This window comes from Ylistrum balloti, unplaced genomic scaffold, assembly GCF_031769215.1.
Source record: "Ylistrum balloti isolate Yb309-2 unplaced genomic scaffold, AGI_CSIRO_Ybal_v1 Utg370524, whole genome shotgun sequence".
NCBI lineage: Eukaryota > Metazoa > Mollusca > Bivalvia > Pectinida > Pectinidae > Ylistrum > Ylistrum balloti.
In genome coordinates this window covers 351,920-469,948 of record NW_026782335.1, presented here as the reverse complement: position 1 = coordinate 469,948, position 118,029 = coordinate 351,920, and the positions used below count along the sequence as shown (strand labels likewise).

The following is a 118,029-nucleotide window of genomic DNA, read 5'->3' as shown; positions in this document are numbered from 1 at the left end:
CCGTGAGTTATTCGCCAGACCACTCCCCCATCGAGGTAAGCTCACATTCCTGTCATGAACGCGTCCATGAACAGGATCATAGAGGGGATAGGCTTGGTCAGAGGTACCCCGTGGAAAACGTTCTCCTGAATGGTCCACCAGCAAGAGAACTCCCTGACCGACTGGGTAAGCGGGATCCAGGCCTCCTGGATGACGGAACCCAGTCAGACAGGAGGAACATCTGGAGAGGTCCGATGTGAATCCTCCCTAGGGGGACCACATATGCCAAGGAGTTGAGATACCCCAGAAAACTGAGGAACCAATGTACCTGGACAAGCGACCAAGTGATGAAAGTCAGAGCCAGAGCCCTGACCTTCTCAAACTTCTCCAGAGGTGGAAGGGCTAAGCCCCGAACCATGTCAAAATGGTTCCCCAGGAAGAAGAAGTCCTAATATGAAGGAACCTCTGACTTCTCTCTGGAAGGAATGAAGCCGACTCTGAGCAAGAGTTTCAGGACCAGACGAGTGTCCTTCACTAACGATTCCCACACCAAAAGAGGCATGAGGGAGTCGTCGAAATAGATGTGGACGTCTATTCTGCAGGAGTGAAGGAAACACCAGCAGCAACTTGGTGAACACCAAAGGAGCTGTCGTGAGCCCCAAGGGCATCTCTGCCTTGGCAGCATGGTCCCTACTTCCTCCTGGAGCACCCGTGCCCTTTCTGAATCCCCGGGAGGAGGAAAGAAACAAAAACGGCCAGGAGGCGAGGGACGAATCCTGAAGAAGGGGAATACCTAGACCCTCCCTGACCACCGACAAAAGCCCAAGCGTCCTCTGTAATATCCTGCCACTAGGAAAGGAAAGCAGAGAGACGTCCGCCCACAGGGAGTTCCGGATGGGGCAGATCGAGCCCCTGCCAGACCAGAGAATCGTCTGCCCACCCGGAGCCTGAGCCTGCAGGAGAAGGACATGAGCCCGGGAAAGGAGAACCACCGTCCACCCGGCCATACCCTTCGCCTTTCGCGGCCAAGAAGCAGAAATAGTCAGGAACCCTTCTTCTTGCCCCCAGGAGGTTTCTTACCCTTCCTACCCTTCCCCTTGTTGCCGTTGAAGTGAGGTTGGGACTTGGGCTGTGCAGAAAACTGAGCAGCCGAAGACTTCGCCTTCTTCTTAGGAGGCACTGACCCCTGCGAGGCACTGGCCTTCTCAGCCTGAAACCTCTTCACCAGAAGTGCTGAGGCGACCGAGTCCTCCTTCATATCCTTCTGAACCCAAGGAAGAACTCCCCTGAACAGGGTAGAGCCCTAGAAGGGGGCATTCAACAAGCGGAAACGGTAGGGTTACTGGACTGGGCGGAATTTCAGAACTGAAAACTGCCTAGCCAACACGGCATTGACGAGCAGAGAACCTGCAAGGCTGCCGTGTCCTGTATGTCGGCTGTTCTGTCTCGGATAACCGACACTCAGGCAAATCGGATACCCTGTATAGACAAACTGTCAGGAAGTCTATGTATGACAGAACTTGGATGGAGAGGTGCAACATTCTCTCCATCCTGTGGTGCTCTTTGGGATCGAGCACCACCTGGTCCACTGATTTGCCGGGCCAGGCAGCCAGCTGTCTCAACTCCAGCTGTGCTGGTTGAGAGGCCAGCTGCCCATCATGTGTGGCATAGTCGGAAGCTGAAGCCTCCGACAATTCACCAACACTGAGCTGCAGACCGACAAACCCGAGAGCACGGGTAGAGAAGGAGTCCTTCTCTAAAACCGGAGCCCGGGCCGTGGCCAGAACCGAAGACATGATATTGCCTTCTGGCAGAGACCGATCTGAGCGAACGGAAGCCCGAGGAGCCACCAGGGAACCCAGAAGGATGGTGGATTCAGGCGCCGACGATGCTGAGGCGGTGGGCAAACCTCCGCCCTGAGAATCCGGGAGATGTTGGCCCGGAGGACCCGCATCCCAGAAAGCACATGCTGAGCCTCAGCTTCAGCAGTCTCAGGGCCATCTTCCCCTTGTGAACCCTCTTGGCCCAGGAGAAAGATGAATGACATCGTCTTCCTCTGCCGAGCCCGCACCCTCGATGTCCATCTCCTCCTCAATAGAGACCGAAGTCCCCTTGGGAGGAACAGGGGCCGCCAGAGGAGCCATCTCCGCAGAGGGGAACTCCTCTTTATGGCATTTGGACGCAGCGCGACCAACAGCTGTAGCTGTAGGCTTGGGTCGGAGACCCGAAGCCGACCCCTGTGAACAGGAGACCGACGGGTCCGCGCTGGAGGCGGAAGTCCTTAAGGTCTGGCAAACCTTTATAGGACCGGCCAACAAGGCCCCCGAAGTAGCAGAACATTGGGGGGATTCCGCACTGCTATAACATCTCCTAGAGGAGAGACCAACCCCTATTGGTTCCACGAGTGAAGACCCATGGGGTAAAAACCCAAACCCCTGAGGGAATGGGAACGGTCCAGCGGGCCGGGAGTGACCCCAGAACTGGCCAAGATGGCCTGCCTGAGTCTGGGGCTGGACATCCTGTCCAAAGGACCAGGATGAACCGCCACTCCCACCAGGTGGAAACCCAGACATGTACAGGCTAAGCCCGTAACTGCTGAGTAACTGTTGGTACCCAAAACCATCCGCAGGTTGGCCTGGGCGACCCAGGAATAAGTGCCCGCAGGCACCCCTACTCCCTGAGCCCGGGGGAAAGGGAGACCGGAAACCGGACTCCTGGCCTGAAGCCCCAAACCCTTGGAGGAAAACCCCCTGGGAAACCCTGCACTGGGAAATCTGGATTGGGACGGAAGTCCCAGAGCCAGAAGCCTGTGAGGGTGGGAAAACAGACCCCGCGCTGACACCAGGATTAGTGAACTCAAGTGTCACTAATCCCCGTAGCCACAGACAATCCTGACAAAAAGTCTGTGGCCCCTGAACCTATACCCGAAGGCACAGTTCCGGAGTCAAAGCGGCCCCCACCAACGACGCCACCTGGCGTGCCGAGGTCCCTGAAGGAATCAGAGACCTCGACCGGAAGTCCCTTTCCGACGGTAACACCGCCGCCTATCGAGAGCTACCGGCCAATTCGACCCTTGACTGCGCCGAGTCAGGGTCGGGCTGCCCCCCCCCTACTCCAGGACGCACCTGGACAGGGGGAGCCACCCCCTGCTGAAGGGCGGAGCTCGGTGGAACGAGAGCACCCCCAGCAGGAACGCTCTGGTTCAGAACTTCAGGAGGGAGGTCTTAAAAAGCTTACTTCCCTTACCGGAAGAAGAGGACGAATCCCTCTTCCGGCGGAAAGTTAGCTGGAAAGGCATGGGAGCCTAAGCAGCAGACTCCATGTGCAAACAAAGTTCACATAGTGAGGTCTGGCTGTAATGTCGGCAAATGGGACAGGTATCATGGGGTTCCCATTATCTATAGAAATAGGAACATCCATGCGCTGACCCCCGACGTAAACCCGGCACCTTTATCCAGCATCGAAACAATAAAAAATTGTAACAATGAAAACAAGGATAAAAAGTTTTCTAACAATCAAAAAACTACGAACGAGATCATAAAACCTACCGTACGCAGCAAGATTGTACTGCAAAAAAAGAAAACGGTCGTACAAAACGGCCGACAAAGCAGCAAGAAAACAATTTCAACTTCACGAAAATCCGAGTGACGAGACAAGTAGTCACTCACTCGAACACGCGGAGTAAAAACACGGCCGGAAACGAAGTTCTCGAACAATCAAAAAACTACGAACGAGAGCACAAAGCCTATCGTACGCAGCAAGATTGCACTGCATAAATAAAACGGCCGTACAACACGGCTGACAAAGCAGCAAGAAAACAAATTCCAACTTCACGCAAATCCGAGCAACGAGACAAGTAGTCACGCACTCGAATACGTGGAGGAAAAAACGGCCGGAAATACGGTCAAAATAAACAAATGACAATACTTAATTTCACAATATAAGTTGGGAGATGGGTTTATAGACTACTAATAGAGTAACAATATACTCAAACGACAATGGCAGTACGAAGAGAAGGAGTAAGAAAAGCACTTAGCTCAGACACCTCCGCACTCGTCGGCAGCCATAAAGGTAAGAGAAGGGAGATCACTCTGCGTTCCTGCCGTGATGGCTCATGGATCGTAGGGAGGGCGGGATTGTTTTTCTTTTGAATCTTTTGTTGTTGGGATACAAAGATGGGTGTAGGTACTGTATTTGCATACTAAAGTTATGGTAATTATTACTGAAATGAAAAGAAGAATTTGTTTGAAGGTTTCAACATATTTGACCCCTGTGACCTTGGATATGGGTTATGTCATTTCTTTTGCCATTTTGGTTGGCCTACATCCTAGCAACTTATCACCCAAATACCATGCCTCTTTGCTTTTCAGTTAAGAAGTCATTTATAGGTTTTAACAAATTTAACCTCTGTGACATTGAATACTGGTCAAGGTTATTTCTTTTTGTGATTTTCATAGGGCTTCATCCTAGCATAAAATATCATTCTGAGGTTAGGTACTGTTTATACTTTCTGAAGCAAAAATTAGGTATACTGTTATAAAATCAAGTGGTGTAAGTTATTATAACAACTCTGTCAGACAGAAACATGGACAGGAAGAAACATCTGTCTCTAAAGTCACACAATAACCAAAACCTGAGCACAGGTAATAGAGAAGCATGAGGCATTCAGTATGTAGCTACCTCAAATTCTTAGAACTGTTCTTAAACTTCAATGTCATTTTACAACACTACAAGCAATATAAACAAACATAATTTCAAAAACAGTATGGAGAGGTAAGCGTCATTTTATTTGTTTATTTTAATCTATGTCAAAGTCTTAATAAAGATTTGAAAAAAAGATAGATTATTATCCCATAAAAGCAAGGAAATAAAAGAAAAAACATGTGTTTGAAGACAATTTTGTCAGTACAAGAGACCAGATTTTATAACAAAATTCACAATTATTTTTTTTATACCAAAACATACAAAATTTTGGGGGACAATTAAATATGCCTTATTATGCATTTCACTGATGTTTATGTTATTTTATTTTTTAAGATGATTAGCTGAACAAATTGTTTACTCCTTAAAATTGTCAAAATCTGTATAAGTAGTTCATAAGTATCTATTTGTGATCCCGGTAGTAAAAGTAATTTGGTGACATATGTGTTTTATGTGTTTATTGTGGTGTAAGTATATCTACCAACAAGAGGCCCAAGGTGCCTTTTTTGCTGACCTGTCTAATTTAACTATTCAGGCATTTTATAAAGACATTCAAATATGACAAAAAATGTCTGGTATCATTTCCCTCTATGGGGTCCTGACCTTGATTCACTATTCATAAAAAACTGCTTTAGACCAAACTTTAACATTATATCCTTGTATGGATAAAGGATTTTAAAGAAATGACATTTCCCCAATTGGGCCCCACCCCTCCTGCCCCTCTCATCCCAGGGGGCTGGAATCCACTCTATATACCCAACTGATTCCCATTCACCCAAGAATACTTCAGACTAAATTTGAGCAATATCCAATCATTCCTACAGGAGGAGTCGGATTTTAAAGAATTTACTCTATTTCTGCTATTAAGCCCCACCCCTCCTGCCCCAGGGGGCTGAAAACTTATCTCTATACAGATTGATTCCCCTTCACCCAAGAATACTTCAGACCAAATATCCATTCATTCCCAGTGGAAGAGTAGGATTTTACAGAACTTGCAAAATTTCTGCTTTTAGGCCCTGCTCCTCAGGCCATTGGGGTTGAGAACCAATATTTACACAAATTTGGTTCCCCATTTCCCAAGTATGCTTCTGACCAAATTTGATCAAATTCTGTTTAGTCATTCATAGCTTTTAGCAATTTTCGATAAAAAGTTGATGGATGCCTGACGGTTGATGCATGTTGCACCATCACATATGCTCTATGGTTCTTCAGAACAAGTGAGCTAAAAATGAAAATAATTTCTTTAGGAAATTCAACATGTTTATATCTAGACCTAAAGGTCCATGATATTTGAAATTATCTTTTCACTGTAAATTAATGATTACAGGACCTGCCCCAAACGCCAAGACTTAACACTGAAACAAGAATGATTTCCTTTCACCCAAGAATGATTCAGACCAAATTTGGGCAATTACCATTCATTCCTACAGGCGGAATAGGATTTTAAAGAACTGGCATATAACGTCCCCTTTTGGGCCCTGCCCCTTGGACCCATGGGGGCCGAGAACCAACATTTACACAATTTGGTTCTCTTTCCTCACAAGAAGCTCCTTACCCTATTTGGTCAACATCTCTTCAGTCTTTCATGACCAGTAGTGATTTTCAGTAAAAAATTGACACATACTATCAGTCATGTAAATCTGACATGGAAGGGAAATTTCCAATAATGCTCTGGGTAAATGGCAGATAGCAACATGAAAGACATAACCTCCATAACAAATAATTTTTTTCTCCAATATGCTTTATCATGTGTATAGACAATAAGAGTTGTCTGAACGAGACTAAGAAATTAGTATCATACTCAGCAAATCTAAATAATCATGTCCAAAATGATAAAAAAGGAAAAACCAAATATTATGAATTAGTTAAGAACTCATCAAATACCATAATCATGGAAGGAAGAATTCTTAAGTAAACTGCTAAGAGTTAATGTTGTTATTTGATGCATGGTTCATAATGAAAGTCTGTCACTATATTACCAGTCATTGGACAGGTCTGGAAAAGTCCAGTAATATAGTGAAAGTCTTTTTACATCAGGATCAAATAGTACCTGGCACATAAACATTCCAAGGTGTCAGTTATACTGAGATAACTGTCAATACTAAGAAAGGAGAGGAAAATTCTGCCACCAACTAAAAAGCAGGAGGCTGCCCCACACATTTACCCTTTAGCAGCCAGGTGTGATGAGGGAGTTTGTGAGGATCGCAGGTCAACCTCTACCCAAAACACAGATTAGTTCACCGACGATGCCTTTCTGGTATAAACAATTGGTGAAACCAACAAGTGACACTACAATTCCTTAAACTTTTGGTTAAATAAATATTGTTGCCATGTATATAATCATGTTTTTTTTTGTCCCAATGAAATAACTGTTCTCACTCCAAATGACTATGCCATAATTCTTATTACATGGATAATGTAGTCTGTTCAATATGTTATACATGTATAATGAACATCAAAACTACCAGATTGATGTTAATTGCATTATCATGATTTTTTAAGTCAACATGAATTAACTGGAAACAAATGTAAATGTTTTGTTTGGCGTTTACAAAATCAGCAATGTTAAATACCGAAATAAAAAGCTGAAAATCATCGAAAAATAAAAGAGCAACGCATGTCATTCATTAATTGACCAAAAATTCATCAAAATCTACGGTTGCAGAAAATCTGTCGGCACCGACAGTATTGATATAATTTTATCAGGTGCTGTCTGGCTGCATCTCAGCCCTTCATGTTTGCGTATCTCCTTAGTAGATACTATATATTGACCTAGAAGTATGCAGATATAACAACATACACTACTATGGATACATAAACATATCAAGCATCACACAATCTCTGTCCACAAGTAGATACCTTGTTTCATTCCAGCTGATTGAAATCGGCCATCTTCATTGTTGTGAAAACAGGATCGCTTATATCTAAACAAAATATCTTAGTTTTTATTATGTACTGAATATTTGAGTGAATCAGTGGATGACTTACAATATATTTTACTGCTTTAATCAGATCAATATTATTATTCTCTTTTTCCATCAGTTTGATATTTTATCTTACATATTGTTTTTACATGATTTGAGCGACCTACCCCGGTTTTCTACTTCCGGTCGAAAGAAACGTCAAAGTCGTGGTTGGGCCCACGCGAAACAGATACCATAACAGCCTTTATATGATAAATTTTACCTGGCGTTTTCAGTTCACTTAAGAGATTCGTTTTTATTACACCTAAGGTGTTTTTTTTTAATCATGCAGCCATATCTTGCTATAGTGTTGGTTTTCGCCGGCTGTTGTAGTAATGTTGTCTTTCTGGAATACCTCGTAAGGTAAGACTAGTCCGAAGGGTTCTGACTATCTATCCGTGAATTAATTTTTGTCTTAGTCGTAAACGATAGTCAGATTCCTCCCTATGTAAAAGCAACGCCATATTCTAGCGATTCCAGAAAGGGTCAGCATTCAGTCAATGTTTTATAGTTTACAGCAACCCGGTACCAGAGCACTTGCAAACCTGTCTATTTAGTCAGATTTGGCTCTATAGATACGTAGTAAAATCTGAATATTCGTATATAGAGAAAAAAAACAAACAAACAAAGAAGACGAATTACGTAAATCAGTGAAATGAATGTTTTGGTATGTTTGCTCAATTTCAATTGATTTTTTGGAATTTCATTATTACATATTTTCAGTATCCACGAATAGAGCCAAATCTGACTAAATAGAAAGGTTTGCAAGTGCTCTAGTACCGCCTCTATAAGGAAACTTTCTGGACATGTGCCTGTAAACCTAGTCTGTTAATGATAAAGACCCATGATAGTTCAAGATTGACATTTTCTCATTTATCAAAATGGCTAATATAAACCTATATTATTTATACATTTTAATTTCATGGCCTAGTCTGTAGGAGTCTATTGTAAAATCTAAAAAAACATCAACAAGTTTCATAATGCATCTTCAGAAAATGTCTTGTAAAATATTCAATAAGTTTTCGACAACAAAAGATATGTTGTGAATATGATCGTGATACACACAAGTACTTAGTTTCATGTTGATATTTGTAAAATTGGTTGAGTTACGGAGAGTCATATTTTCTTCAAGCGTCTGTGGTACATGTGTGTAGTGTGTATTAGACTCCAGAGTAGCTTCATCAAGCTTATCTAAAAATACTTAAAAAAGTTAATGACATCACAAGATAATTGTTAGTATGATTACAATACATTACTGTACAAAAATTTCAGTTTCATATCTGAAAAAACGACCAAGTTAAATGGTAATTTTACTATAGCAAGATTGTTTATGCAAAATAGACAGGGTTATTGTTTAGTGTCTTCAAATTGTACAGTAAGTGACATCAAAGACATTATGTATATATGATCATAATACAGCAAGTTTCAAATTGATATTTATAAAATTGGTTGAATTATGGAAAGTTTAATATTCCTCAATCACAGAGAGTATGTGTTTAATGTGTATCATATTCAAGGATGTGTCTTGACAACCAGACACTTTACAGCTCTCTATATATAAGTAGGAGTTTTTTCTCTATGGTGAAGTTTGATTAGTTCACTAATAGAATAGTATTGATTTAATATCATGTTGTGCCACATTTAGTAGGTAGTAAAAATCCAGTAGTATTGTCAACATTATATTTATATATAGGTCATTATGAGAATTAATAACTCCCACACATAGCATACAAACAGAAGTTTTAAGCTCACCTGGTCTGGAGGCCCCCTGAGGACTAGAGGGGCGGGGCATTATAGTGGAAATAGAAAAAATTCTTTAAAATCCTGTTCCTCGTTTAGGTATGATTATATTTTCCCCAAGTTTGGTCGGAAGAGTTCTTGGGTGAAGAGGAATCAACGTTGTATAAACAGTGCATCTTTGCTACCTAGGGCAGAAGGAGCATGGGCCAATATGGGAAATAGAACAAATTCTTTAAAATCTGTATTCTTCTGTAGGAATGGGAGGATTCTGTCTCAATTTGGTCTGATGCATGAAGGGTTTTTCTGAGCCTCTCCCCAGGAAAGAGGGTAGGGGCACCATGGGGATATCTTTTGTGTTTTGTGTGCTTGGATATTTAAAATTTCTTTTCCTTCAGTTTTGATAAGCGATTTCAGCCAAGCAAATCCAGGTGGAGGATACAGTCCGTTATAATGAGCATTGCATAGTTACCTTCTTCCCCTACAGGCAGAATAAAAATATCTCTTTTCATCTCATTTTAGTTCTTTTCCTGGGAGTGGCAATATCATCACATTTTCACAGTTCCTGTTTATAGCAGTAGAAGGTTTCATATTCACCTCAAAGTTTGGTACCAAGAAATCTGCTATACCAATTAAGTAAGTATAGACTACATACTTCAGTGTATTGATGCAGAAGTATTGTTATGTGTATAATGTACTGTTATAGAACATAGGTATATCTATTCAATGATATAGATCATGGAAGTTGCAGTTTTTCATATAAAAATGTGTAGAATTTCATCAACACCTAGAATTACATGAAATATTGTAAACAATTTTTTGGCATGATTGCTTTGAATAGACATTCTAAATAAAAAAAAGATTGTGAAATAACAGGAAAAATACACATTCCTGTTGAGTGCCCCAACAAGGAATTGGACCTAGGTCTCCAGTATGATAACCAACCAGCTCTACCAACTGAGCCTAAGAATCATGTTACATCAGCTGACCGTATTTAACACAGTACAAGCCACACCTACCTGCTCCTTTTACACTATTCCCAGTTTTTCTTGACATTTCCTAAATGTGTAATGCAAGACTCCAATTACTACATAACCTGTGATATATTGTTGGGCGCCATTGTGACATAACAGGGAAACCTCACATTCTTGTTGAGGGCCCCAACCAGGAACCAAGCCCAGGTCTGCTTGGTAACTGACTAGCTCTACCAACAAGAAACATGCTCTAAGGGAATTTTGAGAAGTTCAGTACTAACCTCAAATACGTCCGAAACAGACAATCACTGCCATGTTTGATGCATACCAAGTATATATACTTTGGACAAATGTGAAATATAAGACCCCAATCACTCCTTGCTTTATTACTGTCTCAATGAAAGTATAGTCAAATTCCTTGACAATCTGAAATACATTCAATTTGACATCCATGAGGACGTGTATTCTTAAATGAGAATGGAGGAAAGTACCAGTCAACATTAAACTTAACATTTTCATCAGGTTTACTATCCCCACCTTCACCACCGCACCTCTTACACAACAACTCCCTTCCTAAAAGTTATTGACCTTAAATTGTAATTTAGCATGCTGTAATATGTGACCACCACCATGCTGCCAGGCATATATATATAAGCCTATGATAAATGTTGAGGAATTTTGGGGATGACATCAGCTTAAAGTGATTTTTCAATGATCAGGAAATTAATTGGTAAAATAGTATGAACTACCTTGTATGGATTACTACACGTAAACAAAAACTGATAATTGTAGGTAGGTACATTGTTTTGATGGTACATCACATTGTTCTTACATTTTTCAGACAATATATTTTCATGGTGTGTTTCTTCTTTGTGGTGCAAGTGTTAAACAACTATGCCTTCACATTTAATATCTCCATGCCTCTCCAAATGATCTTCAGGGCGGTAAGTATTTCATTTATTATTTTTTTTGTATATCAGAGTTGAAAACCACATAGAAAAAAAAAACAATGATATAAAACTTAGTAAATTGTTGTCTCTTGATACCTTTCATAATCAAGTTTTTATGTCCATTTTACATTAATAACAGTTGTATTGTTATAGGGGCGGTAATTCTAATTGTGATGTACAATATTAGTATGGAATTTAAATTATCTGTCCCTGATGAGCCGTTAATGGCGAAACCGGTTGGCAAACAATAAAATTTAAACACTTACTTATTGGTTAAGTGTTGAGTCCACTCCTATCCTTTATCCTTGTCATTAATATAGAGTATCGGGTAATATAAGTAAATCTTTGCTTCTTAATTATAACTTGCTCAACTTAATGTATATTATGATTATAAATTTGTGGTCATTCATTTGCTAAGTTTGATAAAATAATACTATGGATTTTAATCATTATCAGTGATGTGTGCAGAGTGGTGCATGCCTCAGCTATAACCACTGTCACGTTTACATTATGACTGTCATGAGGAGTGCTTTAAAACATAAGCTTTAGACAGGGGATTTTTGTCTGGTTTGTTTCCCAGTAGGTTTTCCCAGGTGGGTTTCATGCTAACATACAAAGGAACATTTTTCTCGGCAGCATCAAAATAAATGCTGTACACATATATTAATCTTTGAATTTGTTAACAATATAAAATTAAAGTCCATTTCATTTTTGCTGGGTGACATTTTTGTTTTATCATTATAGGGTTCCCTGATGGCTTCACTAACTCTTGGAGTTATGCTTAAAGGACGGCAGTGAGTATTGTAACATATTATTTATGAAACACCCTTCAGAAATGTTGACAGGACATATTATGGTATCAACCTTAATCACCATCATATAAAGATATGGTTTCATGAACAGCAGATTGATTTAACTGTGATTTGAAAAGTTACTGCCCCTTGTTGTTTTCATGATGCTAATTTTGTCTGGAGCTTTTGTCTCTCGGTTTTCAACCCATCTCTTTCAAACTTTGTAGGCTTAATGATAATGACAGGAATTTGTGTTTGACTGAGCAATAGTTTGATTTTGACAATATTTAGTTATTGCCCCTTGTTTTCATAACATTGATGTTGTCCAGAGATCTCATCATTAGTTTTCAACCCATCCCCTTCAAACTTTGTAGATTTAATATAACAATGCTGCAAACCATATTGGTCAAAATCTGCTCATCTATTCATGAAAAGTAGCAATTTGTAAAAAAAGTTGACCGACGGACACGGATGCCACAGATATGGCATGAGCTTTCTGTTCCTTTGGATCAGGTGAGCTCATAATACAAGTGTTTATTGATTTCTGTGTAGGTAACATTAATACATTTGGTATTGTGAATGAGTTTTCCATTCATTAATTGTCACCCTTGTTATATGATATACATTGCCTGCTTTATAATTAATTAACATTTGTGTGCTAATAACAACATTTATTATAGCTTGAATACAGATGTCACGCATAATACATGATCTAGAAGGTGAGATGGTGACCTCAAAAGGTTTTTTTAGGTTGCATAACTAAGCAACGCCATGCTATTGTAACTAGTTGTACTTTGAGCATAATAACATGACCATGTGAAAGAGTTCAGGAACCAGGATTTTTAATGATCATGATAATCTACAACCTTGCAACAAATATAAATAAAAAACTTGCTACACATTTATACTTCATCTTGCATATACAAGTGCAAACAAGGGACACAACTCTCACTTATCTTACATTACCTATCTTGTTATTCAAGATATGGTCATAAATTACAGTCACCCCAACGAAGAAATAATGTTACATTACTTTTTAGGTCGCCTGAGCCAATGGCTCATGGTGACCTATTGCCATCATGATTTGTCCTTATTTAGGGTCCTTATGGCATGGTCTACAAAGTTTGTGAATGAAAAAAAATCAGGTCAAAAACGGCCCCACTAGGGGGCACTCAAAAGGGTCAAAAAATCAGCTTTGACCAATTTCAACCAAATTTGGTAGAAAGCATCCCATAGTGAAGGACATATGAAATTATGTTGAAAAAAGGTGATTATGGCATCTTTGGGGCCCATAAGGGGTGTAAAAGGAGCCATATGTAAAAACCTTCATTAAATGACTACTTCTCAAGAACCAGCAGATGGATTTTGACTAAACTTTTCACAAAGCATCCTCATGGGAAGCCACTTCAAGTTTGTGAAGAAAAAGGGCATGGCCCCAATAGGGGCCCCAGGAGGGGGAAAAGGGGGAAACTTGATATGAATGTTCTACACAAGGTCCTGGCAAGTGTTTTAACTTTTTGGGACAATTCAAAATCCAAGATGGCCACCTTCGCCTCTGTTTGGCTAAGACATTATGGACATCCTCTCTAGAACCATTGGGTGGGTCATGTTCAAACTTGGTACAGATGTTTTACACATGGTCCTGCACAAGTGTTGTTACATTTTTGCAACATTTTAACATCCCCAGATTATTGTCATATATTCCCCAGGTGACCGTTAAGGCCCCTTGGGCCTCTTGTTTTATATTTCTTATAATTACGATTTTTAACACATTTCTACAATATCATACCTGCGTGTGGTGCAGAGTCATTCATTGATCATAAAATTTGGCATAAATATGAAGAGTTGACATCTAGAATAAACACAATACACTGGCACACTTATGCATAACATAAGATATAACAATCAACAAAACATGACTTTAAAATCACAGATATATAATTCATAAATCATTGGCATTCAAATTTATTTTCCTTACATAAAAAGATTTTACTTGACATACATTTAAATATCGCTAATATGTTATATACAAACTATTATGACAAATACTACTGATATGGTAGAATATGGGAAATAGTGAATTAAGCAATTAGACTATTAAATCTACTTACATCTACTCTTTCTTTCATGTCCATTTTCAAAATGTCTAACTGTCATCTGACAAACTTTTGCCAACTTACCAGTACACTGCACAAACCACAATGACTACAAAAACCCTAAACAATCAGTACACAGGACAACTACAATAAGTAATATGACGTAACGAGACTCTAACACCAATTAGCAGAACTACACCAAGGAATATGGACGTGCATTCGAAATACGCACAAGCACATTGGCAAAATATATGTGTTGCAGAATAAGATAATAATCAAATGAAAAGAAATCTATTTTGTATAAACAGTGGGAGGGGCAGGCCCCAATAAGGGAAATGGAGCTGTGGAAGTGATTGAATATTGCTTGAATTTGGTCCAAAGTATTCTTAGGTTAAGAGTAGTCAGTTTTGTTTTAAAAAAAATGGGTCTCAGTCCCCTGGGGCAGGAGGGACGGGGCTAAATTGGCTAAAAACATACGAAATAAAACATAAAATTAATTACTCCTCCTACAGTATAAACAATTTTAATGAAATATAATGTTGATGAAAATAATAATTTTGTGAACTCCATCATTAATGATATATGCAATCTTCTTATAACTGAAGCAATACATGCATTAGGTACTAATCACACTAGGCCATACTCTGTAAATAAACATGTTATTCAATTGTAAAAACTTGGTTTACAACAGATTGCAAGTCTGCCTGAAAAAAGAAAGAAAAACTGAAGGATTTTATAAAACGTTTTCCAATACTTACCTTAAAGAGGAAATGTATGTAAAGGACAATGAATCGCTTTGTGACTAAGCATAAGTTAAAGATTAGAAATAAACTTAAGTTGTTAGGGTCAAGAAATCCTGAAGAATACAGGAAGATCTGGGAAGACTACTTGTAATACTAGTATTGAAGATCTATTTAACTTTTTTTATCCTGTTTTTACAAAACTTTTGAAAGTGGAGATAGCCATGTGTTGTCTGAGCTTACTGATCTGTCTAAACTTGTAGTTTATATTCTTTTAACTAAGTCATTACTACCTACTGAAATAATGTAACATGGCAGTAAAAATAATGATAATGCGAATGGTGATAACATGCTGTTTAATGAATATATTATGTCAGCCATAGAGGTAATGTTGTCAATATATGCTGAAGCATTCAGTTATATTTTTAATACTGGTCAGGTGCCCGAGTCTTGACCACTGGAAAATATCATTCAAGTTTTTAAGAATAAGAATAGCTTCCATGATGCTGCTAACTATCACCCAATCACTGTGGTTAGCTGTCAACCAAATTGTTTACAACTGTGATTAATGAACATCTTAACAAGTATCCAAATAATGGAGATTTATTTCTTTAAAAAATCAAGTGCAGTTAAGAAGAAACAGTCAACAGTTGATTATATATTTTCACTTTATGCGTTAATTGAATTAACTAAACACTTTGAAAACTAATTAAACTATATGTGTTTAGATTTTGAGGAAGCCTTTGATAGTGATTTGAGAGTAAATCTTAGATTAACTGTTGATTAATGATATAGGTAGAATATGTCAGTCTAATATAAGTGACAGAATTGCATGTATAACTGAAACCGTATGTTACATGCTGATGACACTATACTACTATAAGACATGGCAGAGGGTTTGCAAACTCCATTAAATATATTTTTTGAATATTTCAACCTATGGCATCTAACTTTCAATATCAGTAAAACTCCCAGTTTTGATATTTGGTTGAAAAAGAATCTTAGATTGCCTTAATTTTACACATAGTACGGTTTTTAGAAAAAAACTAAGGATTTAAAATACCTTTTGGTTTATTTTATTAAAACTGGTTTGACACAATTTAATGTATTAAACAACTGTGTAAGTATAGCAATGTATGGCGCTGTTTCCAAATGTAGGGATCGCAAATTGTCTTTAGACTTAACAACTGGACATATTTGACAAAGCTATTAAACCTATTGTATTATATGGATGTGAAGTATGGAGTTTCTGTAATTACAAACTTATCAAACATTTGCATTTAAAATTTTGCAAGCACATACTTTAAGTTAAAATGTCTACCCCAAATTTAAGGATATATATACAGAAAATTTGTTAAGTTATTAGAGATTAATGTTAAAGTAAGAATGGCGTGATTTTAGGATAAGATGACACAAAATTAAACCAGAAGAAATTAATCAACAAACCAGTTAACAACTTAATTTCATTATCAACTTTCATGGGTAAAGTATGTGGAAGGTATATTGGATGAATACACTTTGATACACATATTCAACAGTTAAATGTTTTCAAGGATACATTGGGTGAAGAGTATCATATTTCCATATATATATATATTAACTGAAAGAGTATTTATATGAAACTGGAGGAATGGATTTTGAAACTGGAGGAATGGATTTTTTACTTTCCGAAAGGAATTGTTTAAAGAATGTATAAATAAGAATTTAGAACATGCAGTACTAAGTTGCTAATGGTGCTGTCAAATACTAGGTCACTGTTACTATAAACAGTCATTGCTTAAAAGGTTCCAATGCCTCTCTAATTCATTCCAAACTCCACGTGTATTTACAAAGATTGCCTTTTGTACAAGTTTAAGTTTTGATCTTTGGTAGTTAAAAAACTAGGTCAACTTTACTATAAATAGAAATGCTGAAATATAGATGTCACCGCTCTTCAGACTGCCATTTCACTACCAGGATACTTCTATTGTGACATTAATAAACACCAAATGCATCGTCATCCATAAAACAATACTTACCTGCAGCCTATCCTGTCACCTACCCTCGTTTTGGTAGTTTATTAGACCATATCTCTACACCAGGGACATTCACACTATGAAATTGGTCACCATCTTCCAGTATTACACAGACCACCTTTTAAATCAAAGGTACATAATTTTGCTTATTTATGGTAAACTGCAGAAGGTACAAATGCGAACCCTTACAAGAGATGATGTTTGATAACATGTGTAGGTTTCCATTGACTCTTACCATGTGTAATGCCTTGTTATGTTTATATGTTTACTAGGTATACCAAAGGAAAATATGTTTCCGTGACACTCATCACTATTGGTATAATCATGTGTACTATAGCATCTTCTCAGGTAAAGGTGAGTCACATTTTTTTTCCAGAAAATGTTTCAATTAAAATTTTACCCTGCAATCATTGATTGAATAATGAAATTGTATATTAAGTACTCAGAATATAATACATGTATTTAAGTAATCGAAAATATGTTAGTTCAACATGAATTAAAATAAAATAACACTAGTCCTCTGCACATGGTCACATCCTTGGTTTAATGAAAAATGGAAACAAAAATCACTCAGATCTTGTGATCATAGAATGTACCCATATTTATTTACTCCAGGTTTTTTCTAATCTTTCATGAGAAGATTTGTCTTCCATGTTAAAGTTAAAACAAATGTCTGGGGAAAACTAAAAATTCAGTTCATTACATTGTTATTAATTCACCGACCCAAAGGGCCAAGTTTGTTTATGCTGTGGTGTGTCTTGTGTCTGTCATCTGTCCATTGTCCATTTATCCAGTGTTAACTTTTTCCTTCATAGAACTTCTTTTCATTACCCAATAATCATAGAACCAGGATATTTGGCTGGAAGGTGGCTGGAATGAAGCCTGACAAAGTTTACTAAAGAAATTACCTCGACCCATATTCATAGTCACAGGATTTAAATTTATTAAATGCTTCAAATCACTTCTTCTTAATGATCAAATGTCAAGGGTTAACCTTATTCTAGGATGAACCCTAACAATGTTGTGAAAAGAAATGGTCTTGACCCATATTCAAGGTCACATCAGCCAAATTTGTTAAACTTTCATACAACTTCTACTTAAATAAAAGGCGTACAAAAAAGAAATTTGATTGATTGGTTTCAGACAAGATTTCCATTAAAGCATGTGAAATGAAAAGACCTTGACCTATTTAAGGTCATAGGGTTCAAGTTTGTTAAAAAGAATCTTCCTATGTCTTCTTCCTATTAATCAACATGTGAAATGTTTATGTTTTGTAAAAAGGATTATACATGAATAGCAGATCAGCAATGCAGGCTCAGTGGACCTCTTGTTCATGTTTCAATACAGAGATTGCTAAAAACCAACAATAGACAGAAGTTTTGTAAAAATATTCATTATTTTTATGCAATTCATAGATATGTGACTTCCAAATTGAATAGAATTTGCTGTTAAAATTTGGCTTCATCATAAAAATATCATATTTCAGTTCTGTTTAATTCCATGTTTATGGTTAATTATAATTTTATATTTTTGCTTCTTCAAATTTCATCACTTTGTACAATGTGGTTTGGTTTTAGGCATTTAATTAAAGACTAAATAGAGAAATAATGTTTCTGTTTATATTTAACAGGAGTCAGTGCCTTCCAATGAAGGTGAAGATTTGTACAGCTTTACAATGTGGACAGCAGGTAAACAGTGGGTCAGTCTGATGCTCTTTGTAGTTAACACTGGTACTATGATGCAGCATCTTTCACCTGCTAACTATTTGTTAATGCAGCTCCTACAAAACTATTAGCAAGTTGGTTCTGATATTTGGCCATTAGGTACCAAAGATATAGTGCTATAGTTTTCTGATGATCATTTCGTTGACCTACCTACTTTCAAGGTCACATATTGTTGAATCTTTGATGCAGGCCCTCTGTGCTCCTTGTTCTCTTGACAATATTTTCAAGTCCTGTGTCAGTACAATTTTTCACAAAATCTGGACCTTAAAATGACTTAAATGCAGTCGATGACTTACTACCTGTATGGCAGAATTGAAATTCTGAGCCAACCAATCTTTAGGTAATATCCATCAGGATTGACATTGTTAGTAATAGGTGTCTATTGTTTTACAGGAATTGTTTTTTTGACCACTGCCCTGTTCCTGTCTGCTGGCATGGGCCTATTCCAGGAGTCTGTTTATTCTAAGTATGGCAAACATCCCAGGGAGGCACTCTTTTTTAATGTAAGTATTGGCTACTTAGTAATAAGTTATCCTTAAAAAGTTCACTGAAGAATACCTTAACCCTTTCGGCGCCGTAGGTGACTGAAGTCGACATGCAGACAGGCCGCCGTAGGCGACTAAAGTCGACATGCAGACAGGCCACCATAGGCGACTTTAGTCAACAATTTTTGCCATTGTTTTCGGATATTTTCCGGAAAATATTTGGCGATGAGCTGTACATTGTGAGAAATATTTGGCGCTGAGCTGTACATTGTGAGAAATATTTGGCGCTGAGCTGTACATTGTGAGAAATATTTGGCGCTGAGCTGTAAATTGTGAGAAATATTTGGCGCTGAGCTGTAAATTGTGAGAAATATTTGGCGCTGAGCTGTAAATTGTGAGAAATATTTGGCGCTGAGCTGTAAATTGTGAGAAATATTTGGCGCTGAGCTGTACATTGTGAGAAATATTTGGCGCTGAGCTGTACATTGTGAGAAATATTTGGCGCTGAGCTGTAAATTGTGAGAAATATTTGGCGCTGAGCTGTAAATTGTGAGAAATATTTGGCGCTGAGCTGTAAATTGTGAGAAATATTTGGCGCTGAGCTGTAAATTGTGAGAAATATTTGGTGCCAAAAGGGTTAATGCTGCTTTTTGTACTGATTTGTATGTTTTTCTAAATGTACAAGAAAACTTTTCAGAGCAGGCCATCTTGACTGGTATACTCTTTTTGTACTAAATTTGGAATTTGATGTATTTCATTCCTACTTCTCTAGACTTAGTAATGTTCTAGAGTACTTATTTTGTACTAAAGTCTGACTCTGTATGTGACTAATGGTCAAGTAATCTCTACTGTATTTCAACAACTTAAGTGTGAAATCATCAAATATTTTTCCTTTTAAATCATGGTTTGTATACATTGTAATAAAACATAGATAGATCTGATAGGTTGTGATAGACCCTAAATATTAGATATTGAAATGTTGTGATGTTTGTGAATTTGATTCATTTTTTCTAACATTGTCTAGCATGCTCTTCCATTGCCTGGTTTTCTACTACTGATGAACAATATAAAGGACCACGCACTGCTCTTCAATCAAACAGGTGAGATAGATTGTGAAACTATTGGTTCTGTACCATTTTGTCAAGTAATAGAGCCAAGCTGCCATAATGTATATTTATATATTGTAATACATTGTATTTCAGGTATCACACATAGAACACAACATGTTCAGTTTATAGCGTATCGTGGGAATCTGACATTACACATAAAACACAACATATGCAGTTTATAGCGTATCGTGGGAATCTGACATTACACATAAAACACAACATATACAGTTTATAGCGTATTGTGGGTATTTCACTTCAGACATAAAACACAGCATGTGCAGTTTATGGCATATCCTGGGAATCTGAAATCACACATAAAACACAACTTGTGCAGTTTATGGCATATTGTGAGTATCTGACATTACACGCAAAACACAACGTGCAGTTTATAGCCTATCGTAGGTATCTGACATCACACATAAAACACAACCTGTGCAGTTTATGGAATATTGTGAGTATCTGACATCACACATAAAACACAACATGTGCAGTTTATGGAATATTGTGCGTATCTGACATCACACATAAAACACAACATGTGCAGTTTATGGAATATTGTGGGTATCTGACATCACACATAAAACACAACAGGTGCAGTTTATGGAATATTGTGCGTATCTGACATCACACATAAAACACAACGTGTGCAGTTTATGGCATATTGTGGGTATCTGACATTACACATAAAACACAACATGTGCAGTTTATGGAATATTGTGGGTATCTGACATCGCACATAAAACATAACATGTGGTATCTATCTCTGGTCCATGAAATTTTCAAATATGGAAATATAAGTTTCTTTATGTGTGCAACATGCTTTAAAAACCAATTCTCTCTCTCGCTGTTTCCAGTTGGGAAATCATTATGGTTACATATCCAACTTTTTTATATTTCGTTTTTCATTACAGAACATTTAGAATTGATAGCTGGTATCACTGTTCCACGGATGTGGTTTTTCCTGGCTGCTAATGTTTTAACACAGTATCCTTTTAAAAGATCTGCTTACCAGTTACATGATGCTCATTGATAGTATGCAAACTACAGACACCTCAACACTCCTAGCATTGTACATAGATAGATATCAGATATTGTAGGAATAAAGAATATAGGCGAAAAGTTGAACAGTTTTAGCTTTGTCCTAGTAATATCAGTCTGGGATGTCTTGTTTAGGTTAACAAAGAATTTAAACACAACTTGTCAAGATGCTGAGGTTGACATTTAAATATATGATAAACTGTTTAACATATATCTAATCGATATATGAGTTTCTGGGCAAAGAAATTTTGGCCTTACACTGAATCAATTATTTATAAATCATAAATTATTTCAATGTTACTTATGAGTTTGTATCTTGATATTTGCTTAATTGCATCATTTATTAGCGAGGAAATATTGTATTTTTACCAGCAATGATTTTGTTTTTTTTTTGTGCTCCTTAACTGTTCAGATATGTATGTATCCGGTCAGTATTTGTCCTGACAACAGAGTGTAAAGCCTTGACCGTCACACTGGTAGTCACGTTACGTAAGTTTGTCAGCTTACTGTTCTCTATCTGGTACTTTGAGAATGAGTTCACACTTGTTCACTGGCTTGGGTCCATGTGTGTGTTCTTGGGAACGCTGATGTTCACAGAAGTCATCCCACTACCAGCAGCTCTGGCAGGCCAGCCGCTCTCTGAAAAGGACAAGAAGAAATAACACTCAAGGATCTTAGGATTTCATCTGTTTATAGTTTTGGTCACGGAAATACTTCAGTTGATGCCATTGGGATTTCAGGAAACCTACATGACACATAACAGCATATCTTTTAACTTAAACCTGTAATCTCATTGATATTCAAGTTGAATGTATTTTAATATGTAATTTAATTAGAGCCTTAATTTTTTTATGTACTTATTTCTGTCCTAAGTTTGTCTATCAGCTTAACAGACATGTCAGGGATGTTTAGAAATATTTGAACAATCAACAAGGGTTCAAATACTACAATGGTGATATGACTTGTAGTTCACCATGGTGAAATGCACCACATCATGTTAATGTGAAGCTGCCTCAATTTTTTAACAAGTTTGACTTCCAACCTTGTGAAGTCAAAACTAGGTCGCTGATGCTATAAATAAAAATCAACAGAAATTTACATGTCACCACTCTACAAAACACAAACATCACTTCTTGTACCAGTTTGACTTCAAACACTAGGTCACTGTGTTACTATAAATAGAAACTAACCAAATTTTTATGTCATAGCACTAAAAAATCCATAGCTTCTCCAATCTGTAACAAACATTACACATGAGTTCACAAGTTTTGAACTTTGGTAGTTTAAAAACTAGGTCAACTTTATTAAAAATAAAATTGGCTGAAATTTGGATGTCACTGCTCTACAGGCTGCAATTTGACTACCAGGCAACTTCATTTGTGACATTAATAAACACCAAATGAATTTCATCCATGTAAAACACTTACCAGCAGCATAGCGAGTCACCTACCATCATTTTGGTAGTTTATATCTAAACCACAGACATTCAAGTCATCAAACAGGCACCATCTTCCAGTGTTACACATACCACATTGCTATTTATACAATATTTAAATAAAAGCTACACAAGTTTACTTATTTATAGTAACTCTAACCTACATTTGCACTGCAGAATGTACAATTCAAACACTAACAAGAGGTGATGTTTGGTAGTGTGTAGGTTTCCATTTACTCTAACTATGTCATACAAATTTGAGGCACCAGGGTATTTGCATCATGTGAATACGTTGTTACTATGGGCTTCATTTTACCATACTACATCGGTACCTCTTCTAATTAATTAATTAATATTTTTCAGCAATCCTTTGTAACTTGATATATATAAATCTATACATATAAATAATAACTCCGTAGGTTTTTAAATAAAGCATCATTGACCCTCGAATTTTTATACGAGGGTCGTTTCCAGTTGGGGAACAGTAGTAATGCTGAACGGGTCATTTTAAGGCTAATTTACAATCAATCATCACAGCACAATAAACAATTACTGTGTTTGTTAGTGCATCGTTCAGGAATTAACTGATCTAAATAAAAAATATCTGTTGACAATCACATAGATAATTGACAGATCATCTTTGAATTCAAAGTAATAATGTTTATATGAATTGTTCTTTATTAACCAATCACAATAGTTCTTGCTCAACTGTTTGTGGTCTTCAAAAACAAGTTGATGACTAAATGTGATAATGGTGCCAGTATGTCACTTTGCTTGTTATTTTAAGTTATATGGTATATTGTTAAATGATTGAAATGTCAGCTTTAGTTTACAATTATACTGAACAGTACTGAACAGTGTTACATGTAGGTGGAATTACATCCAGGCATTGGGTTATTGTTGTAGCTGTTAATTCAATAAAATAATTGCAATGCATTTTTGGTACAACCACTGGAACATTTCAATTGTATTGACAGTACAAGGTATGAAAATTGAGTAAGTGTATCAATGTTTATCTATATTCAGAGCTAGTGCTAATTCAAAGTTATCTACATGGATATATATGATCTACTGTAAATTATCATCATGTATGATCTATGTTCATACATAAGAGAGGTGATCAAGGACAATTTATCACAAATTAATTGTGATCCAGTTATCACTAAATTTAGTATGTCATGAAAGAATGTTGATTTACAGTATGGTGTCATTGCAACCAAAGATACCTCGTGGAATTGTACAGTATTGATAGGTTAATCTGTCAAGAGTTCTTTATCTAGAATCTACTTGGAAGGAGAGTTGAGGGTATAGAAATATAATACTATTACTTATATGGGATTAACATAGTGTTTAACAATCTTCAAACAGTTTGAAGTTAATCAGTATCCCTTAATACAAAAATTGTAGGGTTTTTTCCAGTTTTTAGATATATAATTGGGCATTTAACCAACTGGTGAACATTTTCTCTTCTTATATTTAGGGCTTTTCACTAAGTGGTGAAAAGACCTATTGTTTTTCTTCGGTTTCTTATTATTCTTATTATTATTATTCTTATTCTTCTTCCAATTTTGTGGGTTCGTAAACTTTTAAATTGTAATATATAGATATACAGTCTATTCAAATATTTGTAGATACGTATATGAACTTGTCGATGCCTATTTTTGAAGTAGGTCAAAAATTCAATATGGCCGCCATGACGTCATAAGTTAAAAATTTAAAAACGAGAATATCTCGAAAACCATTGATTATACAGAGTTTGTGCAATTATATTATTTGTAGAGAATTTCCTTATCTAAATTTTTGTCATGACATGTTATCAGAAAATATGTCAAATAAAAAAGCTAAAGTTTTCAAAATTTAACAAATTTTTAAATTTTTTTCAATTTTGAACTTTCTTGCAATTTTATTCTTCAGATCGATGCAGAACATCCTTCCGATGAATTTAATGTTTTGTTTTTTGTTAGATTGTCGCCAAAGAAGTGAAAAGCCCGCAAAATTGTTAGCAACAATTTCTAGTTCTTATTGTTATTACAAGCTTCCTGGTAATTAGTATGTACATATTATTACTGTATTTAAAGTGTTGCCATGTCTGTCCCATGTGTTGCATTTTAACTTGCATTTACCATTTTATTTTTTTAAATCAATAGAATGAAAAACTATTCACAGCCATCATGATATCTCACCTACCATATCATTTTCATGGCCTATGTCAATCTTTCCCGAAGACAAGCTTTACTGAGAATACTAGTATAAATTTGAATTTGTATACTTACTTTTTTAACTACCAATCTTGTATCTTACAACTTACATACCGAAATTATGTTAATATCCATTTGAAGTGATTAATTATATGGTAATATTGATACCTTCATGGTGTTGTTATGTAATTAATTTAGGTAACTAAGCTATAAATAATCTGGAGCAACAATCTTGATACTTAGGAAAAAGTAGGCAATGATAAATTCCTGGTGTGCTCAATAGAGAAACTTTAGAATCTTTTCAATATGATCTCAGCTATATGGTCAGCATTCTTGGTGCAGATGACATGGACTGAAGTTTAACTGCGTGTATTTTTGTAAGTAAACCATGTATAATGTCCCCATTTGGTCGGATAATCAAATTTAGTTACGATGTACTCAGGTCAGTTGTTGTATATCTTCAACAGTTATTGACATCAAATCGAAAATTAGAATTGTAATATAAATACTTATCTGATTACAAGCTAAATAGTACTAAGTATTTATATATTCTTACTGTATTTAAAATGTCAGGGAGACTGTTTTCCTGGTGTAATGCATAAATTTACCTCATGCATAAAAGGTATCATGCAGGATTAGTTTTTTACACCAATAGCTCTCTCCTCCTACGTTGTGTCTTTTCCTCAACCCCCAAATACTTTATATACCCCTGTTTAAAATCTATCCCCTTAACAAGTGTCAAAAAAGTAAACACTCCCCTGTCATGAATTGTGCTGAAATGGCAACGTTGTGGATGGGAGGTAACTCCAGACAGCTTGAAATGGAATTCATATAGTGTGTATAGCATGCAATACAATCTTTATAATATGCCCAACAGTCTTCGTGCAAATGATAAGGATTGAAGTTTAACAATCTAAATGTTGGCAAGTAAACCAATCTGATCAGATCATCTGATGTAGTCACAATGTTTTCAGATCAGTTGTACAGTTGCTACAAATAATATAAATTTAGAATTATTAAATAAATATGCATTTTGCAGGAGATAGAGCTCTGTCCATCTGTGTGTGCACTCATGTGTGTAAGATCATTTTCCGGTCCAGTACTCTGAAACTTTTGTACAGATATAAAGCTAGTAATGTAATAGTGCCTTTTGCTATGGAGAAGTTCTCCATTCAAATACTTTTTCTGTTACCATGGAAACAGATAAACAGAAATCACAAACCATACAACAATGGAAAATAATCTACACAAAAATATCTAACAGTGGTACAATGGACTTATGTACCTGTTATATTATTGCGCGTCTTTTTAACAGCAAGGCACAGGGGATAATGTGTCATGTAGTTATGATGAAATAACGATCACAGGTGCATTAAAATTGATCATGGATTATAAAAATAATTTTTAAATTGAAAGTTTTTGAAATAACAGTAGATGCTGGATTAGTTAGTCTTTCTATTGTATAGTTTCAAACCTAAGACAGTGGCAAGTAGTGTTCCTCTGGCAATAAATATTACCACTATACGGAATAGACATGACAGGTCCAGATCCGTACCACCTAGGTTTCCAATGTAACAATTACAACACTTGAGATTTACCTGAATATATATTTCTTTACAAAATTCTTGAAAAAATTGTAATACAGAAGTAATGAAAGTAAAATTTTTCCTTTCTGATGGTATGAGGTTTTAGATGTTTTATTGCAGAGACAACAAGAGACATCCATTTAATGTTTACATACATAATGATATAATGACTATCTGTTCACCAAGGCTGGTCACGTGTGGCACTTTATAAACAAAACACTTTGAATTATGAGTGTATATAACGATTCAGTCTATATCTGATAGATTTATTATATATATGTCCAACCTATAGATTTATGGCTTAATTAGAAAATTTACTTTGTTGTACTCTTATACAACAGGCTATTTAAAAAATGAATAAACCCTATCCAACACTTATTGACAAATCATTTCTAAATCTATGTTAGCCGTGATATATAGCATATTTGTGCAATACCAGTATACAGGTTCTCCTGTTCCTGGACGGAAGATTTTATATAGGAAAATTCACTTATTGTGTTTAATTTGTTTTAATTCAAACTTGGTTAGAAGTCTTAGTAAGTTAATGTTTTACACAGTTTACATTAGGTGTACAATGTAGTTATCTTACTTTGTTTAACAAAATCATTTTTATGACATGTTACAAGAAGCAATGTAACTCAGTTGACCATTAAGGCCCTTGGGCCTTTTGTTACTGTCACTTTTCTTCTCTGTAAGAGAAAGAAAGACAGATGAGGAGTGATGACAGAAAACAGATTTGATCAGGTAGTACACAAGCATATGAGTAAACACCACAGATAGCCTTGGAAGAGCCTTTTCACCTGCAGGGGAAATTCTTTCATCACCAGTTCAGAGTTCACTGTAAGTTTACATATAAATTGTAGTCTCTTTCTCTTACACAAGGTGTAAAGATTAGTCTACATTTAACTGAAAGTTTCAAAGTAGGGAGATATAAGCTAGAGTAAGACTTGAGGTGAGTAATCCTGAACAAATGCTTAGGCACTGGTAGCTATTCTAAGTATTCTAAAGTGTACACTGTAATATTGAAATTATATTGGCCAAAAGGAGTAAAAGTTTAAAAATAGACGGATAAAGCTGATCTACACTCCCTCTCCTGTGTTTAAGCTTCCTGAGACAACTTCAGGTATAAGACTGTTTAATGTGGTGACAACTTCCTCAATGTGGTGACTTAAGAGGCTTCCTGGTGACTTAAGAGGCTTCCTGAGACAACTTCAGGTATAAGACTGTTTAATGTGGTGACTTAAGAGGCTTCCTGAGACAACTTCAGGTATAAGACTGTTTAATGTGGTGAATTAAGAGGCTTCCTGAGACAACATCGGGTATTAGACTGTTTAATGTGGTGAATTAAGAGGCTTCCTGAGACAACATCGGGTATAAGACTGTTTAATGTGGTGAATTAAGAGGCTTCCTGAGACAACTTCAGGTATAAGACTGTTTAATGTGGTGAATTAAGAGGCTTCCTGAGACAACATCGGGTATTAGACTGTTTAATGTGGTGAATTAAGAGGCTTCCTGAGACAACTTCAGGTATAAGACTGTTTAATGTGGTGAATTAAGAGGCTTCCTGAGACAACATCGGGTATTAGACTGTTTAATGTGGTGAATTAAGAGGCTTCCTGAGACAACTTCGGGTATTTGTTCATCTATGTAGTCGAAAATCTGCTGCTATAAAAAAGTTGCAGCATCAAATAGGAATATTAGTGATAACTATTTGCTGGTAGGTATTTATTTATTTATTTGGTCTAAAATAGGTTTATTGAAATTTGTTTTCAAAGTTAATTTGTGTCTCTCAATTAATTTCATAATTTTTAGCTCACCTGACCAAGAGAGCTTTTCTATTTAAGCAACTTTTTCTCAGTAAACAGCAGACCTGGCTGGTTGCTGGGATGTAGCACGACAAAGTTTGCGGAATAAAAAAGACCTGACCTTTATTTAAGGTCAAAGGGGCCAAATTTGTTGAAACATTTAAATGACTTCTTCTGATTAACCAAAAGGTGTAGAAGCGTGGTATTGTGCAGGCAAATTCCTAGAATGAAGCCCAACAAACCGTATGCAAGATCACAGGGTTCAAATTTGTTAAAATCTTAAAGTGGCAATTAAATCAAGTTTTATAAATATTTTTCAAGTCAAAAAACTTTTATGGAATTGTAGTTCTGTGCTCCTTATGAATTATTATAAGTACAACCAACATTTTATATCCAAATACAATGACACTTTGATCTAATTGGCATGCATAAACCTGTCTGGATAATGTCAACAAAAATGGCTTCCAAGTTAAGTGAGTAAAACATACTACAGGGTCTCCCAACAAACAAATAGAATTGTTTACAAGCAGCTTTGTTCCCACATGTCATTTTGTGCAATATAAAGATTCCTGATATATTTGGCACTGGCTTTCCCAAAATTTAAACTGACCAGACATTGATAAGCTAGCAAATTGATTGCATGTGCCCTCTTTGAATGCCAATGGTTTACATATCCATATATTTGTGATATAAACTCAGATTCCAATTTTGATCAATTCAGGCCCATTAGGCCTCTTGTTTGTTTATCAGACTACATTGTTTACAGGTTTTATTTCATTGATTGTTTACATAAAATATACAGTCAAACCTCATTATCTCAAACATTTATAACTTGAAGACACTGTTTAGTTTGAAGAATTGCATTAGTCCCAGTAAATCTTCACGCCAATCATTCAAACTCACAGATAACTGAAAATTTGTCATGGTCCCATCAACTAGGAGATAATGAAGTCTGAGTGTGCTATCAGTATGCAATCTGTTTATCCAATAACTCTTTGTCATTTTAAGACAGAATCCTTTGTTAATGGTGTTGGTGTAACTGACAATGCTTTATTCAATAAATTAACTGATTTTCAATTGAGTGAATTTGTTGAGTTAATTTACATTTTACTTTGTTAATATTAACAAGATTTCTCAGTTGAGTGGATGTGTTGTGTTTACTTTGTAAATGTTAACACGATTTCACAGTTGAGTGGATGTGTTGTGTTTACTTTGTTAATGTTAACACGATTTCTCAGTTGAGTGGATGTGTTGTGTTTACTTTGTAAATGTTAACACAATTTCTCAGTTGAGTGGATGTGTTGTGTTTACTTTGTTAATGTTAACACGATTTCACAGTTGAGCGGATGTGTTGTGTTAATATACATGTTTACTTTGTTAATGTTAACAAGATTTCACAGTTGAGTGGATGTGTTGTGTTTACTTTGTTAATGTTAACACGATTTCACAGTTGAGTGGATGTGTTGTGTTTACTTTGTTAATGTTAACACGATTTCACAGTTGAGTGGATGTGTGGTGTTAATTTACATGCTTGAATGGATTTCATTTCCATTTTGATCTGATCATTTTTTCTGTTCAGAAAGTTTATTTGCATCCCAAATTTTAAAGTTAATCAATAATTTCGCTTCAAAACTCTGCTCTTCCTTAATGTCAATAAATTGCTTCAAAATTCTACTTTTCCTTAATGCTTGAATGGGGAGTGGGGAATCATTTCTTAAATTAAGAAAGTTGATTTCGACCCTTAGGGACATGGGGATGGGGCCCCAAAACGGAAATTATACAATATTTTGCTTCCAAACACTACTTCATCTTAATGCCTGGGTATATTTCAACCAAATTTGGTGTGAAACATTGTTGAGGAGTAGGCCTAACTATGATATCAAGTGATCCTGAGATTGTCCTTACCAAATCTGTTTTTTTCACTTTGGTCCAAAATCCAGTATAGCTCCTCTTGAACATTTAATCTGAACTATATTTCAAGTTTCATTCACACCAATGAGAAAAATATCTGAAATTTGATTTGTTAAGGAAATGAAAAAGGTGATATGTTGCTTTTTTCCATCTGATAAAAACTTCAACATGGTTATCTCAGTAGCCATTTTGTAACATGCTTGCACAACTGTTGAACAGAATCTTTGAATTCATCAGATTTGTTAGACCTTCATCAGCAAATTCTGTGGTTTGTCCACCAATTTGTGGATTGTCAGATGACCGTTAAGGGCCATTGCCCTCTTGTTGAACATAATTGTTTTATTTTCCCTGAGAAAAACTTTATATTGACCTTGGCTGACCCCAGGTGCTGACGGGCAAGGTAAAAAAAAATGGGTCATGACCTCAATGATTTGACCCTGTACCAGTTTCATGCTAAAAGAGGCAGAATTATGTTTGGCGTTTATGACCATCTTATGGTAGACTTCCGTAATATTTCGATTCTATGAGGACTGGAATAAAAAGCACGGACCCTTATCCCGATTTGGAATATCAACACAGCTCTATATATTTTTATTCCATTCTAGTAACCCAATTTAAAAGTTTCTTTTTATCAGATATCAGATTACATTGTCCGATTATATAAACACCAGCTTGGGCAGATACTTTGATGACACAAAATCTTCGACAACCTGTTGAGAAAAACGTGACAATTGTTCAGAAGGATGTTATAATTGCCGTATTTTCTGATGTAGTTCTTAGCGCAGCCCTCGATGCAGTCGATTCCTAGACTGCTGTAACCTTTGGGTGTTTTATCTAAGCTGTAAGAACACTTGTTCCCGACGGCTGGATGGGTTATGGAGATTGAATAGTTGTACGGTTTGCTGTAATTGTGATAAATCCCAAACTCCACGTAATGTCCATCGTACTCCATCCAGCTATGTACGGGTTTTAGCGTGAACATTTTCGCCGTGCGTTTTTCTCGTCTGAAATAGTAGCTGTACGTCATACAAAACAAATTCGTCGTGCCAAAATAGTATGGTTTCTCGTTTGGATTCTGTCGCACTGGAACATGACAGGAAATACAAAGAAAATAAGAGATAGTATACGCCCCTGCTTCGATAGATGGAATGTTTATGTTACTGATTTAGACATCGAAACATTAATAAGTCGACCCTTTTCAAGTACATGTATGAAAACTGGTTAGAAATTACATATATTTTGTTTATCTTTATTGATACTGAACCATAGCAAGTAAATATAACTTCATCAATATCATCCTTACTGAACAAAAGTCTGGAATGAATAGAGAAAATGTACCTGCACACGAATGATTATTTTCTTTCCTGCCAAAAAGCCATCCGCAACAGCAACCCACCAGCATCAACAACATGAATATTGCAGGCAACTGCAGATAGAAGATTATGTTATTACTTTGGCCAAGATTGTTCACCATTTCATAATATCTGTAATGATTTATCAGTATGTATTCTCCCAATCTTCCTTTCATTATTGTTTATGAAACAGTAAAGTCTATCTCACGATTCTGATGAAATTCTCACTTGCTTGGAAGGTAGCGCGTTTTGTTGGAGACAATCGTAGCTTTGTACAATGAAGTGTTACCTTATAGAATAGAAGTTCTTATAACACACCCAGCAGAAGATTAGAGTGCGAGGTTTCGATGACTATTCTGAAAATGACGATAATTTTCATCATTCTGCATCTTTTCAAACCTTGTGTGTCGAACGAAAATCGTGATAATGGGAACAGATCCTTGAATATCGAAACAAATGGGACATGTAAACACCATAAGTTGGAGACGCAGAGATGTTGCAGCGGCTGATGTAGAAGAGTTTGTCGTGGCCTTGATTTCTAATTATGGTAGATATATACACGATGGACGTGGTCGATATATTTCTTGTTATTTAAGGACAAGACTAACTCAATATATCTGAACGTGAAATTAAACGACTTGGCAAGGTCTTTGTGACCTGATTTTGATATTCCGAAATACTCAGCCTCGTATAGAAAATCAAATCGGCCAACAGAGGGGCACACCACAATTAGGTTTCATTTGTATGTCAGTAGCCTGCTGGAAGATCTTATCACCAAACTCGACGAAGATGTTGTCAACCAGAAACTCTTATATTTCTTCTTTGAATTGGACTTATTTTCGCGAAATACGCTTCAGTATTGCTTACAACCGTATATTTGTACTACCATTCAACTTTATTGGAGAAGAAAACTCTCATAACTAAGGAACAAAGGTGTTCTTTCAGTTTAGAATGGGCTGTGATGGTGTACAGAGTGGAACGAATCAAATTTTGTTATAGAAGAAATGTTTTCAGAAGAGGTGAGGAAGATTGTTTAAAGTTCTTTATCATCCACATACTATTAATTCCACTTCTTGAGTTAACAGTATCACTATAAGACTAACCCAGATTTGATAATATAAAGAATGCTTAGTAGTTTAAACAAATGATCGGTTGATCAGGTAGACGAGCGAGCGATATGAATTCTTGTGAAGTTTAGGAATCCAATTTTATTTTTATGTAACGTTGTAACAGTTATGGAAATATCAATATACTGTCCGATAAAAAATAATGTGATAAACAAAACATTTTAATTGGAACAGAATTACCAGACGCGTCTGATAAAAATTCAATCGCTTTTTGGACATGGTAAGCTTTCAAGAAAAAGAGCTGAAGAGAAAAAAAATAGGAAAATAAAAAATGTAACTTTTTTTACAATTAAACTTAACAGAGACTTCAATAATTGTTAAATCCATGAATATGTTCAAACATGCACAAACACACGATGTTTTATATATTTGATATTTTTTTCATTTTTTTTTTAAATTCTTGCAGTAATATAATCTTACACCTTGTGACATAATAATAGTATATCTTATAGTATATCTTACCTTACAGAACCGACGATAAAATCGCCGTGTGTTAGAGCAAATATAGAAAGAACTAGCTAACAATCTGACTGAAGACTGACGGTAACCTTTTGTCACGTGATATACCCACCCGTAGTACCATCAATCTGCTGCTATCCGACATCCTTGTTTCCTATTTTGCGACCTTGTTAGCGCTTTCCAAAAAAAAAGTTCTTTAACTGCCAGTATTGGAGTTTCAGATTTTTCATTCCGGAAGACGACAATTGGTATAAACCTGAAACTATCCTGCTCTGTCACTGACTGTTGAGTACTAATATTCTGCGGGCATTAAAACCACTGCGGTGCTATCCATCAATATGTCAGTAATGTCGGTACATGCCTCGTTTCGTACAAATATGCCTACTCTATACCGATATTGAAACTACTCATTTCCTTACGTCTTACCTTTCCAGTCTAAACATCAAACATACCCCATTCCCTTCATCAGACAAAATTACAGGTACATACCACCCTGTCCACAGCGCAAAATTACAGGTACATACCACCCTGTCCACAGCGCGTACATACTTCTTTGATTCCTTGTGCGGACCCCTATCAAATCTCGTGGACTACTCAATCATAACTTGGATATTTTAAGAAAATCGTCTAGTATACAACACTTCAAATTTCATCTATACACCAAACCACACGATGATAATATATGTACCTATATATATATATTGAGTTATCTCCTAATATCTACCTCTTCCTACCTATCTCAGACCTGCTATATCCACATTCATGTGCATAGTACTGCGTTTTTACCACAAAAATCTTACACCGACACCAAATTTTAAAAATATATCTTACGTAACATTTTAGAAAATAGATACATATATCTAGAGAATCCCAACCGCTTAACCTGGTATGCAGGAGTTGCTCGTGTGATATCAACTTGTGTGTCTTTTGAACTATCTTCAAAAGACTTGCTTGTCGTCTATATGGAGAGATTTCGGGGGCAAATAGTTCAGTGTTATAAAGGAGAACATATGAAAAATCGGATTAAAAGAAACCATACCACGATTACCTTTAATTTTTATGTACCTGATAAAATTCCAGATGACTCCATCGCAGCCGGGGACCAGTTTTCTCGGAAAATAACTATTGAGGGCGAGTAACGTATCAAATTCCCCGTTAGTTGTATTACGCAACCGTCATAAACAATAGCCAAATTGCCAGCTGCAGAAGTCAAATCAGCGGCTATCATTTATCCAAACTATGTATCGTACAGTAATTTAACGAATCCATGAAATGGGTCAGAAATATAGGAAAATCGTTTTGCCTCATATCAGTTCTGTTGAAATTCTGTACAATATTGTATAAATATAAATCCGATATCCATTAAGAAGACATACAGAATAATATACTCTCTTTTCTATTAGCCACAATGTTTCTAGCACCTGGCAAACGTTATTCGCAACTAATAAGTTGAAATAGTTTACCGAATCATGCCTGGATTATGACTCAAGACGACGATTGAACCAAGAAGATAGCGTGCCTCTTTTCCAAGACATGTACTCCAAATGACCATGCACTGAGTATTCTTTCTCCGAAATTGTGGAGTTCTAGATAAAACTTTACAAAAATTCAAGATAGAACTATGCTGACATAAGAAACGCTCAAACCCTTGTCTGCAATTTATTTGTTGAGCATCCTGGAAGTGAGGAGCAATAAACAGGTTTTTTTTGTAATTTATATATTGCATTTTTAGGGAAACAGTTTGCTAAGACATGCTACAGGATTCACCTCAGATATGGAAACTCATTGATGTCGTGTATGAGCCTGAAAACAGTAAAGAGAGAATCAATATGTCAATGAAATGGTGATATAGACTCGCTATCGGTTAAATGTGGACAAACTCTAAGGAAAAGAAAGATTTATGCGGAGAGACGATAAGTATTTCAAAGTCGCTTCATCGGCGAGACGCATCCAATCCCAACCAAGGTCAATCCATTTATTTGTCAAATTCTCAAAAGGATTTCTATTCAAATAAGGTCGATCGATAGAAATCCTGTTTAGTCAGGTTTTCCGTCAGTTGTACTCTTCCCCTATGGAAATATTGATATCGCGAACGAGGTTGAGAATACTGAAACAACTGGGACATATATACACCAAAGATTGTGGACAGTTGTTCCTCTCAAGGACGAGAGAATGGCGGATGTATACATCATCGGTTGTGGAAAGATGTTCCTCTCAAGGACGAGAGAATGGCGGAAGTATACACCACAGGTTGTGGAAAATTGTTCCTCTCAAGGACGAGAGAATGGCGGAAGTATACACCATAGGTTGTGGAAAATTGTTCCTCTCAAGGACGAGAGAATGGCGGAAGTATACACCATAGGTTGTGGAAAGTTGTTCCTCTCAAGGACAAGAGAATGGCGGAAGTATACACCATAGGTTGTGGAAAATTGTTCCTCTCAAGGACAAGAGAATGGCGGAAGTATACAGCATAGGTTGTAGAAAATTGTTCCTCTCATGGACGAGAGAATGGCGGAAGTAAAGGAGCGACGCCTTTGATTTCCAGTTCTGCTGTAATTGCTAAGTGTCATGTAGAAAATGTCCATAGGTAAACGTGAAAGTTATCAACAATAACATTTCAAAACAGATTAGGCATTAATTTTGGAGACGACATATATCATCCGAAGAATATCCATATTAAAACATGAGTGAACAAAGAGTAGGAGAAAGGCAGTACAGGTTTATTTACAGCTTTAGCAAACGTTCACAACTTTACACGTGACTGAGGAGTTTAGGGCAGACAAAATGACGACAGACGCAGCACGTTTTGACTCTCAGGGGCATCGTGTACCACGTGGGTCTGCCTTTGTTGATGCAAAATACTGGTACTCCGTATACACGTGTCCCTCCTGCAGCACATCTGTAGCCCTCGCCTGGACGGATCCATACGTTTTTACACTCTTTGTTACTGTAAATCGAAATACATATTGCCTTAACGTGAATGTCACTTGATTATAACAACGCCAGCAGAATTTAGGCATTAAAATAAGTACAATATAGCTTTATCAGGTCATATACCTACCTTCTATAACCATGTACAACAGGAAATATGCACGTCATCACGCAACACATTTACAAGTTGTACTGCTCCAAACAACAATCAAAGTACTGACAGTACTGAGAGGCTAAACGTATTGAAAAATGTTCACAAATAACCGCTAAGCTATATTACTTTCCCCATACTCCTACACTTTGGAATGCAAAAATTACTAAAATAAGAGAACCGGAGGCTATTTTCCTTAATTTTCAGCGATTTTATATCTTCTTTAATTCTTATTTCAAATTTGACGACAATAATGTGAACAAATCAAAATAGGTAAAAAAAATAACAAAATACACACAACCATATATTTATCGCCAACAAGCCAAATGATAAATAGCTCTATGATGAAGTTGACTAAATAAAACCTTTGAAATACCCAAGATGTTGCAATTACTATCCTATCAATATGAGGATTTAGACAAATCGAAAGGACTTTATACCTACTTCTTTATTTTAAATATTTTGCAAAGTAATAGTCCTTTTTTTATTATAATCATATTTGTAGTTGAGGAAAGTAGATAAGATGTACACAGCATTTTAGATAGATAAAAGTGTAAGATATTACATTAAATGTATTTACATGCCTGTCTTCCTTGAAGTATCATGTTTAGACTTTTCTTCCAGTAATTATGTCTATAAAGGCATAGTTCTATGAGATTAAACCAGACTTCCATATATATACAAAATTTACAATATTTTCACTATAGCTTCTACTATTTCTGATCTCCAATGCATTAGATAATGTCACCATGACACGCTAAATGAATAAATTTGTTATGTAAATATTTCGTTCCAGTTAATTCATAATTATAAACATGAATATTTTTGGGGTTTTTTTATACGCGCTTTGTTTGAATGAATATTTTCATTTCAAGGAACTTTGATACACATTAACAAACCCTGAGAAATCAGCACAATCAACCTTCATCAAATAAAACTAAAAGATAAAAAAATATAAGTTATAACAAAGTCAACATCATGATCGATACAGTATTAAAAATATATCATTCATAAATCATGAGTACCAAATGTACCTTGCCTACGAAGCGCAAACTTTTTATCTTCAAAAACTTGAAAAAATGTCATGGCGGTGGGTGTGAAAAACCTGAAAAAGTGTCATATCGGCGGCTGTGCGCTTGGGACGAACAGTCCAATTTTGTGACGTCTAATGAGGTAAAGTGATGTTATATATTAAGACGATCTTGCCACAATGAACAGGATTAAAGCAAAATTGATGTTCTGTTTGTAAGTTTTGTTTGTTTATAAGTGCTGTTAGTTGATAACTCAAACCAAGCCCCTAGACTAGCTTCTTTTGATGGCGCCATCTCGCACGTACAGTGTTCTGTACGCTTACGTCATGTCGAGAATTCCGTAAAATATATTGTTCAGAATTTATCAATAGTTCAACCACAGTGTGCTTCTTTTTTGAAATATATAGTAATCGTATTATCATTTTTAAAAAAAATGGATGCTTTTAAAATAGCGATTTGAAAGATCGCGGCAATATTTACGCAGAAAATTGCCGCTAGAGGGCTCTTACTCTTTTCGATATTTCAGCCAATGAGAAGGCCAGGATCGGTAAATTTTGCCTGAAAGGCCGTCGCAATAGGCTATATACGTACTGAGTACGTTTAGCCTAAAAATGGAATTCGAGAATACGCTGTATATGAACATTTATTCGAATAGTGACACTGTTCAGGATACACACGTGTAATTCTGAAACTACGATATATAAATAATTATGAAATTTCTTGAATTATAGGGCTAAAACACCTCCCCATCTAGATTTTGGCATTTCTGTCCACCAATTTTGATTTTCGTCTGTAGCCTCCTTGGTTTCAAACTATGGCAAGTCAAAGTTGAATAAGTCGCTATTTATGAACATCCATAATTCGATCTATAATACTGCAGGGTAGGTAACTCTTGTGGGCTCCTGATCGGAAGTCCTCGGAATCTTCGCGTTGTTATATATAGATTATCTAACGAAGTTTACCATGAATCGGTATCTAAATATTCACAATAATAAAGTATTTTTCTGTTTAGGTTCCACAGACATCGCCTAAATTTCTGAATATACATCATGAGTCATGACATGATGCAAAATCGAACGTCAAAACATTTAGATATATCAAGTATAATCTACTGGGCATATACGTCCATAGCTATTGTCAGAACGCAGGAGTATGGTATCATATTTTTGTTTTGCCCACAGAGAGGTACCACAGGAGAGTCTTGGGTTCTCATCCTTCGAAATGCTACATAGAAGATCTGTGCGAGGGCCCACGATAATTCTGAAGGAATTGTTGACCAGGAAAATACATAATGATGACATCAAGACGATATATCAGTATGTTATTGATTTGAAGAAGAGAATGGAAGAAACTTGCCAGATCGCCGTGGACAATCTGAAGGAAGCTTAAGTGATTCAGAGAAGACACTTCAACAGAAGAGCTAAGACGTGAGAGTTGAAGCCTGGTGACAAAGGACTGGTTCTTTTACCAACTAAGGCTAATAAACTACTCGTGCAGTGAAGAGGACCTTTCGAATTTATGGAGAAAGTGGGACCAATTGATTATCGGATTAACCAGGATGGGAAATCAAAACGTTACACATCAACTTCCTGAAGAAGTATTTGGAAACGTCGGGCAACATTGCCGAAGACATTGGTGGAGTCTTGTCAGTTGTTAGGCATTGCAGAAACCTGAATGGCTTTTAATTTCAATGCAAAATATAAATATGTCCAACTTTTAAACATGAAATTCCACTGTCTGGAAGTTTTAGGTGATTTTATCATTGTAACTGTATTTCATTATTGTATTTCTTATAACTCTTAATCCCTACTGTGTCTGTGATATTTTATTGTCTGTGATGTTTACTGATTGTAAATATTGTACATTTCTGATGTCGACCACTTGTAAATAGAGTATTTAAACTCAGTGTCGTCGACCTTAAATAAAATCTTTGATTATTATTCATTATTATCATCATTTCTGCATTATATACTGAAGTTTCTGGCGCTGTAATTCGATAATTGACCTAACATAAAAAGGAAAAGCTGTGAAAAATTACCTTTATGTTAATAAAAATATTCAGTATAAATAGCTTACATGCATTCCACCGATGGATATTTGAAAGTGTTGAATGGACGAGACACCAGGCAAAATCTGGAATTAAAGATGACGTAATTTCCGGTTTGTGTAAATGTTCGTCTCTCGTCGCAAAGCTTCAGGAAGGGTGACACAACCGGTGGTATTAACCATTTACCACAACTACAACATTAATATACAATATCAGTAGCAAGGAAACAAATGATACGTCAGGTCTTGTGACTAGAATACAGCATGAACTGTAACCATTATCAACATAGACTAAATAGGGGAGGAATGCAACCTGTAGGAGCACCGGAAGAAACCATGGTGGTTGTATGATGATTGAATCACATAGATTGGGAGGCAGGGAGTCTTCTCTCGTTGCTGACTTATTGTTATTGGTATCAGTCAGTTTTTTAAAGACAAAAACATCAATGTGCAATGTCACTTAAATATAGCTGGATATTTTTTGTTAACAGTTAACGTTTAATAATGAATAGTTCCAGTCTTAAACCTGTGATATGTATGGTGATTAAAATCCGTTGAATTCATCAATACAAGGTACAGAATCATCAGTTGTATAGTGGACATCTTTATATCGTAACGTTTACCTTTGTGATGCTCTGGTGCCTTCCCATATCTCTCCACGATATTTTCTGGGACTTGCCCTACATCAAACACCAAATTACATGTATAAGATGTGTTGTGGATAAGATGATTCAATCAGAATTAAAGATATTTTGTTTATAAGATAAATCAATCAGAGGTCTTCAGTATTACTACTGTTCTCAAACAAACAGAGCCTAGAAATACGACCTTTGTAGAATATTGATACGATTCACAGGCAAATCGGAATCTGGCCAGATACGTCTGACAAACGTAACCCGGGCACATCTTGAAATTAGATAAACTTCTGTTAAAAGTAACCCGGGCACACCTTAAGATTAGATAAACTTCTGACAAAGTTAACCCGGGCACACCTGGAAATTAGATATACTTCTGACAAAAGTAACCCGGGCACATCTTAAAATTAGATAAACTTCTGACAAATGTAATCAGGGCACACCTAGAAATTAGATAAACTTCTGACAAATGTAATCAGGGCACACCTAGAAATTAGATAAACTTCTGACAAATGTAATCAGGGCACACCTAGAAATTAGATACACTTCTGACAAAAGTAACCCAGGCACATCTTGAAACTATATACACTTCTGACGAATGGAGTCTATATCATCCATCATGTTAAATCCTCTGAGTACTTACGCTGGGTTCTGCATTGCTCTTTGACGTCTGGTCAACCTGATGCCATCTTTACTGGCTACCTTTTTGAAACCAATATCGAATTCCTTGGTGTCGGGAAATTTACACGTGCTGCGAGGATCTAGACAGCTTACTGTCAGCAGGGTCGCCGAAACACACACTAACTGAAACGTTTGCACATAAATGCATTATAATATCTGAAGAAGTAACGACAGTACAGACAAGCAAATTGTCAACTTTTCGAAGCAATCTTCCCCTTTATCAAGACACAAATATTACATAAATTTCCTCACATATAGAGACTATAAAACAGATACAAAGTTATAAACTATAATCGAGAATGGTAGAGTAAAGGACCTCTTTCACGAACAATGGAATTTTGCCCACGACCCGATTTAAACCAAACCATGTGGCATTTATAGCACCCCAATACACTCCCCTAAAATAGCACTTAAAAAATTCAAAAGGCCCATAGGGCATGAATTAATATAGAATGTGTGACATCTACTGAGGGTATAAGGTAAGGTTCAGAAATGGCTCCATAACAAGGCAAGGGTTCATCGCAAGGCTTCTTGTAACCACTTATTTTGTTCATTGGAATCTATTTGTCATTTTAAGCAAACATTATTTGTCAAATTTGGCATAAGAAAAAAGTTATGATCAATTAAAAAAAGAAAAATGCTATTTTTTTCTTGATTTTTAGAACAAAGTTTGGTCTTAGGAGGAGTGTTTCAAACTCTTACGGTTTCTGTGCACCCAAGCGCTTTTAATATAATTTGACCCCTTATATTTGCTGTTCTTATACACTACATGCATCATTTTTTTTTTATAAAAACATGAAGCCGGTCCTACACGCTGCACGTATCATTTTGATAAAAATAAAAAATCTGCCTTACAAGCTGCATGCATCAATCTTTGCGGAAATAAGAAACCGGTTTCGCATACATTATCTTTTTCTCTACAAAAATCAGAAATCGGCCTCGCAACTGTACAATTACTGTAATATGGTAGACATTCAATGATACGAGTCAGCTGTAAATACAGGAACAATGCCCTTATTTCCTTGTCATGACTTACCAAGAATGACACCGACATCGCTATATCCTCTTTGGTATCCGGCCAGTCTGTACTATAGACCAGTATGTTTATAAGTCAGAAGTGAAATATAGAAGTACAGTTCAATGCATGAGTAGATCAACATCTGCGACAAATTTGCATTAAACGTTTATGTCAAATGAAGATTGTATATTTTAGCGAGGGTTACAACATGTTTGTCAATAAAGTTATTTTAATCGACAAGTTACGCCCTGTGCAACAGATCACCAGCTGGAAAGTTTGGGTCCAAATGTTCGCTAGTTCGAAACCCACTTAGGGAAGAGTGTTTTTCATTTCTCCTTCCAATTACATATCTATACCATAGTGTGACATGATCAGTAAATTCTTCATGACCTACAAATGTATGTACGTAATCTTCAGCTTTATTCATTTTGACAATGAGTTGAATTCCGTCTTCAACAGCTATAAGAAAGAATACAGATACTACAATATAAACCACATCCCTACATTAAGAAAATTCCTGACAAACAATGGTTTATTGTGTAGTTTAGCTTATAAATGGTAACTAACGACCGATGGTAGTTTGACTTATAAATGGAAACTAACGACCGATGGTAGTTTAACTTATAAAAATGGTAACTAACGACCGATGGTAGTTTAACTTATAAAAATGGTAACTAACGACCGATGGTAGTTTAACTTATAAATGGTAACTAACGACCGATGGTAGTTTAACTTATAAAAATGGTAACTAACGACCGATGGTAGTTTGACTTATAAATGGTAACTAACGACCGATGGTAGTTTGACTTATAAATGGTAACTAACGACCGATGGTAGTTTGACTTATAAATGGTAACTAACGACCGATGGTAGTTTGACTTATAAATGGTAACTAACGACCGATGGCAGTTTGACATGAAATTGTAGCTATATGATGCTAATTGTCAATGAAAACACCTGTTAAGTTTATAACAAGGAATGTCTTAACTAAAAGTTTATTGTGGAAACTGGTTGTTTAAACTGATAATTCTTGGCATCTATTTGTAAATTGTTAACGGATGGTTGATGATAAACACCTGAAGATACATCGGTGCATTGAATGAAATGCATCCGTGGTCATCCGTGACGGGTGTCAAGAGGGACACCAAGGGGTGAAACATAAATCCCAGAAAGAGAGAAGATAAAAATGGAAAGTTTGAGACCCCAAGTATTGTAATTGGAACAGCAGATCTATTTATGCTTCTTCAATGTTCCCTCCCTTGGTAGAAGCAGGGACGTATATAGGTCCTTGGTAGAAGACACGGATGAAAAAGACCGATTTTGCAGGGGTCACTTTTAGTACCCTTTGACCACTTATTCACTTTTAGTCTCCCCTGCCCCACCCCTCCACCCCGACAATCATTCAGTGAAATACAACAGACCATATTGTTGGTCTCTCAGTTATGGAAGGGTATGCCCGCCAAAAGTCTATGTATCTTTCTTACATTCCAATTCGTCTTCCTCACATATTCATGTTTACATTTGTACTTCTGTGTCACTTCATTACATGTTCATTTTGTCAACCCTTCCATATCCCCTGTTCTTCTCTCCTGTAATCAGGAACCATACAAGTGTGTTTAGATCGGACATGATGATTAAGTAAACTTGAAATCAGTTATCAAAATCAGAGACGTATATAACGTGTTATATACATCTCTGTCAAAATACAATCACTGCAAATACGTAAAGGTGTAAAAATATCATCTTTTTTTTGTTTCTGTTTTTTTTTGTGGTTTTTTTTCTACAAGATGTTGTATTTCTCATCTGAATTAAGGACTCTGATATGAATTATCTTATACTGTTTCCATGTATTTACAAAAGTGTGATATTACTTATTCTAAGTCTGCGGTGATTTCACTATATACAATTAGGGATATATAATACCGATGCATGCCTGCATTAATTGTCCATTTCTCATACATTAGTTATAATTAAAATTAGTAATATTACTAATTCGAATAAAAGATATAACGGCATGTGTCGAGTAAGTCTAAGAGGACCGTATCGGTATTTGCAAGGACGTCTCAATTCATATCTTCAAAGTGACGTATAAAGAGCGAACGAACCGGCTCATCCGCACAATGAATAGTCATTAGTTGTTTCACTGAACATTCGGTTCACCCACCTAATTGAAAGCGCGCAGATACCAAATCGGCGACATCAAAACGAAACTAAGCAAGTAACGGGCGTGATTTCAAGCAGCATGGGACACCGGGTATGTATAACTGTACAAGGTTTTATGTGGTGGTCTCGATAGTCAGTATTACTGGTATGCAGATACTAACACCCTGTAACTATGCATCTAATCATTATTTGTCATATGCTCCAATTATATCAGATATAGATAGGCGAGTACAAAAGACAAGTTTAGATACATAAGAAGTAAACAATGAAGTACAGTTGTTTCGTCCTTCTAGGACTCGTCAGTGATGCTACATCATACAGCTGTTTCATCCCTCGAGGACTCGTCAGTGATGCTACATCATACAATTGCTTCGTCCTTCTAGGACTCGTCAGTGATACAAAGGGCCTACAATTTAAACCTAGTATGAGGTGACTTGGTTGTTTTTCTGCCAGGCAGATGTTTATGATTTACGTATTTGTGTCCTGTCGCGTCAATTTCCATCGTACCTAAGATTCTTCGGAGAATAATCCTCTATAATGAGAGTTCATGCTGAAACCATCATGGTATATAAAGATTACTGGTTCATTGTCACTTATATATGTACTGCAGGTGTGTTCTTGTATAATACCCTCTCCCAACTGAAAAAAACAACAAATGTACACTTGTTGACATGCCATAAAATGCTCACAAGATTTCTATGAAAAATGCATATATGAATCAACATATCATTATTGGGAAAATGGGTATTTCCAATGTAATTACTTGTTTTAAACAAAGTAAAAACATTCATTCAAGTGTCGCCTGTACATATAATATCCTTGGCACATTTGTTTCGGATTCATACCTTGATAGCTAAGTGCTATGTCAATGATTTGCTACCAAACAGTGGGATTAAAATGCGTTCATGAAATTTTTCATGAAAGTGATCAGTGAAACACCATTATTTTTCTGAAAATTATCCACAAATCCATTTCTGGTGACATCACTGAATCACAAAGATGTTTGATTTATGCTAACAGTGGCCCAGAAGTGCACAAGTTATACATAAAATCATCATTTAGCAAGGGAATGACATTTCAATATGGGGAAAAAATCAAAATTAAAATTATGTCAAGAAAATGATGGATGTCTGTGTTTGTACATCTATTCTAAAGGGTAAAACATTTTTATTGTTGTGTGTTTGGACTTGGCACAGAAGTCAATTCCGTGGCAAAAAAATTGCAAGGAGGTGTGGCCTATTATTGATGGCTGGTTTTCATTCACTTGATAGAAGACAACATAATACTGCCGTGGAGGATGAATTGATAGGCTAATTTATAACATCAGTGAGTCACATTTCTTCAGTTTTTGTTTCTTTTGGGAAGTAATCTACGTTACAATAACCAAAATCACTGCGTCCTAGGTCCTAGGTCAGTAGTTCACATAATACAGTTTAACAAAATGGCCACCCCAAAATATATAGCGGACCAGAACAATGTCTTGGCAATATGAAAAGAAAAACCTTCCTCCTCATTGGTAGCTCGTACTTTGTCAAAGTAAATACACAACCATCTGAACTCAGGACTGACTGTCAGCAAACTGGAATTGGAGTGCAACCATAATTTTATTTTCTTTTTTTCTTAAAATTACTTTTTTTTCATGTTTTTATACTGGTCCGAATTCTGTTCATGTTAATAACAACCCCTTCCCCTCCCCTCCTCTCCCCTTTGCCCCTCTCCTCAAAATCTGGTTACAGATACTTTTAATACCTTGCTACCATCCCTTCACAGATGTGACCTCTTCTTGCATACCACTTTAAGATCAAATCTTGATGCTGGAGAAAACCTGTATTGTTAATTAACGCCTTGCCTCCATACCCTCACCATCCTTGATACTTCAAGGGTTAACATGATCGGAATCCCTGGAATTTTGGGGAAGTCCCTTCACAGGTGTGAAACCTTGTGTAATACCTATATAACAGTCCTTGGTGTTGGCCACATATACCTGTGTACTGTTAATTACCCCGTGGACCCCACCTCTCACAGACTTGTGTCATCTGTCAAGTGTGGACCCCACCTCTCACAGACTTGTGTCATCTGTCAAGTGTGGACCCCACCTCTCACAGAATTGTGTCATCTGTCAAGTGCGGACCCCACCTCTCACAGACTTGTGTCATCTGTCAAGTGTGGACCCCACCTCTCACAGACTTGTGTCATCTGTCAAGTGTGGACCCCACCTCTCACAGACTTGTGTCATCTGTCAAGTGAATACCAAAAAGATCATACTTGATATGTCATATGTCTCCTTGCAATTTTTTACTGCAGAAATTCTAACTCTAAAACCTGGATTTTTTTAAAAATAAGTACACACATTTACAAAAATATCTGCCATTTTCACAACACTTTGATTTTACTTAAAACAAAAGTCTACATCAAAATATCATTCCTGTTCTGGTGATGGTTCTGTGTCATGTAACCAGATTTGTATACTTCTAAGACATTGTAGGCATATAAATTTAAATGTATTTGTGATTCAGTGATATCTTCAGAAAACACTGCAGTCCTATTTCTGAAATACATATCCTAAAATTCCTTAATTCAGGTGAGCAAGTTTGAGGTTGTATCTGTGTTTACTGAACAACTTATCAAACAGATCTTACATTACAATACTGAATACACATATATTTGTTTAGATGTCATTCAATGTCGTAGTCTACATATCAAGAAATAAATCTTCAAGGGTCCAAAACTGATATGCCAAGGGTACGTAAAATAGCCTTCTCTTACTGAGAGTCTCCGGAGATATTACAATGTATTTTATGTAAAATAGCCTTCCGTCATTGAGAGTCTCCGGAGATATTACAATGTATTTTATGTAAAATAGCCTTCCGTCACTGAGAGTCTCTGGAGATATTACAATGTATTTTATGTAAAATAGCCTTCCGTCACTGAGAGTCTCTGGAGATATTACAATGTATTTTATGTAAAATAGCCTTCCGTCACTGAGAGTCTCTGGAGATATTACAATGTATTTTATGTAAAATAGCCTTCCGTCACTGAGAGTCTCTGGAGATATTACAATGTATTTTATGTAAAATATCCTTCTGTCACTGAGAGTCTCTGGAGATATTACAATGTATTTTATGTAAAATAGCCTTCCGTCACTGAGAGTCTCTGGAGATATTACAATGTATTTTATGTAAAATAGCCTTCCGTCACTGAGAGTCTCTGGAGATATTACAATGTATTTTATGTAAAATAGCCTTCCGTCATTGAGAGTCTTCGGAGATATTACAATGTATTTTATGTAAAATAGCCTTCCCTCACTGAGAGTCTTCGGAGATATTACAATGTATTTTATGTAAAATAGCCTTCCGTCACTGAGAGTCTCCGGAGATATTACAATGTATTTTATGTAAAATAGCCTTCCGTCACTGAGAGTCTCTGGAGATATTACAATGTATTTTATGTAAAATAGCCTTCCGTCATTGAGAGTCTCCTGAGATATTACAATGTATTTTATGTAAAATAGCCTTCCGTCACTGAGAGTCTCTGGAGATATTACAATGTATTTTATGTAAAATAGCCTTCCGTCACTGAGAGTCTCCGGAGATATTACAATGTATTTTATGTAAAATAGCCTTCCGTCACTGAGAGTCTCTGGAGATATTACAATGTATTTTATGTAAAATAGCCTTCCATCACTGAGAGTCTCTGGAGATATTACAATGTATTTTATGTAAAATAGCCTTCCATCACTGAGAGTCTCCGGAGATATTACAATGTATTTTAAAGTTAGAAGATAACATCTGCATAATCATATCTATTGTTAATTGCACCAATACACTTCATGATGATGTATGTCAGTATTTAAATATTTCACAGCAGATATGAATGATGTGATGTGGAGAGGTAAATAATTGGAGTTAAGACACTGCTTTAAACATTTTTTATTTTGTTACAGCCAAATTTTAGCACATTATTTATTTTTAACAAATAAACACAATGATGAATTTGTACATTCATAATAATTGCTTTATAAACAATACACAGAAATAGCAATTAATGTCATAATTTAGTGCAGTAATTTGGGCAAGAAAAGCAGTTTTATGAAATCAGTGCTGAAATATGTACACTGATGGTGTTTAAAGAGGCTGAAGGCCTACACAGCTGTAACTGAATACCATCAGTCTTTATCCTGTACATAAGATCAATGACTTTAAAGGCTTTCAAGAGCATGTGTGGACAAGCTACATTGAATATATTATCAACTTACAGGACAATATTATGGTTACGATGTAATCCTATTAAGTTGTAATGGGATCTGTCTTTGCATATTTGAACTAAATCATGGATTTATTGTATTGTAGGTAAACAAGATTGTGGATGTGTATAGACAACTGTGCAGGTTTCCTGACCCTGTTAATGCATGTATCTCCAATCTTTCTTCCACAAACAAAACCATCCTTAACACGCAGTGGTCACAGCATGACTTTGAAAGGAAAGAGAAGGTCAAATTTTCCCGAGACTACCTTTTGAGTGGACAGTCTGAACATATGACTGTGGACTTCAGATCTCCAAATAAAGAGATATCTAATGAGTGAGTCACATGATAACCTGGTATTATATTGATATCTTAAGTAAAATTGATGTAATTATAACATGACATTTAACATTTTGACTTAATGTAGCATAAACATGTAGCATTGATTTCATTTCGGTATGATGTTAAATAACTCATACAATTTACTCAATTGTCAATGTGACATAACATGACATATAATATTGACTCCATTGTAAATATGACTTGACATGACATATAACATTGACTTCATTGTAAATATGACATAACATGACGTATAACATTGACTTCATTGTAAATGTGACATAACATGACATATAATATTGACTCCATTGTAAATATGACTTGACATGACATATAACATTGACTTCATTGTAAATATGACTTAACATGACATAGAACATTGACTTCATAACATGGCATATAATATTGACTCCATTGTAAATATGACTTGACATGACATATAACATTGACTTCATTGTAAATATGACTTAACATGGCATATGACATTGACATTATTCTAAATATGACTTGACATGACATATAACATTGACTTCATTGTAAATATGACTTGACATGACATATAACATTGACATTATTGTAAATATGACTTGACATGACATATAACATTGACTCTATTGTAAATATGACTTGACATGACATATAACATTGACTTCATTGTAAATATGACTTGACATGGCATATAATATTGACTCCATTGTAAATATGACTTGACATGACATATAACATTGACTCTATTGTAAATATGACTTGACATGACATATAACATTGACTCCATTGTAAATATGACTTGACATGGCATATAATATTGACTCCATTGTAAATATGACTTGACATGACATATAACATTGACTCCATTGTAAATATGACTTGACATGACATATGACATTGACTCCATTGTAAATATGACTTGACATGACATATAACATTGACTCCATTGTAAATATGACTTGACAGACATATGACATTGACTCCATTGTAAATATGACTTGACATGACATATAACATTGACTCCATTGTAAATATGACTTGACATGACATATGACATTGACTCCATTGTAAATATGACTTGACATGACATATAACATTGACTTCATTGTAAATATGACTTGACATGACATATAACATTGACTTCATTGTAAATATGACTTGACATGACATATAACATTGACTCCATTGTAAATATGACTTGACATGGCATATAACATTGACTTCATTGTCAATGTGACATAACATGACATATAACATAGACTCCATTGTAAATATGACTTGACATGACATATAACATTGACTCTATTGTAAATATGACTTGACATGACATATAATATTGTCTCCATTGTAAATATGACATAACATGACATATAATGTTGACTCCATTGTAAATATGACTTAACATGGCATATAACATTGACTTCATTGTCAATGTGACATAACATGACATATAACATTGACTCCATTGTAAATATGACTTGACATGACTTCATTGTAAATATGACTTGACATGACATATAATATTGTCTCCATTGTAAATATGACATAACATGACATATAATATTGACTCCATTATAAATATGACTTAACATGACATATAACATTGACTCCATTGTAAATATGACTTGACATGACATATAATATTGTCTCCATTGTAAATATGATTTGACATGACATATAATATTGACTCCATTGTAAATATGACTTGACATGACATATGATATTGTATCCTCTGTTATTATTTAATACTAAGTGTTATATTTTACTGCTTCTGTGCACTGTCAGTTATTCATACTTAGGTATTTGCTATTTTAGCTAGAACTGCAAACATCTTGAAGAATTGACTACCAGGTATCTTTCAATTAAACCCACAAAACTAAGAATTGATGATATTTTGTTGTTATATTACAACCTAATCACCATCTATACTAGTACACGTAGTCTATATATGTTATACTCCTGATATCTCAAAACTGACTTCGCTCTTATAACGGAAGATATGCTTCATTTCAGTTCAGCTTTGAAACTTGCTTTGGTTGATTTCCAGGTGTGATGAATTGAGTTGCTCTTTTGACAAATTTACTGAACTGTAAAGCATGAATTTGACCAATAGCAAAAGATTCAATGCTTGTGTTTCAGTTAAGATAGTTTTTTTTCAAATGTTCAATATTTTGAACAAATCTAAGCCAGCAGTTACTAGAAATGATGTAAGTGTAATGGCCTGGTTGGAAAAAGCAGTCTAACATCTACAGACATCCTAATTTTCTCAGGTATTATTACTGTAATTGAGCGATGATTTTATCCAGATTGTGGAATAAAGAGTCTCCATCAGGATCTTTGAGAGCGGTAGTTAAAAAGGTCACTAAGAAAGAAGAGGATAAGTACTTTATAGAGGTGGGTTATGTGACAAGTCATGTAACATATGTCATACATAGAAGTCATGTAACTTATGTCATACATAGAAGTCATGTAACGTATGTCATACATAGAAGTCATGTAGCGTATGTCATACATAGAAGTCATGTAGCGTATGTCATACATAGAAGTCATGTAACGTATGTCATACATAGAAGTCATGTAACGTATGTCATACATAGAAGTCATGTAACGTATGTCATACATAGAAGTCATGTAACGTATGTCATACATAGAAGTCATGTAGCGTATGTCATACATAGAAGTCATGTAGCGTATGTCATACATAGAAGTCATGTAGCGTATGTCATACATAGAAGTCATGTAACGTATGTCATACATAGAAGTCATGTAGCGTATGTCATACATAGAAGTCATTAACGTATGTCATACATAGAAGTCATGTAACGTATTTCATACATAGAAGTCATGTAACGTATGTCATACATAGAAGTCATGTAACGTATGTCATACATAGAAGTCCGGTAACGTATGTCATACATAGAAGTCATGTAACGTATGTCATACATAGAAGTCATGTAGCGTATGTCATACATAGAAGTCATTAACGTATGTCATACATAGAAGTCAGGTAACGTATGTCATACATAGAAGTCATGTAACGTATGTCATACATAGAAGTCATGTAGCGTATGTCATACATAGAAGTCATTAACGTATGTCATACATAGAAGTCATGTAACGTATTTCATACATAGAAGTCATGTAACGTATGTCATACATAGAAGTCATGTAACGTATGTCATACATAGAAGTCATGTAACGTATGTCATACATAGAAGTCATGTAGCGTATGTCATACATAGAAGTCATTAACGTATGTCATACATAGAAGTCAGGTAACGTATGTCATACATAGAAGTCATGTAACGTATGTCATACATAGAAGTCATGTAGCGTATGTCATACATAGAAGTCATGTAACGTATGTCATACATAGAAGTCATGTAACAAGTTTATATAGTACACTGAAGTTGTGATATTCTTGACAATTCCTTTCATGCACTTGTATGCCAAGGATAAAATTAATTTTGTCGCTTTTAGATGTGAACACAAACAGAACAGTATTATACTTTGCAGGGTCATGAACTCTTGATCTATTGTTGACTGTTACAACTCATAAAGCTCTTGTTATGTATGTATGGATTGTCTCCCCTTCTTGATAATGCATCTAACACTGTCTGTAACATTGGTTCTTTTATGCTGAGAGTATATGATTTCTTACAGATTTGGAAAGGAACACACAAAAGTCAGTGTATTGATGCTCTAGCTCAGTCTAAACATGGGAAGATCTATGAAAATGATGGTATGATATTGCTTCCTCTCATCACCTCTATTTATCTGGATGGCATTGACAATTTCTTTATACTCTCAAGATTGAAGATGGGGACATGATTTAACTGTTTTTGGTCTTTCTTTCTTTCTTTCTTTCTTTCTTTCTTTCTTTCTTTCTTTCTGTCTTTCTTTCTTTCTTTCTTTCTTTCTTTCTTTCTTTCTTTCTTTCTTTCTTTCTTTCTTTTCAATGTAAAGAGTTAATGCTTTCATATGACATGTATATTTCTGTGGATGAGACATGTCATGTAATACCACATTTGATGACCTTGACCCTTGGCCTTGACCTTTTGACCTACTTATTAATTCTAGGGTCTACATCAAAAACCTGAAATTTTTCCATCAGTGAACATTTGTCCAAGTTACAGAACTTTGAAATATTAAAAATTGTCAGTTTCTTTATTTCTGTCAGATAAGTTAGAATTTAACCGTTAAGTTTGGATCAAATTTTATGGTTTTATATTTGATTATGGCTTCAGTCTATCTATGGCCATACTTATCTTCAGATGGGTCATACATACCTTACACATTCATAAATGTTGAAAGGCAAAGATAATTCTCGGTGCATAGGATGTGATGAGTCATTCACCGTTAAATATTTTTTGTTGGACTGCATTGACCTTCTGTCTACATGAGAAAATTTTTATTGTAACGTTACAAGTCTAAAGACCCTTTTTGAAACTGTTTAGATTTATAAAATTCTAGGTTATCTGAAAGATGTTGGTCTATATTATGGACTATGACTTGCCATTTTAATCTTTTGTGTTAATGTAACCATTTAAGACTTTAAGCATTTGTCTTTTACCTTTTAGTTTGTGTGATGTTGTTTCCTTTTGGATTCTGTGTCTTTCACTGGTTGATGACCCTAATGACCTTTCATGTGTTGAGGAGCTGTTAAGAATGTAATATTGAAAATTATTATTATCTATGGAAAAGATATAGGACTGAAAGCCTCTGAAGTGTTGATCAACATGCAAAAATGTCTTCCAGTAGAATGTCTTAGCTTTTAGGGTCTACTTCTTCCTGGAAGGTAGAAAGTTTTACTAGGTTTTTGAGCGTAATTTGTTTAACTTACCTGGCTGATCTCAAGGGACTTATGGGCGGGGCCAAAATGGGTCCTAATGAATAAAATCTACAAATTTTCCCCAACACCCACACATGGTAGAATCAAAAGCTCTTTACAAATGAAGGGTCTGAAGGTGCTTTACCAAAATAGTGAATTTCATGACCCAAGGGTGGTGCAGTTTCCCCCTAGGGAAGGGGTAAAGTGACGGTCAGGGGCCCCTTAGCCTCTTTTTAAACATTGGTCATGAAGTTGTTTATTTTCTGTTGGAAATAAAATGGAAAGAATTATTAGTATCAGGTGGCATTTTTTTTATTTCTATGCATATATTGACTCAGACTGACCCACAAGGACTAAAATCATCTCACTCAAGACTTACTTTCATCAATGTCATAATTTCTTTTTCATTACACGTGACAGCTACTTATCCTATAAACCTTGTATTATTTGCTTACCTCATATAAGTGTCAAGGCCACTTGGCTTGTTGTATAAAAATCAATAATTTGTTTTCTTTGAAATAAAATGAGGTGGATAAAATATTTGAATGCTTGAATTTATGAAGTTCAATTGTCTTTCTGAGCATTTTATGATATCCTGAAACATGTAAATGAGAATGTATTGAATAATACAATGATTATTTTAACATTTTTAGACCAATTTGGGAGTTTTGTTTGGTCATACTCGGAGAAAAGCCTGCTTTACATCGCTGAGAAGAAACTGCCTAAGTCCATATCTTACTTTGAGCGCGAGAAAAAAGACAAAAGCAAGGAAGAAGAAATATCCAGGGTAAGCTGCAAAACAAGGACATAAGCTGTATATGTTTATTGGCAATCACGGGACTCGATATTCCTTTTGTGAATAATGACAGTATCTATCATAGTTCATTCAGTGTTGGTGTGTCGTGTGGTCATTAAACAGTTTGATATTGACTCCAGAAGTAATGGCTTCATTACATTTCAGGGCACAGAACATTTTTACAAGGAGGACTGGGGGGAACAACTGACAAGTAAACACCTCAGTGTTATCTGTATTCTGGACCTGGAGTCGGAAGATATCCGAGTTCTGTCCGACATTCCTGAAGATCTTTTCCTTGGACAGGTAAAATCAATGGATGCCATTTGTTTCGCTACTTTGCCGAAGTATTTGTGTTGTTTACAGCATTATCTGTGTTCAATCAGTTCATACGTCACTGGGTGATATCAAATCACTAACATGTTTATCTTGTAACAGTTATTTTGAGTGATTTGTCCCTTATGATGCTTTCATGGACTAGATGTCATAAAAATAGCAATGCTGAGAGAAAAAATTAATATAAAACCTGAAACCAGTTTTTGTTCATTTACATTAAAATGATACTCAGCACAAGTTAGAATTTCATAATGTGTTTTTTAGCTCATCTGGCCAAAGGGCCAAGTAAGTTTATGCAGTGGCAGAGTGCTTGTCATCCAAAATGTCATGATATTTGGCTGGTAGTTAAAGATGAAGCCTGACAAGGTTTACGAAAAGAAATAACCTTGACCCTTATTCAAGGTCACAGCAGTTGACTTTGTTAAAATATTTAAATGATTTCTTCTGACTAACAAAAAAGCACAGAATCATGGTATTTGACTGAAAGGTTCCTTGGATGATGCTTGACAAATTTTGTGGAAAGAAATGACCTTGACTCTTATTCAAGGTCACAGGGGTTGAATTTGTTAAAACCTTTAAAGAATTTCTTTTGACTTACCAAAAGACAAGGAAGCATAGTATTTGGCTGATAAATTTCTAGGTTGAAGCCCAACAAAGTTTGCAAAAAAAATTACCTGGACCCTTATTCAAGGTCAAATGGGTCAAATTTGCTAAGAGCCTTAAAACAAATTCATTTGACCAACCAAAAGGTGCAAAAGCATGGAATTTGGTTGATAGATTCCAAGGATGTCACCTGACAATGTTTCTGAAAAGAAATACCTTGACCCATGTAGAAGGTCACAGGGATGATATTTGTTGAAACCTGTGAAAAACAAAAGCCAGAAAAGCAAGATATTTGGTTAAAGTGTTTCAAGGTCAAAGCCAAACAAATTTTGAGAAAAAAGAAATGGCATTTACCTATAATAATACTGTACAGATATATACCTAGAATGGAACCACAGTGAGTTTGCTTTTTATTAGCCAAACAGTGGGAAACATTTGTTTATGTTTCTAATCAATGAGAAATAAGCCAAACGAAGCAATGGAGCTCTTATCCCAGCGGAAATTATAAGTGATCAGGGCACATACCTGTGTATTTACCTGATGTATTGCTTTAAGTCTATAATCCAGTCAGTGATGTGCTATATTTAGATAGTGTCATTTAATATGTCAGGGATATTTCATCTAATTTTGCCTGTCCAAACTGACCTTAGGATAGATATTTTGATGTGAACGATAGTTTTTAAAAGTCATTAGAAAGTGTTCTAAAAAGGGACAAAACAGCCAGAAATTTGGCAATTTGTGCAGAATATCAGTTCAAATTTTACACACACATGTTAAATGTGTGACGCTAGTCTTATTAATTATGTAAGCTATCATAGTGATAACTATGTAATACTTCCATATTATAACAAGTCAGTCTTGTCTTCTTCCTCAGGCTTGCTGGGCACCCTCAGACTCTGGTGTTCTATTTGTAGGCTGGGATGTCAACCCATACAGGGCTGGTCTGATTTACTGTCCTATTAGGAAGTAAGTAACTTATTTCAACATATAAGTCTCTGATATCACTTTAATAAAACACAGTACATAAATGTTGGAACATTGAGAATGGCAAAAATATTGTCTATTCCAGTTTCACATCGGTATGATAAAATCTTATTTTCATGAATGTTTGTAAAAGTTATGTGAAAATCAGAATCTTTCATTTTCATTTCGTGTCAGATTTAAGGAACTCAACCCAATTGTTCAGAAAGTCAGCATTAAAGTTAGAGGGTTCAGATTAGACAGGTTGTCAAAACTAAAGGGTTTAAATATGAAAGGTCATCAGGAAGTCAGGGCTCAAATAAGACACGTTATAAAAACTACAGGATTTATATATGAAAGGTCATCAGGAAGTCAGGGCTCAAATAAGACACGTTATAAAAAACTAAAGGGTTTAAATATGAAAGGTCATCAGGAAGTCAGGGCTCAAATAAGACACATTGTAAAAACTACAGGATTTATATATGAAAGGTCATCAGGAAGTCAGGGCTCAAATAAGACACGTTATAAAAACTACAGGATTTATATATGAAAGGTCATCAGGAAGTCAGGGCTCAAATAAGACACGTTATAAGAAACTACAGGGTTTATATATGAAAGGTTGTCAGGAAGTCAGGGCTAAAATAAGACAAGGTGTCAAAACTACTGGGTTTATACAGTATCAGAAAGGATGTCAAGAAATTCAGTGTTCAGAGAAGGTATTTTTGAAAGTCAGGTTTCAGATTAGACAAGGTGTTATTTACCTCAGGATTTATATTATGGAAATATTGGGAATAAAATTAGGATTTTTAGTTAAAAGGGTATTAGAAAAGTTTGGTTTCAGATTAGACAGGGCTTCATTAAACTCAGGGTTTATATTCTGGAAATGTTGGGAATAAAATTAGGATTTTCAGTTAAAAGGGTATTAGAAAAGTGAGGGTTCAGATTAGACAGGGTCCCACAGATCACTTCATCCTAGGTCATAAAAGGTCAACATGATTTATCTTACTCTTCTTTTACACAGGTCATGTATTTATCATCTGGACTTCAACTCCTCTGTATTAAGTAAGTAAAATTATTTGTTTCCCGGTAACATTTCATATGTAACATAATAAATGTTTGCCATGTTTCTCTGTACAGCAGCAACTTGTTGTGTATTTACAGTGAACTAACTTGGATTTAGAATTGATGAAATGGACATGTTTGTCACTCAGCCTTAATATTTTCTTACACAAATAGAAATGGTCAGTGAGGAGGGTCGTAGCTGTAGAAGTATAAGGGTCAGTCCTGACCAGTCCAAACTGGTTTATCTAGATAATGACATTGGTGGACCTCACATGCAGGGAAGTCGATTAATGTTGGTAAGTTGTGGAATCTTAAAGAATAGTAATCAAAATGTCATATTAGCTGTACATCATTGACGTAGGATAATTAGACCTAAATGTGTTATAATTTTAATGATATGGTTTGTACAATCTGTTGTTTGAACCAATATGATTTAGACAGTATCTTCTAAAATTTGTATTTTGAAACACTGTAATATATGGGGCCAAGTGATTTTATATCATGCATTTGTTTGTCTATATGCAGTATGACTGGGGTTCTGGAGACCTTTGTGTAATGTCTGACACAGTGGCGGCACCATCAGGTATAAACTTTTATTATTGTCATACTGAAAAGTGTTGAGACCTTTATGTGATGTTTAGTGTAAGACCTCTATGTGATGTGTTAGTGTAAGACCTCTATGTGATGTTTAGTGTAAGACCTTTATGTGATGTGTTAGTGTAAGACCTTTATGTGATGTTTTAGTGTAAGACCTTTATGTGATGTTTAGTGTAAGACCTTTATGTGATGTGTTAGTGTAAGACCTTTATGTGATGTGTTAGTGTAAGACCTTTATGTGATGTGTTAGTGTAAGACCTTTATGTGATGTTTAGTGTAAGACCTTTATGTGATGTTTAAGTGTAAGACCTTTATGTGATGTTTTAAGTTTATGTGATGTTTATCCTTTATGTGATGTTTAGTGTAAGACCTTTATGTGATGTTTAGTGTAAGACCTTTATGTGATGTTTAGTGTAAGACCTTTATGTGATGTTTAGTGTAAGACCTTTATGTGATGTTTAGTGTAAGACCTTTATGTGATGTTTAGTATAAGACCTTTATGTGATGTTTAGTGTAAGACCTTTATGTGATGTTTAGTGTAAGACCTTTATGTGATGTTTAGTGTAAGACCTCTATGTGATGTTTAGTGTAAGACCTTTATGTGATGTTTAGTGTAAGACCTTTATGTGATGTTTAAGTGTAAGACCTTTATGTGATGTTTTAGTGTAAGACCTCTATGTGATGTTTAGTGTAAGACCTTTATGTGATGTTTAAGTGTAAGACCTTTATGTGATGTTTAAGTGTAAGACCTTTATGTGATGTTTAGTGTAAGACCTTTATGTGATGTTTAGTGTAAGACCTTTATGTGATGTTTTAGTGTAGAATCTTTATGTGATGTTTAGTGTAAGACCTTTATGTGATGTTTTAGTGTAGAATCTTTATGTGATGTTTAGTGTAAGACCTTTATGTGATGTTTTAGTGTAAGTAGTGATGTTTTAGTGTAGAATCTTTATGTGATGTTTAGTGTAAGACCTTTATGTGATGTTTTAGTGTAGAATCTTTATGTGATGTTTAGTGTAAGACCTTTATGTGATGTTTTAGTGTAAGACCTTTATGTGATGTTTGAGTGTAAGACCTTTATGTAATGTTTAGTGTAGAATCTTTATGTAATGTTTAGTGTAAGACCTTTATGTGATGTTTTAGTGTAAGACCTTTATGTGATGTTTAGTGTAAGTGGTTTAGTTATAATGTAAGATTTATATGTGTTATCTTTTACATTATTTTTAAGCTGATGAATTTCCTGGTTTATGTCTACTTGATCTTCCAAAGCGGTGCTGGAGTACAGACAGTTGTAGAATAGTGACTAGCTCTATCTGGAGAAGTAATGTGGTAGGTAACACATATGGTAACAAATATAAAAATAGGAATTGGTGGCTGTATATTGTTAGTTATATTACTGGTCTTAATTAGATACAATATAGGCCAAGGTATTTTGTTATGTTGCTGGTCCTAAAAAGATATAAGACACTGTAATTTGTAATGTTACTGGTCTTAAGTAGATCAAATATAGGCCATGGTCAGTTTGTACGTTACTGAAGTTGATTATATATAAGACATTGTTACTCATTCATAGCCAATTCTTACTGGTCAGATTTGACATTGTAGCCACAGCTTAAGTCATTAGAAGAGTTGTGATAGATTATGTCTAGGCCCTAACTCTGTATTACAGTTGATAGGTATGACACCATGTTAGGCCCTAAATCTGTATTACAGGCGATTGATATGACACAACGTTAGGCTCTAACTCTATTTTACAGGCGATTGGTATGACACAGTGTTAGGCCCTAACTCTGTATTACAGGCGATTGGTATGACACAATGTTAGGCCCTAACTCTGTATTACAGGCGATTGGTATGACACAATGTTAGGCCCTAACTCTGTATTACAAGCGATTGATATGACATAACATTAGGCCCTAACTCTGTATTACAGGCGATTGGTATGACACAGTGTTAGGCCCTAACTCTGTATTACAGGCGATTGGTATGACACAATGTTAGGCCCTAACTCTGTATTACAGGCGATTGGTATACGATCATGGAATGTGGACATGTATAATGTCAAATTTCACTACACATTTTGATAAGACAATCACACAAGGACTATCCCCGTTCATTACGTCAAATAAATGACTGTAGGACTTGATAGGTATTCTTTGTTTACATCCATGATATAACAAACATAAATCTGTAGCTATAAGTCTCAGTCCACACTCGGCATACTGATATGATAATGCTAACTTTCACCATTACACAAGCAGACATGTGCTATTTTTAGGCTGACTTTCTTTGTTACTATCCAACATGATCAAGAACAAAATTAATCTGCCATTGTTTAACAGTCAATGAACATCTCAATATCCCAAACAGGCCATTGCTGATAAGTAGCATCATGTCTTGTTGGGACGTTTTTAAAAACATGATTTTGGATTTTCTCGAGCATAATGATTGACGCAGAAATCAAATGAGTTCAACAAAATTTATATATGTTTATTCAGACTGACCATAGGTTTACAGTATATACTGAATTCAGAGGCGATGGAGATTCAAAATTGTTCAAATGGAGGGGCTGATCTCCTCGGAACAGGGCAGAGACATAAAGGAATATGTAGCATATTCTTTCAAGTCATTTTTCATATGAAGGATTGTCAGGATTTTGTCCAAACATGGTCTGAGGCATCCTTGAGTAAATGGCACTGAATTTGGTATTGATTGTGATCCTGACACCCCCAACCTTAGAGTCAAGGTACAGGCCCAGTAGAATAAAATATCAATATACTTAGTCATTCTATTCTGTTACGATAAAAGTATACCAACCATATTTGTACAAATTGAGGGAAGGGGAGACAATTTTCATAAATAGTGGATTTCTGAACCTTTGGCTTTAGAGTTCAAAAATCCTTATTTTTTAGGGAAAATGTAATGATACGATTGTGGTGAAAAAAATTTCAAAGTGAAAGTAAAAATATCTAGGTTAGAGATACAGGCCCTATGGGCCCTTTATTTGTTTTACGTGTTTACTGATTAACCAATGAAATCACCATTTACACTTTGTGATGAAACATCTGTTGAATTTTGTTTTTCAATTTCTAGGTGGTTCTTGTAATTGACGTGAGAGACAAATCTATGAAAAGAATCACTCAAGGTGAGTTTAATAGGTATTGCAATTAGATAAGGTATGATTTGTGTTGATATATAAAAGTATTGTAAATACCTTGAATCCGACTATGATGTAGTTCAAAATAATTTTTTTTCAGCTTTATGAAGATAACCATGCAGAATGATATTTCTGGTCATCTGACTTAAAGGGTCAAGACGACCTATTGCTATTGTCTGATGTTCGTCATTGTGAGGTGTGTGTCATTGCCATCCATTGACTTTTTCTTCAAACACTAGTCCTGCTGAACATCTGAGTAGATTACAACCAAATTTGGTCGGAAACATCATTGGGAGTAGGCAATAATTTCTTAAATTCAGAAAGTTTATTTGACACCTAGGATTTTAGGGCAGGGTCTCAAAACGGAAAGTAGGACAATATTTTGCTCAAAAATGCTACTCCTTGTTAATGCCTGTGTAGATTTCCACCAAATTTGTTCTGATACGTTATAAGGGAGTGGCAATGAATTGATCCTGATCCAAAATCCAGCATAACCCATCTTGAACAAATAGTCTGAACTGCTTCTCAAATTTCATTTACACCTTTGAGAACAATTTTTGGGGTTCAACTTGTTAAGGAAAAGAAACATATGTTGTAATTTTTTCAGTTTGATCAACACTTCAACAAGTTAACCATAGTAACCATTTTGTAATATGATTGTACAACTGTTTTTCATGAGCAGAATCCATCATTTATTAGGTTTTGATACTGTCTAGGAAGGTTAAAAAAAATGAATTCAACATATTTGTGGCCATCATGAGCTTTGACAATAAAAGTTTTTTATTACTATATTTTGAGATACCCTGAATGGATCATTCTCAAGTTTTGTATGTAGGTTCCCCTTGGTCTCATGTGCCTAAATGATTTTAGGATTTACCATAAAAACAAAATGGCTCAGGGACGGCCATATTGGATTTTGATGGTGAACTTTTGTTATGCTTTTTCATGAGAAATACTTTATGGGTCTTTCTCAGTTTCATAGAAAGGTAACCTTTTCTCCTACGTTGTGCCCTTTTGGATTTTGGGACTTGGATTTGACAATTAATGATTATTGTTGCAATTTATTAAGAGGAGTGTTCATATTTTAAATAATTAAGAAGCAAAAACAATGGAAAGAAAGAAAAGAAGGGAAAAGATCCAAGTTAGAATGGAGATGAGACAAAATGGGTGCAAGGATTACCCTTCAATCTCTTGTTTCATTTGTAGCTTGCACTGAAAGAATGTTTTCATACCTTCAATTGTTGAAGAGCGTTGATTCACTTTCGTTCTTATTTGATTGTTCTTTCTCAGGAAATAAATCTTATGGAGTGATGGATGTCAATCAAGATAAGATGGTGTTATGTTGCTCTTCTCCCAATCAACCTCAACACCTGGTAAAATATCTATTTGTCTTAACAATAATTAAACCTGATGTGTGTCTTTTTGTCCGTCATTTATACAGGCCCATGGCAATAATACTCTTAATAGAGATACAATATCATACAACTGTAACCAAATACAACCAAATTATTCAATTGTTTATGAAATATTCAAAATCTGTGAGAAGGTTGAAAAGAGGATTAAGGTCACATAATTTGAACGTTGAAATAGATCATTTTCAGGACTCAATTCCTTTTTTTTTTTCCAAATTAATTACAAAAGTAATAGAATATCACTAAATACTTGAACTGCCTTCTAGTGGATCAGAAACAGACCCACAAAGAATCCTTAAAACATTCTTATATACTTGTATATTGTAAGGCTGTGGCTGAACTGCCTTCTAGTGGATCAGACCTAACAATGATACCCGTGGATGGAACACCTACATCAACAGATTCTACTTATGAGGTGCTGACAATGATACCTACAGATGACAGGACACATCAACAGTATGGTAAGGAGTAATGAGGTTTTCATATTGTTGGTACTTACCTGAAATAATCCTGAAATGGTCCTGACCAAGTGTCCTTATTTTGGGTTGTTCTGAAATTGAATATGGGCGCTGTCTTGAAAATTTCATTTTCAATCATCAGTGCCATTGAGGTAAAATTTTGTGGAACAGCTGAAATGTGGAGTGTTTTTCTCTTTGCTGATAAAATATTTCATACTGTTTTAATCATTTGACTGTAGATCTACTTCTGATGGTTTTATATCAGAGTTACATGTCTGTCTTTATTGTGAAGACCCATTGCCCTCTTGATGTAAATTATGGTCTGTTGTAGGTAAAATGGATTATGAAGCTGTCCTGGTTATGCCAACAGAAGTAAAACCACCTTTGATTGTTTTTCCTCATGGTACAGTATCACTTATTTTCTTCAGTATGTAGAACAGTACTAGTATGGACACATTTGATTCTTGTTTTCTCAGATCTGTATTTGCTGGTAACATGTTACTATCAAGCAAGGCATCTCCAATGCTAAGTGACCAGCTGTTGACTTAACATTGTTTTTAAAGTGAATTTTCCTATATTTCTTACATTACAGGAAAACTGAAGTATTAAAGCTTGGCCCACTACAAGCATTTCATTGAATCGGAACATGTAGTCAAATATTTGATTAATCAGAATACTACAAGTAATTTATTCTATGACAAATTATCATATAAAATTGAAATTCACCATCTGTGTCTAAGGTCAGGATCTTTCTAGGTAGCATGTCTGTTTATAAAGCCTGGCAGAAAGTCTTGCTTACTGATAGGTCCAATAATTCTGTGCATGAATGTTGCTTTAGGTCTGGCTTGAACAATTGGTACAGTGGTATGATCAACAGAATCAAGTGTGTTCTTAGCCTTTAGTAGTCGCCTTGAGTCTACATTAACAATAAAGTTATATGTCACCTACATTTATTGTCTCCCTTTGTGATGTACAGTATATGATAGTCACCTTAATTGTCTCCCTTTATGTAATACAGTATATGATTGTTACCTTAATTGTCTCCCTTTATTATATTTACAGTATGAGTCGCCTTGATTATCTCCCATTATAACATGTATATACAGTATATGATAATCAAATTGATTGTCTCCTTACATGGTATATATGAGATTACATCCAGATTTCTCTTATGCTTTTACACAGGTGGACCCCATACTCTCTTCACTACATCATTTATGCGTTATGTTGCTGGATTTTCTGCCTGTGGTTTTGCTGTTCTCATGGGTAAGTAGTGGTATTTGAAACTTAAGTCATATCAGTCAATTAAGGAATATTGGGTATTAAGATGTTATTGTCATAAATGCTTTCCCACCCCCCTACTCCCCCTCATTGAAATGTCATTTTAAATGATAATTTTATGTAAAATTTGTGCATTTCTGGGCCACTGATAGGCTAACTCAAAGGTGTCTGTGATTCAGTGATGTCTCCAGAAACAGAAGCATAGACATGTTTACGATACATGTTTGTATTTGGGGTGAGCAAATTTGAGGTTGTATTTGTGATATCTTTCAGAAAAATGCTAGTGTTTCATTTATCATTTTAATGAATAAATTTCAAAGCAGGAATATATTTCAGTACTATTATAAATTTGTTTGGTTGCTTGATGTAGCATTGCTACCAAGATACGATTATTCAGGAGTCTGAGACTTATGTGCCGAGGATATTTACAGTGAATTACAGAGGATCTCTTGGATTTGGAGAAAACAACTTGCGGTCCTTACCAGGTTTTATCGGAGATCAAGATGTGAAAGATGTCCATGTAAGTTTAATCTGCCAAAGTAAATACACTCTCAAACATTTCACTTACCTGGACAGGTATATCACCACTTTGTTCAGTGAGTGATTTCCTGGTCTCCCATAACCCTTTTGAAGTACAGGAGAAAAATAGAATCTTTTACCCCTGTGTTTTATAGACAGGGATATATCAATCCGAGGGGTATTTTTAAGTTTATAGCTTGAGGCTTGCCGAGATATCCCTGTCTATAAAACTCAGGGGTCAAAAATGTTATGCATGAATTAAGACAAGAAACCCAACAGGGTTAGAGAAAAATAAACACTCTCTTCAAGGTAAGACTGTTCTGGAAATAGGTTCATAAATCTCTCCACATTTTTCAAGTCTGAGGTTTGGCAACTGAAGAAGGATAAGAAAATATTTTGTTTTGTGTTTTCTGCCTTTTTCAGATTTATTTTTCCTTTTACTTTGGGCCTAACTTAGTCAGACTTGTACTACACATTATTTTCTCTCTAACTTGGTTTTTTACTCCTACTAACTCAGTGTGACCTGTACTGTGAGTGCCCTTGAGTCATTTTCCCTCTAACTTGGCTTTGACTTTGACTAACTCAGTGTGACCTGTGCTGTGAGTACCCATGAGTCATTTTTCCTCTAATTTGGTTTGTACTGTGAGAACCCTTGAGTAATTTTTCCTCTGACTTGGATCTCATTCTGACTTACTCACTTTGATTGTATTGTAAATAACCTGGAGTCAAACATGCTGGCTTTAATGAGAGACAGCTTTCTTCTTACTCTGACATGTACAATAAATTGCATTGAGTCACTCACATTTACTCGTACTTTGAGTCACTGACTTTTACTCGTACTTTGAGTCACCTTTAATCCCTCTGACTTTACTATGAGTGTATAAATTCTGTAATATGAATGTTTGATGACAGGCTGCTGCGGAGGCTGTTGTCCAGAGTGGTCGTGTAGACGGTAGTAAAGTGGTTGTCTTTGGCGGATCTCACGGTGGATTTCTGACAACACATCTTATTGGTCAATATCCAGTATGTATATAAAACTACTGCTAATAAAATAAAACAAAAGTTTCTTTCAATATCCTAAGTACATTAATGACTGTTGTATCACACCTTCATTAACATTAAGTAGTAAGTATGTAACAGTGTTATTTTTCATGACTTTGTATCTGGTATATGTATATGAAAGTGCTGTAAAATTTTCAGTTATCACACCCCCTTTGTCAATATCTCCTGTCCTTTGTCATTCAGTATGTATATGTATATATATATATTACACATCATTCCTTTTAGTTTCTAAATAATTCTAGTAGTTGCTGCAGTCAATAGTTTGGTATATAAAGCCCAGCATCTGATTGGCAGGGTTCATATCTAAAAAAATCCAACTTTTAAAGACCATACTAAGACCTAACAACATTTAACAACAAGATCCCTTATCTTGTTAATATCTGATATACAAATACATGTTTACTTGTCAGAGGCAGTTCTATCATATCACACTGGTCAGTATCTACTGGTTTGTCAAACTCCAACATTTATCTAAATTCATCGTGATCTTGTATTTTAGGATTTTTATAAAGTCGGTTCCTGCAGAAACCCTGTGACAAATTTAACCAGTAAGTGATTTTATATGTTTAGTAAAATTTTCATGTCTGTCAATTACCATTATTTACAAGAAAATAAGCAGGTACATCTGTCCATTTGTCTGATGTAAATATGTCTGTCTGTGAGTGTATGACAGGTAAGTATGATGACCATCAGAGTTGCTGTGTGATCTAGTATATCAGCTGGTGGGCTGTCCAAATTTCTCTACATATGTAGATATGTCTGTCTGTGAGTGTATGACAGGTAAGTATGAGACCAACGGAGCTGCTTTGTGATCTGGTATATCAGCTGGTGGGCTGTCCAAATTTCTCTACATATGTAGATATGTCTGTCTGTGAGTGTATGACAGGTAAGTATGATGACCATCAGAGTTGCTTTGTGATCTAGTATATCAGCTGGTGGGCTGTCCAAATTTCTCTACATATGTAGATATGTCTGTCTGTGAGTGTATGACAGGTAAGTATGATGACCATCAGAGTTGCTTTGTGATCTAGTATATCAGCTGGTGGGCTGTCCAAATTTCTCTACATATGTAGATATGTCTGTCTGTGAGTGTATGACAGGTAAGTATGATGACCATCAGAGTTGCTTTGTGATCTAGTATATCAGCTGGTGGGCTGTCCAAATTTCTCTACATATGTAGATATGTCTGTCTGTGAGTGTATGACAGGTAAGTATGATGACCATCAGAGTTGCTTTGTGATCTAGTATATCAGCTGGTGGGCTGTCCAAATTTCTCTACATATGTAGTCTGTGGTCTGTCTGTGAGTGTATGACAGGTAAGTATGATGACCATCAGAGTTGCTTTGTGATCTAGTATATCAGCTGGTGGGCTGTCCAGATTTCTCTACATATGTAGTCTGTGGTCCATCAGTCATCAGTCTTTAAACCATCCTTGTTATATTGTGTTAGATTGATCAGTCTCATATCTCAGAAGTAGACTTCCCTTTCTCCCTAATTATTCCCTTTTTATTTTGGGACTGATTACAAAAACAAAATGGCTGACAGATATGCATCTTGGAGTCATTTTGGCCTCTTTTAGCCCTGCTCCACAAATGCCTGAGGATTGGGACCATATATTTCACAATTTTTTATTAACTTTGGTTGTGGCAGGTTTTGGCAGAATTTCATGAAAGTTGGTTTTGGTGTTTTTGAGAAGATAAGCTGTTGATGGTTTACAGACAGACATCACATAATGACATTGGGAAAAAGGCAATTGTAATAGGTCACAAAATAAGAGCTTAAAAAGGAAAAATAAAAATAAATCAATAAATAACAAATAACGATCTCAACAAGGTGGCAACATTAATGTGGAATCTCATGCTCACATATACAGAAAATATTTTTTGATATTTCTATAAAATGATATAAATAGAAAATTAAAAGTTTTTCTGCTTTGTATTATATATATTTTACTGACAAAAATTAAAGTGAAACAATGTTCTATTAATGCTAAAGTTTTCAGTTTAATGAACAATCCCTTGATTCACATCTTTTATTGTCCCAAACAGAAGGATGGACTTTAGGGATCTAACACAGAAACATTGATTGTCAAAGAAAACAAATGTGACACATAATTACCCCATACCCATCATTTGTTATACAAATGTGACCACATAATTACCCCATACCCATCATTTGTTATACAAATGTGACACATAATTACCCCATACCCATCATTTGTTATACAAATGTGACACATAATTACCCCATACCCATCATTTGTTATACAAATGTGACCACATAATCACCCCATACCCATCATTTGTTATACAAATGTGACCACATAATTACCCCATACCCATCATTTGTTATACAAATGTGACCACATAATTACCCCATACCCATCATTTGTTATACAAATGTGACACATAATTACCCCATACCCATCATTTGTTATACAAATGTGACACATAATTACCTCATACCCATCATTTGTTATACAAATGTGACCACATAATTACCCCATACCCATCATTTGTTATACAAATGTGACACATAATTACCCCATACCCATCATTTGTTATACAAATGTGACACATAATTACCCCATACCCATCATTTGTTATACAAATGTGACCACATAATTACCCCATACCCATCATTTGTTATACAAATGTGACACATAATTACCCCATACCCATCATTTGTTATACAAATGTGACACATAATTACCCCATACCCATCATTTGTTATACAAATGTGACACATAATTACCCCATACCCATCATTTGTTATACAAATGTGACACATAATTACCTCATACCCATCATTTGTTATACAAATGTGACACATAATTACCTCATACCCATCATTTGTTATACAAATGTGACACATAATTACCCATCATTTGTTATACAAATGTGACCACATAATCATTTGTTATACAAATGTGACACATAATTACCCCATACCCATCATTTGTTATACAAATGTGACCACATAATCACCTCATACCCATCATTTGTTATACAAATGTATATGATAGAGGAAAGATGATTCATAGGAAGAACTGTTTTGTTCTATAATTGTACTAAATCAGAGTGACTTTTTGTTACAGACATGATAGGTGTGACAGATATCCCTGACTGGTGAGTACAATGTACATTATCTACATCACAAGTACACTGTACAGTATCTACATCACAAGTACATTGTACAGTATCTACATCACAAGTACACTGTACAGTATCTACATCACAAGTACAATGTACATTATCTACATCACAAGTACAATGAACATTATCTACATCACAAGTACAATGTACAGTATCTACATCACAAGTACACTTTACAGTATCTAGATCACAAGTACACTGTACAGTATCTACATCACAAGTACAATGTACAGTATCTACATCACAAGTACAATGTACAGTATCTACATCACAAGTACACTGTACAGTATCTACATCACAAGTACAATGTACAGTATCTACATCACAAGTACAATGTACAGTATCTACATCACAAGTACAATGTACAGTATCTACATCACAAGTACAATGTACAGTATCTACATCACAAGTACACTGTACAGTATCTACATCACAAGTACACTGTACAGTATCTACATCACAAGTACAATGTACATTATCTACATCACAAGTACAATGAACATTATCTACATCACAAGTACAATGTACAGTATCTACATCACAAGTACACTGTACAGTATCTACATCACAAGTACACTGTACAGTATCTACATCACAAGTACACTGTACAGTATCTACATCACAAGTACACTGTACAGTATCTACATCACAAGTACAATGTACAGTATCTACATCACAAGTACACTGTACAGTATCTACATCACAAGTACAATGTACAGTATCTACATCACAAGTACAATGTACAGTATCTACATCACAAGTACAATGTACAGTATCTACATCACAAGTACACTGTACAGTATCTACATCACAAGTACAATGTACAGTATCTACATCACAAGTACAATGTACAGTATCTACATCACAAGTACACTGTACAGTATCTACATCACAAGTACACTGTACAGTATCTACATCACAAGTACACTGTACAGTATCTACATCACAAGTACACTGTACAGTATCTACATTACAAGTACAATGCTTACATTGAAATTTCATTCAATGTTAACTTATGAGGTAATATATAGTGCATTTTTTTTGTCAAAAGGTCAACTACAAAGGTCACTGTTCTTAAAAATAGACTTTTATGGTCAAAGTTTGGTTTCCAGATGATATCTTCAAAAAGGATTGATGGATTTAGTTGAAACTTCATACAGTGTTGTCTTATGAGGTAATAGAGAGTGGAATAGAGTTTGTAGTCAAAAGGTCAACTACATGTATGAAGGTCACTGCTACTAAAAATAGACTTTTATTGTCATATTTTGGCTTCAAGATGATAATTTGTGATAAGATTGACCAATTGTATTGAAATTTGATGCAATCTCTACTATTAGAAAATATGTAGGATGGGATTGAGATAGGGGTCAAAAGGTCAACAGTGAAGGCTGTGAAAGTCACTTACTGCAATAGACATTTATCCCCGTTTTTTAGGGCCATGCATCAAAGATGCGGGAAGCAAAGTTTTTCAGAATAACACCAGTAGTCAACTGACCAATGTTCAAAGTCACTGTGTCAATAGGCTAAGGTCAAATTTTACATTTTTTTTATATGTATACTGACAATGTAACTAGAATTTATCCTTAAAAGTCAGACACAGTTTGCTCTCCAGATAATCACCTACCAAGGTAGTTGAATTAGGGATGACATACTTGATTGAAACTTAATAAAGTACTAAGCACAAGAGAGTGCATATAAAGTCTTTTGTGTCCTTCCTGTCAAGACACTGGTTTTTGGAGGGAAGACATTCAGTTGTTAAAATGAGACATCTGTTCATTGCTATCAAGGTCTATGTTGCTTAGAAAAAATTCATTAACAACAGGGGACGAGTGTTGTATGCAAAACTAACTACAAGCTTGTTTTCTTTGGCAATATGTAATACATAACTTGTGGATCACAGATATATTGTTGTGATTATTCAGGGTGTAAATTCCATGATGTCTGTTTTATGGTACATTTAAAAAAGCTAAGCTGAAACTTCATTTTGAATAGGCATCATGTAAACTTACTCAGTAACATCATCAGTGCAGTGATTATAGTAATATATTTTTCTTTTGATTTTGTTTGTTTGCTCATAACTTCTGAATTTAACCAAAGTAGTAGAAACACTGACTATAACTGTGTTTAATAGCATTGGAATGGTGAGATATTGCAGAAATCATGGTGTGAGACCTTAAATGTGTACTTGTCAATGAAAGTCTTGAGTTGTCTTCCCTTTGATTGCTCCTATCATATATTAAAATTACCCTGTAAACACTCAGTGATATTCTGTATTTCAGGGTGATGGTGGAGAGTGGTCTTCCCTTTGATCACAAAGTCGTACCAGATGGAGAAATATTGACAAAGATGTTTTCCATGTCGCCAATTGCTCATGTTGATAAGGTGATATAAAAACTTCCACAATATAAAAATTAATGTCACTGCTACAGATCAGTTTTCAAACAATTATCGAGTCTTTTTAAATAAAATGTTTATTATTTACTAGAGCATTGATCTCAACATACAACACATTTCTGATTGATATTTTGTTGTGACCAATCAGACTGTTTCTTGATAATTAGTGTCACTTTCAAGATTGTCACCTAGATATCATGAATATTGAAAATGCATGTTATGTGATAGAAGCATTGTGCTATAATATAGAAAGTTCTTTATGTACTCTGTACTTTCCTCAAGCAGCCACAAAAACATACTGTGAGTCAGAGAATGAGCTAAGTACTGGAGAATAAGCTTTTGTAGTTATTCTACTTTAAAATATAGCTGGGCCACACAAACATACCAGAAAAATCTCACATTATCAACAACAACAAAAATACACCATTCAAAAGAATGTTTATCAATCTCATTCATAAAATACTCATTTAGATGGACTTGGTGTTGATACTAAACTATGATGTATTTGGATTCAGGTGAAGGCTCCGTTACAAATTATGCTTGGTCTGGATGATCGAAGAGTTCCACCCAAACAAGGGGAACAATTCTACAGGGCCTTGAAATCTAGAAATATTCCTGCCAGGTAAAGTTTTCTTTCACCGATGAGAAAGATTTAGAATTAAAGTTTGATCCAAGTTACTGATGAAGTTATGATTGAACACAGTTGATAACATGATGAAGAATTGTAAGATTATTATCATAATTTGATGGATAGATATGATCCATAGAAACCATTCTTGATATGGACACCTGTTTATATTTCTGAGGTAATTCCCGGTTAAAATATCATCACCTCATACAAAGTCACTTGTGTACTATATCTCTATGTACTTAATCAATACTACCTGCGCGTCACTACTTCTTGTGTACTACTAACTTTTCCTATGCTTCATCACTATTACTTGTGTACAACATCACTACCTCTTGTGTACTACTAAGAGTAAGTTTTCCTATGCTTCTCATCACCTGTGTATTACATCACTACCTCTTGTGTACTACTAAGAGTAACTTTTCCTATGCTTCATCACTATTACCTGTGTACAACATCACTACCTCTTGTGTACTACTTAGAGTAAGTTTTCCTATGCTTCATCACTATTACCTGTGTACAACATCACTACTTCTTGTGTACTACTTAGAGTAAGTTTTCCTATGCTTCATCACTATTACCTGTGTACAACATCACTACCTCTTGTGTACTACTTAGAGTAAGTTTTCCTATGCTTCATCACTATTACCTGTGTACAACATCACTACTTCTTGTGTACTACTTAGAGTAAGTTTTCCTATGCTTCATCACTATTACCTGTGTACAACATCACTACTTCTTGTGTACTACTTAGAGTAAGTTTTCCTATGCTTCATCACTATTACCTGTGTATTATATCCCAACTACCTGTGTACAACATCACTACTTCTTGTGTACTACTTAGAGTAAGTTTTCCTATGCTTCATCACTATTACCTGTGTACAACATCACTACTTCTTGTGTACTACTTAGAGTAAGTTTTCCTATGCTTCATCACTATTACCTGTGTACAACATCCTATGCTTCATCACTATTACCTGTGTATTATATCACTACTACCTGTGTACAACATCACTACTTCTTGTGTACTACTAAGTGTAAGTTTTCCTATGCTTCATCACCCGTGTATTATTTTACTACTACCTGTGTACAACATCACTACTTCTTGTGTACAATCAAGTGTATGTTTGTGTACAACATCACTACTTCTTGTGTACTACTAAGTGTAAGTTTTCCTATGTTTCTCATCACATGTGTATTAAATCACTATTACCTGTGTACAACATCACTTATTTTTGTGTACTACATAAGACTAATTGATATGTATTTTGTTTTCCACTAGGCTGATATCATATGAGGGAAACAGTCATCCAATTATTACCACAGAAGCTGAGAGTGATGCGTTTGTCAATACAGTGTCCTGGTTTGATACCCACTTGTGACTACATACATAAACATACCTAATTTGGCACAGTCAAATTTTAGTACCTTTTTTGGAAAAAAAACCCCATAAAAACAGATTAATATTTGTTAAAATCTTTACGAATCCTACAATCTTACTGGTGTGAACACAATGTTATGGCAAGTTGTGAAAGAAATCACACTACATTAATGCTAGTTAAGTGACATGTATGTGTATAACTTACAATTACTTATAATGTTCAAAAAATTCAAATCGTAAGTGAAAGAAGACAAGAAAGGGTGTGAACTATTACTAAACAGAAAAATATTATTTTTATTGAAAAAATCATGTGTTCCAATTACTGCCTATTTTATCTGACTGGAGGTTTACAATATCCATGATACATATTGTGTTCTTCACAAATAGACATTTTGGAAAATATTTTGTTATGAATTTGATAATCAATTTAAACCACTGCATATTTTCTTATAAGTTTTTTGTTTTTTGATTTTTTAATTTATTGTAAGACGATGTGTATCTTTAGGATGCACAGCATCTGTTGCCATCAACTGCTAGCTAGGCTATTTATAGCCTGGACCAAATTCTACACCACAAAAAGACCCAACAATGCACATTTACTTCCATGGAAAGATATAAAATGTGTTTGCAATTTGTTCATGAAGTACAGTGAAACCTCGCTGTCAAGACCACTTTGGGGACTGGACAAAAGTGGTCTTAATAGCGAGGTGGTCTTAATAGCGACGTGGATCAGATTTAACCACAAAGAACCGTAACTCTGTTTAAAATAAAGAGTATATATATCATTAAGTAATGTATTTGTATATCATTCAAAAATAATAACTGATAAAAATAAACTAAAATGTTGAATTTTATGAAATGCATGTAAAAAAGACAAAATTGCTGAATTGACAGAAGATTATGTATATATTCCTTAGTTTATATCATAATATACATGTATATTTACTATTGTAAACATTGAATAAAAGGAAACAAACAATCCATTTTAAGTTCAATTGGAATTTAACGTTAATTTCGCAACTATTTCACATAAATTTACGAACACATTTACTCAGTATTTGTAACAACTTTAATGAAGTCACTATAAAGTCTTTCAATGCTTCATTTTTCACTTGAATTCACAAACACATTATCTTTATCAGTGTATCACTCAGTACAACACATTTTTCTTTTTACTTAAAAAAAGAGTCTGGAGCACAATATTGCGAAGAGTTACGGATCTGGACAGCCTCCTCTTTCATACGTTCTTTTTACCGATCGCGATAGCTCGTTTCGTTTCCGTGGTGTAGTTGATGCTGTTATTTTATAAATACATGCAAAAATGATATAAGATGTCATGTTTTAAACGACAACTTGGAACTATTTCATGCAGATATAACTATGCTTCTCTGTTTGGAAGAAAAAATTATGTTGACTACAATATTTGATTTATTCTCCCTTTAATCCTTTTTTTGAAGTTTCTTATACACAAGATTTTGCAGTAAGGTCTTGATTCCAGAACATAACAAAGAAGATGTTTAAATATCGGTATATATATATCAGTGTGACCAATCATTAAAGCTGATGTGTTAATTTCCATAGCGATATACCTCTTCCTTTCAATACACATCATACACAGCATCTCTGAGTGTCCACAACACTTTCTAAACTACAATCATGTTAACAAGCACTGATATTGTCAGCAATACACATCATACACAGCGTCTTTGAGCGTCCTCAACACTTTCTAAACTACAATTATGTTAACAAGCGCTGATATTGTCAACAATACACAATACACATCATACACAGCGTCTTTGAGCGTCCTCAACACTTTCTAAACTACAATCATGTTAACAAGCGCTGATATTGTCATCAAGACACAATACACATCATACACAGCGTCTTTGAGCGTCCTCAACACTTTCTAAACTACAATCATGTTAACAAGCGCTGATATTGTCATCAATACACAATACACATCATACACAGCGTCTTTGAGCGTCCTCAACACTTTCTAAACTGCAATCATGTTAACAAGTGCTGATATTGTCATCAATACACATCATACACAGCGTCTTTGAGCGTCCTCAACACTTTCTAAATTGTAATCATGATCTGTAAGGAAGGAACATTAACATTGCTGGCCTGTACACACTAAAGCCATTCAATCCCGTGTTATCTTAGTTAGAAAGAGAGATATTGTACTTACTGATAAACAGAAGGTATAAATGTGATGTTTATGCTAAGTTTGTAATATCACTTGTCTTTGTCTAATGTTACACAAATATTACAGTTGCTACTATGTACACAAATCTGTCTTAATTTGGAATGTTTTTTTGTGAATTTGTTTTAACGTTGAGAGTTAATGTACCTGTATGTTAAATTTATCTACAGTATTGTGTATTCAATATCTGTCATTGAGAGTTGATGTACTGGTATGTTAAATTTATCTACAGTATTGTGTATTCAATATCTGTCATTGAGAGTGTACCTGTATGTTAAATTTATCTACAGTATTGTGTATTCAATATCTGTCATTGAGAGTGTACCGGTATGTTAAATTTATCTACAGTATTGTGTATTCAATATCTGTCATTGAGAGTTGATGTACCGGTATGTTAAATTTATCTACAGTATTGTGTATTCAATATCTGTCATTGAGAGTTGATGTACCGGTATGTTAAATTTATCTACAGTATTGTGTATTCAATATCTGTCATTGAGAGTGTACCGGTATGTTAAATTTATCTACAGTATTGTGTATTCAATATCTGTCATTGAGAGTTGATGTACCGGTATGTTAAATTTATCTACAGTCATTGTGTATTCAATATCTGTCATTGAGAGTTGATGTACCGGTATGTTAAATTTATCTACAGTATTGTGTATTCAATATCTGTCATTGAGAGTTGATGTACCGGTATGTATATTGTGTATTCAATATCTGTCATTGAGAGTTGTTGTACCGGTATGTTAAATTTATCTACAGTATTGTGTATTCAATATCTGTCATTGAGAGTTGATGTACCGGTATGTTAAATTTATCTACAGTATTGTGTATTCAATATCTGTCATTGAGAGTTGATGTACCGGTATGTTAAATTTATCTACAGTATTGTGTATTCAATATCTGTCATTGAGAGTTGATGTACCGGTATGTACCAGTATTGTATGTTAAATTTATCTACAGTATTGTGTATTCAATATCTGTCATTGAGAGTTGATGTACCGGTATGTTAAATTTATCTACAGTATTGTGTATTCAATATCTGTCATTGAGAGTTAATGTACCTGTATGTTAAATTTATCTACAGTATTGTGTATTCAATATCTGTCATTGAGAGTGTACCGGTATGTTAAATTTATCAACAGTATTGTGTACTCAATATCTGTCATTGAGAGTTGATATACCGGTATGTTAAATTTATCTACACTATTATGCATTCAGGGATGCCAGGTCAGTGCATATTTTTGTCAACGCAAATTGCAATTCATCTAAATAATAATAACTGTTTTTGTAATTGATGATTTGATAAATTACATAATGAATCTTATGTAGTTGTTTTATTTTCTTCATAACAAATATTCTCATCAAACATTTGTCATGAAAAAAAGGCCCATGGGGCCTATAATTAGGGCTTGCATTGTTCACCAGGTGTAATTTGCTGAAATCGATTAATTTATTTTAACTAAGGGAAAAGTATTTCAAACAATTATATCCAATTCCAAAAGGAGGTTAGATGCACTTTTACCAAGGATGTCTTCAGTTCCAACATAAGGAGGATTTCAAAGAATTTGCTCTTTTTCCAATATCTGTCCTTAATAATAATAAAAATAAACAAGTTCTTCCAACTTATATTAACCACTCTTCTTGGCTGCATTGAAGTGTACAAGGGGTCTTACTATTGGAGGAAACTGGAGTACCCAGGGAAAACCCATGTAGTTGGGCAGGTGATGCCATACCTTTCCACATCCATTCTGGAAAGTGACAGCTACGTGAAAGGCGAGTGAGTAACTACTGTGCCACCTGACAATCCTATTTGTCTCCACCCATCCTTTCCCAGTGGGCCAGAACCCACTGTTTACAAAAAATTGATCCCCTTCACACAAGCATATCACAAACTTAATTGGGACAGAATCCAGGCATTCCTACATAAGAAGAATGATTTTGAAGATTTGTCCCTATTTCTCCTACTGGGCCCCACACCTACCACACTACCATTTACGCAAAATTCATTCTTCTTCCTCCAAGCATGCTTCAGGCCAAATTGGGACAACATCCCGGTATTCCTACAGTGGAAAAAGAGGAAAAAAGGACTTTAAAGAATATACTCTATTACTCATTACTGGACCCTGCTCATAGTGATCTATTGCAATCACCTTTTGTCTGGCTACGTGCATCTGTAAACTCTGAATATTTTTACTTCTTCTTGAAAACCCCAGTGCTGATTTTAATGAAATTTTGCAGAAACATTCCCTAGCCTAAAATGAACCAAAGATATGGTCCCAACCCTTATAGGGGCCGAAGCGGCAGTGCCAAAAGGGGTCAAAATGATAAGATTTCAAAATTCTTTTTCTCAACACTAAGATATGGTAGCATCAAATACTCTTCATGGAAGCGTCTTAAGGTGGCTTACAACAATAGCATTTCTACCCCAGGATCTCGCATTTTCACATAGGGAGGGGGTAAAATTTACTATAGTTCATATAGGAAAAATAGATTTATGAGCATAATTTGTTTCATTTCCTATTTCAAACTTGGTTAGAATTATGAGCAAAGGAAGATGGCTTGATTGTATACCCATATTGATCTTAGCTGACCCCCAGGGGCTGATTGTCGGGGCCTAATCGGGTCAAATGATTCAGATATAAAAAAAATCTTCTCAGCACCCAGATATGGTAGAATCAAACGCTCTTCATGATTGGATGGGTCTTAGGGTGCTTTACCAAAATTGTGAATTTCATGACCCCAGGGTCTCACATTTCTCCCTGGGGAGGGGTTAGAATTGACAATAGTTTCTGTAGGAATATGATATCTTTGAGCATAATTTGTGTATTTTCTATTGAAAATAAATCAAACATGGTTAGCATTGTTAGTATAGGATGACAGTTTGATGTCATGCACATGTTGACCCGGGTCTGAAAGTAAAACCTGATGTCTCTGTACAAATGTGGCACCCAGTTAAATTATTTTGATTATGTTAATGTATTTTTTTACTGAGTTTTTGGGATGAATTAGGTGACTGTATCCCATGCTGTGGTGAGTGTTGTATTGTATGTGTGGTGTACTCGTCTTTTTATTTCTATGTGGGGCGTATCCCATGTTGTGCTTTGTATTGTGAAAGTACTATTATGTATACTGTATGTGTAGTGCGTGAATGTCCGGAGAGTGAGTTTGTGTGACGTAAGTAAGTAAACAGGTTTGACAGGTGACGGACAGTACTGGACATGCGTGCTAGTCTTTTTCTTTTCTTTCTTTCTTTCACATTGCCGCCAAAAGCCTCATAGAGTTTTTGACCACTGATAGAGAAACATCTACATTCTCTCTCCAAACCTACATGTACTTATATTTTTATCGCTGATCATGAAATGTCCTGGGCACCACATGCCAAGTAAGTAATATTTAAGTTAAGTTGTGATAATTTAATCTGTGGGTTTTAAATAGTATTTGGTGTAAAATGTATCTTTTAAATAATGATATCCGTCTGAATGTTCTGTTCGTAATTGTTCATACAGTTGCTTTTAACTTTAGTTACTCTACAATGTTATTTGTTTTGTTGTAGGGATTTTAAACATGAGTAAATATCGAGATGAATAAATAGAAAGGGAAGGACACTTCAAATGCCGTCAGCTGTTATTTGTACCGGGGACCCCCCCACGACCGACTTCGTTACACAAATACACGTAGCATTTCTCATATTCTCTTCTCAATACTACATTCATTCCAATCATTTCAGTTTTTGAGATGAATTAGGTGACTGTTTAGGCCCTTGGGCCTCTTGTTTGTGTAGTGGGATGGACTCTACTTCGGTAATTGAATGTGCTAAAGTTTATATTGACACAACACGTATTGTACAGAAAAAAAACAGCATGAGATGTGGACAACTTGATTGCTATAGGGCTCCACCCTAATTATCAGGTGTTGCTGCCCAGAAGATAGACAACTTTTCACTTGAATTGGGCATCATTGCTTCATAATGTCATAAAGAAATATTTTCTATAAATATTTCAGGCTTGACTTTAACCTTTGACTAAGCCTGTAACATTAAGATGTGATATGTAAGTTTTACTATATACTAATTCATTTTCATAGTGACAATTTTGACTGCTGAATAGAAAAACCCATTGAGAGCTAGAACTTCTTGTGAAGAAGCCATGGAAGAAATGCAAGAGTAATCATCTGATGAGAACTAATGATATTTAGCAGCAATAGTTATTCTATTTATAGTAACCATTACCTTGACCTTTGACCTTAGGTCTTGGAAAAATCCTCCCAATCATGGACTTCCTTCAAAAAAGGAAGTATAAATATTGTATAGAAACAAGATTTGAAGAAGGGGGAAAAAAAACAAAACATTACTATAACTCACTCACATCTTAGAGGTAGGACCATAATCAAAATCTTGTTTGCTAAATCATACTTTGATAAATACTCCTCTATTTTCAAAATTACATTCTAATGTTACAGGAAAGTAGAAAGACTGACACACTACATTTCCAATCCCTTTCACCTCCTTTAACAAACAGAACAAAAAACTTGTTAAATACCAAAGTTATCCTTTATTGATATATTCCTGTGTCTGAACCAGCAGACTCAGAAAACACTATTTGCCAGCAAACAGTACACTGTACAAAAGTTAAACAAATGGAATGTATTAATAGGTATTGACTACTTGTACGTAATTTCATAAAATGTAAAATATATTTAAATCAGAAATAAAGACATGACAACATCAATATAACAATGGTTATTCCATTAGATTAAAGGCTGAATTTTGTTATATTACTCTTTGGTGATCAATTAAAATTCAAAAACAATTATCACAGATCTGTCCGACAGAAACAATATCATAGATCTTTTGATTATTGATGTGTGTTAATGCCCGACAAAAACAATTATCACAGATGTGATGATTAATGACCTGTGTTGATTACTAATATGTGTTGATAACTGTTCATTTGTCTACTTAGGTTCACTGTCATGATAAAACTTAATTGGGCAGATAGAAAAATGCATAGTACAAATTACCATAAAATATCAGATTTATCTGGAGGTGTCCAGAAAATGCCCAACAAAAATAATATCATAGATCTTATGATTACTGATGCGTGTTAATGTCTGTTCATTTGTTTACTTAAGTTCACTGTCATAATAGAACTTTACTGGGCAGTCAGAAAAATGCATAGTACAAATCACCACAAAATTAGTGTCACACGTCATTAAACCTGGGTATTAGTGTCACACGTCATTAAACCTGGGTATTAGTGTCACACGTCATTAAACCTGGGTATTAGTGTCACACGTCATTAAACCTGGGCATTAGTGTCACACGTCATTAAACCTGGGCATTAGCGTCACACGTCATTAAACCTGGGCATTAGTGTCACACGTCATTAAACCTGGGCATTAGTGTCACACGTCATTAAACCTGGGCATTAGTGTCACACGTCATTAAACCTGAGCATTAGTGTCACACGTCATTAAATCTGGGCATTAGTGTCACACGTCATTAAACCTGGGAGTTAGTGTCACACGTCATTAAACCTGAGCATTAGTGTCACACTTCATTAAACCTGGGCATTAGTGTCACACGTCATTAAACCTGGGCATTAGTGTTGTTTACTTTTATTGACTTAATCATCATAAAACAAAGTTATCAAGTTAATTAATGACATGTAAATTATATACAATTGTATTTTTTCAGGACATAATTAACACAAACAAGTTTCAGTCATAACAGAAGTGCGTGTTGTGATTGAAACCTACTTCAATTAATTTTCATACTTTGTTTCCTTGCCCTCATCCGATGTGCTGTGCCAACTTATGAACCAACTCACTCTAAACTGACATTCTATAAATTACATTATTTTTTAGAACACAATCCTACAGCTTAAAATTTATAGCTCAAAAGTAATAATATCATCAAAGTAATAATATCAACCATTAAATTATCTTTAAAGTAACAATCCTACAGCTAAAAGTTCAATGGTTTTAAGTAATAATATCAACCATTACGTTATCATTTGAGGACACAATCCTACAGCTAGAAGTTCAATGGTTCAAAGTTATAATCTCATCAAAGAAATAATATCAACCATTACGTTATCATTTGAGGACACAATCCTACAGCTAGAAGTTCAATGGTTCAAAGTTATAATCTCATCAAAGAAATAATATCAACCATTAGATTATTTTTGTTAATTTGAGGACACAATAATATCAAAGTTATAATCCATTACATTATCATTTGGAGCTAGAAGTTCAATGGTTCAAAGTTATAATCTCATCAAAGAAATAATATCAACCATTACATTATCATTTGAGGACACAATCCTACAGCTAGAAGTTCAATGGTTCAAAGTTATAATCTCATCAAAGAAATAATATCAACCATTACATTATCATTTGAGGACACAATCCTACAGCTAGAAGTTCAATGGCTTATAATCTCATCAAAGAAATAATATCAACCATTAGATTATTTTTTAGGACTAAATCCAACAGCTAGAAGTTTAATGGCTTTAAGTAATAATATCAACCATTACAATATCATTTGAGGACACAATCCTACAGCTGTAAATTTAACGATCCAAAGTAATAAATAAGAAGACAAAATACCTACATAAGATTTATCAAATAATATGACACACTTAAATGGCAAGTATATATTATAACAGTAGGACACGTTATTACATACAAAATGACCTTGACCTTGATCAAAAAGTATAAACAAAGCACTAAACCGTTGATATAAAACACAAAGGAAGGCAGGTCTTTTGACATTATATGGATACATGTTTGGTGTAACTAACTAATCCTCATACATCAAAAATAATGCTTTAGTTTTAGGACATGGCTTAATAGGTTACCCAGGTAATGTGTGTGAGGTGTTTCCTATTTTTTAACGATAACAGTCCTTTTGGCTGTAATATCTGTAGGGTGTAGAATCAAATTGTAGTTGCATTTTTTTTATTCAACAACAATAATAGTGCCCTTTTGACTGCGATTTGTAAAGTTGTTGTTTCGAGTGCACATGTAGTGGTATGTGCCTGACTTGAACTTTAACACAGCACCTTCATATGATGCTGGGGCGTTATTCAGCAGTTTATCCATAAGTGTCTTTGTGTCAGCAGATTCTCCGGACTGTCCTCCACAATCACTTCCCTTGACGCACCTATACAAACAAAATATAGACAAAAATTTATCTACACAAGATATACTGTGAGAAACACAAGGTAGTATGTGCCAGTTTATATCAAATAGATATGAATCAAATAAACCTGCACAACAAATTTTGAAATATATGTTTAACAAGTACACAATACATACCTATAACATCAAAAAATCAAACTCTTAAGATGAATTGTTCAGTACCATTATTAACCTGTCGTAACATTATAATTTGTTCAGTGTTAGTTGAATATATATTTTTTTTTGTATAAGAGGGAATTAAGATGTACCAATACAATTACTATGCTCTTCAGTTAAATTTGTACATTTTGTTTCCTAATAAATACAACCAGAATAATCATCATGGAAAGATATACTTCTATAAATTCTAAGGTGTCATTCATATGTCTAAATCTTATAATAGATTATAGGGACATGTTACATATTGTATCCAGATCTTATAATACATTATAAGGACATGTTACATAAAGTATCCAGATCTTATAATAGATTATAGGGACATGTTACATAAAGTATCCAGATATGATAGGGACATGTTACATAAAGTATCCAGATATGATAGGGACATGTTACATAAAGTATTCAGATCTTATAATAGATTACAGGGACATGTTACATAAAGTATCCAGATATGATAGGGACATGTTACATAAAGTATTCAGATATGATAGGGACATGTTACATAAAGTATTCAGATATGATAGGGACATGTTACATAAAGTATTCAGATCTTATAATAGATTATAGGGACATGTTACATAAAGTATCCAGATATGATAGGGACATGTTACATAAAGTATTCAGATATGATAGGGACATGTTACATAAAGTATTCAGATATGATAGGGACATGTTACATAAAGTATTCAGATATGATAGGGACATGTTACATAAAGTATTCAGATCTTATAATAGATTACAGGGACATGTTACATAAAGTATCCAGATATGATAGGGACATGTTACATAAAGTATCCAGATATGATAGGGACATGTTACATAAAGTATCCAGATATGATAGGGACATGTTACATAAAGTATTCAGATCTTATAATAGATTATAGGGACATGTTACATAAAGTATCCAGATATGATAGGGACATGTTACATAAAGTATCCAGATATGATAGGGACATGTTACATAAAGTATTCAGATCTTATAATAGATTATAGGGACATGTTACATAAAGTATCCAGATATGATAGGGACATGTTACATACATGTAGTATCCGGATGAGGCCATACTGACAGCTAGGTCCTTCGAGGACACTGATGTTTTTCCATGATAAATCCATTTCACCTCAGCATTCTGCCACATACTGGATCGTTCAAACGGCACTGGATAGTTGTCATTCAAGTCCTTAATTTGTACCATGTTGTTTCTATCAGTGCCTAGCATAAAACAGACATTTTTTGTTCCAATAAAATATAGTATTATATATGTGTTGAGTACAATCCTCCCTCCCACCTGGTGTCTTCACTCCTAATCACATTGATTAAATGATTCAGTTATTTTCTCACCTATAGTCCACCATGACCAGATGTAATTCAGTGTAACCTTCCTACATTTAGTCTACCAACCCTTGATGTAATTCAGTGTAACCTTCCTACATTTAGTCTACCAACCCTTGATGTAATTCAGTGTAACCTTCCTACATTTAGTCTACCAACCCTTAATGTAATTCAGTTTAACCTTCCTACATTTAGTCTACCAACCCTTGATGTAATTCAGTGTAACCTTCCTACATTTAGTCTACCAACCCTTGATGTAATTCAGTGTAACCTTCCTACATTTAGTCTATCATCTACTGATGTAATTCAGTTTAACCTTCCTACATTTAGTCTACCAACCCTTGATGTAATTCAGTGTAACCTTCCTACATTTAGTCTATCATCTACTGATGTAATTCAGTGTAACCTTCCTACATTTAGTCTATCATCTACTGATGTAATTCAGTGTAACCTTCCTACATTTAGTCTACCAACCCTTAATGTAATTCAGTGTAACCTTCCTACATTTAGTCTACCAACCCTTGATGTAATTCAGTGTAACCTTCCTACATTTAGTCTATCATCTACTGATGTAATTCAGTGTAACCATCCTACATTTAGTCTACCAACCCTTAATGTAATTCAGTGTAACCTTCCTACATTTAGTCTATCATCTACTGATGTAATTCAGTGTAACCTTCCTACATTTAGTCTACCAACCCTTAATGTAATTCAGTGTAACCTTCCTACATTTAGTCTATCATCTACTGATGTAATTCAGTGTAACCTTCCTACATTTAGTCTACCAACCCTTAATGTAATTCAGTGTAACCTTCCTACATTTAGTCTATCATCTACTGATGTAATTCAGTGTAACCTTCCTACATTTAGTCTATCATCTACTGATGTAATTCAGTGTAACCTTCCTACATTTAGTCTATCATCTACTGATGTAATTCAGTGTAACCTTCCTACATTTAGTCTATCATCTACTGATGTAATTCAGTGTAACCTTCCTACATTTAGTCTATCATCTACTGATGTAATTCAGTGTAACCTTCCTACATTTAGTCTACCAACCCTTAATGTAATTCAGTGTAACCTTCCTACATTTAGTCTATCATCTACTGATGTAATTCAGTGTAACCTTCCTACATTTAGTCTATCATCTACTGATGTAATTCAGTGTAACCTTCCTACATTTAGTCTATCATCTACTGATGTAATTCAGTGTAACCTTCCTACATTTAGTCTATCATCTACTGATGTAATTCAGTGTAACCTTCCTACATTTAGTCTATCATCTACTGATGTAATTCAGTGTAACCTTCCTACATTTAGTCTATCATCTACTGATGTAATTCAGTGTAACCTTCCTACATTTAGTCTACCAACCCTTAATGTATTTCAGTTTAACCTTCCTATACTTAGTCTACCAACCCTTAATGTAATTCAGTGTAACCTTCCTACATTTAGTCTACCAACCCTTAATGTAATTCAGTGTAACCTTCCTACATTTAGTCTATCATCTACTGATGTAATTCAGTGTAACCTTCCTACATTTAGTCTACCAACCCTTAATGTAATTCAGTGTAACCTTCCTACATTTAGTCTATCATCTACTGATGTAATTCAGTGTAACCTTCCTGCATTTAGTCTATCATCTACTGATGTAATTCAGTTTAACCTCCCTACATTTAGTCTATCATCTACTGGTGTGATACAATGTAATGTCACACATTTAGCCTACAACTTTCCAGAGCCCATTTTCTCCTGTATGACCCCTCTATAACTTACCATCCTTCCCTTGTCCCTCATCTCCTGCCTGTCCATCTCCACCATTCCCTCCATTGTTATGGCTATTGGAGCCTGGAAATTATAATGATAGAAATCAGATGCAAATGTAATGATAAATGAGAGTATTGTCAGATAAAGAAGGCTTTCAAACCTGATTTATAAGCAACATCTCGGTCACACTGGACATTTTGTCATTGAATTTAAATGTACCCAATTTGATGTAAATACATAAAATTTTATAATAATTATGCAGTTCTTTTGATAGGAAATCCACATGGATATTATTGTATTTCATTCCATCTGTTTCCAAATGTCTTAAGTATGAGGTAACAAATTCTAATTTCATGCTAAATAAATAATTTAGATCATGCACAAAAGTCTCGTCATCAATCCAACTTACATGTATTGAATGATTTCAAAATCTTAACAAGTTCACCAGGTGTGTACAGTAGATTAGGATGAAAATCGCGGATGTTTGGTAGACGTTGTACTTACCTGTCCACTGTATGTATTAAGATGTTAGATTGTAGACTAAGAGTGTTAGGGTGGAAGTCCACTGTATATGTACCAGATCATTAGATTAAGGGTGTTAGAGCAGGCGTGGTACTCACCTGTCCACTGTATATGTACCAGATCATTAGATTAAGGGTGTTAGAGCAGGCGTGGTACTCACCTGTCCACTGTATATGTACCAGATCATTAGATTAAGGGTGTTAGAGCAGGCGTGGTACTCACCTGTCCACTGTATATGTACCAGATCATTAGATCATTAGATTAAGGGTGTTAGAGCAGAAGTGGTACTCACCTGTCCACTGTATATGTACCAGATCATTAGATTAAGGGTGTTAGAGCAGGCGTGGTACTCACCTGTCCACTGTATATGTACCAGATCATTAGATTAAGGGTGTTAGAGCAGAAGTGGTACCCACCTGTCCACTGTATATGTACCAGATCATTAGATTAAGGGTGTTAGAGCAGAAGTGGTACTCACCTGTCCACTGTATATGCACCAGATCATTAGATTAAGGGTGTTAGAGCAGAAGTGGTACCCACCTGTCCACTGTATATGTACCAGATCGTTAGATCGCAGATTAAGGGTGTTAGGGTGGAAGTCATACTCGACAGCTGGGTACACCTGGACTATATTGCCCCGCTTGCCCCTGATGTTAAGGTTGTAGATCCTGTCATTCTCCATTCCTGTGGGGCGTGGTTTGAGGAGAAATACGTGACTACGGTCCTGGAATATACGTCCTGTTTGATCAGTATTGATGTTAAGCCGGAGTGCTGATCTTTCACCAACATCAATATAGGGGTTTTGTTCTACAGGAGACATGGTCTTTGTCAATCTGAAGGAAAAGCATGATAGAATTAGATATAGTATAGCCAAACAATGAAATGCTTACCTGTCTCAGTATATATGTATTGTGTGAATGACAGAAGTTACCTGTCTCAGTATATAGGTATTGTGTGAATGACAGAAGTTACCTGTCTCAGTATATAGGTATTGTGTGAATGACAGAAGTTACCTGTCTCAGTATATAGGTATTGTGTGAATGACAGAAGTTACCTGTCTCAGTATATAGGTATTGTGTGAATGACAGAAGTTAACTGTCTCAGTATATAGGTATTGTGTGAATGACAGAAGTTACCTGTCTCAGTATATAGGTATTGTGTGAATGACAGAAGTTACCTGTCTCAGTATATAGGTATTGTGTGAATGACAGAAGTTACCTGTCTCAGTATATAGGTATTGTGTGAATGACAGAAGTTACCTGTCTCAGTATATAGGTATTGTGTGAATGACAGAAGTTACCTGTCTCAGTATATAGGTATTGTGTGAATGACAGAAGTCACCTGTCTCAGTATATAGGTATTGTGTGAATGACAGAAGTCACCTGTCTCAGTATATAGGTATTGTGTGAATGACAGAAGTCACCTGTCTCAGTATATAGGTATTGTGTGAATGACAGAAGTTACCTGTCTCAGTATATAGGTATTGTGTGAATGACAGAAGTTACCTGTCTCAGTATATAGGTATTGTGTGAATGACAGAAGTTACCTGTCTCAGTATATAGGTATTGTGTGAATGACAGAAGTTACCTGTCTCAGTATATAGGTATTGTGTGAATGACAGAAGTTACCTGTCTCAGTATATAGGTATTGTGTGAATGACAGAAGTTACCTGTCTCAGTATATAGGTATTGTGTGAATGACAGAAGTTACCTGTCTCAGTATATAGGTATTGTGTGAATGACAGAAGTTACCTGTCTCAGTATATAGGTATTGTGTGAATGACAGAAGTTACCTGACTCAGTATATAGGTAATACATACACATTTCTGTTGTGGCTACTGTCTGTAGCATAAGGATCAAAGTCATCTGTGGAAATGTTATATCTGTAAAAGAAGAAAACAATTGTTAAAATGTTGAATATGAAAACTTTTATTCCGACACTGATTTTAATGAACACTTCTGCCACTGCTACATTTCACATTTAACAGAATATCACTAACCTGATCCTGAAAACACATCTCTTAGTGTTACCAGAAGGGAAATAGGGTAGTGTCCAGTCATATTTAAGAGCTGTACCATCAACTCCATTTCCAAGATGATTAGATCTGTGATAAGAACGATACATATACATTAATTAAAATAGTTTACCAAAGCTGATAGAGCTTAATATGAGCAGTTTATTGTTTTACTTACAGAGGGTGAAATTTTGGAGCCAAAAGAGTCTGAACCCTGTATCAATCACTGCTACCACAGAGGATGACCTTTAAACTTATATCAATCACTGCTACCACAGAGGATGACCTTTAAACTTATATCAATCACTGCTACCACAGAGGATGACCTTTAAACTTATATCAATCACTGTTACCACAGAGGATGACTTTAAACTTATATCAATCACTGTTACCACAGAGGATGACCTTTAAACTTATATCAATCACTGCTACCACAGAGGATGACCTTTAAACTTATATCAATCACTGTGTACCACAGAGGATGACCTTTAAACTTATATCAATCACTGTTACCACAGAGGATGACCTTTAAACTTATATCAATAACTGCAGCCACAGAGGATGACCTTTAAACTTATATCAATAACTGCTACCACAGAGGATGACCTTTAAACTTATATCAATCACTGTTACCACAGAGGATGACCTTTAAACTTATATCAATAACTGCTACCACAGAGGATGACCTTTAAACTTATATCAATCACTGTTACCACAGAGGATGACCTTTAAACTTATATCAATCACTGTTACCACAGAGGATGACCTTTAAACTTATATCAATCACTGTTACCACAGAGGATGACCTTTAAACTTATATCAATCACTGTTACCACAGAGGATGACCTTTAAACTTATATCAATCACTGTTACCACAGAGGATGACCTTTAAACTTATATCAATCACTGTTACCACAGAGGATGACTTTAAACTTATATCAATCACTGTTACCACAGAGGATGACCTTTAAACTTATATCAATCACTGTTACCACAGAGGATGACTTTAAACTTATATCAATCACTGCTACCACAGAGGATGACTTTAAACTTATATCAATCACTGCTACCACAGAGGATGACCTTTAAACTTATATCAATCACTGTACCACAGAGGATGACCTTTAAACTTATATCAATCACTGCTACCACAGAGGATGACTTTAAACTTATATCAATCACTGCTACCACAGAGGATGACCTTTAAACTTATACCAATCTCTGTTACCACAGAGGATGACCTTTAAACTTATATCAATCACTGCTACCACAGAGGATGACTTTAAACTTATATCAATCACTGTTACCACAGAGGATGACCTTTAAACTTATATCAATCACTGCTACCACAGAGGATGACCTTTAAACTTATATCAATCACTGTTACCACAGAGGATGACTTTAAACTTATATCAATCACTGCTACCACAGAGGATGACTTTAAACTTATATCAATCACTGCTACCACAGAGGATGACTTTAAACTTATATCAATCACTGCTACCACAGAGGATGACCTTTAAACTTATATCAATCACTGCTACCACAGAGGATGACTTTAAACTTATATCAATCACTGCTACCACAGAGGATGACCTTTAAACTTATATCAATCACTGTTACCACAGAGGATGACCTTTAAACTTATATCAATCACTGCTACCACAGAGGATGACCTTTAAACTTATATCAATCACTGTTACCACAGAGGATGACTTTAAACTTATATCAATAACTGCAGCCACAGAGGATGACCTTTAAACTTATATCAATCACTGTTACCACAGAGGATGACTTTAAACTTATATCAATATCTGCAGCCACAGAGGATGACCTTTAAACTTATATCAATCACTGTTACCACAGAGGATGACCTTTAAACTTATATCAATCACTGTTACCACAGAGGATGACCTTTAAACTTATACCAATCACTGTTACCACAGAGGATGACCTTTAAACTTATATCAATCACTGTTACCACAGAGGATGACTTTAAACTTATATCAATCACTGCTACCACAGAGGATGACCTTTAAACTTATATCAATCACTGTTACCACAGAGGATGACCTTTAAACTTATATCAATCACTGCTACCACAGAGGATGACCTTTAAACTTATATCAATCACTGTTACCACAGAGGATGACTTTCAACTTATATCAATAACTGCAGCCACAGAGGATGACCTTTAAACTTATATCAATCACTGTTACCACAGAGGATGACTTTAAACTTATATCAATCACTGCTACCACAGAGGATGACCTTTAAACTTATATCAATCACTGTTACCACAGAGGATGACCTTTAAACTTATATCAATCACTGCTACCACAGAGGATGACCTTTAAACTTATATCAATCACTGTTACCACAGAGGATGACTTTCAACTTATATCAATAACTGCAGCCACAGAGGATGACCTTTAAACTTATATCAATCACTGTTACCACAGAGGATGACCTTTAAACTTATATCAATCACTGCTACCACAGAGGATGACCTTTAAACTTATATCAATCACTGTTACCACAGAGGATGACTTTAAACTTATATCAATAACTGCAGCCACAGAGGATGACCTTTAAACTTATATCAATACTGTTACCACAGAGGATGACTTTAAACTTATATCAATATCTGCATCCACAGAGGATGACCTTTAAACTTATATCAATCACTGTTACCACAGAGGATGACCTTTAAACTTATATCAATCACTGTTACCACAGAGGATGACTTTAAACTTATATCAATCACTGCTACCACAGAGGATGACCTTTAAACTTATACCAATCACTGTTACCACAGAGGATGACCTTTAAACTTATATCAATCACTGTTACCACAGAGGATGACTTTAAACTTATATCAATCACTGCTACCACAGAGGATGACTTTAAACTTATATCAATCACTGTTACCACAGAGGATGACCTTTAAACTTATATCAATCACTGTTACCACAGAGGATGGCCTTTAAACTTATATCAATCACTGTTACCACAGAGGATGACTTTAAACTTATATCAATCACTGCTACCACAGAGGATGACTTTAAACTTATATCAATCACTGTTACCACAGAGGATGACCTTTAAACTTATATCAATCACTGCTACCACAGAGGATGACCTTTAAACTTATATCAATCACTGTTACCACAGAGGATGACTTTAAACTTATATCAATCACTGTTACCACAGAGGATGACTTTAAACTTATATCAATCACTGTTACCACAGAGGATGACCTTTAAACTTATATCAATCACTGTTACCACAGAGGATGACCTTTAAACTTATATCAATCACTGCTACCACAGAGGATGACTTTAAACTTATATCAATCACTGCTACCACAGAGGATGACCTTTAAACTTATATCAATCACTGCTACCACAGAGGATGACCTTTAAACTTATATCAATCACTGTTACCACAGAGGATGACTTTAAACTTATATCAATCACTGCTACCACAGAGGATGACTTTAAACTTATATCAATCACTGCTACCACAGAGGATGACCTTTAAACTTATATCAATCACTGCTACCACAGAGGATGACTTTAAACTTATATCAATCACTGCTACCACAGAGGATGACCTTTAAACTTATATCAATCACTGTTACCACAGAGGATGACTTTAAACTTATATCAATCACTGCTACCACAGAGGATGACCTTTAAACTTATATCAATCACTGCTACCACAGAGGATGACTTTAAACTTATATCAATCACTGCTACCACAGAGGATGACTTTAAACTTATATCAATCACTGCTACCACAGAGGATGACCTTTAAACTTATACCAATCACTGTTACCACAGAGGATGACCTTTAAACTTATATCAATCACTGTTACCACAGAGGATGACCTTTAAACTTATATCAATCCCTGTTACCACAGAGGATGACTTTAAACTTATATCAATCACTGCTACCACAGAGGATGACCTTTAAACTTATATCAATCACTGCTATCACAGAGGATGACCTTTAAACTTATATCAATAACTGTACCCACTAAGGATGACCTTTAACCATGTATCAATCTAAGTTTCTACAATTTTAATTCAAAGTGTTCCAATTTTTTCTCACTTCAAGGAGGAAATATAATTGTGCAAAAATAAACACTTTATATATATTACATATATCAAATATATCATTTACTGAATGGTTTAGGATCCACTTTACCTGGAAAAGTCTGCAGCTCTACAATTTGGAGCATCAAGCTTGATAAGGCATTCCTTCTTTGTGACATCCTGCGCATCAAATGGTACGGCCCAGATGTAGGTATAGCCACCAGCACTCTGTCTGGTACACTGATCCTCACTCGTGTAGGCTATATATAGAGTAGACATGTATCTCATTACCCTCACTACTAAATGTTGGAAATAATGGTGTTTGGAATAAACATAGTCAATCACATCTCTATGGCTTTCTAATGGACCACTAACAAGAAATCTAACAAGAGGCCAAATTGACCTAAATAGCTCACCAGTTCTACAGCTAATAAAGAGAAGATTTTGATGAAAGAATGATGCTTTCCAAGGTATGTGCTTATTTATATATCATTCCTCATGTCACCTTGAAAGCGGGTCATGTAAATTCATTTGAGCACTACTGGCAAACACGATGACCCTGGGCCTATTGTTATTCGTAAAAGATGAGCCGAACAAATTTTAACACATCGGAAACTTTAATTCTTCATGTAGTCATGGCATTTTATGACATCTACTGAACATAGAGCTTTTGTTGATTGTAATTGTGAGATATTTTGACAACCTACCTGGAGCTTTCTCTAAGTAGTTATGGAAGGCTACCCACTGGCCACCATTATCAACACACTCTTCCTGGTTGTTCCACTTGGATGCATGCTTGCGGCTTCCATCACCATAGTCTTCCACACAGGCATGATAGGATCGGCTGTTAAAACTCTCCTTTTCATAATACCTATAAATATAGAAAAAAGGCTTTATCATGTGTATCAAGTAGAACTAACAATACCTATAAATAGGCAGATATCAGAACATTCTCAAAGTCACAAATAAACACCAACTTATTGTAGAATCCAAGCATGATAACTTCTGACACATCTATTGATCATCATCCAGGTGTTATACAATTTACCTACACTTGTAGTAAGTACTACACCTTTTTGTGTAGTATTGATCATCATCCAGGTGTTATACAATTTACCTACATTTGTAGTAAGTACTACGCCTTTTTGTGTAGTATTGATCATCATCCAGGTGTTATACAATTTACCTACACTTGTCTTAAGTACTACACCTTTTTGTGTAGTATTGATCATCATCCAGGTGTTATACAATTTACCTACACTTGTAGTAAGTACTACATCTTTTTGTGTAGTATTGATCATCATCCAGGTGTTATACAATTTACCTACACTTGTAGTAAGTACTACACCTTTTTGTGTAGTATTGATCATCATCCAGGTGTTTAACAATTTACCTACACTTGTCGTAAGTACTACACCTTTTTGTAGGTCATTGTTCAAGTACGTACTATTCAGGTCAATTGTTCAAATTCAAAATGAGGAAGAAAGCTTGGGTAAAAAATACTTACCAAAATCTATGTATAACATCTTAATACTGGGTGTTGACTATTCATGGTGAATTAACTTAGCATTCTTTTTTATGTGCATGCCATTAACTTTTTGCTCTTTTTCACTTGTATCGTAATTTGGGATGAAAATCAGGGTGACTCTCACCAAGACAGGAACATCTTACTGCTATGCAGACTCCTATACTTGACGTTCAAACTGTTTCACCTCCATCATATGACCAGTATTAGTGATAGTACTTACTGACACATGGAAGCGTTTTCTGCCAACACAGCAATATCTGTCCAGGGAGTTGGATGCCACAGTAAGCACTGTTAAAAGCTAAAGTTTGACCTACAGCATGTATGATTCTCACACAAAGCACTGTTAAAAGCCAAAGTTGGACCTACAGCAGGTATGATTCTCACGGTAAGCACTGTTAAAAGCTAAAGTTGGACCTACAGCATGTATGATTCTCACACAAAGCGCTGTTAAAAGCCAAAGTTGGACCTACAGCATGTATGATTCTCACACAAAGCACCGTTAAAAGCCAAAGTTGGACCTACAGCAGGTATGATTCTCACAGTAAGCACTGTTAAAAGCCAAAGTTGGACCTACAGCAGGTATGATTCTCACGGTAAGCACTGTTAAAAGCTAAAGTTGGACCTACAGCATGTATGATTCTCACACTAAGCACTGTTAAAAGCCAAAGTTGGACCTACAGCAGGTATGATTCTCACACAAAGCACTGTTAAAAGCCAAAGTTGGACCTACAGCATGTATGATTCTCACAGTAAGCACTGTTAAAAGCTAAAGTTTGACCTACAGCATGTATGATTCTCACACAAAGCACTGTTAAAAGCCAAAGTTGGACCTACAGCATGTATGATTCTCACACAAAGCACTGTTAAAAGCCAAAGTTGGACCTACAGCAGGTATGATTCTCACACTAAGCACTGTTAAAAGACAAAGTACTTGATCCCTCTACTTGTATATCAATTATGTTTAAAATGACAGCACACAAATCTTTCTCCTGAAACACTGACACCAAACAGCCACCAATATCATATTGTATTTATATATAGCTTTGATAGACAAGTTTTATCCTATATCATATTATTTAGAGACACATGAACAAGAGGCCCAAGGAACCTGAATTGCTTGTCAATCACTTATTGCTGTTTGTAAACACTTTTACAATGGTGAACTAAAATACCCGGTCAAATTTATTTGCACATTTGTTTTTGAAAACATGACAAGGTAAGTTACTTTTTTTCAAACACTGTTGAACATCTTTCAAGAAGGCATAACTTTTCTATATCTTTTAAATTTCATAGTCGTTGTTCGATCATTTGACCCCTGTGACCCTGAAAGTAGGTCATTCATTTAACAAACCCATCAACCTTTTGCCCCAGCATGTCAAATATCATTAACCTATGCTTATTGGGTACTGAGAAAAAGTTGTCAAATGCAAAAAAATTCAACACAAGGAGGATGATAGATGCCATACCATGGTTTAATCTATTTATAGTACCAGTAGGTCCAAATTGTAATATAGTGTTCGTAAACTCTGATGTATCCACAGATTCCATTACCTATATCATACACATGTGTATGACGAGTAAATACCCCAGGCCAAAACTGCCTTACTGACTTATGCTGTTATAATTAAGATCATGAAATCTGTGTTCACCCTAACCTTTGTTGCGTTGACGTATATAACAGTAGTCGTACCACTCCCACGGTTCCTGAATCACACGACTGGACTTGACATTTTGATTTTTCCTGTTGTTTTTCTGCCTCATTGTCTCGTCTAAGTTGTTGGGAGGTTGATATTCTTGAGTATTTGTCTGTGCTCCATTCCTTAGTGTATCATCTGTACCTGTCCCGTAAATATACATCAATTTGTTAATTACAGGCAGCGTATGAGGCTTTGACATCAAAACTGCCTGACATTTGTAAATAAGTAAATAGGGAATTTACATCATCATTACATGTATCACTCTGTAGATAATAGGTATGTATGACTACCTGTGTATAATCACCTCTAGTTAACCCAATACTTTTATACCTGAAAAATATATAACTGATCTATGTAAGCAGACAGGACAGTAACAGGAATTATAGGAACTTTCAATGATTACATTAACAAATATATGTACATCTACCTCTAATAATGTCGACATACAATCGAATAAATATATCATCAATGAATGTTATCTTTAATAAATAACAAATAAAAGGAACTGACACCAACAGCATGAGACTTATAATGAGGGGACAAAATAAAGATAAGTTAAAAGTGGTTGGGACAAAAAGTTAACTATCCCCCAGGTGAGGGCAATAGTACAGGATGTTCCGTTAATTAAGAGCAATTAAAACTTGTTGGGACCTTTATTGTGATGAGCAAAGAATAGTGAGAGCTCACCTGTGGGCGAGTCTACATCGTCCTGACACATATACTGCAGTACCAAGTGACAGTTCTGTTTTTGAGGATTAGTGTCCTCGTTACCACCACATCCATGCTGGTTTGTCCATTCGACAGACAGGAAGCTTTTACCAGCATCATTTGTCTTTGTTTTCCACGATCCACTTTGAAAATATTTCTACAAAAAAATAACAAGTGAGTTATTGGCTTCTGCAGCATCTGTTGTCCATCCATCCCTCTATTGTCCATCCCTCCATCACCTTTTTTCTACATATTGCTACTAGGCATGGATGACTTTGTCAATTTTCATCAAATTTTGTCTGAAGCATACTTTGGGAAGAGGAACAAATTTTCTATAAACAACAGGTCTCGTCCATCTGGGCTGGGAGGGGCAGGGCCCTATAGGGAAAACAGAGTACATTCTTTAATATGCTACTCCTCCTGTAGGAATGATTAGATTCTGCCCAAATTTAGTATAAATCATTGTTGGGGGAAGGGGAATCAATTTGGTATAAATGGTAGGTCTGGGCCCCTCGGGGCAGGGCCAAATAGAGGAAATGCTCCTCCAGTAGGATTAATTGGAATTTGCTCAAATTTGGTCAGAAGTAGTCTTGGATAAAGGGGATCAATTTTGTATCAGCGAAAGGTCGAAAGGTCCGTTTGGGCAGGAGAGGCAGAGCCCAATAGGGGAGACAGAGGAAGTTCTTTAAAATCCCACGTCTCCTGTAGGAATAATTGGATAGTAAAAATGGTTTGGCTGACAGAAGGTTGGGGTCCAATAGGAAAATAGATTTATTTTGTGTTGTGTACTTAGATGTTTCGAATTCCCTTTCCTTTAGCTTTCATGAAGCAATTTCTGCCAAGCATAGCCAGATGAACAATACAAGCCCAATGAGCCTCTTGTTGTACATCTATACTGAACAGTAAATACACCAAGCTCTGTCAATAATTTACTTATCCTGTCACAGACACTTCTGTAAAATGGGTCAAGGTCAAAATAATTAAAATGGCATAATATCACACTATACAACAATTAACTTTTTTAAAGTTTAAAACAAGGAGTTGTTAACCCTCAAAAGGTAATGTGAATTAATTTACTAAAAAAAACTGTTTTGTTAAACAAAACATTTAAGATATCCATATTATAACTAAAAGAACTTTAGTCTCAATTATCAATTTGGAAAGAAAAGCTTACGTCATGAAAATTCCCTATCACAACTTATTTATACAATATTAGTATCACAAAGGACACTTCATATATGAAGTATCATGGCATGTAAGTTAATTCGCCCTTCATCAGCTTAGAGCAGTGGGCTGGCAATATCCTTTGTGGTATCATAATTAGGGAAAATTTAAGCCGAAATACTACTAAAAACTTGATGTTATCTCTTGACTGAACTGTAAGTTCTAACCAACCTCTACTGTTTGTCCTCACCACAGTTAGATTACCATCCTGTAATATTTGCCCTCATCACATTTAGATTACCATCATGTAATATTTGCCCTCACCACAGTTAAGCACAGATAGATTACCATCTTGTACTGTTTGCCCTCATCATAACAAACTAACCATCATGAACTGCTTGCCCTCACCACAACTAACATACCATCCTGTAATATTTGCCCTCATCATAATAACCTTACCATCCTGTACTGTTTGCCCTCATCATAATAACTTTACCATCCTGTACTCTTTGCCCTCATCATAACAAACTTACCATCCTGTAATATTTGCCCTCATCATAACAAACTAACCATCATGAACTGTTTGCCCTCACCGCAACTAACTTATTGTCCTGTAATATTTGCCCTCACCACAGTTAGATTACCATCCTGTAATATTTGCCCTCATCATAACAAACTTACCATCCTGTACTGTTTGCCCTCGTTGTTGTTAGCTTTGTCTTCAGTAGCATCACCAACGTTATAACCACCTCGGTTGTTGTTCTGTAAAGAAACATTTCCCTGTTAAAACCTGTAGAAAAGGCAACAAGAGTCATCTCTGTGGGAAATATAATTGATGAATAAAAATTTCATATTCATCAGGCAGCTTAACCTGCTTAAAAGACCAACACAGAACAGTCTAATTGTGTGAGAGACAACTGTCAAATCAATCACATCAGTTATACTAGCTGAATCTGCAAGTGTAACAGTATTCAGAGATCAAGTAGTTCCTCTGAATATAGACAATCCCATTTCAAAATTACAGAACCATATCTTAAATTCCATGTTTAAAATGACAAAAATAGATCAGTACAGGTACATAATTAATTTTTGATAGTAAAAAAAGTTAATTATTTAATAATTAATTATGCTGCTGTGACAATACAAATGTTGTCATATAATGGGTTTTCTTAGCAAGGTTTAAATTCTAGCTTATTTAATTACTAGGTAATAGGTAGCTGTTAGGTACTAGTACTGAAACACACCAGTAATAAACCCAACCTATTCTTCCTGATGAGTTAAAATGAATACTAAAATAAGAACGTTTGATTGGACTCTCCTCAATGAGGAATTTACAGAAGTTTACCAATACACTAAAACAAGAATTTTAGATCACTGAAATAACACATTAAATGTCAACCCTCGTATTTGGAATCTAAAACAAGAAATTTACACTCACTTAAACAAACTGAATTACAATAGTTATATTAAATACAATGAAAATTTATATCATTAATTACCCGGTGGATATAGCACTATTATGACAAGTACCTGTGAATCAAACACACGATTGGCATTGGTTCGAGTTGCTGTGGTTTCTGCTAGTCTGTTGTTAGAACCTCGTGGGATATGTAAGTATATGTCTGCTCGTACACTGATCATCATCAGCAGCAGGCAGCTCCAATGTAACACAGGCTTCATCATACCTGTAATATAATAGTAGGCATATCAAAACACATTGTATCAATGTCTGCCTTTGAAAGGTTTATCATCCAGCAAAAAGCAAGAGTCATTTTAAGATGATCGGGAAATCCTTACAGCAGCTGGTGGCAGGCTGTCTAGCACTTCTGGACAAAAAATTGGGGCTAAATTTAGGGCTAAAATTACAAAATTTTAGGGCAAATTTAGGGCTAAAATTAGGAATTTTGTAACTAGAATAGGGAGTATGAAAGCATTAAACTGACTTACCTTTGAAAATTTGACAAAATAGAAACTAACACACAATGTCTTAATTGCAGGAAAGGTGTTTTAGGGATGCTGGACAGCCTGTGGTGGATACCTAACTGAACAACATATGGGAGGCCTGTCCCATCCCATCCTGAGAAATTAGGGTAACGTGTCTTGTCAGCATAAAATGGTCTGTTTACCTAGCTTCCCCTGAGAAATACAAACCACCACAGGTCAAAGGCATTCAACCATGTACCTCTGATCTGAAGAAATATAAGAACCTACTGCGTGTCATGGCCACTCCCTAGCTTCCTGCGAAAAACAAACCACCATGGGTCAGGAGTATTCAACCATGTTCCTCTGATCTGAAGAAATATAAGAACCTACTGCGTGTCATGGCCACTCCCTTGCTTCTTGAGAAACACAAACCACCACGGGTCAAGGGCATTCAACCATGTACCTCTGATCTGAAGAAATATAAGAACCTACTGCGTGTCATGGCCACTCCCTAGCTTCCTGCGAAAAACAAACCACCATGAGTCAGGAGTATTCAACCATGTTCCTCTGATCTGAAGAAATATAAGAACCTACTGTGTGTCACCGCCCCTTTGTCTTTATGTTACCTTTACATAAATACAGCAAACATGTATCCACATTTGGATCTTGTCTAATTTTCAAAAGTTTGGTTCAGTTACATGTGCTTTTATATTAATCCTCATTATTAATTTGTTATATCATTGGGTGTGTATTACTGGGAAAGGTATATGAGCAATGAAGGAATAACAACATTAAGGACAAGTAAATCATCAAATTTCCAAGGCAATCTGCCTCTTTATCAAGACACATCACACATCAAGACCTTTATTAAGACACATCACATACATAGAACATATATCATATTGTAAAACAAAGACAAATTTAAAGTTAAAAACTGTTTCCAAAAAAGTAGTGTAAATTTACATGTAGGGCAATATATCACACTTAATGATAAAAACAATAGTGTACAGCTTGACTGACCTTGGTATGTTCTAATTACCATATTTGTCATCCCTTAATCTTACAGATAGTGTTTCAACAATTTTTTACTTTATCTTAGATAAATATTATCTGTAAAAACATTTTTACAAATGTTTCTGTAATTTCCAAAACATTAAGATTTTCGTTGAAACTGATGTGTGCTCCAGAAAATGATTTTATCGGACACAAAATTTTAATGAAGGGCAATACTTTTGTAATTAAGGGGGTATACTGTACATCATCTTAGTATGATTAATGTATACACGAAGTTTCATTATCCCAGCTCAAATGCAAGCAATTTAAAGATGAGTTCTAGACACAAAGTTTTAACAAAGGGAAATAACTCCTTTATTCGAGGGGTTGAGAGCCTTGAATTTGGTACATTCCCCTAGTATGACTAACATATACACAAAGTTTCATGATCCATGCTCAACTATGGGCAAAGTTATGCCCAAGACGTGAAAGGACAGCCATAAAGACGGACAAGGCGACGACTATATGCTCACCGGTAAATTTCATGGAGCATAAAAACCAAAAAATACCTAAATTTAAACAAAATCATAATCAAAACTAAAATTCAATGAAACAACGATGATGTATGAACAAAAGAAAGATTTACATGGTGAGTCCTGAAAAAGTACAAGGACCAGGTGTTCCTGCTTTATCCATGACACTACACATGAAAATCTTGATCAATCCAAGTAAATAATGCAGCATATTCACTACAGTGGATTATGATCACTCACCAAAGTAGTGAAACAACTAATAGAGAACAATAATTTTAAATACTGTGATAATATTCTGTCGGTCTACCACCTTGATTGATTACATCAATAAAAAATCAAACATTTCCAATGTTTTAGCCTTGGGACAGACGTGAAAAGTTATTGGGTCACCTGACCTGCCTGACCACTTGGGTTTTCAGGAAGTACTCCAGTTTCCTCCTACAATACTTGACCCCTGTGCACTCCTATCTGGGCCAACAAGAGTGATTAATGCAAGTTTATAGCTTGTTTCACAATTATTGTAAAATATAAATAAGTTTATATTATAGATCTGGGCGATCGTTATCTTACATGTAATATAAATATGAGAAATCTGTTGTTGATGTTCCAGGAAGAGTAAAATAAAAAAAAATATGATATATAATGAGCATAGTTAATTAAAATGTTAATATCAACAAGCGCTCAACAAATGTGGATACTGACATTGAATTATCATTTTAGAGACAGAAATTTTCAGTCTTTAAGTGCATGTGATAAACATACTTATACATGTAACATGTAAGTTATTGTGATATGAAGACATTTACGTAACAAATATACCTGTCGAGGTTTTTTTGCTGTTTGATTGATGTTGCTCATGTTGTTTACTATTCGTCCGAGAAGGATGTGTACCTAGCTTATTACCTGTGTAGAACATACGTGATGTACAAATTTCCAATAACATGGATCCATAATTCATAACACTTACCTTGTAAATTCAGGTGACTTTTTTACGTCGACTTCAAACTCTATACAACAACTTTAAGTATACAGAACGTAAGATAACCACTACTCTCGACTATCTATGGTTAGATAGCGATGTATACCAACTTTCCACTTCCTCCTTTTCTGCGGTGTTTAACTAGTGTGAAGTGAAACTAATATTGAAGCTTGATGTATCACTCCGTGTGACTTTACCTGGAAAAACGTTTAAAATAATTAGTTGAAAAATATATGTTAATAAGATATACAATTTTCAGTTGTTTATCATCAGATAAGCAAACTTAGGGAAAATCAAAGGTTCCTAACTATACATGAATCATACTTAATTAAGAACTATATTCTATCGCGGATTGATACCACAGGTATCCGATATGTAGTAGTGAGGCAACAGGGTCATGTGCTATGATATGAGTCAACAACAATGAAATTCAGCAGCCCTAAGTTTGTGTCGTGAGGTCATGCAACGCGATATTTACTTATATAGACAATAACTTTATCCGGTCGTGGGTAAATGTATCATACAGGCTATTGGATATGTATACATGGAATGCTGACCCACAATAACTAAACTAGGACACAAGACTCACAACTGTATGACATACATTATTGTATTACCAATATGATTATTTGGGAGTGACAAATTAACATCTGTATCAGATTTTTTTATTTACTACTATCTAGCTTGGTACTTCGGTACCCCCAAAATAAGCTTGTATCTTTTACTTTTTACAGATATTTTAAATGAAGCGGGTTATGTTGAAATATCTCAAAAAGTTAACTCACCGGTAACCCAACAACACATAAAAATATATCAAAGATTTTTTAGATCGATCGGTTGAGTGTACCAAAAGTGCACGAATTAAACGAGTTGTGATTTAAACATATTTTATTGTAACAAATAAAATGGGATTTGACACAAGTGGCCCAACTTACGTTGAGCCCTTTCCCAATAAAGATTAAGGGAAGACGAGAGAAAAAGAGTGGGAAAGAGAGGTCAAAATATATATTGCTGAGTGACATATTTTTACTATTTTTACACTGTCTTCATTCGAGTAGTTATCACTACCATGTAGTAGTAACTGCAGGTCTAGTGGGTTAAAATCATTTTAGTTAGCATAGAATTATTCTCTGGTCCGCATAATTATTACAAGCGAAGAATTAGTGGTAAGTGTCTTCAAGAGGATGTTAATGAAGGTAGTCTGTTAGATTGGATCTGTGAGATTTCTAACACTAAAAGATACAATAAGGAGGATAGATAATTAGGTGTGAGTTTATTACTTATTGTGTAGAATAGTTGTAGTTTTCTCAACCACTTTCGATATAGAGAGATTCTCTGCTGCGTTATGCTCACAAACCAACAATAAGACAATAAAAGAAAAAACAATATATATAATTTGGTTACATACAATATCAATTTTCTTCATGAATAAATGAAAACATTCCACGTGATCTTCATTTATCACTTCTCGCCAATGAGTAGTCCGAAACAAAAACTGGCTGTTTTATAAAACTAGTTGTAGACGTTATGTGAGAGATACTGGCTAAAAGCAAACACATTGTGATGGATGAGTTACTCATTTACATACAACTTTGAACTACCTTTTATATTGTTTTAAAGGGAATTTCTGAAACATTCTATCATCATTAGATTGTAGTAAATATACATTATCATATGCTTGCAAATTTACAGTAAATAAATGTGTTCCCCGTTATCCTTGGTGTAAGAGACGATACATTTTTCGTTAACGGAAAGACTTAACAACGAGCTGATGGAGAGGTACAAGGAAAAGGGTTGACTGTTTTGAATGCGATTGGCCAAAATAGATGCTCAGACATCCTTATAGACCAGTATACCCCTTTTTATGTTTCCCATGATGTCTTTGTGGAATCATTATACTCATTCAATTTTACTTCGATATTATTTTGTACCCTAGATTCCCACTAGTAACGAAGAGCCTTTAGTAGCCATTGATGAATTTTGTTGATGCTAATTTTTCGTATTATTATACTGTATGTTAGACTGGATAACGTAGAAAATGAGGTGATTGGACTTGAAACTGTCGGCTGATCTGAGGAATGCAATGGGAGCTAAGTGCGACAAGGGGAGCTCCAAGCGAAGTGAAGTTATTAAAGCTATCAATTGGTATTTTGAATAACTGGATAATTGAAATAAAACAGGGCAGTAGACTGTTTATTTCGTTAAAAACAGCAGCGATAATTGTCTCGCACGACGAAGGAACCACTGTAATTCGATGCACAAATATTTATAATAGTTTTTCAAATCTATATTTAAGATTGAACGAATTTCTCACCTCCAGTAGGAACCGTGAATATAGGAAAATCTCATTTTTGAAAAAAAAAAAAAATATACATGGTACATCCAATGCTGATATCAAAATGATAACATATTTCATTATCCGGTGTTACATGTACCACATAGACTATCCATACCAAATGTGTCGAAGATTGAAATAATTACCCAGCTAAGACCTTGAAAAATCAATTAAATTTAATGGAGTAGAAGCATTCTTGTTTCAAGCTTAACGCTCAACAGTTTAACCTTAAGCATGACGTAATAAATGTGGTATATGAAATAAATTCCCGATACATAAAAATATTTTCCATAAAAATATCAATTGATTTTATTTCATATTCTCCGTGTATCTGTAACAATCGTGAAGTCGTTCCCATAGTCACGTAACACTTAACAGTTTGAGTGTTGACCGGTCGGTCAGCGAGAACTCTCATTATGTACATGTAAAGAGTTGATGTTCTGAAATGCTCTGTTTCTTTGAACAACAATCAGTTATATTCATATTCAGTCAGTAAAAATATCTTATCTCCTTTTACATCAATACAAATTTTCTATTTCGAATAGGCTGGAAAATATGTGTTTTTACAATGTTTGGTGTAGTAAAATTTACACCAGAAACATGTCAAGAAATCCATACACCATACACACGTGTACCTAGTTTCACAAGCAACCATGCAAACAAGACAAATTTCTCGATAAAAACAGTGGGACAATATCAACACGTTGACATAATCACAATCCAAACTCATATCCAATAAACCCATGGCAAAATATGAACAGAAGAAAAATATACACAAATACTCCCAAAAAAGTACATTGGTCTCACCTTCTGTTTATGTTAGCTTGAATTTGTTGCTCTCTCCGTTCGCGTGCTCTATCATCATTACTCCGCCTGACGGTGTACAATTATTTTTTCAGATTTAAGACACATTCTTCACACAAAGTAGGTAAACACACGTAACACCCTTCATAATCAAATTCAGATTGGCCGGAAAAAGTACCATACGGTAAACATTTCCGCCAGTACACCATAGGAGAAACTGGCAATTTAATTGCAAATGTTGTGATCTGATTGGCCAAAGAATTAATGGAACGGTATGCATAAATATATTTTCCCTCAGTTAAACTATCACTTTCATTTTCACTGTTAATCCTCATATTTCACACTGAATAATGTGCAGGGAGAGCAAATTACCATTGAGAAATTAAAGCTATTTTCCATAAAGTTAGATCCGATCACAAAGAATCTAAAGACTAGGAATAGGCCTAATATATGTACATGAAAAAAGGCTATTTACTTGATTTTATGTAACATAACGAAACCAAACTACAAATGATAAACCTATATACAAACTTACTATTTTAACGAAATAATTGATACAAATGATACGTTATACAAAACCGGTACTCTAAATCACAAATTATTATCAAATACCGTTTTACATATACGATTGATAATGTTTTAAACTTTTTTTGTCCATGGCCTGTATCATCATCCGTTATCTTGAAACAAATACTCAGTTTATCTCGGTATCGATAAACAATGTGGTTATTTTCATTTATCGTTCTGTGTAATAGTTAGATATTGTATTGTTTACTTCCTTGTTCATCACGTGATACCTTTATATAGAGGGCGTTATCCTTAATTACTTACAATCAGACACAACATATTGTTATGATGAGCATTACATGGATATACTTACGGTAAGTTTGTTTCCGACTTTTGCGAACCTTTAATTGATAGAAATGATGAAAGTGTAACCTATTTATTTTCCCTTAAATGATCCATCAAGTATATCTTGTAGATTCTCCTTTGCCTTTACGGTTTTAGTTTAATATTAGGACATGACATACCCAAAGTGGCCAAGTCACCATCACCATGAAGTTGTACGCATAATTAATGTGATACTTTCAATTCTATGTTGTTTGTTCATTTTCTCGTTTGAGATTGTGACCTAAATGCTTTCCCAATCTAAAGTGTTTAATTTTTACAATTGACACCTCACCTGATGCCTTGTTTCAATCATCACAATGTTCGTAATAGATGTCTTCAGTTAAAGGAAAATGTTGGAATAATGTATTTCAGGGATGCTCAAACTATGGATAAGCTGGTTTTGTGTTCTTATCAATCTTTCGTTTCTTCATTTTTTTATTTGCGTTTTGTAGAGGTTCCAATTCCTCTGCTGTAACAGAATATGAATGTTTTGGTAAACGTTATGTAAATAAAATATGTTACGTGTTTTCTGTAAATGATAATGTCATACCTGTATCCGTTGAGACAGTGACGTTGCCATCTAAGGATCACATGGTCGATAATGAATAAATTATTTTCGTGTAAATCAGGTTAAAATCTGTACAAGACAGCAAATTTTATAGAAAATTTATAAATAAACAGTTTACAACCTTATCATGATATTTAAAATATTTAAAAAGGAAATGGAAAAAAAACTATAATAGCGCCAAAGTGTTGTTCCGCTAAGTTTGCCACTTACATATAGGTACGATCGGCATCAGTTATTAAAAGTTGGCACATATATAGGTACGATCGGCATCAAGCTAATCCATGGTAGTTTGTGTTGGCATGCCAACCTGTCCTTTATAAAAGTCCCATTGGCTCTGTATGGTAAGCAATGGGCCTCACACATATTGAAGCAACCACCAGTTCGACCCTAGCTACACGTATTAGCGTAACGATAGACCCAGCAAATATACAACTTTTTATTGAAAGCGGGTCAAAAATACTTGCCTGTTGATCAAATTGAAAACATTATTTATACACGAATATACAAACTATTAGGAATATGACCGACATAGACTTCAGGTTGTTGAAAAGACACAATGGAATAGCACCTTTCATTGTAATTTAGAATTATATACAGTGAAACCAAATAATGATTTAATTGCATCGTGCTGTTTTTTTCTCTCTCTCTTGAATGCAGCAGTGATGCTTTGGGACTAAATTTTAAAATCTAGGAGACGACTGAGAGGAAAATCCAAAGTGACTGAAAAATATCAAACTTTAAAAAGGGAGGTGCACTTAGCCTAAGCATATCTTTCAATAAACTTATTAATTTCCACGTATACGATAATTTCAAAAGAAACTACTGATTATATCCACTCTGTATCTCTTTATGTTTATTACATTATCAAGTGTAAAGAGAGTATTCCAATCATACCGATTGATCGTACACAAGTCATTATTGTTGTTAATTATATAGCATGATGCACACTTATATATTTTTTCAGCAAGACGATACAAATGAAGGTCATTTTCTGAATGAGGACTTTATCTGACTCAAGGAAATATGAAGAGTGGAAATTAGAAATGCTGTGCATTGATATAAACCTTGAATTGAAAAAGACAAAAAAGTGAAAATGTGTTAGGAACTTTGCTGGTTTTATTTGATAAAATGGATAATAGGATAAGTTTGATCAAAAGGCCCAGCAGGCAATACAATGAATCAATTCTGCAATCCAATATTTTCGGAGAAGACGCCGAAACCAGCTGTGCAATTGGACAATACATTTGTATTAAGGCCAACTGACAATTTGACTCCAAATGAAGAAATTATATCGATGTCACCAAAAACTTATCTAAACACTGCGAATGATATAGATGAGGAAAAACTCCATCATCCAAGGTCAATGAGGGAATCAGAGGACATTATCACAACAGAGCACGACACAATGGCAGAAGGACAGAATCATCCAATACAGATGGACAAACAAGTATCAACGGTGCCACAGGAAATGACCGATATCAATGAGGAAGAAAAATCTCAGTCAGCTGCTTTGAAAGATAGAAAACATCATTACTCATGTGTAGATGACACACACTGTGATACTGACTTAAAAATGTCCGTTTTAACCGATTCTCTCGACTACTGTGCCCCAATTACTGCTAGAGTCAAGTCCCCTGGAGTTACATGCGATCTTAAAATGCTGACAGAGAAAACAATCAAGCTAAGCGACTGCAAATTCGGATTGATTAGAACTTTCAAAAAGGAGTTTGCGTTGTTTCTCCGTGAAGAATATATACAATTAGATGTTTGTCTCCACGAAATAACGGATTCTGCAGTAATATTACGAGGACACAGGGAACACTTGGAACATGACAATTTCATTGAGAAATTTCTTTTGAAGTGCATCAAAAAAGTTACAAATTCAATGAAGCAACTAGAAACACAATTGCTTTCTAACACTGATGTAATAAGTTACATCAACACGAGACTAAACGACTTACAAATTATCTGCTATTGGGCATGCGCCGAGGATGGTCTGTCGATAGATGTGTTTTCCCAAAAGGAGACAATGGCTTTGGATGGAGTCCTCCTGATATCACAGTGTTTATGTAAATGGAGTATTACTGTGAGCACTGAAGAACTCACAGATGTCACGAAAAACGTGATTGTTGAAGAAATTGAAAGCGAATATAAAAACATGTTCATATATCAAAATTTAGAGACCGATGAAAGTGACAGCATTGGTTATCAATTTAACTTTATCGCTTTGGATTCGGTAATGCCCGAAATTAAAATGAAAGTAAGAAATGCCATTCATTCATGTTCAGCCCCATACAGAGGTGATATGGTATGCCGTCCGGCCGAAAAGATCGACAGAAATTTCTTTACCGATCTCGCACAGCGCTACAGCAGGTAAGGTACATGTACTTCAACTCAACGAAGTTGTCTTTTCTTATAAGTTAAATGAATCTTCAGCAATGCATCATTATACGTGGGTATAGAAAAGGACCTACGAATTTACTATATATTTGAAATACATTGTAGATAACTATCTTAATTGTTTTGTAGTATTGATTAATATTTTCTCAGCACTGTTACAGTCAAAGAAGGGTTTATAGCAAAGCCTCTTCAAGCTTTGGTAGACCGATATTGCTTCCTCCTGCCGGACAATCGGCGAATTCTGATTCAGCAAGGGTCACTATGTGACAGCGACGCCGACGCCATTTTGTGTCCGGTGGACGACATGCATTGTGCTGTGGGAGTGGGTGAGGTAGTCTTTGAAAGAGGTAAGCATGGCAAGAATTTATTGTAAGTCATTATTTTCCCAAATTTATCATTTATTTATCTCTTATCTGTATATACCTATAGTGACAGTCATGTGTACTTATACCTATAGTGACAGTTATGTGTACCTGAGTAAGTCGCCAGGTTGAATAAGCTTCTTTTGTGTGCTATTATTTCGCTTTACACGGCATTGAAAAAGTTTCTGTGGCGAATGATTCTGCACGTTCAGTACTTGCTTTTAGTAGTATTGCAACATCAACACTTTAGGTGTCGTTTACGTTCTTTTAGTTGGTGATGACCTAATACAGGATATGTTCAAGGAACTATGGAAAGTCTTGCAGAAAAGGAAAACTCTGATTGATGAAGATCATCCTCATGTCATAGACAGGTATTGTCAAAACGTTGGAAACAGGTGTATCGTGTTCGCTGTTCTTCCGAATGGTTATGAAACAGACAACATAGACACCATGATACAAAAGGCGGTATCTCACTTGCTACTTCAATCTGACAAACATGCTTGTAGTTCTGTAGCTGTGGCTATCGACTACACTACCACCATTACTAGCCAGGATCTGGTCACAGTGTTTGCTAAATCATTGAAAAAGTTTCCGAAACAGAAACTAAAATTTGTTAAAGAATTCAGGTTGATCGTTTCAAATGAAGATCATCTTACCTGTCTTTACGATGTTTTGTGTGAACACGAACAAACGCTTTTACCTACCTCAACATCTAGACATGTGCTCGATCTCTCAAGCTGTCAATTAGAAGGCAAGTAATCATTGATGAAAGTCATGGTTTCACAAAATTTTAACAGAAATGTAGTAAAAGTTATTAAGAAAATTCAACGGCTATATTTTCTTTACATGTTTTTTCCCTTTCAACTTACCCCATAGAAAAGGTATTTTTCTCTAAATATCATTGATCATGTAACCATTTGTGTTTTTGATCCTTTTCATGGGAGTTGATTATGTAAATTTTAAAGGGACGTCTTTATATAGAATAGATGTAATCAAGGTTGATATTTTATATGTTACACTCATACTATTGTTTCAGATGCAACAGATGGAAATGCAAATGTATCTCCCATCGATATTGAAGTTTTTCAAGGGAGTCTGTCGCACTCCGATCTCGCTATGGTATCTTTAGTATCGTTTCATTCCATTTTGGGGGGGGGGGGGGGGGGGGAGGGGGATGAAGTATAATATATAGATGACTTTTTACACATGGCTATGCCAAGTATCTATATAATTAAGTGAACTGTGTCTTCACGAAAAATTAAACAATTTCCAATAGTAGTGTGTTCAAAGAAGAGAAACAGCTAATGGCACGATGTGTACATAATTCATGACTTTGCTTCTTTCTCACTAGTCATTAGTTATTTTAGTATAAAATACATTATATAAGTTTTATCAACGTTTGATCAACTCCTGTTGTAGCCAGCAATGTTCAATGGTTCAATAATTATTCGTGGAGATTTTTTTTGCATGTATTTGCATTTTTCCATCAGATCGCACCACGAAATATACAGACAATCCAATGTACACTTTGGCACTGAAATTATGAATTACTCTTTCTGTGTCATTGGATTCTTGATCATGCTATGATAATATTTCAATATTCTATTTCTAGACAATTCTGTAATTAAGATTTATTATGTGAAGATGTATAACTGAAGTACCGCTGGATGAGAACAATAGTGCTAATTGTCTTGATTGTCTTGTTATTTAATTTCTACGTCAGAACGTCGATATGCTTGTAAATGGTGTTGGATGTAAAGGAACCCTTACACGAGGTTCTGTCTGCAAAGGTTTGTTAAAAGAAGGCGGAGACCAAATCAAAAAAGAATTCGATGGTATTGTTACCAGTGATCTGCGGTTTGGTGACACGTTCACTACAGGTGCGGGCAATTTTCAGTGCAAGAAGATATGTCATGGAGTTCTTTACAATAGATGGGATGCGACAGGTGACTTCAGTCTCAAGGTATAGAAATATAAGTGACATCCTCCTGAAATAATTTATAAAAAAACTGATTTGTATGGTACTGGTAATCTGTGGAAAACTAATTACTAAAATTACGGATACTATGTGCGGGGAGACAAATTTGTATAGTGTAATGTTACCCTTCTAATTATTTGATAGATAACATAATCTTTACGAACATTCCAATGCTTGCTGTAACTTGCATTGTATATTTTGATTTATACCCATGTTCTTGATGTTATTCTGAAACTAACAGATATATGGAAATTAAGGTATGTCTAGAATTATAGGGTGAGTGTACCAACTAGTCTAAATATCCTTTGATCATTTTGGATTTGTCTGTGTCGCCTCTAGCCCCTAGCATCACTGATCGGCGCTAAAAATATGAAACAGCAAGATGTAATCTGATTAATTGTATCAAATTATAAATCTGTATTGAAACTTGCTATTCACTTGTGTGTCTTATGTATAAGTACAGGTAAACTGTATTTGAGAAAATAATGTCTTATCTCTGTTCGATTTTGATTTAGCAGTGTCTAGCGCAGATATTTAGAGGCATTATATTTTCGGCTTGACCGAGAATATCCTGCTACAAGATATCGACCCTTGACTATAGGTTATATAAAAAACGAAATGGTGGTCACATTACACATGGCGGATACTTGAAGATTTTTCTACGAATCTTTATAGCTGTTCATAGCTCAATACGAAAACTGTACCTTTTTATCAAGTAAGTTTATATACATTATCATACAACAGGTGATGCGATTCGTCATCATACAAGCATTACAACAGGCAGAAAAGGAACACTGCGTGAGCATAGGAATACCAGAGTTGGGGGCTGGGTTTCTGGGTTACCCTGTCAAACAGGTGGTCAACGTTTTATATAACACAATAGAGATGTATGGGCGATGTCACAATAACACCTGTATCAAGCGAGTGCTACTCGCTGTGATGGACGTCGATGATCTTTATAAAGAGGTACAGTGTCATGGTGACTACAGCATTAACATGTGTTGATTTAAATCATAGCATTTTTATGTAACACGGCCAATTACAGGATATCAAATATTAACATAAACGATTACAAAACAGTTAATAAATTATATATATTGATGTGGAGAAAACATCAGAATAGTTTACTTTATTTGTATCAATGCACAGTGGGTTGATGTCTCATAAATTATATTTTTCAAGGCATTGCACGACGTGATCGCGTTCCAGCATTCTAAACAACATTATGGAGGTGTTCTATTTTATGACAAAAGTGTGGGTGAGTGGAAAGAGATTCGTGATAACAGTACGAAGCTTAAAACAGAATAAATGGCTTACGGACATTTTCAAGCACTTAAACATTTCTTTAAGCTATGTTTTTAATTTTGAATAATTTGTAAGGTAATAAAAGCCATTTATTTGTTATGAGTTCACTGTACTACTGATCATTTATGTCTTAGTATTCCAACTTTACTCTGAAGATCCGAAACGTGGTTCGATCCCCAACCGAAACAGCTCGTGTGTCCCACAAATTTGAGGTCACTGACGATAGTTATACAAGAGCCACACATAATGAATACACTTAAGGAAGCATCGTCTAAAATCCTCGATTCGCCATTGGTAACATAATAAGACGAAAACTTCTTTTTATACAGTAAACAGAAACTGATTTTTTGGCAGGATTGAATCCAGGATTTGACACCAGGTTCCATTTCTGGGAAACGGTGGACCAGGGCACTGGTGTTGTAGTCCGTATCGCCCCTGATTTTCCGATCGGAATTTATTTTGATATTGATATCATCTACATATTAAAAGAGACAGGATCTCCATTGCCGCAAGGTTGGTGTAATGATTTAGCATAATGTGTGTTAAAGTTTTGTCCTTGACTGTTTTGATGATATTATGCAGATAAAGTTCACCTAATACATTTCATTTTATTTTATCTTAAAGGAACTTCCTCTTAGGAAGTTTATTACAACTACTAAAACCTGTACAAAATCCTTATGTTAATTTGAAGCAAAACAAAACAAAATAGAAACAATGATGGCCGATAATGGCCGACAAACACCCGTCATACTAAAAAGTGTTTCTGTCTGACTTTTTGTCAATTCACTGGGAGACAGTTTCCACATTTGCAAAAAGAGTCACATTTGCAATATCATATGGGACAGTTTACACTTTTTATTTTCTCGAAATAAACATTTGGAAGGATGTAAGTTACGATAACTGGCGATATGGCAACGCTTATTTATTGTTGATTTTATGAATAACAAAAGTTTCATTCTGTTCGGCTTATAACACTGCAGACCTGTTACGACACAATCAGGGCAACGCAAATGTTTGTAAATCGATCAGCTAGAACTTCCGATTATCAATTTTTTGTGTGATGCTTTTGTAAAGAATGACAAACCGGTCCGTCGGATCAAACGAGCCAATAAATCAACTTGGACCTATCGCGAGTTATTGTACGTAATTTATTCCTCCCATCTCTCACAATGACAATAAACTCTAACTCCTCCCGTAGTTACCTCCTGTTTATTTCGTGAAAAGTAAAAAGTTTAAACTGTTTAAATTGTATGAATTGACAAAGAGTTATGACATTTCACATTTTTTGCATAAAGCGAAAATTATCTCCAAGTGATTTGACAAAGTGTCAGACAGAACATTTTTCACTTATACATGAAGGAGTGTTGTGTCGGCCGCTAACGGCCACATTTGATAAGATGGTGTTGATAAGTTGACTGATCTGCCATGACGGTTATAGTTCTACTATTATAACTGCATTTCGACATGCCAGTAATCCGAGATGACTTGAAATGCGAATTTCAGGAAGCCTCCTTCCAAAGCCTCAATTCGACAAATCAGACAATATTTACAAATTAACCGTGGAAACGTTCAGATTCCAAGATCAAGAGAGCGGTTTCTCCACGACTCTTCAGGACTGTCTGAATCATGCGCAATCCCACAAATACATGTCAGTAGCATTTCAACTACAGAATACTGGTGAGGATAATTCATTTAAATAATTTTGTTTAGTAATAATACTTTTTTTCGCGATCTAACAAAACTATCCAATAAGAAACTATGGAAAGAAACTTAAATAATAGAATGTAAAATAAAGCAAAAAAACAATGCGAAAATATATACTTAGCATCGTACGTTTCAGGCCATCATGAGATATACAACATGAGCATGCTGATTTCCAACCTTTTATTCAAGAAATCTAAGAGAGGCGAATTATCAGCAAAGTATTCAGTATTATTCAACAGCGATGTGGACCTTAAAAGCATCACAGAGTTCGGAGGTATGGATTGAATGAAGGATAGAAACGCTTTCGAGTTACATTATCTGGTAAATTACAGGATAAAAAAAAACTGGTAGATAATTTCCAGTACACTAGATAAATACCGATACAATTACCTAGAATACTGGTATACCACATAGTAACTATTCCGAGCAGAACACCTGTTTTTTTTTTATTATTTGTACTTTGTGGGTTGCCGTGTAAATCTTTCCTTTGTTTATATTTTGCTCTAGTTTCATCAAATTTTGGAAAGAATAAACATTCTGCTGAGATATCGGAAAATTTCCCCTGTTGTTTTTGTTAGGGACGAGATAAGGTAATTAAGGTAATTTTGGTAATTTTATAAATGACTTAAGCTTGAGTTCTAAATATAGTTTTGATCCTTCGGATAATGAAGACGGTAGTTAGTAAATAAGAGACAAGGTTAAGGTTATCATGATCAATTTACATTTATCATTTCTATAATCATGAAATAAAAAACCAGGAAACAAAATTCACAGTATATATTTGTAAATGAAATACTTTTAATTGTAGGGAGCCAGTCCCAATTCAAGCGGAAATGTAGATACACTGAACATTACATGAAGAAAGGCATGGTTGTGTCCGTTAAGGCAAAAAACAGAAAGACATATGAACAAATACGTCGTGAAATTGAGGAAAATGTTGATGTTATCACTTCCTCCAGTTCACGGCGGCACCAGTACTTACAGTTATAGAACGCGTGTTATGTATAGTATTTCTTAAAAAGTATAGAAACAATTGTAGAAATGTAAGCATACACTATGAGTAGTAGAGAAACCAATATGTTTTGTAGAAATGACAGTGATGCCGTGAAGGTAACACAAGGACTACCTTCAGCAGAAAATGTATCGAAATGTGTTAGAAAATATTCTCAGCTGAAATAACGCTCAAGACTCGTATAGTCTCTATGGGAAAGATGTTGACAGAGTCGAGGTAAAACAGCAACTGCCTGTGGTAGAATTTCGAGACATGTATAAAAAGGAACTCTTCATGAGACAAAACCTTTGTCTTCTGAAGATATAAAGCTATTGTTGGGGAGGTGGATAAGCGATTATCTTCTGAAGAATAATTCGTAGAAATTAAGCATACCGTTGTATTTATCAACCATACATAAGAATTATCTCAGCATTAGAAATTAACCGTACGTTGTCAGTTCCTGTGATGCTGAACATCATTATGAACACGACATTTTCATACTGCTTTGCTCTATCATTAAGGGGGCATTGGCGTTCACCAGAAGAAGGCCTTTTGTAATTCATGGCGGTGGCGTCAGTTACGTTGTTTTGCGTCAAGTGTACGAAGTTGATTTAAAGATATGGTGTTTTCATGTCGCAGCTGAATCTATAATCAAAGTCCTGTTTTTCATATCACGAATTTCGTGCCAGATATCGTCAACACCGGGTTTTCAAGAGATACAGGTTCATGACAATTATGTTTTACGGTAGTGAACACTGGACGTGTTACTTTCACATGTAAACCTTGGTCAAACCAGGAAAATAATGTCACGTACTCAAACAAGAATACGGTATACCACAATTAAGCATACAGACAAATCAAATGCATCAAACCCGGTCAGCTTCATATCGCACAAAGAAATAGAATACTTCCCAATGAGACTACTATGATGAACGTAAAACTTAACCATAATTTTCATCAACCTGCACCTTTTGAACCCTGTGTTACGGGTTTGTCCGCCAGTTGGACGAGAATCGTGATACTGGGTAAAAGTCTTTGAACATCGACTCAACTGCGACATGCAAACATCATAGGTTGGGGATACAGGAATATTGATATCCAGAAATAGAAAATTCACAAAAGGAAAATAGAAATCATCACGTTAACTGTACAGCTTGGTGGAAAGCTGTCCGTGTTGGTTTCGTTGTAGGAAAAGATTGAGATAAGCGGCTGATGAAGAAGAGTGTGTCGTGTCGTCGAAATCCAATTCTGGTTTGTATATAAAATGGACATGGTCAATGCATTTTAATGGCTGGAGACATTTTTTTAACCAAAGGAAATTCTAAAATTATAATTATTATATCCGGCATTGTACTGATATTCGCAATTGTATACTATTTTTCGTCTGACTAAAGACGCATATTACAAACGACGGTGCTGGATAAAATGGAATATGAGGGATCTTTACCTGACCAGACCCACTCTGTCTTTGTCACCATTGTCATAATTTAGTGAACAAAAATGGTCGTACATAAATGCTTGTAAAGCACAAAGCTCTGGTTCAATGACAATGGTATTGGAACGTAATATTGGATATTTAGTCAACATCCGTGTATTTAGCGTTTATCATGTGACAGGCTATATTCTGAGTTAAATCTGTTTTTTTTTTCAGAATTTCTACTGTATGAAATCTAATATAATCTGTGCACTTGAGAACGTGAATAGCCTTGTTATAAAACTGTTACAAGTAATTATTAACCCTCTGAAAGATCCTTTCAGTGAAGCTTTTTCCAAGAACGACAATTCATTTTTACAGATTATTGCCATATCATTGAACAGCTCATTGTTTGTCAATTATGTTACCTTCTTTTCATCTGATTTGTATGAACAATTAACTTCAAGGGAGTTGTAACAAAACTTCAAAGCGGAAGCTATGCATTATCAATGCTTACACATGTAGTTGAGATTTTTTTTACTTTTTTCTATTCGCGACGGATTTACAAAGGCAAGGTATAATTTGAAAATAGCGAAAAAAATTATGATTAATGAACACAAACTTAGATGAAGATAAGGAACACAAAATCAAAAAAGCACATCTTATATCTGTTATACAATTCAAATTGTTTTTTGAAAGTCTTCGTCTTTTAACTTTCCAAATACCAAATATTTCTAAAATTAGTCTTTAAGAAGCTCTCCGCCAACACTCACAATGCAGATACAAAACCAACATGTTTTAAAACATTTTTATTGATAAACGTAAAGATAATTTATTACCAACGTAAATATGAAGTATTCTTTAATAATATATCATATTACTACTCATATTATCTACTAACGGTGCGGGAGATTTATGGCTTCTAAAACTCATCTCATATACGGTGTTACACTTATGACCTTAACATACCATAAAATGATATACCTTATTGTGTATCGGGAATTTTTTGCATGAATTTAGTTTTTCAAATTAACGACCCATTCAAAATAGCAAACAAATTAAAATAACCAAATTTGTTTGCCTCTTTTTGTAAATGCATTAGTAATACATCTATAGAATTGACATATCTTTGTGCCCCTGAACACTTTGTAGTTGTGAATACTTCTATGCTTAATATTACCTGTTAATGTTAGAAACTACTCTGATAAATATATAAGCTATGTCCTTGAAATACGCAAAATTCCAAAACGATTTCCGCAAAAATATCCCGATATACCGTTATTCCTTGAAGATATTTTTTTTGTTATGTGTGATAAATTTCTTGAAATTCATGCATTTTTTGTATAATAAATTTAAGAAGATCAGCATCAAAACGGCAATATTTGCTAATTTCTAAGTTAAAATGACAT

The 118,029-nt window shown here is 35.2% G+C and overlaps 4 protein-coding genes and 1 long non-coding RNA gene across 6 annotated transcripts; 3 read left to right on the top strand and 2 right to left on the bottom strand.

Annotated features, from left to right (window-relative positions):
• Positions 1-7,841: 7,841 nt before the first annotated feature.
• LOC132555910 (UDP-xylose and UDP-N-acetylglucosamine transporter-like) lies at positions 7,842-24,299 on the top strand. The gene is made up of 10 exons (XM_060220289.1): positions 7,842-8,006; positions 9,903-10,016; positions 11,196-11,298; positions 12,049-12,098; positions 17,219-17,300; positions 18,577-18,634; positions 19,064-19,173; positions 20,180-20,255; positions 21,176-21,248; positions 21,715-24,299. The coding sequence occupies exons 1-10, from the start codon at positions 7,930-7,932 to the stop codon at positions 21,962-21,964; spliced, it is 993 nt and encodes a 330-aa protein (XP_060076272.1). The 5' UTR covers positions 7,842-7,929; the 3' UTR covers positions 21,965-24,299.
• A 264-nt stretch (positions 24,300-24,563) lies between these two features.
• LOC132555897 (uncharacterized) lies at positions 24,564-29,408 on the top strand. Its single transcript, XR_009554455.1, has 2 exons — positions 24,564-27,644; positions 27,789-29,408. It is a non-coding gene; the product is annotated as an uncharacterized LOC132555897 (long non-coding RNA).
• A 1,472-nt stretch (positions 29,409-30,880) lies between these two features.
• Positions 30,881-41,704, bottom strand: LOC132555906 (uncharacterized). Its single transcript, XM_060220284.1, has 5 exons — positions 41,687-41,704; positions 40,613-40,773; positions 39,365-39,526; positions 31,576-31,721; positions 30,881-31,320 (listed from the first exon to the last, which is right to left on the bottom strand). The coding sequence occupies exons 1-5, from the start codon at positions 41,702-41,704 to the stop codon at positions 30,881-30,883; spliced, it is 927 nt and encodes a 308-aa protein (XP_060076267.1).
• A 2,205-nt stretch (positions 41,705-43,909) lies between these two features.
• Positions 43,910-73,922, top strand: LOC132555909 (acylamino-acid-releasing enzyme-like). Of its 2 annotated transcripts, XM_060220288.1 has the most exons (23): positions 43,910-43,922; positions 48,181-48,410; positions 50,711-50,798; positions 52,068-52,146; positions 53,889-54,022; positions 54,197-54,334; positions 55,842-55,933; positions 56,949-56,989; positions 57,164-57,285; positions 57,515-57,572; positions 58,815-58,915; positions 60,680-60,731; positions 62,034-62,116; positions 62,484-62,616; positions 62,945-63,016; positions 63,799-63,879; positions 64,326-64,414; positions 65,326-65,436; positions 65,975-66,023; positions 68,573-68,603; positions 70,910-71,012; positions 71,540-71,646; positions 72,935-73,922. In XM_060220288.1, the coding sequence occupies exons 1-23, from the start codon at positions 43,911-43,913 to the stop codon at positions 73,032-73,034; spliced, it is 2,106 nt and encodes a 701-aa protein (XP_060076271.1). In that variant the 5' UTR covers position 43,910; the 3' UTR covers positions 73,035-73,922. The 2 variants fall into 2 exon arrangements, 1 of the variants encoding a protein (XP_060076271.1); XR_009554456.1 differs by lacking the exons at positions 65,975-66,023; positions 68,573-68,603; positions 72,935-73,922 and having other exon boundaries at positions 71,540-71,620.
• Positions 73,923-81,952: 8,030 nt separating this feature from the next.
• LOC132555904 (protein DD3-3-like) lies at positions 81,953-99,120 on the bottom strand. Its single transcript, XM_060220283.1, has 14 exons — positions 98,971-99,120; positions 98,122-98,202; positions 96,256-96,433; positions 95,527-95,709; positions 94,758-94,783; positions 94,092-94,159; positions 93,051-93,214; positions 92,456-92,603; positions 88,229-88,333; positions 88,049-88,111; positions 86,770-87,062; positions 85,717-85,788; positions 83,649-83,820; positions 81,953-82,410 (listed from the first exon to the last, which is right to left on the bottom strand). The coding sequence occupies exons 1-14, from the start codon at positions 99,118-99,120 to the stop codon at positions 82,206-82,208; spliced, it is 1,908 nt and encodes a 635-aa protein (XP_060076266.1). The 3' UTR covers positions 81,953-82,205.
• Positions 99,121-118,029: the final 18,909 nt, after the last annotated feature.

Coding starts and splice junctions, on each gene's coding strand:
- LOC132555904 (XM_060220283.1), bottom strand. CDS start 99,120: ATGAAGCCTGTGTTACATTGGAGCTGCCTGCTGCTGATGATGATCAGT. Junction 98,203..98,970: donor ATCGTGTGTTTGATTCACAG/GTACTTGTCATA, acceptor GTTTCTTTACAG/AACAACAACCGAGGTGGTTA. Junction 94,160..94,757: donor GTGTGAGAATCATACCTGCT/GTAGGTCCAACT, acceptor AGCTTTTAACAG/TGCTTACTGTGGCATCCAAC.
- LOC132555906 (XM_060220284.1), bottom strand. Junction 31,722..39,364: donor TATCCATCGGTGGAATGCAT/GTAAGCTATTTA, acceptor AAATCATTACAG/ATATTATGAAATGGTGAACA. Junction 31,321..31,575: donor AAATAATCATTCGTGTGCAG/GTACATTTTCTC, acceptor GTCATGTTCCAG/TGCGACAGAATCCAAACGAG.
- LOC132555910 (XM_060220289.1), top strand. CDS start 7,930: ATGCAGCCATATCTTGCTATAGTGTTGGTTTTCGCCGGCTGTTGTAGT. Junction 8,007..9,902: donor TTTCTGGAATACCTCGTAAG/GTAAGACTAGTC, acceptor ATCTCATTTTAG/TTCTTTTCCTGGGAGTGGCA. Junction 18,635..19,063: donor CTTTACAATGTGGACAGCAG/GTAAACAGTGGG, acceptor ATTGTTTTACAG/GAATTGTTTTTTTGACCACT.
- LOC132555909 (XM_060220288.1), top strand. Junction 63,017..63,798: donor TTTGATTGTTTTTCCTCATG/GTACAGTATCAC, acceptor GCTTTTACACAG/GTGGACCCCATACTCTCTTC. Junction 71,647..72,934: donor TCTAGAAATATTCCTGCCAG/GTAAAGTTTTCT, acceptor GTTTTCCACTAG/GCTGATATCATATGAGGGAA.